At 42.0% G+C, this 127,873-nt stretch overlaps 1 protein-coding gene and 1 long non-coding RNA gene across 2 annotated transcripts; one reads left to right on the forward strand and one right to left on the reverse strand.

Annotated features, from left to right (window-relative positions):
• Positions 1 to 5,278: 5,278 nt before the first annotated feature.
• On the reverse strand, positions 5,279 to 121,131 carry TET2 (tet methylcytosine dioxygenase 2). The gene is made up of 10 exons (XM_068231395.1): positions 120,585 to 121,131; positions 45,230 to 48,182; positions 40,644 to 40,734; positions 39,965 to 40,058; positions 39,140 to 39,348; positions 30,175 to 30,325; positions 25,693 to 25,782; positions 22,439 to 22,576; positions 21,103 to 21,460; positions 5,279 to 18,078 (listed from the first exon to the last, which is right to left on the reverse strand). Exons 2-10 carry the CDS (start codon positions 48,135 to 48,137, stop codon positions 16,703 to 16,705), a joined length of 5,415 nt encoding a protein of 1,804 aa, XP_068087496.1. The 5' UTR covers positions 48,138 to 48,182; positions 120,585 to 121,131; the 3' UTR covers positions 5,279 to 16,702.
• Positions 45,597 to 61,200, forward strand: LOC137503855 (uncharacterized). Its single transcript, XR_011019350.1, has 2 exons — positions 45,597 to 45,835; positions 61,001 to 61,200. It is a non-coding gene; the product is annotated as an uncharacterized lncRNA (long non-coding RNA).
• Positions 121,132 to 127,873: the final 6,742 nt, after the last annotated feature.

The following is a 127,873-nucleotide window of genomic DNA, read 5'->3' on the forward strand; positions in this document are numbered from 1 at the left end:
GATTATCATAGGAGACTAAAGGCTCAGACCCATCTCGCAATTCTTCCAACGACCGCAACATTTTTGAGCAACGAGCGATCATTTTGGCGTTCTCGCGAGCTGTATATGAGTACATGATTAGGTGAACAACACTTAGCGACGCGTGCCGATAATGACTGTTACGACAGATTGGACCTTTAAGGTCCCAGATGACTCCCGCGCAAACAGCCGCGATTGTTTAAACTCTTGTTTGCAGCTGTCATATGCCGCTGTGTGGCGTCAAATGTTCCCACAGACAGGAAGATGGGTTGAGGATGCGTGGGATGGGGCCATCTTATGTGGCTTGGAGGGCAGCATTGGTAAGACACAAAACCTTCACGTTACAGAATAATGGGCCTTTCACATCCGACGCTGCGTTTTGGTGCATTGCAGTTCGACGCACTCAGGAGCCGGCGTTTTCCCGCCGGGTGAATTAATTACTACCGCTGCTAATTGCGTCACACCGATACATTCCAACGACACGCCTCAGGGCATATAATGCATGCAGGAGAATGGCTCCTGCACGCATCCTAGATGTGAAAGAGCCCTTAGGGTTGTTTCTGGGGCTGTACACTGCAGCAGCACCCTCAAAAGCAAAAACTTTTATATTGGTAGGTGATCAGAGGTGCCAGCAGAATAAAATTAATATAAAATTGTTAAAAATTGCCGGGAGGGAAAGTGGTGGACTTCCCCTCAATAATTAGACACCAAGGTCTGTCATCAAATCAAACGAATACATTTATTCAAAAGTATCCCAAAATCTGCAACGCGTTTCGTGGGAACAGATCCACTTCAGGCAATAAAACGGGTATAACAAACACAGCAATCACTGTGCAGTGAGTTTAGCGCCTCTGTGGCGCTAAATTCACTGCACACAGAGGCGCTAAATTCACTGCACATTGATTGCTGTGTTTGTTGTCCCCGTTTTATTGCCTGAAGTGGGTCTGTTCCCACGAAACACTCTGCAGATTTAGGGGTACTATTGAATAAATGTATTCGTTTGATTTGATGACAGACCTTGGTGTCTAATTATTGAGGGGAAGTCCACCACTTTCCCTCCCGGCAATTTTTAACAATTTTATATTAATTTTATTCTGCTGGCGCCTCTGATCACCTACCAGTATAGTTGAGTCCACCCCAGGTGGAGAGGTGACCCTACCCCATTTTTTCTGATCTACAGAGAGCGACTTCTTAATCCTGAGTGAGGACAGGTCTAATCTCCTCACCTGCCTATACAGTGGTTGGAGTATAACCATCTCCCTTATTCATTTCCCTTCGTATCTCTGACATACTACACCATATTGGGCTCTCGATTTCTCTCTTTTCTACAAAACTTTTATAAGACTTGAGTTTTCTAGATGCCTTGGATTTTAGGGAATTCCTTGTCTACTATGGTCATGCACACTTGGTATAAAACTTGTTTTGTTAAATGGGTATAACTGCTTATATCAATATGGAATGGATGATGAGGGTCCCAAAGGTGTGGTTCTTCCATGATAGCTTTTGGGAGTAGTGTCTTCTAAAATCTAATATAAAGGAGTGCAGCCAGTACTGCTCAGTCATTAGGAACACAACCAGTATTTGGAATCTGGATAGATGAAATTTACAAACAGAAGCTGGACATTTTATCTTTCAAGTAGAACATTTTCTTAGAGACAACCCAGAAAAAATAAAGACTTAGACAGTACCAGATATAAAGTCTGCAATCCAAATCCTATGTTAAATTCTAAAAATGTCCTTTGTTAATTTGATTTTTTTTTCCCTTGATCAAAGTTTAGAAAGTAATTTAGGAATGGAAAAGTAATTTCATATGGGTGAGAACTGATGTAAGCAAACCTGAACAAAACTTTCTTACACCTGTGTTCATCTCTCTGGTGGTCTACATTACATTTATTACTGCACAATGTCATTTTATTTCACTGGCCAGAATTGACTGTGTGTTTGCTATGAGATTTGCAATCTTGAAAAATCCTAAAAAATTCTGAAGATTAAATTCCATGCAAAGCTGGTCTTACACTCGACCCTAACACTAGACGTGAAAACATATGCTCAATAAGACCCTTTGGGGTTGGGTCCCAGTGCTTAGGGTGATAGTTCTAGGCAAAAGGCTGTACTGACACATCACTTGGTTAAAGCAGTGATGTAGGTCTCTATGAAGATGGGAGGAGAGACAATGGACTGGCTGCTGGTGGGTGAGGTAGGAGGTGAACAAGGGTACAATGTGTGTGTTTGTTGCTGTTGATTCAGGAGTGGGAGAACTGTCTAATATTTGTAGAAGGCTTGTGGGCTATCTTTGCCTTTGTGTTCTCCTGACAAAGTAAGTTTACGCCAGAAAGTCACATTTAGGTGAAACAGTCACTGTCCACTGTTATCATAGATTCACAATGTAACAAAAAACAATGTCTGCTGAATTATGTTTGTGAGGGGAACTTACCCATAACTTTTATTGGGAAAAAGCTTCTTAGCTCACATGTACTTTTATCCACCACTTTCCTCTTTCAGTAGGTTTATTATTTTACTTTAATTTAGTGATGTGACCTTCTCTGACCAAAGCTTTTAAATGGCTCGACTTACATATACAATCATGCCATCATTTTTTATTTTTATGGAAACATGAGGCTTTCTTTGTACACCAACATTTTATCACCATACACTAAACAACTATACTTATCTCACGCTCCTGAATTGTTAGGAGTGAAATGACCTGTAATGGTGTTTGGTCTCTTCCTGCATGTGATCTCTGTTGGAGACCTCCAATTGACTGCTCTACTGACAGCTACTAAACACACCTACAGAGAAGGGGCTGATTGTGTACAAATAAACTTGGGAGACAATGGGCTGCAGTAATTGAGAGCCTTTTCTATATGGCGCTGTCAAACACAGTGGACAATCTGCACACAGCAGAATGGTGGTTGATGAACATGTGAGCTCCCTCCAGTCCCATCCCCACGGATAGCTCCCACTCCGTCGTCCTCAGCCTTCTCTATTTCCGGTACGGGGTCCCGTAACTTCAGACAGTCATGACCAGTCGACACAAGCGTAGTGGGCTCCCTACGTCTCTCTCCGCAGGCGCAGTACTATTCTCCGCTGTAGAGGCGGAGGGAGCACACAGCACATGTGTAAAACTGGCCGCGACTGGCCAAAGTTATAGGACCCGGTACTGGCGATGGAAAAGGCTGATTTTTAATATTTTTCTACATCACTCATTTAAAGAAGCTTTAAGTCATTGTGTTATTGTAACCAAATATATGTTCAATAGTCTAAAATATTAATTATAATGAACCGGTATTCCATTATATGCAACATCCTGGTATAAACAGCCTCATAAAAAATATAAACAAAACTCAGTAAACCAACATTTTATACACACACACACACACACACACACACACACACACACACACAATATATATATATATATATATATCTCCTACTAATATAATAAATGGGAAAGTTTGGATGTTTGTTACTCGGTCACGCAAAAATGGCTGAACGGATTTGAATGAAATTTGGCACACAAAAAAAGTATTCGGCCCCCTTGAAGGTTTCCACATTTTGTCATATTACTGCCACAAACATGAATCAATTTTATTGGAATTCCACATGAAAGACCAACACAAAGTGGTGTACACACGAGAAGTGGAACGAAAATCATACATGATTCCAAACATTTTTTACAAATAAATAACTGCAAAGTGGTGTGCGCATAATTATTCGGCCCCCTTTGATCTGAGTGCAGTCAGTTGCCTATAGACATTGCCTGATGAGTGCTAATGACTAAATAGAGTGCACCTGTGTGTAATCTAATGTCAGTACAAATACAGCTGCTCTGTGAGGGCCTCAGAGGTTGTCTAAGAGAATATTGGGGGCAACAACACCGTGAAGTCCAAAGAACACACAAGACAGGTCCAAGACAGGTCAGGGATCAAGTTATTGAGAAAATTAAAGCAGGCTTAGGCTACAAAAAGATTTCCAAAGCCTTGAACATCCCAAAGAGCACTGTTCAAGCGATCATTCAGAAATGGAAGGAGTATGGCACAACTGTAAACCTACCAAGACAAGGCCATCCACCTAAACTCACAGGCCGAACAAGGAGAGCTCTGATCAGAAATGCAGTCAAGAGGCCCATGGTGACTCTGGACGAGCTGCAGGGATCTACAGCTCAGGTGGGAGACTCTGTCCATAGGACAACTATTAGTCATGCACTGTACAAAGTTGGCCTTTATGGAAGAGTGGCAAGAAGAAAGCTATTGTTAACAGAAAGCATAAGAAGTCCCGTTTGCAGTTTGCCACAAGCCATGTGGGGGACACAGCAACCATGTGGAAGAAGGTGCTCTGGTCAGATGAGACCAAAATGGAACTTTTTGGCCAAAATGCAAAACGCTATGTGTGGCAGAAAACTAGCACTGCACATCACTCTGAACACACCATCCCCACTGTCAAATATAGTGGTGGCAGCATCATGCTAAGGGGGTGCATCTCTTCAGCAGGGACAGGGAAGCTGGTCAGAGTTGATGGGAAGATAGATGGAGCCAAATACAGGGCAAACTTGGAAGAAAACCTCTTGGAGACTGCAAAAGACTTGAGACTTGGGCGGAGGTTCACCTTCCATCAGGACAATGACCCTAAACATAAAGCCAGGGCAACAATGGAATGGTTTAAAACAAAACATATCTATGTGTTAGAATGGCCCAGTCAAAGTCCATATCTAAATCCAATCGAGAATCTGTGGCAAGATCTGAAAACTGCTGTTCACAAACGCTGTCCATTTAATCTGACTGAGCTGGAGCGGTTTTGCAAACAAGAATGGGCAAGGATTTCAGTCTCTAGATGTGCAAAGCTGGTAGAGACATACCCTAAAAGACTGGCAGCTATAATTGCAGCAAAAGGTGGTTCTACAAAGTATTGACTCAGGGGGCCAAATAATTACGCACACCCCACTTTGCAGTTATTTATTTGTAAAAAATGTTTGGAATGATGTATGATTTTCGATCCACTTCTCACGTGTACACCACTTTGTATTGGTCTTTCACATGGAATTCCAATAAAATTGATGCATGTTTGTGGCAGTACTGTGACAAAATGTGGAAAACTTCTAGGGGGCCGAATACTTTTGCAACCCACTGTGTGTGTGTGTATATGTATATATATATATATATATATATATATATATATATATATATATATATATATATATAATTAGGCTAGATACATTTGACAAAATTAATAGAACAACAAACACCAGTCACTTTAAAACAGATGCATTAAATAAATATAAATTTTATTAAAAACACCCACATCTCAGCATTATCAGGAATGATATAATAAACAGTTTTCAAATAGCCTGCGTTCATTACATAACATTACAATACTTACAGTATTTATAGCCATCTTTAGATTTTATACACATACCAACATTTTATGAAAAAAAGGAACAGAAAGGGGGAGAAAGAAAAGCATCTAAACGTACGCTGAGAAAATGCACACATAATTTCATTACTTTAGTGTCAAACTGCATGATGTCCTATACACAACTATTAGCTTTTAGAAGTGACCACACTACTGTGCACCTATCAAGATGAAAGGGTTCATTCAAGTAAAGTTGACAACACTCAAAGCATTTTCAAGTATGGCTATAATCAGCCTCACGAATCCTATTCTAGCAATTTCATGAATGCCTTCTACCGCGTCCATATCTGTACACCAATTTACAGACTTGTTTACACAATCTGCTGATCTCTTAAGCCAACCTTGCTTTTTTTGCCATTTTTCTTTTGCAAGCAGTTTGGCAAATGATGGTGTGTGGTGTTGCTTTTCTTTTAAATAAAATAACAGTATAACAGTAATAAAAAGTCACATTAATGATAGCAACATAAGCATTATGTCCATCTCTTCACAAGGCAAAACACCTCCTCTCCAAAGCTAAATCTGGTGGGTTGTAAGTCTTGCCTCATTTGGAAATACCGTAATTTTACATGACAACAAAACATATTTGTATTAAACAAAACACAATAATATTACATAAAAAGGAAAAAAAAAGTAAAGTAAAATAACGTGCACAGGCACAATGATCATAAAAAAGTTAATGTACATATATACAGTTTGTGACGTGCAGAAAAAAAAATAAGTTTCCCATTTTGTTGAAATGGGACGTAGACATAATCCAACTGAAGATATATTGCACAGTATGACAAGGTGTTAAAGGGGATTTGGACTTTGAAAAATGGTTGAGGAAGCTCGGTGATGCGTGTACCTATTGTATTCATTCTGAAATATTGTACAATGGAAAGGGAAATCAACACTAAAAGTTGCCGTGCACTGAAGTACATTCTAGCAAGTTTCATTTCCAGTCTTAATTCTTAGTATGTTGTCTAGATGAGGGTTAGACCGCCTATAACAACACTGTACACCATATTAACCAGCCAATAATGAGGGACGAAACTTAACTACTATAAGAGCTCCAGCCACATAGGGCAGCTTAGTAGTATGAGATTAACATCAATTTGCTGAAAACAGTGGTGTGGCTAAGGGGCTTTGGGCACCAGTGCAACTTTTACATGAGGCCCCCCAAGCTTTTGACACATAATTCATATGGTGCAACAACACCTGGCAAGGACATCCACAGTATGAGAGGTGTAGGCAGAGTAGCGGAACAGATTGTTAATGATTACCACTACTCATAGCAAACACAAAAGTGATCATTACCAGCATAGCACCATTGAAGAGCTAATACTGTGGCAGAGGGAGGACCCCTAGTGGGCCCCTCTGGTCCAAGGGCACCGGTGCGGTTACAACCTCTGCATCCCCTGTTGCTACGCCACTGGGAGAAACAAGGGATGCTGTCAATATGAAGTCAATCTCACTTAGAAGTTAAACATCTCTGGTGATTCCTTAGGATTCCTAGTCAACATGACGTTCCTCTTTGCACCTGCTTCCATCTGATTACTTCTATGCTTAGTGGTTCCTGGGCAAATATATAAAATGCTTCCCGTGGTGAGCACATGCCAATTGGCACGTTCAACTGATACATCAAAGAAATACATTTTTAATTTGTATTATGTCACTTAACATACCTTACCAGATGTGAATATTTTGATATTTAAAATTTTATTCAACATGACTGGATATGTGAATATGTAAAGTAGAAACCAAAGAAGTTACGCTTTCTGTCTTCAGTTAATTAGGCCCAATTTGTTGTAGATTTTCTTAAGACATGTCTAACGTGTACCCATCCTCTGTTCTCTAGTAGTGTTGGAATAAAGATATAACGAATGGATAGATTCGGCTCACCTGGGAAGAAGGAGCAGCAGCTGACCAAAAAATAATGTGCAAGCTGCTGATCACTTTGGGACTAGCACCTTTTGATTTCCTAGCCATATGAATTTTCCCAAATTCTCCATTCAGTGCTGGTCACCAGAACAGAAGCCTTTCTCTTCGGTCAGCACTTCTACAGATTGTGCCCAGAAGTAGCATAATGTAACCATAATGATGAATATTTGTGTGAGGGTTCACTGTAACATTGCTAATGTGCTCAGTACCATCTAAATGCTGATGTTCTCCTCCTGGAAGCAATATTTGAAGACGTCCTACAGAGCGACAAATTCATGCTGGCCGACTCAGGGTTTAAGCGTCTTTGCTATGTTGAGCACTGAAAGCATTCTGACATCACATGCAGTGACCAAGGATTCATGCAGCCCTTACAAAAGCATCAGAGACTATTGCTTAGACAGCCTTGAATACTGTAGTGAACGACCATAAGGATACTGGCAATTATCTACCTCTCATCTAGATTATGAAGAGAACCTGAAAGCTCAGCACATCCTCTTATTTACATAAATATGTTATGAAGTGCTACAATGTGACACACATAGCTAATACCACCAATCCAGGAGACAGCAATGGCATTAACCAGTGATGCATCTTGGTGCATGAGCCCAGTAAGACTGTCACTTGCCAAATCCCTGCCTTACAGTTTGTCCCTTTAGTTTAGCTCAGTGCATTCAACTTTCATTTTAATCATTCTAAGCTTTACATATTTTACAATTTGTGTGAGGAAAACAAATAGCCAGCAGATTTGCACAATTAGTTTCAGTTACAAGGTGTCACTACACAAAAAAGAGTACTGAAAACTGGGACTTGTCTTTCGAAAAAAAAACACAAGATGAAAAGGATACAGCCTATGAGAGCCTTACAGAAACCGCATCAGTTGGCTTGAGAAAGAATGAAAGCTGAAACATCCCTGAATTTTTAGAAGAAAAAACTGAAGTTCAAGTTATACTTGTTAAGGTATCAAGTATTATTAAGAAGAGCTGTTGTGTAACTGTTTTGATTAGTTTATGTCATAGCTGTTGGAATACACAGATGGTATGCCATGTAATACTCTTCCTTACCTTGCTCAATGTCCTACTGCCAAACTAGTGCTGAGGTAAATGACAAATAGGACCCTAACTTAGACCTATCATGTATCTTTATCTCACATTATGATCATTGGTAGCAGGTTGAGTAGCACCGTATTAAATAGCCTAAACTGTCACCAAGACTTGTTTTTATGCATGTTTTGTTTAAAATGAAAATATTTATATATGTATATACAGTACTAAAAGAAAACAAACTAAAAAAATATATGTGTTTTATATATTTGCTGCAATATACATTTCTTGATTGTTGGTATTTTTTTTTTATCATTTTCTTCTACAAATTCATGATTCTAGAATAATTATAACACAGCTGCCTTGTTTTGTAACACAGCCATGAGAGTAGCACAGCCTGGATGGCTTGTAAATAATCACTGAATGATAAGAATAAGACTTTTTTTTTTAATCATGGGGCATAATCCATTTTACTACTCAAACTACTGTGAATGGTGATTTAAGTACAGCAAAGTCCCCAGTATCCAGCCCAGGCGGGGATTGTCTAATGCCGGATATGTATGCCTAATAAAAATAGCTCTATCCCAACCAACCAACCCTCCACCCCCCTCCCGGTGCAGCAGGAGCAACTACCGATCCTCTGGGCGACATCTACACTTCCTGTAGCACCCAACGGCTTACTGGTGTCCTCTGTGTAGGTCACATGACATACAAGGACCTTTACATGGATGCAGGGAAGCTGCGGAAGTGTAGAAAATAGTGCCCGGAGGATGAGTAAGTTGCTTCTGTTGCGTCTAAAACTCTGCAAATGACAAAAGCCCCCATTGTCTACCTCAGGCATGCTGCTTAGTTGAGACTTCTGGATGCCTAAGTTCTGGATATTGGAGACTTTGCTGTAACTTACTAAATGGTAGTTAAAAGAAATGTGGAAAAATAAATACAAGTAAAGGAAATGTATTCATTTACAATACGGTATATTATATAATTCAAATGCTGAATACACTTAACTCAGTTACAGACCTGATAGGCATCATGTGATCCTAACAGGCAAATGTGAATGCTGCATTTGTATAATGGATCTCTTAACAGGCCAATAAAAGTATAATTACAAGGCAGCATGCAAATAAACACATTACTGGCTGCAATGAGGGCAACTATTTTATTTTTTTGGTTAAGCAAATGTGATCCTTTTTTTTAATTAGCACCAGGTATACATAGTTTTTAATAGCCTTACTGCTTCCTAATTCATTGATCAGCTATGTAGATGCAAACTGTATCCAATTCCAAGCTGCATACAATACAATTTTGTATTAAATCTGTATATAAGCCTAGATATGGCCTTTCCAATAACAAACTCAAATAGGGGCAGTAATTGAGCAGCCGACAGATACTAGAAGGATGTCAGTTGTACAAGCACCATCTCATTGCCCTTATTGGGCCACTCACCTTGACCAAGCATACTAATTTGAGCCACTGGAGTGGGGAAAAAAGCCTTGCACAGATAGGGCTGGTGTTAATAGAACAAACACAAATTTAACAAGCTTTCCTACCTTACAGTAGTGCTTGAAAGTTTGTGAACCTCTTTGGATTTTCATTGTTTCTGCATAAATATGACCTAAAAATTATTATTTAGAGTAGAAATTACACTAGAAACTAGAAATTAGTATCCAATGAGTCCTAAAACTAGAAATAAGTATCCAATGAAACAAAGGAGACCAAAACATTACAGGCATTTATTTACAAAAATTGATCCAAAGTTGTATGCGGAAAAACTATGTGAACCTTTGCTTTTAGTAGCTGATGCACCTTATTTGGGAAGCACAACTGCAGTTACATTTTTTCTAGTATGTACATCAACTTGGAGGAATTTAAGTCGATTCCCCCATATTGATCCGCTTCAGATCCATTCCACCAGATTTCTATTCCAAGATTAGATTATTATGTTTCATATGTATTTTTGTAAAATGGTAATATTAGAATTTCAAAACAGCAGAGATTCGATTTCTGAAGCTTAATTCCAATTTAAGTTGTCATACTCAAGCTCCATACATGACCAGACCTATGTAGATTTGTATTCCCGACCCCAGGTCCAGTTCTCTTAGCATATTATAGGTCTACCTCTTCGTGTGATTGTTAGTTTTCCATGTTGGTCATCCACAAAGGAAGGGTAAAAATGTTGGATTTGATTCCATTTGTAAACAATTTGCCTGACAGTACATTGGCTAGATTCAGGGCCCGTTTCCACTAGTGCCAAATTCAGCTTAGTAGTTCACATACTTTAGCTTCACACAAATATGTAGAATTTTCTCTCATAAATAAATAAATAAATAAACATAAAATCTGGCATTATTTGTTCATTGGGTCACCATTGCCTAGTTTTAGGACAGATCATATTTTTGGCCATGTCTATAAAAAATGATTAAAACTTCATAAGCATTCATTAACTGTCAAGCACCATTATAAACTTTTCCCCTCCTAAACATATCTTGTCCGTCTGCTGAGAGGACTTGCCAGAGCCGGGACAAGGTCCTCCAGCACCCAAGGCTAAGACACCAAAGTGTGCCCCTCCATCCCTGCCACCATAGCCATCACACACTGATTGCTATTAGACTAAGAGGCGCCACAGGGCCCACAACCTCCCCAACACCTTAATCTCTAGTTATAATGCTTGCAGTCACTGCCATGTATCCCCTTTTCTTATTTCTTTCTGCTTCAAACACAATTAGGAATGACAGCTGAATGAATTCTGCGCCCCCTCCTACACTGCGCCCTGAGGCTGAAGCCTATCCAGCCTATGCCTCGGCCCGGCCCTGGGACTTGCACATGAGACTACAGATGTCTGATTGGCCATTTTTGGTTATCTGAAACCTCTTGCTATTTTAGTATTGAAATGGAAAATACAAAACTTGTGGATGCTTTGATGTAAGGGATATTAGGTCAGATGTCTACTGAGATCTGATCCAATATCCAGAGGGGCAAAGTGATTATGATTGAAATCAGATACATATCACTTGTTTACCACATCCCAGTGGTAAAACAAGTGTATACCTAATTTACAGGATTAATTACAGAAATGTATTTCATTGATTATGTGATTATGAGTTATTTCTGCTTTGTGTTTTTACCTACACAGGAAGCAGACGTGACACATGATAATCGATTGTGACCAGCCAGTCAGCGCCTGGAAAATCAATCGCATGACTGAATCAATCACGTATATCTCTCTAATTTCTGCTTTAGTAAAATTTAAGTGGTAAGAAAAGAATAATCTCTACTTTACAGCCTGTTATCGTCACCAGATTTTACCTAATGCTAGTTTCCTGGCTGTGATGCTGATCATCTGGCTACAATGCTTGTTGAATACAACCGTCAGAGCTCTACCAATACCAGTGGTTTCCCTTTACTGCTATAAATTAGTAAAGTACTATGGATGGCCACATAGCAAAATAAGTTTTAAATTATTTTTCTGCTATGTTGTTGTCACTTACAGTAGGTAATACAAGTCTGACAGAACTGACGGGTTTTGGACTAGTCAGTTTCCTCATGGGGGAGTCTCAGTATTTCCTTCATTCTTTACAAAAGTACTCCCTGGAAAGGATCTATACAAAGATGCAGGTCAGCCATCCTACCCACTTGCACACTATTCTGGCAGTTGGACTGAGCATCTGCTGCTCAGTAAGTGTTTGAAAACAAAGAAATCCCTGAGAATCCCCCTTTGAGGAGATGGACTGGTCCAAAACCTGTCAGAATTTTACTATCTACTGTAAGTTACAGAAACATTGTATACATATGCATACGTACAAATTTAAATTTGTTTTGCGATAGTGGTCCTTTAAGAAGGGGCACTAGTTTGAAACATGCAAGCGATCCATATGCACTTCACTGCTGAATCTTAATAAAGATAATGCACTGCCCTGGCTATCTGTTATAGTGCAGATTTGTAACAGGGTGATGGATAACCCTACACAACCAACTGATCCAAACAATTAACTCTCACATTTGGCCAGTGGATATTTTTGCATGTCTACTACTTGATGAGACATACATCTGAAATATGTATGCTAATTATAAGTATCAAGAAAATCACAATGCCCAATCTGATTATGTATTCCAGATAATCATTCTAAAAAGCACTGTGGACCTGGCATTACAATCTATAGAGAAGAAGTTTTAAGAAGTACCATAGGTCAAGATGGCAGCCACCATGGCTCTATGATTACAAGCGAGTGTCATGTTATACAGCAACACATGCAGGGACTGGTGGGTAAAATTCTGCTTGATTAATTAAATTCCACTTTATGACTGAGCCATTTGGTTAGCTAATTAAAACTGCATTTAGCACTAAATTCTTAACAAAGTTACTTTTTTGTTAAGATCAACTTGCAGCAAGGCCGTATAACCATTTGTCTATTAAACTGCCTCTAGTCTGAGACATGCAGCTGCACAAACTCTCTTTAAAAAGCTTATTTTGTTAGTATGTAAACAGCTTCCAAATTAAACAGTACATATGAGAAGTAACATTGAAAGAAAAGGAGCAGTAACAGGCAACAGGCATTTTAACCACTCTAGGTATACAAAATACTGCATATTCAACAGTATTATACAGAATGTAAGCACACATAATGTTCCTAAAAGGCTAACAATTATTAATAATAATAATAATAATATACTTTTATTTTTATACATGTGCTTACATTTGCATTTCTTTTTAGACACCCATGTTTTGTTCCATCAGAATTAATTATCATGAAGACAGAAAAAGGTTAATGTGCATAAAACAAGGGACTCATGACCAGCAGGGAATGCAGCAATCATGTGGTGCAACCCATATCAAATAGTCACTGATCATCTTTTAGCATTAGATGTAACTAAGTTAATTGCATTTCATCTAAGACTGTCTGCTCCAATGGCTCACTACATGAAATTCAAAACAATTTACTTGCATACATGTTCTTCAGGGCATAATAATGTATAAAACAGGATATCAAGCAACTCAATATTGCTCCAGGTAACAAGGGAGTAGTCATATGTGCTATGGGCAGGGACATCAAAAGCTATTCTTTGAAGTATGGCAGCTGATTAGTCCTACTGGATCATGAAGATTGTTGTAGGTACATACCTATATACCGTACTAGACATAATCAGACCTGCCTTTATATCTGTCTAAAGGTTTAAAGAGACACTGAAGCGAAAAAAAAATTATGATATTATGATTTGTATGTGTAGCACAGCTAAGAGATAAAACATTAAGATCAGATACATCAGTGTAATTGTTTCCAGTACAGGAAGAGTTAAGAAACTACAGTTGTTATCTCTATGCAAAAAAGCCATTAATCTCTACGACTTTCAAAGTCGCGGAGAGGACTGTCTTCTGACTTTTATTATCTCAACTATAAGTGAACAGTTTTCTTTTTATCTGCTAGAGGAGAGGTCATTAGTTCACAGACTGCTCTGAAAGAATCATTTTGAATGCAGAGTGTTGTGTAATCTGCACATATTAGAGAATGATGCAATGTTAGAAAACACACTATATACCTGAAAATAAAAATATGAGAATATTTTCTTTGCTGCTAATCTTCTAGTAATTATTCATAGTACACAACCAATTCATTATATCATATTTTTTTTTCACTTCAGTGTCTCTTTAAAGGGTTATTGAAGCCAAAAAAGCAGTTTAACTTACCTGGGGCGTCTTGCAGCCCAATGAAGTCACCCTGTGCCTGCACCGTCCTTCTGCGTCCCTCCAGCAAGCAGCGGCGACCCCTGCATAGCCGGCCTATTGTCGCCAATTGGAGGCTACTGCGCATGTCCGGCCCCGAGCCACGCATACCCTCATCGCACTCCCGCTGCTGGGAGTGTTCTGTGCTTCCGCAGTAGCGCCTTTTCGGTACTGTGTATGTGCAGAATGTTGCCGGCACTGAAAGCGCAATAAGGGTGTGCGTGGCCGGCCAGCTTTGCGGGGGTCGCCTGCAATGTATAAAATATGTATAACATTTCTGGAGGGATTCGATGGAATGTCACGGGCACAGTATGTCTCCAATGGGATGCAAGAAGCCCCAGGTAAGTTAAAAGTGGATGTAAGCTTAGTATTGGATTTAGCAGGGATTTTACTTTTCAGAATAACTTACACTTTATTTATTGTTATATAAAATACCCATGTAATATCCATATGCCTATATTTCAGATTGCACCTTTTCGCCACTAAACCATCAATATACTAATTATTCTGTAACACAGCATGGCTAATGGGCTGAATTATAAAAACTAGTTGAAAGCAACTTGGACACAAATTATATCCTCCCAGTCTTTAAAATGATCCCGGTTTTATTACACTAAGACAGATGATAAAAGGCAGAATGATGTAGAAATACCAGTGCTGATGAGCAGGGATGAGTAGAGAATTCATCTAACTAACATGGAAATCTCCTTTATATGGGAAGAGGAAGCGGTGGCAAGAAAATAAAAGCTCCTGATCAACTAGCCGGTAGTCGATAATTGGACAAAAACAGGCCAATTAAGGACCACTCTAGTTGATCAACACATAGTGGCTTGAATTTGCTAGCCGTCAGTTCTGCTTTTTAGGATTTCCATGTTTGCTACTCAAGGCTGCTAATAAGTATTCATTTTATAACAATAAATATTAAAAGTGATGCATAAGAATACTATGTATTATTATGATAATAATTATTTGCAGACAACAAGTTATAATTAATAAAGTTACTTTGTTGCCAACCTAGAGCCAAACTATCGTATATAAAAATTGTATTCAAACTACTGTTTTTGCATCAGTACCAAATATAGCCATTTAATTTAGTTGTAATGTTAAACATTAACATACTAATTGAACTACTTGAATTTGAGCAGGGATACTTGCTGCTTGTGGTGGTAAGCAAGTAAATTAATGAAACTCCATTAAGCCTCAAGTTCCATGTGCTGAGGGTCCATTAACACAACAACAGAAATGCCAGTAAGTGCTTTCTACCCATATTCTAACAGTAGGGTTAGTGACCTTTCTGGAGTCACTGTATCTCTCTAATAATGGCACATCTGCAAGGGAAATTGAAATCAGAGGTAAAAAATGTTGTCAAATTGTTGCTAGAATTACTCTGGTCTACATGAGCGGTAAAAAGGAAAGTGATTTTGTTTTACCAACAAACAAAAGCTCTCAAAAACTATACAATATTTTCCAATAGTCCTTCATTTTGCTCAGAATTAAATATATTTACATGGGTTTTAGTGAAGACTGAACGTGCAGATTGGGGGAGAGCCTAAAACAATACATGGCTTCCATTGCCCCAATATTTCACATTTGTGTGGCACGTTAACTGTCACTATTTGGCCCAGGTTAACATCAAAGGACACTTTATTGTGCAACCCTCATCACTTCTTAGTGTGTGTGTGTGTGTGTGTGTGTGTGTGTGTGTGTGTGTGTGTGTGTGTGTGTGTGTGTGTGTGTGTGTGTGTGTGTGTGTGTGTGTGTGTGTGTGTGTGTGTGGTGTGTGTGTGTGTGTGTGTGTGTGTCTCCAATGCAAGAAGAAGGTTCAGTTGTAGGCTCATTATTGATAAAACAGTAACTTAGATAATAAAATGACAAATATAAAAGACAGCTAATTTAAAATGGCATTTAAAAGCATAGTTTTGATGAAAGTTCAGAAGTAAATAATTAATATTTCATGTATATTCACTGAACTTGTTTGTCAAGGCATTATTATTAAAGAGACAAATGATAGCACCATTATTGTTTTCAGAATGTCCCAATATTTTCAGTGTTTAAATTAAATATATATTGTGATCCGTGATTCCATACTACATCAGGATATTGGAGGTCTTAGTTAAGATTATATACCCTAGATAAAAAACTGCAATTCCAGTATCATTTAGCACAATAGGAAGTCAGCACCACAAGGTCTTTGTAAGATTCCTGATGTTATAACACTAAGCAAGTTTATCTCTGGCTCCTAAACTAAACATATTTGTTTTATAAAAATGGTCACAGATATACAATGTGATAAGGAAATCAATACAAAATACTATTATGCTTCATCCAATAAAACCTGTGTTTGATAGCTGAGGAACACCATTGCATAGGATGATAGTATCCTCTTGTTTGACATGTTATGTGACTGACTGGGAGTCAAAAAAGAGAAGAGTGATGATGAGGATACTGTTTCTTTTTTTGCTGGTATTCTTACCCCATAGGTCAAATTACTGACTACTCAAATACTGTAACATCTCTGCCACAACATTCCAAACAACCACATAGACTAGCCTATAGGAAAATGGTGGACCACTCTGATGTATATGAGGTAAACAGACTAGATATATCTGTTGTAAGGACCTGTAACCCGTGTTAAGGCGTATGGAGATGTTGTGACTTGGGAGTCTGTGGTCATTGCTATTGTCCGCTGTGTGAGTGACTTGATGAACCGTAGGTAAGTCGGTTCAGCAGGCTCATGGGCTGGTTCAACAGGTTCCCGCTTTGCTTTTTTACTGTAGGATTTTGGAGCAACATAGTCTGGACCATATTTTTCACAGTCCTCTTCTTTTTCCCTGGCTTTACCTGCCATTTTTGCTTCCCACAATGCAATACCATGCTTAGCCTCATTCATGCTTTTATGTTGATAAAATACTAAAGAAACCCTAGTAGGGTGATTCCTATTGGGATTTTTTAATGGAGTTGTAGCATGAAGTTCACGCTTCGCACATTCAATGAGAATAGACCCATGAGTTGGAGCTACTGCCACTCCTCCTATGTCAGGATCAAGAAAGCTCTGCTCACTGTCTGACCATACTTCCTCTGGTTCTTCTTTGACAGGCGTAGAGACCTGTGGTAGCTTTTCCTGAACATTAGCACCATTTGCTCTACCAAGGCCTCCATGACTAGTTCTATCATGATTAAAACCAGGAAACATTTCAGGTATCCCATTCGCTACATGTGAATGCATGTCACTGTTCTTACCATGGAGCGGCAGAGGTCCAGCCCTGCCTTCCATGGATGGATTGCTTTCATGAACCTGGAAGGAGTGTGGAAGAGGGTAATCACTATTCCTGTTCAGAGGAGGGTAGTCTTGGGAACCGAGGTTAGCCTTTGATTTTGACAGAGACTCCATTAAATGATTATCTGGTCGATGTACAGAGTAAGGATTAAACGATCCCATGGGGTGAGTGTTTGGTTTTGAATTGCAGCCACTAAAATCCTCTGCTTGCATGCTTTGGTTTCCATAATTCATATAGTTGTGACCGTAGGGTTTACCATTAGCAAATCTCTGCTGGTACAATGATTGAACTGGAGGCATGTTAAGATTAGCTGCAGGTTCTTGGTTCTTAAACCTGTAGAACATATGTTGTGGATGCGAGGGGTAATGACTGAGATAGGGAGGATTGTTTTCCAAAGGGACATTTCCATTGCATGGATATGGGGGACATGGGCTACCTTGATGTAAGGGTCCTTGGTAAGTGTTCATTGGGGTGGAGGCACAAGAGACAGCTGAGTTTGGAGGAGCATGAAAATAATCCATATGATTAGAACCAGTGTAGGCGGAAGAAGCATTTTGATAGGGGTCTGTCATGTTGGAAATTCTTGCATAACTTTGATTTGTGTCTGTTGCGGGAAATGAATTCATAGGGTTTGGACGACTTGTGTTAGGCGTAGAGCCTGGCTGTGTGGTTTGTCCTGAAAGACGCATGATTTCTGTAATTAAATGTAAAAAAAATTACAATATCTAATAAAACAAAAACACACAGCATATACTAATAAAACAACGTTAATTCAATTTTCTATAGTAAACATCTGAATGACACCCAGTGCACACATGCAAAAATGTGTTCAGTTGGAAGCAGGTCACCAACCAGAACCAAAACTTCGTTTATGAAACACTTCTTATGTACGAATTAAGAAAACGTCCCATTGTGTTGAGGTACAGAAGTTACTTTGTAAAGACTTACCCTGAATGCACAGCACAACCAGCTACAACAAAATAAACACTGATTATCATTTAGGACATAAAGTTGATTTCACAAACATACTAAGTACATTTCAGGTGTGCTCAAATATTCACAGATATTATAACATTAAGATAGAAATAGTTTTAGCTCATTTTATGATTTCTCACTTATATTTAATTTGTTAAACACAAGAATAGCCTGAATACTTGTGAATGAAACCTGTGTAAAAGAATAGCCTGAAGAGAACAACTGAAGTGAGAAGAATATGGCGGCTGCCATGTTTATTTCCTTTTAAACAACAACACCAGTTGCCTGGCAGCCTTGCTGATCTATTTGGCTGCATTAGTGTCTGAATAACAACAGAAACAAGCATGCAGCTAATCTTGTCAAATCTGACAATAATGTCAGAAACCTGATATGCATATGCTTGGCAACTGCTATTGCTTAAAAGGAAATAAATATTGCAGACTCCATATCCCTCTCGCTTCAGTTGTCCTTTAACAGCACGGAGACTTGACTAAACAAACTAAATCACTGTTTTTCAACAGAGTGTGGCAGACAAGACAACTCACAGAATGATCACCCAGCTACCCATGATCAATATTATCGATTGGCACACAATCCGTGGAAAATCCCTGTAATGAAGGTGATCATTGCTAATTGAAAAAAATGGTAAACTGTCCATGGCATGAAAGGGTAAGATGAACTAAATCGTTCATTTTAGCATTTTGGATCAATTTTACAAATTATGGCCATTTTTTTTTTCATAATATTATTACTGCAGTTTTGACTTTTCACAATGATAGATTCTGTGTAACATGGCTTATTTTGTATATATTTTTCTACTTAAAATGTACAATAAGGCCTCGGTTCATAAAGGGCTGTGTGGTAACAAAATCAGGTCGTTAAAATACCGTATTTGGTATTTTACACTTTTGTCTGCTAATTCATAAAAAATTTCACCGGTGCGATAGAAGTTCAGTAATTAACCAAAGCCTATTAACAAAAACCTGTTCGGTAACAGCAGAGCAGTGTGGAGCTGTCTCTGTGTTGTTACAAGCTGTTCCATACAGTGAGGGCAATACAATAGTAAGAGGCATAGTGACATCCCTTTAGAATGTACATGTGTTGTTATACTGCCTTTGTTGCTGTGAATCTGTCTATTAGTCTTTCTTTGCATTTTATTTAATTGCAACAGCTTAGATGAATTCCAAGAGACTTTAAACATGCCCTGCTTAGGTGATTTCCCCACTAGCTCCTCCACATCTTCAAACAGAAACCTAAAAGGTTAAATGGCCAAAGGGCTGCAGGGGAAACCTCCTTTGTTCCGTTCTTTCTGCTCACTGCCTGGGGGGTAGAAAAGCTTGTTCCTCCATAGAAGCCTTCACAACCTATCAGCATCTGATCAGCGGGACTTGCAGGAGACAGGAGCTGTTTCTATTGGCTCTCTGCTCCTGTCAGTCATAGCTTTCTCTGCTTCTGCTTATGTGAGTAACGGCTCCGCACAGTCTCTGCACTGTTTATGCCACATCAGAGCTGCCAGTAATGTTTCTGGGCTTTACAGCATGTTCCAGTCTTTATGAATTGACATTTACTGACATTTGTTCAGGTATTTACTGCACAAGTCGGTAATTTACCTCACTTCTCAGTAATTTAAACTTTCCATGCAGTAACAGCCTTTATAAATTGACATTTTTCTAAGTTCTTGGTAAAGTCAGCTGTTTTCTGCATTACTGGAATAATGCTTTATGAATCGAGGCCTAAGTGTGCCTTTTGCTGGGAACTAACCTTGCTGATTACATAACTCATCAGGTTGCTCTTTTTCATGTGCAACTCCTCTCCACATTTCATCCAAACAAACGATTTTTAGTAATTTTTTTTTTAAATGCTGCAAACACCCTTTATTCTTTAAGTGGGATTATATTCTCCAAACTACTCTTAGTTAAGAGTAAAAGAGCATTTGTGAGCATTTCCAAGCAATCTTTGTGTGTAAAAATGTTTATTTTCACTGCAGAGAGCAGTAGAAGCAGAAGGCAAACATTTCCGGGACAGGCCTTTTGTTACGCAAATACAGTATATTCAATAAAAACTATATATATATATATATGCCCCTCCCTCTGCTAAACAGACACATAGCCCTGGCAGCAGCTGCGTCACATCACCAAAAAAGGAGGGGGGGGGGGGGGGACGGAGTGAAGACATACTGTGGATGACTCACAAAATTGCGGTAATATCCGCCCGTAAGTACCGTGAGTTGCTATGGTAACAAGCGTTACTAACAGTAATGCTTGTTAGTAGCGTGTGACAGTAGCAATGGTAGCATAACTCGAGTACAGCTGATCGCGATAATAGCGGAACTTGCGGTACTTGCGTGCAGAAATAAGAGTAATACTGCCGTGCACTGTCTATGCACAGCAGTATTACCACGTTTTTGTAAATTAACACGACTCTGAGATAGTGTCTGCTGGTCGGCAATTATTATATTTGCCGATGAACCCAAGATTAGCAAGCTTTTACTGCTCTCTGCAGAGTTTTTACACACAGGGAATGTGAGGAAATGCTTTTAAATGTTCTTTTTTGTAACTAAGAGTGATTGATTAAATTTTAGCTTTGGGAGCATAATTCCACTTTAAAAATATTAGTTGCTTGACCATAATGCTAAACGTTTATAAAGATTGCCAGATGGACACAATGGTTGTGATGTTACACTCATTCAGTGATATGAGGAAGCCTAGCAGAATGGTAACAGTGTTTTTGCAGTGTGATTTACCTGCTAGATGTTTTTCATGATTAGCAGCTTCTGAGTGTGAATTCTTGTGACGTGTGGGCTTCTCCTTTTCACTTTTACTAGAGTTATTTTCCTGGGATGAAGCGAGCTTCTCTGCTGCTGCTTTCTTTGCTTCCATTTTCTTCTGTCTGCATGTCTTTACAGGCTCTGCCAACATCCTCACTTGCCTGCGAAAAGATGCCAGAACCTGGATAGCACCTGTTCTTTTCTTCTCTTCCTGGGCCTCTGCACTGCCAAACTCGTCCACATTAGAAACTTTGTAAAGAGGTAACACATGCAGCTGTTCATCCTCAGGGGTTTTCCCAATTTCACGATTGTCTTCTCTGGTTAAAGTGCAAACCTGGAAGAAAAGGTTCAAAGAAGATCGGATTTTGGTTTTGGACCAAAGAGCATTCTGCTTATTTCCACATACATTTTGGGTACTATCTAAAGGTTTCAGAACCAATAAAAGGCAGTGCTCTGTTGGACAGATTATAATCCAATGAGTATTCCTAAACCTGTTGACATCTGCTGATGGATCTTGTTGTTATGCAAGGGTAATTCAGCCATACTGATGTGAGAATAGGGCCATAGGAGTGTACCTGTAAGGAACAGAGTGACTTCTGAGGAAATGTTTCAGTAAATCCGTAATAGATACAAATATCAAGGCTTAAATCTAGGGAATGCTGCATACGGGAGGGGTACATGGTGTCTACCTCTGGTGCTGGAAAACCTTGTCCCGGCCCTTCCCTGGATTTATGTAAGGGCACAGTGCTTTAACATTTAAGGGCACATTTACAATTAGCTGTAAACAAATTTTGGTTTCATCAGTATGTTCCATTTCACAATTCTTTGTGGCCAGTACATATTATGACAGCGCCGCTCAGTTCGGCGTGGGGAGAGCTGAATGATGGCTTTCCCCACTGCCGCTAAACTCACAGGCGGCGTTAAATACTATTCCCCCTCCGAGTTGTCGCAGCTCGGAGGGAGATGTAATTCGGGGGCTGGCAGCCGCCAGAGCCCCGAATTACCGCTACGCGGGGCGCACATCATAGCATTACTGCTATGACGGCGCCCAGCTTCGGCGCTCGGCTTTCAGAGCCACACGCCAAGATGAACTGATCCGCTTTGTGGTAATCATTGGTGAATGCCACCAAAAGATCTGACTGCATTACATTCCCCACTTTAAGATTCTTGGCATCACATGATGCAATACATCCCAGTGACACAGAATGGGAATCCCAGGTAATCCTTACTCACATCAGCATATGGTTTTAGCAAATCTGTACGTTATCTACTTCCCTAGTAAGACAACTCTATAAGTTACAATTTGACTTACCAGCGTGCTCCCATTTTGCATATTGTGCAGGTCTCGGTGGGAATGAGCGCAGAAATCCAAACACGCAGTGACTCCTGAGAAAGGACGACCTTCTTTTTTGCCCAGTCGGCAATCAGGGGCTCTATGCTCATGTTCAACCTTCAAGTCAAATAAGAAATTTGTTACATATTTGTTACATATGCGGATTCAAAAGATGTATCTGTGTTGTATGAATCTTATCCTGAGAACATTTGAAACTCTAAAAAAAAAAAAGCTATCTTTCAACTCCCAAAATACCAAAGTGAAACACATGTAATACAAAAATACAAATTAAAACGTTCATCAATGATTGTAGTTCACCTATAGTTCAACAAAATCTGAATTCTAAAGCTGTGTACAGAAAGTAGGCTTTCACTGATCAAAATGATTGTTCAGGATTAAAGGAATACTATTGATTAAAGCATTTTTTTTAAATGCTGTATGTTAGGACACACATTACCACAAGTACTAGGAGCAATTTCCTTCCTCTCACAGCTCTGCCTCTCTGCTGTAAAATCCTCTGTCAGTTTTAGACAGGGCTGTGGAGTCGGAGTCAGATTCGAGGAGTCGGAGCAATTTTGTGTACCTGGAGTCTGAGTTGGACTCGGTGGTTTCATAAACTTAGGAGTTGGAGTCGAATGATTTGTGTACCAAATCTACAGCCCTGGTATGTATTAGACTAAGGAGTCGGAGTCGAGGAGTCTGAGCCATTTTGGGTACCTGGAGTTGGAGTCGGAGTCAGTGGTTTCATAAACTGAGGAGTCGGAGTCGGATGATTTCTGTACCAACTTCACAGCCCTGGTTTTAGATACCAAAGTGTCAGGCTCTTAAAGGGCAAGACTATTTCCCTGCACAGGGGGGTTGCTATCAACTCCTCAGTGTATAGTTTAATAATCACCTTGCTGAAAGAATCTTATTCAGATGGTGGTAAGGGGTTATGCTGGGAATACATGATGCATTTCTGCTGCTTGAGTCTCTTATCTTCCGCTCATTTTTCTTATCTTTTTCCATTCACTTCTATCAGAAATTGAGCGGCAAAACGGTTGAACGTGAAATCGGACATGTCAGAAATGATCTATCGAACCCATCTATCTGCTGCAGAAACGTATAGTGTATTCCTAGCATCAAAGATTTCAGGAATGTGTGTTCCTTTTCTTCTGTTTTCTGTCTGATAAAGATCCTGATAATGCCGTTGTAAAAAGCTTCTCTCCCTCTCATAGCAGCCTATGAAGTAGATGCAGCCTGGAGTGTATAATCACAAGCAAGCCAGTCAGTCAGTCAGTCAGGAATAGTGTATACACATCTCCCTGCTGGTTATATTTACAGAAATATTACAGCTCATCTAGTTACTTGTTACCTCCTCAGATCAGCCTCCTTCTCAGACTCACCTGTATGCAGTGACATAGTGAAGTATATTTGTGAGCTGTGTGAGGAATGAAGGATGATTTAAGCAGGGAGAGAGGGAGAGAAAACTGGGTGAATAAAAAAGTGACCCTAGCACCAGTGGTAATGTGTACCCTAATATAGAGTATTTAAAAAAAAAAAAAAGTCGTTTTAATTGATAGTGTTCCTTTAAGTCATTTTGGGCAAGTGTCTGCTGTCTGTACAGGTGAGCTACTCCAGCAGTACATCAAGATGCATCTTTATTGGCCAGTGTTGTTTATGTTTCCAACAGTGGCAGTCAACAGAATGCGTTCTGGTCAACCTTCTTCACTCAACAAGGCAGAACATGCTCCAGCAAGCGCATCTTGGATCACTGGAGAACAATTACCAGGAGGGAACTCTACTGCATATAGACTTAGGGATCATTCACACTTGTCTAGCACTTTATGCATGAGATTTTCATGGGCATTTTTGCAATTTTTATAGGAGTTTGTCTGCAAAATGTCATACTGCGATTTTTCCATGAATATTCATGAACTTAATTTCCAGGAAAATTCATATAAGTAGCCTCAAACTTGCATTCATGTCATGCAAAACACATTTTTATATGATTTTACTGCGTTTATATTTACTTGCATTGAAACATCACACATCACACACAAAAAAAGCAGACCTGACATCTGCAGAAAGATCATGAACACAAACTCGCATATGAATGCAAAAAAAATGCAATGCCATTGCTATACATTACACATGCAGGGATCGTGTTTTCGGGAAATCGCAAGTTGTACGCGATCTTTAACAGGTGTGAACTCTGCCTCAGACTTACTGTAAATGCGAATGCTAACAGCACTCATTCTGTGAGAGAAATTTGCTCATCACTGTCACAGCCAAACTAAGAGAAAGGCCCATCAACGTCATTCTATCCAATATATCATCACTTTTGCCAGGGAAACTATCACATGGAATAATAATTAAGTGCTCATGTGTTTTATAATTAAAAATACTGCACAAGTGCCCATCAGTGCACGGAGATCCTTCACCTTCATTTATGGCATATATTGTGGCATCTGAAAACTGCTTGATGAGCAGCTCAGCGTCCCGTCTGCAGCACACCAGTGCAATTTGGGTGCAATTTAAATACAGCCAAATTGCAGTGGTTGTGACAACATGTGTGTCAAGCATAGTATTACCCAGCAGCAGAGGACCACAACATGTTGTGTCTCAGCACGGCTGCAACCACGCTCAGATCTGACTCCATGGGTGGGTGCCTGCCCAGCACCGGTACCAAACACCAGCAAATGCCAGGCTTGGTGCAGGAGAGCAGCTGACGGGATGGTGAATTCACCGTCTGTCTGAAAGACGCAAGTGTATTCTACAATGCCTCATTAACAAAACAGAAATGGTATGGATAGACTTTGTACCAAAATGTCTGAAGAAAAAGGAATTCCTTTACTGAAATTTAAAGTTTCACAAAAATCATTCTTGCATTGAAATTTGCATTTTCAACTGACTCAAAGTTTTCATGAAATTTTATAGTGACATAAAAAATTTCCACAATATACACATTTTCACGAAATGTTTTTTTCTTAAACCATCTTATTGACTTCAGTGCATTTGGAAAAAATATTTTCACATACATGCCCGTAAATTATAGCCCATATACTGTACTCCTCTAGGCAAAAATGCCTTTTGTCATGCTCACAGTCTTCAATGCATTTGGTAAAAATTAGTTTTTTTTTCATGCCTATATCCCAAAATGGAGGTTGTGTTGGACAATTAGGACTACTGTGGTATGCAATCGGAAACAACGCAATTGCTCCAAAACCCTTGAACCAAACCTGGTTACATACCTGATTATTATAGGCATCTGGTGCAAGCTTCTTGTAAATTGGTGCTATCAGAGTTGACAAGTCCTGAAGATTGTCTTCCAATTTTTCTTCCTTTATGAAATCACAAAGTAATGTGTTATAATGATTTACTTTTTTTTAAAGGCAACCTGAACTGAATGTGTATTAGCAATGGTATATACAACTTTCCTGGAGTATCATAGCAGCCATGCCAGTGTGGCACAAAATCTGGTTCATTCAACTTTCAGCAAACAAAAGGTTTTACTGTATCCATAAAGTCTGTTAACCATTTCAGTGGAAAAAAATGAAATGAAAGTGAACACAGGCAAACTCTCAATAGCCTTAGTACTATATCTATCCATGTTTATCACATTATTCCACGTGATGTTCAGGTAGTATTAAAAATGGGGATTTGCACAGTATGCAGTTTTGCATATACATGGATGTGATTATACTGCATCTGAACAGATCACTGTCTACAGCATCCATATGTTCAGCAACCAAGGTATACTCATAGTATACTCATAAATGATACTGCTTCTGTTCTCTCTTCTATAGCAGTCTATAGTAGGTGCCCTTTCCTCATATGTACAGCGGGAGACATGGCAGCGCTTTCAGACAGTGGTTGTACCCGAATGATCTATCGGCATGGATATGCAGAGCTCCAGAAACTGGACAACATTACACAACTAGCACTCAAAGCAGGTATAACAAAGGAGGGCGTTAGCTTTAGTAAATAATTTGTACACAGATTATTCCCTACTGGACTTCCCCACGGCGATGAGGGATGCTCACGGGGAAGACCTAGCACTAGTCTAACAATAAAAACATAATTTTACCTTGTGCTGCTGATCATAAATGGTATACGCATTTCCTTTCCTCATAGACTATATTAAGTCTTTCCCTGTTCTTCCTCCTGCCCATTAGTAGCCAGCTTAATCTTTTACATAGTGTTTTCTCTGTCACCCTCCTCCATGCACAGAAAGGTACTGACAGCAGCATATTGTCAGTCCATGTGAGAATGTGTTGCTATACAGAATGCAGCATTGTGTAAACAACTTCTAGAGGATAATAAGGCTGCATGCAATAGAGGCTTGCTCTTAGCAATCACTGTGTCTAGTTCTCAGCCTCTCAGTTGTGGTCATGGAGATGTAAATATCAGCTTTGCATTTACCTTTCCCACCTACAGTATCCCATATCCTTTAAATATCCACATATGGACTGAAAATGCAGTACAATGAAAATACACCTTCATGCTTCCAGACATTCTGTATGAATCTTGAAGCAATCATAGTATGGTTATTTAGTCTGTAGGTAATTACTATCACGTACTGCACATCCACACTTGAGGCATGGCTACAACTCTAATGTCAACATAAAACAACTCTACAACAAATGTCAGTACGAGAAACCGAGCATATGATGAAAAGTTAAAAAAACAGAGAGTACCTACTGGAGAACTGCATGTCTACCTTTTAAGCAGCTCCAGAGGTTTGAAGAGATTTACTAAACCAAAGTGAAACTGAGAGCAAAGCTCTTGGGCATCCCTATTGGTTAGTAAACCCATCTATCATTTTAAAAGAGCAGCAGGGAGGCTCGACAGGAAAGACCTCCTCCTGGCCCTCTTAGCAACATTACTAATATGTATATCATTTTCCGTGGCATATTTCTGGAAAAATATAGAAACCTCTGATCATATATTTTATCATTACATGCTCAGTTTCTATTGCTCAGTACAGGTCGCTAATAAAGTTACAGGTTGATCGCTGGGCGTGGTGTCAGGGGCATCGTACTCACGCTAGATTCTCAACAGAGGCGGTCCTTATTGGTCATCTCAGTTGAGTTTCTCGCATGAGGCTTTACACAGCACGTCACATTTGCAAAACTAATCAGCTCAGTAAAAACAAATAATACAAAAATTGTTTATGTGCAGTGCAAAAAATGTCTGTGTTGGAAATGATACATTCCACACAAAATACATTAACAACATGAGCCTCAATTACTACCAATACTGAGTAGTTGCCTGTCTATGAAGCTGACACAACTTGATTGCAGTGAGCAATCATAAAGCCGCATCTACACGCGTAGATGCGGCGGCGATGTTCCTTATCAATCGAGCCGCTAATGCGGCTCAATTGATAAGATCCGACAGGACCGATCTCCCCACCGCCGATTCCCTGCTCGTTCCCCGCGAGGGGACAATGACAGGGAATTGAGCGGAAGAGAAGCTGCGCCGGCGGGGACGAGTGGGGAATCGTATCCGACGCACGCGCGGGCGAGCGGGGACGCGGCGGGTACGCGCGGGGACGCGGCGGGTACGCGCGGGGATGCGGAAGAGGCGATCCGGCGGCTAATCGAGCCGTCGGATTGGAGCCTCATCTACTCGTGTAGATGAGGCTTAAAACCATGGCAACATAACACCATGATTTTATGTATTGTCATACATGGAAGATCATCCACCAGTAATACATTCCCTCATGTGTACTTCTGAGGGTTCACTGGGTACTTCTGTATGTTAAAATGTATTCATCACAGCAGTTTAGAGATGATAGGAAGAACTTGCATAGCAATTAACTCTTATTAAATATATCTAGTTAGTAAAACCCAATTCTGGGCATCAATGGTCTTTTAATCCTGCAAATTTGCCTTCTGCAAAAGTATAAGGAGAATCCCCTTTTCTAAGAACACTGAATATTAAACTTTAACTGATCCCTTACATTTGGCAACATAATAAAAAAAACTCTAAAACGCATTAATTACTTATAATATTTAGTACTCTTAGCTAGTGCAGATGATGGGTTTTGAAGTCTTGGACTGATGTCATTCACATAGACTTAAGTGTTAGAAAACATTACTTAGTGATTCCCATTAATGGGTGAGGCTGTTTTCCAGTCACATGTGTTTCAGCTGTGATTCTCTCACACAGTAGGCTGGTGCTGCACAGCAACAAGTAACCCCTTTGTTTGCTGTGAGACAGCAGTTCAGTGTTATTTCACATTAGCACCCACATTGAGCTCACAGTGTGTCTTTCAATTATTTGAACTCCTTGCAATAAATTATATGCATTCATGAAATTTGCTAACTTTAGTGACCTTGCTAATGAAATATTCCTTCAGCATATAGCTTGACTCATTCCTTTAATGTATGTTAAATCGGACATTTCTGGCTGCGAAGGGGGGGTTTATACTGGCCACACCTATATTGGGGCTGGGTGTTTGTACAGGAATACCATACACATGTTTAGAGAGGTGGAGGTTATGCAACCACCATTTGTTATGGTGATGATGGTGGGGGGCGGCTAAGGGAGCAACGCAGCTAGCTACACCTGTTATGGGGAAAATGAAGGTGGCATCACTTGTTGTTATGATATTGTTAGGTCAATGTTGATATTGGTGTTTGGGGCGGGCGCTCCCAGGGCATAAAGTCAAAGTAGCCATGGGTCTTCACCAGAGCAGCTTGCAAGGGATGATGGGACGTCATCCTTAGCCACCAGGTCATAAACCTCCAGGATTGCCCCACTAGCGATGAAAAGAACAGGAAGGTGAACCTCCCTATACAGTGGGGGTTGCCCCTGACTATGTATCCTGGGGTTCTACTTCTGGAAACCTAAACATGGGCACCTGTGGCTACCTATACTAAGAGGGTGACCTATACTGGGAAGGGGGTCCTTCTGGCTACCTACACTGGAGCTACATCTGGCTACTAATAATGGGGGTTACCTATACTGGGGAAGGTTACTTCTGGCTACCTATACTAAGGGGACTAACTCTGACTACCTATACTAGGGGGAACATATGCTGGGGGTCCCTCTGCCTACCTATACTGAGGGATACTTTTGGCTACCTATACTGGGGGGTGCTATCTAATACTGGGGGGGGGGGGGTACCTCTGGCTACCATTACTAGAGGGCTAGTTAATCGGGGGGGGTCACCTCTGGACACCTAACAGGGGGAGGGGCAGCACAAAGGAACTTTTATATTTTTTTTAGGAGGGGGCCAACCAAAACTTTGCTATGTGGCCCCATGATTTCTAGCTAGGCCTTTGGTGACAACAGTAAAACATGGGTTTGTTGGATACATCCAAAAAATTCTGTGATGTGGAATGGGAGTTGTGGTATGGAGCAGGGTTGGCCTGCCACTCAACCTCCCTCCAGTGTTAAGCTATGGAAGGGGGTATGGCCCAAGAGAAGATGGAAAACATTAGTCCACCCTTGATCTAGACATCATGGATGGTGTAGGAAGGAGCAAAAACCTTGTGTACAGTGTGCATGTAGCATTACTCAAGAGACAGTTTAACTGCTTTTGCATGTCCTAATATTATCCCAACTTGATTACTACAACACAAGTACTACAAAACAAAACATTAATAAAATCATTAAATTTATTTACAAGGCTACCAGGTACAACAGTAAAAACATTTATTTAAAGGCACACGAAGATATAAAATGGCAATTACACATCATAGAAAGTGTGAATTGTTACTGACCTCTCTTGGGTCATCACAAAGAAGTTTGAATTTTCTGGGGATTTTACTTCTTGCAAACTTGCACCCATTGTAGTACATACTCCAGGAGCATCCAAAGGAAAAAGAGGCACCACAGGTGTCGGGGTCCAGCCCCTGACAAGCACATGTACGCCTGTAAGATGACAAAACTGAGGTCACATTACCATGATAAAAATAAATCCAAATTTCCACCCGTATTCGCTACATTATCTATGTAAAATAAAGTGTAATTTATAAACATTTTTTTTATATATAACTGTGATAAAAAAATTTGATTGCTTAAGAATTTTCTGAACTTCTGCATGAACACTTCCTAAAACATGATCTGATTTTATTCACAGTCATCACAATCAATGAATATAGTCATCTCCATCAGCTCCTTCACAACCTCCTTCAGTGAGTCCTCATCCACCCTTAACCACCTCTTGGTAGGAGTCCCCCAATGCTCCCTTACTGCTCTCCCTATACACATCCTCCATTGGCAAGGTTATCTCCTCCATGGGTTTTATCTATCATCTATATGCAGATGACACCCAGATCTACCTTCACAACCCTGACCTATCCTCCACTACCATGGACAAGGTCTCATCTTGCCTATCAGCCATCTCCTCCTGGATGTGTTCCTGAAGCTAAATCTGGACAAAACGGAATTCATGATATTCCCACCCCGGCCATCCCTGAACCTCACAGATGTGCATTAGTAACCACACTACAATTCGCCCTATCTCTCAAGCCCACTGTCTGGGTGTCACTCTGGACTCCGCACTCTCCTTCATTCCCTACATCCAAAACCTCACAAAATTCTGCAACTTCCACCTCCATAACATCTGCAAGACCCGCCCTTTCCAGACCTCTGCCACCACCAAACTCCTAATCCATGCCCTCATAATTTCCCACCTTGACTACTGCAATGCTCTCTTGTCTGGTCTCCCTATGACCTGAATTGCCTCGCTGCAGCCAATCATGAATGTGGCAACCAGAATTATCCACTCCTCTCATCGCTCCACCATGGCGGCTCCCCTCTGTGAATCCCTCCACTGCCTTCCTATCCAGTCCAGAATCAGATTCAAGATACTGTGTCTGACCTACAAATCTGTCCACAAAACCTGCCCACCCTACATGTCTGATCTTACACAGAGGCGCTTAACTTGAATCCTTGTGCAGATCGCTTGATACTCCTCCCTGTATTGCCTGATGAAGCGGGATTGAGCCTGCGAAACGTGTTGCAATTTTTTTGGAGTTTCTAATAAATGTGTTTGACTGTCTGAATCGCAGTCGTTGTCGTGTCTGCTTGAGGGAGGTAAGACTACCACTTCCTCCTTCATTTTTGCCAATTAAGTTGGTTTTTAAGCTCATTTAATCTAATTTTATACTTTTGGCGCCTCTGTTCCTTATATACGATCTTACTCAGCGGTTCACAACTAGCCACTTACTCCTCTCCTCCAATGAACTTCGCCTGAGCACCCCCCGCATTACCCAGTCCCATGCATGCCTCCAGGACTTCTCAAGAGCTGCTCCAACACTATGGTACTTTCTACCTCCACCCATTAGGGCAGCCCCCTCTTTCAACATCTTCAAGAAGGCCCTCAAGGCTCACCTTTTCATTCTGGCCTACCACCCCTCACTGGTGCTCTAAACCTGCAGCCGAACTCCGGTCCTCTACCTTTTGTGTCCCTTCCTCTCCCTCTAGATTGTAAGCCTTCAGCAGGTTCCTCAACCTTTTGTGTCTTACCTGATCACGCACCTCCATTACTGTGCACCCATGCTATGCATTAAAGTGAATTCGACTTGCCTAATCTCCAGTCTCCCATCCAGTGACTGACTAAGCATTACTTAGTACTCATTCTGTGCTGTGTGATCTGGTTTTTCTTGTATTCCTGTATTGTCTTAGTGCTGTATGTCACCCCTAAATATTGTCTGTAACCTAAACTAATGTCCAGCGCTGCGTAATATGATGGCGCTTAATAAATACAATAAATAAATAAATAATAGGGGTATATATATATATATATATATATATATATATATATATATATATATATATATATATATATATATATATATAAATATATATATATATATATATATATATATATATAAATATATATATAAATATATATATATATATATATAAATATATATATATATATAAATATATATATATATAAATATATATATATATATATATATATATATATGTATATATATATATATATATATATATATATATATATAAATATATATATATATATATAAATATATATATATATATATAAATATATATATATATATATATAAATATATATATATATATATATATATATATATATATATATATATATGTATATATATATATATATATATATATATAAATATATATATATATATATATATATATATGTATATATATATATATATATATATATATATAAATATATATATATATATAAATATAAATATATATATATATATATAAATATAAATATATATATATAAATATATATATATATATATATATATATATATATATATATATATATATAAATATATATATATATATATAAATATAAATATAAATATATATATATATATAAATATATATATATATATATATATATATATATATATATATATATATATATATATATATATATATATATATATATATATATATATATATATATATATATATATATATATATATATATATATATATATATATATATATATATAAATATATATAAATATATATATATAAATAAAACATAATGGTGAAACACTGATATGTGCTTAATGCTTATTTAAAGTGGAACCTTGACCCTCCCTACCCGTCTCAGCGCACTTCCTGATACAGGTCAGAATGATCCTTTGATGTCATGTGATGTAATGGACATGTGTACTTCTGCTATGTGACAACGCTTAGGGGAATAAATTACACATATTGAAGCGGTGCATGGACTGCCTTGTGTGATCTTCTAAATATTAAACTGCTACACAACAGAAGGGGGAAGATCGGGCCCCTCACGTCGCTGTAGTTATGACGCTTAGGTTCAGATTGTTCAATAAATGTTAAATCTTAATAAACAATTTGTACCGTGACTAAGTCTACAGTATGTTTTAGATTTTGGCCCCTTACGTGAGTGAGATTGACATCTGCTGTAGATTGTTGTTTTATCGTTCACTGTAGAAAGTTTGAATGATTTAGCAGAGAGCTTTGGTGTACAAGAAAAACTTATACAAAAGCTGTACATTTCAGAAAAATAGTAGTGTGGTGCTTACAGAAAGATGTGGTTATTATATTTGTATGCAAGATGGCAGCTTACACACAGGCTACTATGATGGGGGTGGGGGGGGGGGGCACTGGAGGTGTGACAGGTTGCTTGTGTTATTTGCAGTGGCGTAGCTAAGGAGCTGTGGGCCCCGATGCAAGTTTTACAATGGGGCCCCCCAAACACTCTATATATAATGAATGATACGGTGCACCAAAACCTGCCAAGGACAACCACAGTGTCTGAGGTGCAAAAAGGGGATGGGGAACAATTTGTTAATACTTACCAATATTCAAAGTATCTATAGAAGTGATTATTATGAGCATAGGACCAATAGAGAGTTAATACTGTAGTTGCGGGAGGGCCCTTCGGGGCCCCTCGGGCCCCGATGCGGTCGCAACCTCTGCAACCCCTATTGCTACGCCCCTGGTTATTTGGTTTATGACTTTATACAGTCAGCAAGGAGCTGGAAGACTGTAGTTCCACTTTAATGTTGTTTTCCTTATTTTGATGGCTTTTACTATTTACAACACAGTGATAAGTAGTAGGAGGTACACAGGGCCGTTTCTTCCACCATGCGGGCCGTGCGACTACACTGAGCGCAGACCAGCAGGTGAAGGAAGGGGGCACAGGATCATGGAGGACACTGCTAGAGGAAGCCAGTGACACGCTGTGCAGGCTGATTACACAAGCACGATCACCGTGCTTCACACACTCCTCCTGGGCTGGGGCAGCCGCACAAATTATCTCTGAAGCAGTCTGTACTACTCTCTCCGAGAGAGAGTGTTTACAATAGTTGCCTTGACCACCATAAAGCTGCGGCGCCGCCCCCTGCTCTCTCCAGCCAGGCATGTTGCTAGTGTGCGGTGCCTATGCTTCCTGGTAGTTTTCCCATGGGCTGCTCTTGTATCTTGTTACAGACAGGCAGTGCCGCCCCTCCTCCTGATTCCTCCTGATTCCTCCATGGGCACTGCCTGTCATGATGTGTGTCACTGGCCAGCGAGAAAATTCAAGAGAGATGGAGGAGACAGATTCAAGAGAGAAGGAAGGACAGAATCTGTAAGCGCTGGAGTGTGTCTCAGCTACAGCACAGGGAGCAGTGAGCCTTCACTGACAGGAGGGGGGAGATAAGAGACACAGATAAGAGCCAGCATGTCTGAGGGAGTCACATGGAGGACAGAGCCAGCCCACAGCCCAGCAGTGAGTTCCAGAGAGCAGCAGAGGCCAGGCTAATCACCAAAAAGGCAGAGGTAAAATTGTATGTCATGTTATCTTTTATCTATAGGCATTCTCTCTCCCTTTTACCACCTTCTGTCAGTCTCTCCTTCTCAACTTTTCCATCTCTTTCCACCACTGCCCGCTAGGTCTGAACGATTTTAGAAAAAAATTGAAATGAGTGATTTCTGTCCCAAATCACGATTTCGATTTGATTCACGATTTACTTTAAAGTAAGCTTTGTTCTCCCTCTGTGCCTCTGTCCCGTCTCTTTTTGCACCCTCTGTGTCCCCTTTGTCTCTCTGTGCCTCCTCTAGGTCTCTCTCTGCGCCCCCTTTGTCTCTCTGCCCCCACTGGGCCTCTCTCTTGACCCCTTTGTTCTCTTTGTGCCCCCTTAGTCTCTCTGTGCCCCTTCTGGGTCTCTCTCTTTCCCCCTTTGTGCACCTTTTGTCTCTCTCTGTGCCCGCTCTGTCCCCAAGCTGCAGCAGTGCTGGACATACCTTCCAGCATGAATCCAACGATGCCCATCTGTCCACTTCGCCTACTGCATGCACGGCATACTTCCTGTATGTCATGTGACATACAGGAACCAGGAAGTATGCCGTGCCCTAGAGGCGATAGAGGACGGACAGCATTGGACTCGTGTGGAAGGTATGTCCAACACTGCGGGCCGCAGACCCGCCGGGACTTGGGGGAAGTTTGTAGCTGTGTCTCCAAACTGCCCCCATGCGGAAATGACGTCATCACGATAATTGCCACTTCGACGATTTCGAAATCGTGATCTTGGTGATCGCGATTTCGGTTTAAATTTGATTTATCTTTCAGGCCTACTACCCACCCTGTCACACTCACCCTCTGGACGCCCCAGTATTGGTCACAGTTTTGTCAGTTAGTCTAGACCTCTTGAGAAAGCGGCGACCCTGCGCTACGCGTGGAGGGGACACCTGGGGCACTTACCACTGGTCTAGGCACGGAACAGGTAATTATCCACTATTTTTCAGATCCAATTTCTGTTTCTTTTCTGACACCGCCACAACTACGGGGCTGTTTGGTTTGTGCAGCAGCATATGTTTATACAGATATTTATGCAAGAGGTTTGGGATTTTTCTTGGTAACATAACATCCAGCTTTGTTTTTGTGGAGTATTTATGAGTATATGATACATTTTTGCACACTTGTAGTGTGCGTGCAGGGTGTTAGTTTTATTTGGCCATATTGTACCTGAGTTTTTGATAGGTTATGTAGCATTTTGTGTCCGTGCCTTATTGTATATTCACAAATTTTTTGAGATGTGCTGTTGATATCTCTGTAACATATTATGATTGGACCAGAACCCCCATTCTGTGTTTTCTCATTTTTAAGTAATTTTAGATTTTATTGTGTTAAGGTGTATTCAATAAAGATTTATACATGGAAGCTAAAACTAGTCCATATGCATATTATCATTTTTTCTCAGACAGATGATCTTTTTCTTCAAGTGTTTATTCTGTCATTTAGTCCAGTCGCTTGTCTGTCAGTCATTTCAGTCCACGAGGCGCTACACCTGCTATTGACGAAATTCTGTTTTGTCCCCACTTTTATTGCCTGATTAAGCGGGCGGGGCCCGCGAAACGTGTTGCACTGTTTTGGGGTACCGTATAATAAATGTATTAATTTATATGAAGACAGGATCTCGTGTCTGCTTTTGGGAGGCAAGCCCACCACTTCCTCAAAGCAATTTTAAAAATTGTATTGACTTTTATCCTGCTGGCTCCTCTGTTCTACATACAAATACTCTGTGTCCACTCCTGGTGGAGGGGAGTGCTACCCTCTTTCTTGTTTCTTTACTACACAGAGCGATTTCTTAATCCTGAGTGAGGACAGGTCTAATCTCCTCACCTGCCTATTGAGTGGTGGCCTGAATGGTAACCCATGTTTGTGAGTATAAAGTCTCTCACTAAACCACTTACCAATTGTCTTTAGCATACTACACCATATTGGGCTCTCGTTTTTTTTCTAATTTATTTCTGTCCACGAGCCTGTCCTGTCATTCACTCCAGTCCACCAGCCTGTCCTGTCATTCACTCCAGTCCACGAGCCTGTCCTGTCATTCACTCCAGTCCACGAGCCTGTCCTGTCATTCACTCCAGTCCACGAGCCTGTCCTGTCATTCACTCCAGTCCACGAGCCTGTCCTGTCATTCACTCCAGTCCACGAGCCTGTCCTGTCATTCACTCCAGTCCACGAGCCTGTCCTGTCATTCACTCCAGTCCACGAGCCTGTCCTGTCATTCACTCCAGTCCACGAGCCTGTCCTGTCATTCACTCCAGTCCACGAGCCTGTCCTGTCATTCACTCCAGTCCACGAGCCTGTCCTGTCATTCACTCCAGTCCACGAGCCTGTCCTGTCATTCACTCCAGTCCACGAGCCTGTCCTGTCATTCACTCCAGTCCACGAGCCTGTCCTGTCATTCACTCCAGTCCACGAGCCTGTCCTGTCATTCACTCCAGTCCACGAGCCTGTCCTGCCATTCACTCCAGTCCACGAGCCTGTCCTGTCATTCATTCCAGTCCACGAGCCTGTCCTGTCATTCATTCCAGTCCACCAGCCTGTCCTGTCATTCATTCCAGTCCACCAGCCTGTCCTGTCATTCATTCCAGTCCACCAGCCTGTCCTGTCGTTCATTCCCAGTCCACCAGCCTGTCCTGTCATTCACTCCAGTCCATGAGCCTGTCCTGTCATTCATTCCAGTCCACCAACCTGTTTTGCAGTTCAGTGTTTCCCAACCCTGTCCTCAAGGCCCACCAACAGTGCATGTGTTTTGGAAATCCACAGAGGTTGTTAATCAGCTCTGCTGAGACACTCATTACCTCACCTTTGCATGTTTGTGGTTTTCTGCAAAATGTACTGTTGGTGGGCCTTGAGGACAGGGTTGGGGAGCTCTGCATGTAGTTTATTCCAGTCCGCCAAACTATCTTTCAGGTGTCTGAGTCTTCTGATGATGAGGGGGATGTGGGGGTTGTTTGTTTTTAGCAGTGTGCCCGACTCCCTGATTTGCCTGGGGTGTCAGAGCCCTGGGGTGCTAGGGTGGCTGCCAGTGCCACACAATTAGTTGGGAAGGTGGGGGTGGGGTGGAGGGTACCGGGGTCTCTTTGGCTGAGGGGATTTTGGAAGACCTGCATGGGCCACTTGGGGGAAGGGGGGCTCTCGAGCTAAAGGAGGTTTGTTGGCCAGCTGGGGAGCTAGGGTGGCTGTCACACAATTTCTTGGGGGGCGTATTTTTTGACACTCGCCCTGGGAGAAATTTAACCTAGAAACTGCACTGGAGGTACACAATAGTAATACTCCTCTGTCCTTATTGCTAGATCACATATATAACAGCCAGACGCTATCTGAAAAGCAGCAACAAATCTTTTCATGCTTTGCTGAAAAAGGACTCCACAGACTTTTGGACACCATGGGAAGACTCTAGTAGGATATCGGTAAAGCTACCAGTATTCTACTACTAGCCACTGGCTACTACCAATAGTAGAATATCGGTAATTTTTACAGATCTTTTACTGTCAGTTAACCTAACCCTCTTGTCACACTAACCCTCCCTTTACTTACTCCGAACACGAACCTACCCCCCTTCCTTCCACCAATAATAGTTGAGTGTGCACAATGAAGGGTGACACTCCTAAACAGTGTTCAGCGCTGTTTGCTACACAGCTCTAGTGTATTAGTCAAGCTGTTCTTTAGCTTCTTGACCCTGGCTTGCCCTCATCCTTATCTAGTTAACCCTTTATATCCAGTCACTGTGGCTTTGCTCCAGTTACCCTGTCAGTCAGTTCAGTGAACTCTGTGCTCACTATTAGCACAGACCTCTGCCTTCATCCAGTTACCCTGTCCTGTCATTCAGTCAAGTTACCTTTTTACAGCCTGTCAGTGCAGACTCCAACTTTCTCCAGTTATCCAATATTGCCAGTCAGTCCTGTTAACCTGTTCTGCCAGTCAGTCCACTTTTGTTCTTCACATCACTGACGGGGGTAACCTGGGAGTCACAACCTGGTGGCAACTGGCAGCAGTGTGCTGTCTGCTAGGGGTAATGGCCCATCACTCCTTGCAGGACGCATTGGTATCTGGTGAAGACAGTGGTCACTTAGATTCCACGCTCCACATCTTCCATCAGTGCCAAGTTCAACATAGCCCTTACAGTCTCTAGTGGGATGATTTTTTTTCCTTGCATCCTGTGTGAACTCTCTTCACCAGTAACTAAGACAGAAGTGAAGGAAAAATATAATTACTTTCTCCCCACTTCTGGTGGCACCATGGGCTAACATTAGAATCACATTAAAGCCTTTCATGTTTCCAAGACAGAAACTGAGGAGAAAAGCTGCCAACCATGGGACACAACCTGGAGGAGGTTTAACTCTTCAGAAAGAAATTGCTTTCACTGGACCTTAGAAACGATAAACATGAATACACGTAGCAAAGATACTCACTCTTCATTGAGAGCACAGCGTCTGTTTGTTAAGGTTCCATACTTCCGTAGTGTTTGTGTGAGTTCACTGTACAACTTGTCCGCTAAAGTTAGAGATATGCCTTCCCACACCAGGATCAGAATTACAATGACAGCTGTTTCACAGGAATGGCCAGCCCGTTCTCTAACCAAGCACAGCATCTTCTCCTCCACTCCACTCCGCCGAATCACCTGTTAATAAAGCAGTATGTGTTTACATGGCTCAATAGAACATTAAAAAAAATAAAAAAATAAAAAAAAAAAGATTCAATGCAATGCAGGCTACTAGTCACTCATGTTTTTTTCACATTTTACTATTTTGTGCTACAGCACAGAATGGCTTACATCGCTATGCCACTAGTGCGACTGTGCTGCATCAGTGTTTCTTTGTAGACAACTATGTTCAACTATGTACGTTCCTTGCCATTTGACTTTGATTCAGTTGTTTTCATTACATTTTAATGGTTATCATTAAAGTTACATAATTATTTTATGAGTATTGATAGTGTACTGGCTAAAGACACCACCTTTAATGTCAGAGACCAGAGTTTGAATCCTGACTGTAGCCAGTAGCTAACCAGTATGGAATCTTTGGGCAAAACTTCCTAACTATGTTTGTATAGTATTTATCATACCGACTTTTGGCTTTATTTCATGCACTATAAGCAACGCCAAGAAACATGATGGTGCTAAGTAATACTAGTGATAATAAAAATAATCAATATATACTGTATATTTGTTATATAGCAATGTTCTGGAAAAGAAAAATAAACTTGTAGAAGCATCTAGAAATGCATAATTAACTTACCCATTTTGCTATTGGGCATCCCTGAGAGCTCTTCCCTTCTTTCCCTGTATAAAGTACTCTCTCAATCCTGATGGCTTTTCCCTTCTGACCAAACCTAAGATTCGATAAATGTACAAGTTAGTCAATCATCTGTGTATAGTAGGTTACCAGAAACCTTTCTAGAATGTGTAAAGCTAAAATAACATTACTGCAAAACCAATAGTAGTGTTTTCATATACACGTCACAGATCGATTTTATGTTAATAGCCTTATTGACAGATGTGGTTGTTTAAATGTATAAAACATGTTGGGACTGGATTATCAGGAACAGCAAAAAGACAACTGATGCAGGAATTAAGCACCTGACCAGGCAACCACTTAAGGACCTTATTCTACTGCTAAAATCTGATGCTGCTGCTACACTTATGATTGATAAATCAACCTCCTTTTTTGTTCCAACAGTGGCGGTGAGAACTTCAGTCCTCCATCAAAACACACAGTGGAAGTCAAAGCTCATTTTTTATTTTAATGCCACGCAAGACACAGGCACAGTCATTAATTCAGTCCTACACTCCCAGCTAATACATTTGGTAAGGAAAAAATCTGAATGTTTGTCAAAAAATGCAATATTTTAAAGACTACTGATTAATGTGGAACCAGTAGCTAGAATATACAGCAATAATACATGTCTTTTGATTACCTTTCTTCCAAAATCTCTCTGATAGCTGCCACATTCGGTCCAGCACCAAGATGAGTGTAATAAGGCCCTTCATCTTTCTCAATGATTTGCTCTGTGCAAACAAAGAAAATATGCCAAGAAATGTTGCCACTTTTGTCTTCAGAATATTTGAAACAATATACTTAGCTTCCTTGCCTAGGAGTCAAGTTATAAATAAAACTAGTGTAAACCATGTTTCGTGTTAAGGACGGGTGGGTAATGGTTATTTTTAAAACAGCGTTTTCAGGTAATCAATCGTGCTTTTAGTTTTGTTAAATTATCAATTTAAATATATGTAAAACTATGGTATATTGCAATTAAAGATTTTTTTTCAGCTCACCATGTAGATTTGACTGACATACTGAATTTAGTAGATAGCTTTGTTTGATTGTTGTGAGGTAAATGTAAATTAAGTCCATAGTGAGATTAATTATTAGTCATCAGGACAGGAGGTCTGTACTCTCCAATGTACAGCAACAGTAAAGCATGACACTGTTATACTATAATAATTAGAAGGTTTGGTAAAAATATCACAATGTACGGCGACAATATATTATTTTGAAGTATAGGTGTTATTTTTCTGGTTTTTTTTGTTGTTGTTCTGGCCATAATTACAAGCCCCTATGTAATAAATTAAAATTAATTTTCCCTAATAAAATGTAGATTAAAAAAGCTGAGTCCCTAAGGCAACTATTTATTGATTTATTTTAAGTTTATTTATTTTTTTTACAAGTGTTTTTTTTTTGGAGGGGGGGGGGGGGGAGAAGGGTTGGAAGTGTAATTTTATTAATTTTATTAATAATGTGTATGTACCTGTATATGAATGTGTTTATGTGTGTAATATACTTTTAGGCCACAAGATGGCGCTAGTGAACACTCCGGTTATAGGAAGTGATCACTTTTTTTTTTTTTTTTTACACTTTAACTGTAACAGTTTCCTGTTTTGTGAATGGAGGTGGCGCTGTTCGCAGTCACGTCCATTCACTCCAGGCATTGCGATTGGGTAGAGGACCGCTCGGTCCTCTTCCCCAATCACTAAACACGGGATCCCGACGGAAACGGCAGCGGTAGCGGCGCGCACACGTGCGGAGCGGCGGCGGGATCGTGCAACGTATTAAAACATCATGTTGCCGTTAATAGACTAAAGCATGGCGTTTAATACGTATGCTTGTCGGTAAATGGTTAAGGGAGGGAAGCCTCGGGATCCTTTTGAGCCTTCCCTCCCTGCTCTGAGTGTGGCTCCCTGGAAGATTAGTGACAAGGCATTTTCACTAATCATATAGGGCCGTGCAGCTCCTCTTCCTAAAGCGTGGCCTCGCACTAGCCGTGTGAGCCTGCCTGCGCATGCGGAGTAACCCGGAGCTCATGCAGCTACTGTGCGGCTACGCTTTAGGATGAGGAGTTGCACGACCCCGATGTGGAGGGGCATCGGGACCGACCCTTAGCAACGGAGGACAATGGAGTAGCGAGGGAAGAAACAATAGGATCCTGATGCTTCCCTCTCTTAAGGGAACAATCTGATTTTGATCCCCAGCTTTGGCCTGGGATGACTTTAAAAAAGATATTAAATAGTGTGTGTTTTTTACAGTTCAACGGTACCGAGCTGGAGTAGCATTAGAGCAGAGCTCAGATGCTTGAGTTTTTTTAATCAGGACTACATTGTTTAATGCCTAAAAAAGCAATAACTATTTGCATAATTATATAATCACTGCATTGACTTGGTGCAGCCAAGTGTATTACATATACAGGTGCCTTGCAGCTCTGTATTTTCTCATTCATAATGTAGTCTATGTGGCTGAAATGACAGATTCTTGGACCTTTTGTGAGCCTTTTAGAGTGATATTGATATACTTATTTTTTTCTACAGCATATGTGAAAATTGTAATTACCATATACATGTGAAAACTAATAATAGTAACAATAATAGCAATACTGTCAAAAATATTTTTTTTTGTTAGATCACATTTTTCTAGCAACCTTTTGAAACATGTGAACAGGGTAATATACAGATTTCTTTGTGGAATGCCACAGAGAAAAGTTCATATTTATTATACATTGTGTTAATATTTAAGTATGCTTAAGCTTCATAAATGCTAAGTTATTGCAGGTCACCATTGCCATTTACATTTTTCATGTTTTCAATGCTGTCTTTTATCAGTTATGTAATTAATGATATGAATTATAGTTGAACTGTGGACAGGCATAAAATACATATCTGTATAAACATGTCTACCGAACTAGAAAGAACACAGTGAAAAAAATGAAATGACCACCAGTACCTTAAATCTCAGCTACTGTAGACTTTCAGGTCATGTGATCTTTTATGATAAAAGCATTGTAAAAACATCCAGGGAATTGTAGGAAAGAATGATCTAGATAATACTCGTTAAATCTGGCCCACAGAGCCATCAAATTTGGCCTGCAAGGGTTTTCCCCACTTTGCATTATGTCTGGCTCACTCTAGACCACCAGGGAAGCTGGAGGTGAGGTGGGATTGGAGGTGACACCTTAGATCACAGGGGAAGCTATATGGGGGAGGAAGAGCACTAGACTCCAGGGAACTGCATAGGAGAGGGATGGGATCACTAGACACCAGGGAACTGAGTAGGGGAGGGTGGATTACTAGACACCAGGGAACTATATAGGGGAGGGAGGGGGTCACTTGACATCCGGAAACTTTCCAAGGGAGGGAGGTGGCCACTTAACATTAAGGTTGGCCCACGTCTTGGTCCCAGCGTCCAGTTTCGGCCCACCTTTTTTTTTTAGTTTGACACCCTTGATCTAGATGCATGACCTGTCTGCCAAGCCACTGTACAGCATCATCTTGGCATACAAGTAGTCAAAGTGTGACTAGCCATATGGGTCTCAGAAACACGCAGTCTTAGTGAAAAGTGCTGACATGTGCTTTAGTGATTTAAGTTACATTTGGATTTTAAGAGCATTTCTGCTTTAACTAGTTGTATAATTAACACCCATTGATGTAAAAATCTAAAAGTTAAGCTATCTGTACACAGAAACATTTTATTCTTACTAGTCATTCTGTTTGATAATTAAATATGTACTGCCAGTGCAGTGGTCAACTTAAAGAGACACTGAAGCGAGAATAAATCTCGCTTCAGTGCTTATATTCAGCAGGGGCATGTGTGCCCCTGCTAAAACGCCGCTATCCCACGGCTAAACGGGGGTCCCTTACCCCCCAAATCCCCCCCTGCAAAATCTACGACCAACTTGGTCGTAGATTTTGCTGCTCTTGAGGCAGGGCTAACGGCTGCAGCCCTGCTTCTCAGCGCCGTCTATCAGCGGCGCATTGCCGCCTCTCCCCCGCCCCTCTCAGTGAAGGAAGACAGAGGGGCGGGGGAGAGGCGGAGATACGCGCTGACAGACGCGCGAGGCAGGGCTGCAGCGGCCAGCCCTGCCTCAATGCGGAAGCGCTGCCCGGGACTCCACGAGGGGATTGGGGAGGTAAGGGACCCCCGTTTAGCTGTGGGATAGCAGCGTTTTAGCAGGGGCACACATGCCCCTGCTGAATATAAGCACTGAAGCGAGATTTATTCTCGCTTCAGTGTCTCTTTAACTTATTTTGGTTCCTGGACGTAGAAACTACGTCCAGGAACCATGTGCGCTACCGCGCGCCCCTGCGGCCGATCGCGCGCGTGCACGCGCACTCCCGGACGCGGATTCGGTAGCCAGGGAATCAATGTATCGGGCTATGGTGCCCGATCGCTGATTCCTCTCCCCCGCTGAAAAAGCGACAGCTTCTCTCAGAAGCTGCACCTTTTCTGGCCGTTCCCTCCCCGATGTGCCACTCTAAGCGTGTGTTACGCTTAGAGTGTCGTCATGTAAACAAACTCATGTCCGCCATCTTGTGGCCAAAAAGTAATACTACAACTGAAAATAAAAATAAATTAAAATGAACACACATTTACATTATAAATCTATTGTTTACCCCCCACCCTCCCAAAACTACCCAAATAAAATGTTTACTATAAAAAAAAAAACATTACAATAGAAAATAAAAAAAAATGTTAATATATTAACCTAAGGGTCTAAACTTTTTAAATATCAATGTAAAGATGAAATATTTCTATATTTTTTTATTTTAAACTTGTTAATAGTGATAGATGCAAAATGGAAAAAATGCACCTTTATTTCCAAATAAAATATTGTCGCCATACATTGTGATAGGGACATAATTTTAACGGTGTAATAACCGGGACATATGGGCAAATACAATACGTGAGTTTTAATTATGGAGGCATGTATTATTTTAAAACTATAATGGCTGAAAACTGAGAAATAATGAATTTTTACATTTTTTTCTTATTTTTCCTGTTAAAATGCGTTTACAGTAAAGTGGCTCTTAGCAAAATGTACCCCCCAAAGAAAGCCTAATTGGTGGCGGAAAAAAACAAGATATAGATCAGTTCATTGTGATAAGTAGTGATAAAGTTATAGGCTAATGAAAGGGAGGTGAACATTTCTCACGTGAAAACCACGGAACCTGAATGGGTTAAGGATTAATGATATACTACTAAAAATTGCAAAGTATGCAAAACATAAGTGCTTACCTACACAGCTACATGATGGGAAATCATACTGTGTTTTTACTGGAGTATCAAAGAGGTTCTTGACAGGAGTGCTAAGAAGCTTCGAAGGAGATTCTAAAAAGTGATTCAGAGCAGAACCTGCTGCCCTCTTGGTGGGGGTTTTTTCATGAGGATGGGTAGAGTGATGGTCTCCTGCAGAAGCGTTAGTGTGTGTAGATAAAATTGTCACCGGACCTGAAGACTCCACTTTCACATGCTTGGGTGATTTGATGGTAGACACGTGATGGTGAAACAATGATTTCACTGGATACTGTTTCATTTGCTGTTCCATTGTTTCAAGAATACTTCTTTGTTGTACATTCTCTGGGCCAAAATGCTGATTCTCCTGTTTGATTGTTTTCTTTGCTGCTTTGTTTTCGCTGGGTGTACGTACACAGGCAGACTGCGAGCCGCTCTCCAATTTGGCAGTCCTGTGTGAAGAAGAACCTTCGTGTTTGTTTTGCTCCCGTCGCTGAAGCAAATGATGCCTCAGTGCAGCATGCTTTGGAATACAGTTCAGCTGGTTTGTAAACTGATTATGATATCCTGTTTGATCTTGAGGAAGTGGAGTAGCAGGATTGCTTTGTGGTAAGTATCTCTTTTGGTTATCTGGAATTTGAATGTCTTGGCAATGCCTTCCATACTCTTGTACTTGCTGTTGGCTGGGATTCATAATGGACATACTGCTGTTGCTTTTTTGATCTTGGTAGCCATGCTGACTTTGATGAGACCGGTCTGTTTGATAGTACGGATGAAAGGAGTCCATTTTGTTTTGTGCATGACCTTTGCCACCCTCTGTATTTTCTGATATATATGGGTCTTTTCTATGCAGGCTGGATTGGCTAGTACCAAAAGGCAAGTGTCCATTGCTTGAATTTTGCCACTTTTCAAAATCTTGGTAAGGATAAAAATTCTGGCATTGTTTGGTGCTTTCTTCTAATTTTACTTGATTAAATGGGCTTGTTCTGTTTGGTGGATTACTAAAGAGAGATTGAGAATGACTAAGTGGTGACTGTTCTGTGCACGCTATATTTGGCCCGTGTTGATAATGTTGGTTCTGGTGGAGCTGTGGACTGTCAATTGATTTTGATTGTGGCACTTGATGGCGACGTGTTTGTTGTAACTTATCAGAAAACTGTCCAGATTCAGTTTTCAGTGCATTTAAGTGCTGTTTTATTGTTTGCTCATACAATAACTCATTATCATGTTCAGAAAACAACCGATAGTAAGAGCTGGCATTGCTTTTTAGGTCAAAGGATTGCAGTCGTGCATCTGTACCTCTTCCTTGTGATAAGTGCTCCTGTAAGTTCATCTGCGGCAGCAGAGGTGTCAGACTCCTCTCCATACTCTGATTTATACTACCCTGTTTTCTTGTATATTGCTTTAGCCTCTTTTGGTTTTCTGTCTGAGAATCCATTAATAGTTTAAGTAAGTCTTCCGACTTCTTTGGATTCTGTCCCTTCAAAAAATGATTTTGCCCAAAGTTTGTCCAGTTTGACTTCATATAAGGGTTTTCTTCCTCAACACACTTACCACCCTCAACTATTCCATTACAATGATTTCTTTCTTCTTGTGGCACATTATTTTGTGATTCTGAATGATTTGCAAATGCAGGTTTTCTCTGGCCATCATTTTCTGAAGGTGGTTCTTGTCCTTCTGGAAAAGCATGTGAAAGTGGTGCAGCAGTAGACAATTTTCTGTTATTAGAAGCGACCATAAAAGCTGCCTGGGAAGTCATTCTTGGATCAAGTGGCTGACAATTGTCATCTGACTGTGAATTTAAGAAATTACCATTATTCATGTTTTTATTAGAACAGTAATTGTCAGTTTCCTGGGCATACAGTAACTTATTAATCTGCATTAGAGGGTAAGTGTCCTTACTATAAGTGTTAGAAAGCCTCTCATCGGGTTTGTTATTCTGGAGGTGGTAAGAAGCATTGTTAGGATACATCAAGTGATTAGGCTCACTAGCACCACAGTGACTTCCAGGTAGGTCCTGGGAGTTATAATTTGGCTTCTCTTGTGGAAGTAAATGATGTTCTTGCATGTGATGTGAATAGCTTGCTTGTTTTACAGCTGGCTCACTGCAGTTGTCACTGTTGGGGGCCTCACTAGCCAAGGCATCTGGCCCTTGAGGCAGCACCGAGTTCAAGGATAGTTGGGAAGTGATCTGCCCTGAGGTATGTGAAGAATGACTTGTCTGAGGAGACAAATCGTTACTAGCATCATTTAGAGTAATAATGGCAGTCGAGTGAGGTGTGTCATTCTGCCCTGAAAGAGAAACATCTTCAGGATAATATTGAGAATCTGTTTTCTCCAAGAGTTCAGCATGTAAAAGCTTCATGGAAGAGGCAAAAACAGTAGCACCATTAGACACTGTGCTATCTTTATGAGATATGACAGTGTTGCCATTGTAGGAGTTAAGGTCTTTGTTCTGCTCATTGGGAACATGAACATTTGAAGTCTCCTGTTCTCTTGTTCTCACAGCTTTCTCTTTACTACAGAAATCAGAAATACTTGACTGGATGTGTTGCCCGTTTAATTCACCTTCATTTTCTCCATTCACTTCTCCCACTGTTTTGACCTTTTTCAGTTGGAGGAAATCAGACAGCAAAGGCTCACTAGGAGTGCGCTTTATTGCACCATTATGTATATTTGGATACACGCTGTTTTCATGAGTGATGTCAGAGCAATCTTGATTTCCCTTCACGTGGGTGACACCATAGCTGTGTTTTCTTGGTAAACCGTTCTCTCCATTAACTTGGGCTCTTTCTGTTGGTAGTTCCCCATTCTGTAGCTTTACTGGGTTGTTTTGGCAAACAGGTGATGGCTGTATTAGGTATGGACTCAGTCTACTGCCCGCATTATGGTGGCTTCTTTCCTCTTCCATCGGGCCTGCTCTGGGGCCATCCAAAAGGTTGACCTAATAACGTGCCTGAAGAGAAAAAAAATCTTGTTTAATTTACTGTATAAGACAACGTAAAAAATATGCATACTTTTGTATGAGACAAAAGCATACTTTTGTACTTGATGAACATAAAAAGACTTTACATAACCTTTGTTTACAGTAGTTAATAATCAAACCATTCAAAATATTCCCATTGCATTGCAGCCTCAGGGAGACACACCCAAAAATCAGTTGTGTTTAGCTTATCACATCCAGGAGAATAGCTACAGTTCAGGGAAAAATAAACTGATAACAAAACAAAAAAAAAAAAACAGAATCATTCAATTGGACAAAGAATCATTCCTTCATCCATGAGAAAATATAAACTCAGTCAGATGAAACAAATCACTTTCTCGATTGTATACTACTGTACACAAAGCTAACTGGCTTCCACCCTGCTCAAATGAAATAATTTTCTTTAGCTCAACATACAAACAGCTATTCCTGGAGCATTCCAGTATTTGGTAGTGCAACTGGAAGCAAACATATGGATGGTAAAGAACTGTCTAAAATTCTAAGGGATGAAACTGCAAGCAGGATTAAGTTAGGGTATAGCTAAAAGCAAAAAAACAAAGGCTTTATCAATCCCTACAAGTACAATATAGGCTAGAATTAAGAAGTGAAAAGTGTTTGGGTCTACTAGGACTAGTGGTCCAGGATAGGGATTCAGAAAATGGAAATCAGCAGAATACCACATTGCCAAGAATTTTTAGGCCACCCACAAGACTTGGAAATATCGGACCATTCAGAGAATCAGAATTGTACCATGGAAATTGGAATCCCGCAGAATACCGAGTACCAAGACTTGAAATGTTTAGGCCAATCACAAGACTCTGAAGTATTAGGCTAAACAGAGAATTTAGAAGTATTGTGGTTGCCAGTAGGAAATACGGACCGTGCATAATAGCGTAGATCAGCAAAATATAGCGAATTCCGCAAAAAAAAAAAAAAAAATTATAATTAACTAACTTTACCTTCAAAAACAGCAAAAAAAATTCCTTGGAAATTCCGCTTTACTCGGAATGCGGAATTCCGTCGGGATCGGAAGTTGGCATTTCCGACCGTCCCTAACCCAGGCCATGCCACCTCCCATGTGACCCTGGAAAATACATGAAACAAAAAGCACTTACTGACTTTTGAATATAACCACGTGATTGCTGTGTGGAGCTAATATCAGACATTTTTTTTTCATTCCCGGGATTTGCTTTAAACTTTAAAAACTTTCAGTCATTTATACCACTGAATGCCACGAGAAGTCTGCTTCATTATAGATAGCCGTTTGCTTGTAGTCTAAAGGTGGCCACTAACAGTACAATTTCTAGTGAAAAATCGTTCTAGCAATCAGAATTTCTGATCGGATTGGTTGAAAATAATGTCAGTTGATGGGCACAATCGATTATGAACGATTATAAAAAAAAAAATCGTCCGACTGGATTTTTGTCAAACCAAAATTTGGATTTTCTTGATTGGTTGTGATAGATAGGAAGCAAAGATTGGTTCATTGATGGTGTAGTGAACGATTTTTCTTCCGATCAGAATTTCTGATCGCTCAAACGATTTTTCGCTACAAATTGGACCGTTAGTGGCCACTTTAAGATGTCTGAGGCTTGAATTTTGAGGAAGGAACATTAAAACAATCATCAAGAAATGCTCTGGCACTGGAAGTAGCTTCCAAACTCAAACTTGGAATCACAAAAGCTACCTTGTTTCCCACTCCTTCAGGAAGATTTATAGTGGATACATAGCGACTGAACATTCAAAATCATATGTAATTGTTATTGTAAATTACACACCTTTGGGAGAAAACAAAGATTCAAATGTGAGCCCTAGTTCACAGTGGTCAGTTGCTTTGCAGAATCATTTGACACGTCAACTCATTGCCCATACAATTCTATGGGTCGGTTCACAGTACTGTGTTGTAACTGATCGACTGGCGGACATACGGCCGTGCAAGCGCACGAGGGCCCCTGAAGTTCCGTTGTTTGTGGCCCATTAAGTATTGCTGTTTTGTTTTTTATTAAATTTTACTTTATATTTCCCTTGGGGGGCCCGACTCCTATCCTCCCTCACCTCGGGCCCCCCTCCCGGTATGCGCGGCAGAAGAGCAGCACATAGGGAGTATTCGGCGGGGTCAGATGGCGCTAGAGGTTCAGCCGCCTGGTCCACACTGTCTACTCTCCTCTGTATGCCACTCGCACTAAACCAGGAAGTAGTGAGCGGCATACAGAGGAGAGGAAACAGTGTTGACCAGGCGATGAACCTCTAGCGCTCGCTGGAACCGCCGAAGCCTTCCTGTATCTGCCGCTCTTACCGGGGGGGGGGGGGGGTGCAAAGTGAGGGAGGATAGGAGTTGGGCCCCCAACCCCACCAGGTTACCTACCTATCAGCCCTCCCTCCCACAAGGCTGCCTACCTACCTGCCCACCCTCCCACCAGGCTACCTACCTGCCCCCCCCCCCACCAGGCTACCTGCCTACCTGCCCACCCTCCCTCTCACCAGGCTACCTACCTACCTGCCCACCCTCCCTCCCACCAGGCTACCTACCTACCTGCCCACCCTCCCTCCCACCAGGCTACCTACCAACCTGCCCACCCTCCCCCTCACCAGGCTACCTACCAACCTGCCCACCCTCCCCCTCACCAGGCTACCTACCTACCTGCCCACCCTCCCTCCCACCAGGCTACCTACTTATCTGCCCACCCTACCTCCCACCAGGCTACCTACCTATCTATCAGCCCACTATCCCACCAGGCTACCTACCTATCTATAAGCCCACCCTCCCACCAGGCTACCTACCTATCAGCCCACCCTCCCACCAGGCTATCTACCTACCTATCAGCCCAACCTCCCTCCCGGCTACCTATCTATCTATCAGCCCACCCTCCCTCCCGGCTACCTACCTATCAGCCCACCCTCCCACCAGGCTACCTACCTATTAGCCCGCCCACCCTCCCACCAGGCTACCTACCTATCAGCCCGCCCACCCTCCCACCAGGCTACCTACCTATCTATCCGCCCACCCTCCCACCAGGCTACTTACCTACCTATTAGCCAACCCGCCCTCCCACCAGGCTACCTACCTATTATTTGCAGTATTTGTATAGCGCCTTTCTCCTGTCGGACTCAAAGCGCTTGCGAGGCAGCCACTAGAGCGCACTCAGTAGGCAGTAGCAGTGTTAAGGAGACTTGCCCTAGAAACTCCTTACTGAAATAGGTGTTGGCTTACTGAACAGGCAGAGCCGAGATTTGAACCCAGGTCTCCTGTGTCAGAGGCAGAGCCCTTAACCATTACACTATCCAGCCACTGCACCTACCCATTAGCCCGCCCACCCTCCCACCAGGCTACCTACCTACCTATTAGCCCGCCCACCCACCAGGCTACCTGCCTACCTATTAGCCTGCCCAACCTCCCACCAGTCTACCTACCTACCTATTAGCCCGCCTACCCTCCCACCAGGCTACCTACCTACCTATTAGCCCGCTCACCCTCCCACCAGGCTACCTACCTACCTATTAGCCCGTCCACCCACCAGGCTACCTGCCTACTTATTAGCCCACCCAACTTCCCACCAGGCTACCTACCTACCTATTAGCCCACCTACCCTCCCACCAGACTACCTACCTACCTATTAGCCCACGCACCCTCCCACCAGGCTAACTACCTATTAGCCCGCCCACCCTCCCACCAGGCTACCTACCTATTAAACCAACCTACCCACCAGGCTACCTACCTATTGTACCTAATCTACCCAACAAAGAGGTTTTCAGACTTGTACAGGTTTTGCTAGGGTGTGAGCACTTACTTTTGTTATATGCAATCTGGTTTAGAGTGGGTTGAACTACAGACTGTTGACACCTGAGTAAGATCTGAGTTGCGTAAATTGCAGGTTAGGTGTGAAGACTGTGGATAGGGGCACCCAGTGTCGCATTAGATGAAAAGAATATTGTGGATTCTACTGAAACTAAAATCCACATGTGAACTATACCTTTGTGGTATAATATGTATTTTAAACAGACTACCATTTTCCGTGGATTTCAGTTCACAATTCTGGAATGAATGATCGAACTTTTGGTTTGGAAAAAAAAATATTTTTCATGTGCGGTGCAGCCTGTTACACAGTTTGCAAAGTCTCTTGGATTTTTAAAAGGTCATACTTTAGTACTGACATAACATGAATGTACAGAATTGTGTATCTATACTTGGTTGAAATACTCAAAAGTGATTTCTAGTTAATTAGATCTTAGTGCCCAATAACGGTACGATCTCCTAACGCTAGACCGTTCAATCGATCAGATGTCGTTAGCGATCGTCAATGAATGATTATTTTAGTCTGATCCAATGCTTAACATTTTCCCCTCAGTTGGTGGGCCTGAACGATCGTTTCTAACTGATCGCAACAATCAAATCGGACAGTTGATTGTTTAGGAAACTGGGATTGTTAATGGGCACCTTAAAGAGGAACTCCAGTGAAAATAATGTAGTAAAAAAAGGGCTTCATTTTTTACCATAATTATGTATAAATGATTTAGTCAGTGTTTGCTCATTGTAAAATATTTCCTCTCCCCGATTTACATTCTGACTAGAGATGTCGCGAACTGTTCTCCAGCGAACGGTTCCAGGCAAACTTCGGGGGTTCGCGTTCGCCTACCAAACGCGAACTTTCCCGGAAGTTCGATTCGCCCCATAAAGCTCTATTGAGCAAAACTTTGACTCTCTATATCACAGCCAGCAGACACATTATTGCCATACACACTGCTCTCAATGCTGGAGGCCCACCCCCCCTTCCTCCTCCAAGTAAGGTCCTTATACTGCCTACACTAATTAGTTAAGGGACAGCTGCTACACACTCTGCTAGGGAGATTTTAATTAGCCTGTTTGTGGGTTCCACCCTCCACTCTTCTACCCTTCTACCTATTCCCTCCTCCCTCCTACCCAGAGGCGGGACAAGGTCCTTCAGCACCCAAGGCTGAGACACCAAAGTGCGCCCCCCCCCCCATCCCAGCCATCACACACTGATTGCTATTAGACTAATAGGTGCCCCAAGGCCCCCAACCTCCCCAATACCTTCATCTCTAGTTATCTAGCTTGCAGTCACTGTCATGTATCCCCTTTTATTTCTTTCTGCTTCAAACACAATTGGGAATGACAGATGAATGAATTGTGCGCCCCTCCTACACTGCACCCTGATGCTGGAGCCTCTCCAGCCTCTGCCTCGGCCCGGCCCTGCTCCTACCGGAGGGAGGAGGGTCTCATCTGCCAGGGAATTCCAGTATTTCAAAAACCAGCTTATATACCATGATAGGGATTTGAACCCAGGCCTCAGTGTATGGTAGGCAACTAACATATCCATTGTACCACCAACACTACTAGCTGAAAGTAGCTGAAAGTAGCTGAAAGTAGCTAAAAGTAGCTGAAAGTAGCCTAGCATGTACCATTTATGCTTAATGCAAGAGAAAAATTAGACAAGACAAATAACATTTATATCACACTTTTCTCCTTGCAGACTCAAAGCACCAGAGCTGCAGCCACTAGGGCACACTCTATATAGGCAGTAGCACAGATATGTAGACAGACATGGCCTTGTATTTTGTGTTCAACAGTTGTCCAAAGAGAACCCCAGATAGCCAGGTAGATTCATCTCTCTCTCTCTCTCTCTCACCAACACTACATGCTGAAGCCAGCCTAGCATGTACCATTTATGCTCAATCCATTTATGCTCAAAAATACAATTCCGCGGAAAGCGGTGACCATCCCTACTAGATGGTGAGAGAGAGAGAGAGAGAGAGAGAGAGAGAGAGAGAGAGAGAGAGAGAGAGAGAGAGAGATGAATCTACCTGGCTATCTGGGGTTCTCTTTGGACAACTGTTGAACACAAAATACAAGGCCATGTCTGGCTACATGTCTTGCTACATGTCGGTAAGCAGTGGCTGCATGGTGTAATGGTGAAGGGCTCTGCCTCTGACACAGGAGACCAGAGTTCGAATCTCGTCTCTGTCTGTTCAGTAAGCCAGCACCTATTCAGTAGGAGACCTTAGGCAAGTCTTCCTAACACTGCTATCTTGTCTAATTTTTCTCTTGACAACTGTTGAACACAAAATACAAGGCCATGTCTGGCTACATATCTGTGCTACTGCCTATATAGAGTGTGCCCTAGTGGCTGCAGCTCTGGTGCTTTGAGTCTGCCAGGAGAAAAGTGTGATATAAATGTTATTTGTCTTGTCTAATTTTTCTCTTGCATTAAGCATAAATGGTACATGCTAGGCTACTTTCAGCTAGTAGCGTTGGTGGTACAATGGATATGTTAGTTACCTACCATACACTGAGGCCTGGGTTCAAATCCCTATCATGGTATATAAGCTGGTTTTTGAAATACTGGAATTCCCTGGCAGATGAGACCCTCCTCGGTAGGAGGGAGGAGGGAATGGGTAGAAGAGGGAGGAGGGAATGGGTAGAAGGATGGAGGGTAGAAGGGTGGAGGGTGGAGGACTAAAATAGGGGTCTGTGTGAAACCTAGATGTTAGCCCGGGACATTTGATGTGTATTTCACTCAATCATGTCTGCCTCCAGGTATTAGAGCCTTTGCAACATGTTTTCCATCATTTTGTAGGTGTCAGAATTTTTTCTTTTTTACAAAGTTCGCCTCCCCATTGAAGTGTATTGCGGTTCGCGAACTTTTTCGCGAACCGAACCTTTCGCGGAGGTTCGCGAACAGGGTTCGCGAACAGGGTTCGCGAACCGAAAATCGGAGGTTCGCGACATCTCTAATTCTGAAATTTATTACATGGTGACATTTTTACTGTGGGCAGGTTATGTAGCTGCTCCTAGCTGTTTTGGCTGTTAGAGACAGCTGTAAACAGCTAATTCCTGTCTGTGAACATTGTTACATTGTGGCAGTTTGCCCAGAGTACCGCGGTACTCAGAGCTTCTTGTGGGAGGGGTTTCAGCACAAAATCAGTCATACAGCGCCCCCTGATGGTCTGTTTGTGAAAAGCATTATTTTTCTCATGTAAAAGGGGGTATCAGCTACTGATTGGGATAAAGTTCAATTCTAGGTTGGAGTTTCTCTTTAAGAGCAAGTCATCTTATATTTTAGAGCAGGCCAGAGTCTTTAGTTTCAGAACTCCATCTGTAGGCTCTACAACCTACAAATGAAATATCCATAATCAATATTTAACATTTAACTGATTACAAATGAATCTTTGAAAAACTTAGCATAGAATATATAAAATAATGATTAACAATAACTCTGCTGTATTTTTCTAGCTGCATTTACTTAGTGCAGGCTATAACAGCCTAGTAAAAAAATAATAATATCTACAGTTAAAGTGGACCCAAACTAAAAATACAAGATTTCAGAAATAAAATCTATTTTCTAAATTATAATAATAAATAGCAGCCTTTTTTCAGCTGCATGATGACAAATATAAAATATTTTACATTTATTGGAGAAACCCCTCCCTTTCTTTCATTTTGCCGGCAAATAATCCGGCAAACTGGTGGAGTAGATGGTGTCCAGCAAAGGAGGAATTGCTAATGGCTGCCACCTGTACAACTCTAGTTATGCAAAGAGAAGGGTGAAAAGCATGCACTGAAATGCTCATAGGCTTGAAGGAGTGTTTATTTATCTTTGTATGTGTCAGAGTGGTGCAACTAAATATTTTGAATAAAAAAAATGTTTGGTTTGGGTCCGCTTTAAGAAGAAAAAAAAATTGCAATCCCTAAGTAGGATAAAGGATCATCCTGCATGTCAATAGTTAGTAGAACCAACTGTTTTATTAGTCACAGCACTGAGTCTGTTAGGATACTCTGACTTAAAGGGATACTGTAGGGGGGTCGGGGGAAAATGAGCTGAACTTACCCGGGGCTTCTAATGGTCCCCCGCAGACATCCTGTGCCCGCGCAGCCGCTCACCGATGCTCCGGCCCCGCCTCCGGTTCACTTCTGGAATTTCTGACTTTAAAGTCAGAAAACCACTGCGCCTGCGTTGCCGTGTCCTCGATCCCGCTGATGTCATCAAGAGCGCACAGCGCAGGCCCAGTATGGTCTGTGTTTGCGCAGTACACTCCTGGTGACATCAGCGGGAGCGAGGACACGGCAACGTAGGCGCAGTGTTTTTCTGACTTTAAAGTCAGAAATTCCAGAAGTGAACCGGAGGCGGGGCAGGAGCATTGGGGAGTGGCTGCGCCAACACAGGATGTCTGCGGGGGACCATTAGAAGCCCCGGGTAAGTTCAGCTCATTTTCTTCCGACCCCCCTACAGTATCCCTTTAAGTTACCCATACACTTGTTCAACTTCGATATATAGCAGATCTGATCACTGTGAAATCATGAAAGCAAACGTTGACCGATTTCCATCTGACATTGGTTGATTCAGTCAATTGGTGCAGATGGAAAATTTAATTCGATCATCGGCAGATCGGGTGTGTGCGTCGCTAGCGGCGTTCGATTCAGCGATGACTGACGCAGCATAGCAGCAGCACTACCATCACCTGTCTGCCCCCGCTCGATTCCACGGTCCGTGCTGTCACTTCTACATGTTGACCTTCTTCTCCATGTCCTTTTCACTTTCTGTCCCATCCTGTAACAAGCCGAAGTTCAAACAGTAGAGTGCCCTCTACTGTTTGAATTTCGGCTTGCCACAGGACAGGACAGGAAGTGAAGCGGACATGGAGAACACTGCAAAAAGTGACAGCACTGACCCGGTGACTTACACCAGCGGACAGGTGATATTGCTGCTGGCCGGGGGAGCCCGAATGGGGAGAGGCCTGGGGGCAGAGAGGCAAGCAGCAGCAGTGGTGGTTCCACGGGTTTTGAATCGATTTCATGCTGAAATCGATTCAAACTCTGTGTGCAGTGTATGGGCAGCCAATAGATCTCTCTGTGAGCTGATTTGATCAGAGAGGGGTCTATCTGTTGGTCAACCTGGTGCCTATCGACCAGTGTATGGCTGCCTTTAGCCACACAAGAACATTCACCTTTTTCTTCCTAGGTCACTGTTTGGTTAGTTTGCTGTGTGCTTTGGGTCATTGTCCTTTTGGAAGGTGGACCTTCTTCTCATTCATGGTCACTTGAATTGAGAGGGATACTAAGGCTGACATATTTATTTATTTACTTTTAAACAATGCACATTGCCTGGCTGTCCTGCTGATACTCTGCCTCTAATACTTTTAGCCATAGACCCTGAACAAGCATGCAAATCAGATTTTTGACTGACGTTTGCTGTATGTTTGTTTCAGGTGGGAGGTTCGGACACTACTGATCAGCATCAGCATAAAAGATTACAAGGATGCGAGATAACTGGCATTGTTTTATGCCTAGTACACATGAAAAGATTTTCAGGCAGATTTCCTGCCAGATTGATTATTTTCAACATGTCCGTTCTGAGTTAGATCGATTTTCTGTAGAAATAAATGGAAATTCTATCGGAAAATCAATCAAAATTAGATCGGACATGTTGAATATAATTGATCTGGCAGGAAATGTGCCTGAAAATCTAATTCTGTGTAGTAGGCATAAAAGGGAATACATATGGTAGCTTCCAGATTGCTCTTAAGCCCAAGCTACACGATACGATTCTTTGTACGATTCGATTACGATTCTATTTACGATCTGATTAAATCCGACATGTCCGATCGGGATTCGATTTGATTTGCCATTGCAAAACAATGGCAATTCGAATTGAATCTAATCGAATCCCGATCGGACATGTCGGATTTAATCAGATCGTAAATAGAATCGTAATCGAATCGTACAAAGAATCGTATCGTGTAGATGGGGCTTTAGATCCTTTAATACATTTCTGGCAGAGGTCAGCATAAATTCCTCAAGAATTTGACAGTTATTTGCCCCACTAATTTTTCTATCCTAACAAGTGCTGCTGCAAAGAAACACCCCGACAATAGGAAGCTATCACCTTGATGATTTACTATAGGTATGATCTTCTTTGGATGGTGAGCTGTATTGGCCTTCCAGCTAGATTGGTCTAGATATACGTTATGGTGTTGAGGCCAAATCATTTTTTTTTAGTTTTGACTCATCTGACCATAACTTTTTTTTTTAGTTGGCCTTAGAATAGTCAAAGCACAATCTGGCAAGGTCAATCAATGTGGCTTTTTGAAAATTGCATTTATTCTTGCAACCTTTCCATATCAACCACATTTATCAGACACTTGTGATACTTTTGTCACTTTACAAAAGTAAGGGGAACACATCACTGGAATAGGGTTTTAAAACTTCAACAAAAATGACTGTGGTAAACACTACAATAATAAATATGTTGTCACTAGAAACGCTATAGTTTCCCTCCAAGTCACTTTGACTTTGTGACTTCCAAGGTTTGTCCTGCTCTACGATCTAAACCAGCATATTTCAGAAGTTTATAAAATATAATGAAGTAAAGGACAATGGTAAGATTTTTTTCCTCCTAAACCTAGTGTATTTGGACCGTTCCACCATAAACCACATGACAGTTACATGACTATTTAACTGCATCATATGCATTCATCACAGAAACACGCCAAGCTTTGTACACTTGCTTGACAGTTTGGGTTTTGAGTTTGACTGTGCAATTTTCAGCCAATCTTATCACATCTTCGTTCAATTAGTGCCTTCTTGATTTATAAAGATATGAGATACCTAAATTACATTCAGTCTGTTGGTTTTCATAACACACCGGTGTTGTTAAAGAGACTCCGTAACAAAAATTGCATCCTGTTTTTTATCATCCTACAAGTTCCAAAAGCTATTCCAATGTGTTCTGGCTTACTGCAGCACTTTCTGCTATCACAGTCTCTGTAATAAATCAATGTATCTTTCCCTTGTCAGACTTGTCAGCCTGTGTCTGGAAGGCTGCCAAGTTCTTCAGTGTTGTGGTTCTGCTATGAATTCCCCCTTCCAGGCCCCTCTATGCACACTGCCTGTGTATTATTTAGATTAGAGCAGCTTCTCTCTTATCTTTTACAAGCTGGATAAATCGTCCTCTGAGCTGGCTGGGCTTTCACATACTGAAGAATTACAGACAAGGGCAAAGCTGTTTGCAGGAGAAAAAAGAGCAGCCTGAAACTTCAGTGCATGAGATTCTGCAGGGAGAAAGAAACACACAAATGATCTCTTGAGATTCAAAAGGAAGGCTGTATACAGCCTGCTTGTGTATGGTTGTATTTTCTATGTGTGGACATACAGTACATCAACCTACTTCCTGTTTTGGTGGCCATTTTGTTTGTTTATAAACAAACTTCTTAAAACTGTTTTTAACCACTTTTAATGCGTTGAGGAGCGGCGAAATTGTGACAGAGGGTAATAGGAGATGTCCCCTAACGCACATGGTATGTTTACTTTTGTGCGATTTTAACAGTACAGATTCTCTTTAAGACTGTACATGGATTATACAATCAGATTGCACATATGTATATGGTCAGTTCTAGAAAGGGACAATGGTAAGAATTTCTTCATAATAATATAGCCCTCTACTAATGTGAAGTATAAAGTCATATGACTCCCTGACAGCATATACATATTAAAAGGATTTAAAAAAGCAAGCTTTTGCTTTGTAACACTTGCTTGACAATTTGGGGTTTCCAGCTGAAGGATCTTATAACCTCGGGCACTTTAGTGCTCTTATTGAGACCATTCAGCAGGTTGTCACAGATGATGCAAGTCAAATGTACGGCCATCAAGATTCTTACTCCTCTTTACAAATGTCCAAAGCAACGGTAACAGTAAAAAAGGGCGCAGGAGGCTAGTGGACAAATCGGGCGCCGCCATTCACTCCTATAATAAATATACTTTAATGGGCGCCCGATAGGAAAAAAGGGCGCCGGAGAAAAATAACGTTTTAAAAGCGGCGCCCGGAGACTTAATGTTTTATTACTGCTTCTCATGATTACACATTATTTAATGATTTATACATTTTAAATATTTTTAAACGAAAAACAGTACAATATTTTTTTTAAAACATTATTTTTAAACGAAAAACAGTACAATTTTTTTTTTTTTTACATTATTTTTAAACGAAAAAACCAACAGGGGGGGTCTTAGGTTTAGGCACCAACAGGGGGGTTTTAGGTTTAGGCACCAACAGGGGGGTCTTAGGTTTAGGCACCAACAGGGGGGTCTTAGGTTTAGGCACCAACAGGGGGGTCTTAGGTTTAGGCACCAACAGGGGGTCTTAGGTTTAGGCACCAACAGGGGGGTCTTAGGTTTAGGCACCAACAGGGGGGTCTTAGGTTTAGGCACCAACAGGGGGGTCTTAGGTTTAGGCACCAACAGGGGGGTCTTAGGTTTAGGCACTAACAGGGGGGTCTAGAGGTTAGGGGTAGGTACAGGGAGGGTTACTTAGGCACCAACAGGGGGGGTCTTAGGTTTAGGCATCAACAGGGGGGTCTAGGGGTTAGGGGTAGGTACAGGGAGGGTTACTTAGTAATTTTTTTTTTAAACGTTATTATACGTTTCACTATTTAAACGAAAGATTAACGTTTTTACAATTGCCGATTTAATGCACATTATTTAATGATTTATAACTTTATAAAACATTAATTTTAAACGAAATACAGTACAATACATTTTTAAACGTTATCCATGCTTATCGTTTAAAACCCCGCGCCCTTTTTTCCCAGCGCCCCTTTTTAACGGGGCTGGTTATGCAAACATGTTTTGCTTTTCTATGTGAGATAAAACCTCATATAAAAATAACAGTGTTTAAGATTATTAATCCCTTTTTTTTGTAGGATGCCAGGTGTACTTTCTAGCTTTAAGTCTTATTGACATATTTGTAAAATGACACCAGATAAACAATCTTTTCTCCTAGTTTCAAGAGCCGTTCAAGGTCAAGTTGAAAAATGACACCTGACAGTGGGCCAGGCAAAGCTTTCTGGGTAATGCCGGAGTGACAACCAAGACCAACTCAGAGAAGGCCAAGCACTGCGACACCAATGAGGGCCTTATACTGAATGACAGAAAGCAACGCTTTCAAATATAAAATGCTAATAAAGCAATTTTGTAATAACATTGTCCTTGTGTTTACACGTATGTATAATTTACTGTATATGGTTCCACACCAAAACCTAAAATAACCAAGTTTGGCAAGAAAGTGCATACAAATGAAATGTGTTCTTACTCTTATTAATTCTCCCCTTTAATATCAGTGTTAAGCTAGTTTTATGGGGGTTTTTACCACAAGATACTGGTAGTTGGAATTAGGTGCAAATGGAAGGTAAAGGTTGGTGTTAGGTAGAGGTGAGAGTGGATGCTCTTGTGTCTAGGTAAGAGTCATCATTAGGCTACGTGTGGGGCCTAAGGTCTCGGTAAGACAGGTAGAGGAGGAGATTAAATATATCAGCATAAATGTTGTATCGCCAGGGCCGGATTTAGGGAAAGGCCCCAAAAGCACGTTCCTAGGGCGCCACAATTCAGCTTAGTTAGAGGGGCGGGTGGTGACAGGTTGAATGCACCTGTCACCAGGAATTGCTCCGCAAGTCCGCAGTTGCGATCGCCCCTTCACTGGCCTGAGGCGAGCCTGCAGCAGCAGCAGTAATCCAGAGACCTGGTTGCCTTAGCAGACGGGTAGCAGCCGCCCCCTCCCCTCCAAACGGCTGCAGAGGAACAAAGTCACTCCCCTTACTTCAGACTTCCAGCGCCGAAGTTTCCTCTGTCAGCCGCCGCTGCGCATCTCTATCTCCTGCTAGCGTCCCTCACATGTGACTCACTGGCACATTACTGGTGAGTCACATGTGAGGGACGCTAGCAGGAGATGGAGATGCACAGCTGCGGCTGACAGAGGAAGCTTCGGTGCTGGAAGTCTGGAGAGAGGTGAGTGACTCTGTTGCTCTGCAGCCGCTCGAATGTGGCAGCGGGATGAGGACGAGGACACCCGCATCGGCTTCTACTTGGGAAAGGGGGGGGGGAGGGTTTGATGGCAGGACAGCATCTGGTGGGGGGGGAGGCAGGGTCTAACTATTTATACTAAAATATATAGGGGGGGGGCACAGTATCCTGCTGCCTATACTAAGGGATGGGGGTGGGGGGTGGGGGGAAGAGAACACAGCGTTAAGCTACCTTAGTAAAAGGGGAGGGACAGGTGGGACGGCATCTCTACCTATACTAAAGGGGGTGGCAATGGGGGGACAGCATTTGACTACTTATACTAAAGGGGGGGGGCAATGGGGGGACAGCATCTGACTACTTATACTAAAGGGGGGGGGGGGCAATGGGGGGACAGCATCTGGCTACTTATACTAAAGGGGGGGCAATGGGGGGACAGCATCTGACTACTTATACTAAAGGGGGGGGCAATGGGGGGACAGCATCTGACTACTTATACTAAAGGGGGGGGGGCAATGGGGGGACAGCATCTGACTACTTATACTAAAGGGGGGGCAATGGGGGGACAGCATCTGACTACTTATACTAAAGGGGGGGCAATGGGGGGACAGCATCTGACTACTTATACTAAAGGGGGGGGCAATGGGGGGACAGCATCTGACTACTTATACTAAAGGGGGGGGGCAATGGGGGGACAGCATCTGACTACTTATACTAAAGGGGGGGGCAATGGGGGGACAGCATCTGACTACTTATACTAAAGGAGGGGGGGGGGGCAATGGGGGGACAGCATCTGACTACTTATACTAAAGGGGGGGGGCAATGGGGGGACAGCATCTGACTACTTATACTAAAGGAGGGGGGGGCAATGGGAGGGACAGCATCTGACTACTTATACAAAAGGGGCTGGGTGACCGGGGACCACATTAGGCTACCTATATTAAGGGGATGGGGGTAAACGGGGACAGCATCTGACTACCTATACTAAAGGGGTGGACATAATCTGGCTACCTATACTGTGGGGTCATGAACATATTCAGCCCCCCAATGCTGCCAGGGACTAGTTTTCTCATGGCTGCACTCCCATGTACAAGTGACACTGTAATGGGCATGCACGAGTATGGTCCTCACATTAGTCCAAAGTTACTTGTGCACAGAAAAAACAGTCATGCACAAAAGGCTTCAAGCTATTGGGCATGTGCAGGCCATACTCGCACAGACCCAGTACAGTTGGGCACAGACGGGAGTGCAGCCACAAGGAAGTAGAGGGTCCCCGGCTGCAGTGAGGGGGTCTTAATATGTTCAGAAGGTCACGGTGGAGGAACAGTGGACACCGGGAGAATCTACTAAGTTTTAATTTAATTTTGTATAGAGTTTACTTTAAGACTTTTTCCTTGGAAAAAAAAAAGTGTGTGTAAGTTTGGGGGTGTCAAGATGTTGGTTGGGAGGGGGGGGGGGGGGCAACTGGTCATAGTGGGCCTTGGGCGGTAAAAGGTACAAATCCGGCCCTGTGTATTGCTGATATATCATAACAAAATCATAGCGTACTGAGATAAAGGCTGCTGAGTACCACTCAAGATCTAGATCCAGAACGATCATGGACTTAAATCTATTAACCTTTTTTACTTTTTCAGTCAAACATCTCCAATTTCCATGGGGAACACACTCCCTGCTCATTTAGTTTACCAAAATACGTCTGTGACCATAGAAGCAATTCTGTTTAACTGGGAACTGCAGACACAACATCACATCTTTTTAGTGTGGATGGAGCAGGGATAAGCTAGTGCGTCTATCAGCTTTTATTGCTGCTTGTCTCCTCACAGGACGGGTTTCCTTACTTCCTCCCCTCGCTGACCCTGAAATCAGGATAGAAAATAACGGACTATAATAAAACCTTCTACAGTACTCGAAATGTGTTTTTATTGAGATCCCAGGCTGTCCACATCTGAGAGATTTCAGCATATCCTGCCAATGGGATAAGAATGAAGTATAAGTATAACCAAGGTAGCATTAAAGCCTGGCAGGTGTTCCAAACTCTCTCACTCTATCCGAAACCAACATTTAGCATGGGGTTCAAGCTGCAGAAAACATAAATCACAAGTGGAAATCCCAACCGCACAATGATTGTAACATGCTCAAATGATGCCGTGTAGCTTACAGGTTAAATACATCCATACGCAGAAATCACAATTTTGCACAAAAACATCTATCAATCTTATATATCTTGTTCAATACAAACAAAATTAAAGTGTTACTCTACTTTGGCACAAAACTCATCACTATACAAGTCATTTGTGGTGTGTTGTAATTGGTTTTTCATTGTTAGGAACATAGCTGGAAGCCATAGCAACAGGATATGGTTTGTTGTTCAGATTCATGTCACCCCACCTGGTTTGCTAGGCTTCCTGCAAAGACACATTTATTCTACAGGGAGGAGGAAGTAGTTTAGGTAAATGTATACACATAGCTAGGAGTAACCTGTCCCGACTCACTACCAGCTTTCACAACCACACAAGTAAACTTTTATAACAAAACCAACAGAACTATTAAGCAATGGCCTGAAAAACATTGGTATGTCTGTGTAACACAGTCTGATAAAATAATACCTGAACTATATACAGTGGGAGAGTCGGTAAAATAACACTTTCTTCATTGTTCTTAACATGTCAGTTTGACTTTCATAGATCAGATTGTTTTATTGAATTGAAGGTGGGCTTGAACAATCACACAATAGGTGTGTGTGTGTGTGGCCAGCACAAGGTATTCACAGGTATTAGACAATTAGTTATGAACTGAATGACGATTTGCACAAAGGATACGTTGGCGAATAGACAAAGTCACAAACGTTACACACCTTGTCAGCTGCTACTATCAGGAAGCAGCATTGCATTCATACAACTATCACAGACATTGTTCAGGTGATGTTCAAAAGGTTGTGGACAATCATGACCAATATTCACACCGGGAATCCAACTGACTTTTGAACATCTGCAGGAAAACTTTTATTTAAAGGATACCAGGGGTGACATGTGACATGATGAGATAGAAATTGGTATGTACAGTGCCTAGCGCACAAATAACTATGCTGTGTTCCTTTTTTTTTTTCTCTGCCTGAAAGAGTTAAATATCATGTATGTAAGTGGCTGACTCAGACAGGAAGTGACCCTTACTAATAGGAAACTGTAACAATAAAACACTTTCCTAGCAGGCTTCTGAGAGCAGGAAAGAGATAATAGTTCATAGATTTTAGCTCTGGCATGCTTCAATGAATGTGTCTGAACAAAAACAATAAAACAGTTGAAACTTAAAAAGTAGATTTAAACAGAAAATAAAACTGGGGAATATCTTAAAAAGTTTTTTTTTTTTTTTTAGGAGAAGGAAGATAGATACAATCATTAATTTCATTCGTTTATTTTCGCCTCGGGTGTCCTTTAAAAAATGCCTAATGCCTCCTAGGACTGTTTCAACAGTGATCCTATCATGGGAAAGCACAGAGATTTGGTGAGAAAATGCATTCTATACCTTGGTTTCATTGTCCAACTATCACTGTACAAGTTGTATGAGCAAAAAAGGGGGAAAAGGGAGACTGCATGAAATTGCACCAAACCAGATATAGTTATATGTGTTACAGTCATGACCCGAGGTTGGCCACTTTGGGATCTGTCTGGTCACTAACTGGCCAGACCCTGATTTTGGCGGTCTGCCATATTAGTCTATCTTATTTCTTATTGCAAATATATGTATAGATATAACAACAGTACACTTCCTGAATAATACATAAATTAATATTATATAAATCAATCTTAAATAAATTATTTAATATACGACACAAAAATGTACAATTGTTTCATAGTAAAAAGGAAAGAAAGAGAGACTCATAGGTCCTTATTCAAATCACTTGTTCTCCAAAGTTTTTTCCTAGGTGAACTGTTCACACTTTATCAATAAAATGCTTTTTAAGCCACCAGCAAGCAAGAAAATACTCCAAATAATTTTGACAGTACATTTTCACCTACTTTTTAGTACTTTTTCAATTGCAGAGCATTGAAAGTTATTTTAAAAGATGAAAAAGGATTTCCTAGAAAAAAACTTATAAGTGTCAGTAGGACTAGGAGATGGTATGTCAAAGTGCAGATATGAGAAAAATAGCCTGACCCTTTAAGGCCTCGTTCACATCAGGGACGTTTCTGTGTACTTTTCACAGTGTATTGCCCTGTGCGTTCTGCAAGGTATTGATTTTCCCATGTGATTTAGGGCTGGTTCACATGGGCTTCTGCTGAGCTTCTGCTTAGCGTTTCGTTCAAACGCTGTGTTTTTTTTTTTTCAAGAATGCCAGCATTTAACAGCTTAGCTTTTAAAGCGAACCTTAAGTCAACTAAAAAAAATGAGATGAACTCACCTGGGGCTTCCCTCAGCCCCCAGCAGACGATCGGTGCCCTCGCAGCTCCGCTCCGATGTCCCAAGACCCGCCGGCGACGACTTCCGGTTTCGCCGTCACCGGCCGACAGGCATGGGAACGCGAGTGATTGTTCGCGTTCCCAGCCTGTATATCGCTGCTATTGCGGCCAGGAGGCGTTCTCATGCCTGTCGGCCGGTGACGGCCAAACCGGAAGTGCTCGCCGGCGGGTCCTGGGACATCGGAGCGGAGCTGCGAGGGCACCGATCGGCTGCTGGGGGCTGAGGGAAGCCCCAGGTGAGTAAATCTCATTTTTTTTAGTTGACTTAAGGTTCGCTTTAATGGCTTTTAATGGCTTCCAGGAGAGCGTTGCATTTTCTGGGCTTTTGCAGGAAGTATATGGAAAGGCTGGGCTTTTATGGGCTTTCTGTGGCTTTTATGGGCTTTCATTGGATTTCAGTGGCTTTTGCTGGCTTTCAAACGCCTTCTAGAAGCTGCATGTTGCTTTTGAGATGAGATGTGCCTGGTTCACATCTATGCGCTGCATTCATGTAGTGTTGCATGCATTTCTGTGCGTTGAGCTGTAAAGCACACATCAATGCAAGTGAATGGGGCCACTTTTTTAGTGCATAGAAGCACATACAAGCGCGTAGAAGCGTATGCGTTTTTTACCCCTAATTGGAAAAAAAATACACTTACATATGAAAACAAAGCTTTATTGACAACTGCTATTGCAACAAAAAAAAATGAGCTTAAAAAAAGCGCAGCGCAGTAAAGCGCGCACAAGCGCATGTGGTTTTCAACATGCGCTTTTACACGTTTCTCAGCGCACCTAATGTGAATGAGGCCTATGGCCTCGTTCACATCAGGGCCGTTTCTGTGCGCTTTCACAGCGCACTGCCCTGTGCGTTCAGCAAGGTATTGATTTTCCTATGTAATTAAATGTAGCTGGTTCACATCTATGCGCTGAGCAGCGTTACGAAAAACGTAGGGTTGCATGCATTTCTGTGCGTTGTGCTGTAAAGTGCACATCAATGCAAGTGAATGGGTACGCTTTTTAAGCGCATAGAAGCGCGTACAAGCGCATAGAAGCGCATGCATTTTTTACCCATATTTGGAAAAAAAATACATTTACATAGAAAAACAAAAGCTTTATTGACAAGGCAAAACGTGCCTTAAAGAAGCGAAGCGCAACGCACAGAAATGCGCACTAAAGCGTTTACCACGCGCTTTCACACATTTCTCAGCACAGCAGATGTGAAGGCCTTGTTTCTATCTGTGCGCTTCTGTGTGCTTCTGTATGCTTTTAACCTGCTGAGCGGTCTGGACGAGCTCAGCTCGTCCAACACCGCCAGAGGCTGCCGCTCAGGCCCTGCTGGGCCGATTTTCGTCAAATAAAAAGCAGCACACGCAGCCGGCACTTTGCCAGCCGCGTGTGCTGCCTGATCGCCGCCGCTCTGAAAGAGGGTCCCCCCAGCCGCCTGAGCCCAGCGTAGCCGGAACAAAAAGTTCCGGCCAGCGCTAAGGGCTGGATCGGAGGCGGCTGACGTCAGGACGTCGGCTGACGTCGATGACGTCACTCCGCTCGTCGCTATGGCGACAATGTAAGCAAAACAAGGAAGGCCGCTCATTGCTTATTGTTTATTCTGGGCGCCGGAGGCGATCGGAAGAACGCCTCCGGAGCGCCCTCTAGTGGACTTTCATGCAGCCAACTTTCAGTTGGCTGCATGAAATCGTTTTTTTTTAATTTAAAAAAAACCCTCCCGCAGCCACCCTGGCGATTTAATCAGAACGCCAGGGTGGTTAAGCAACATGATCTGTAACACTGATGTGCTGATAAAAAGCGGACAGAAGCGCACTACCTCGTTTCCAAGTGCGCTTCTGTCCGCTTCTATCTGCTTTTTATTAGCTCATCAATGTTACAGTTTGATACATGTTGCTGAAAAGCGAATAGAAGCAGAAATGAGGCCTTACCAAGAGAAGATGATAGAAGTGTCAGCCCGTACTACCGCTTCGAGAAGCGACTGTACAGTTTGGAATGTGTAAACTTAATATCTGCACGTAAACTTTTATTGTCAGGGATATATTTAAGGAAGAATGTGGGTTGGAAGACAGACTCCTAGGTCAAAGGAAATCTACTAAGGTCTCCGCAGATCCAACGATGATCAATGTGATGCAAATAATTTTAGCAGCTTGAAGAATGCATCAATCTAATGTAGCTGCTGGGACATTTGATTGGTCAATTTCAAGCTGCAAACATTTGCATACAATTAGCATAATGTTTGTATAAGCTTGGAATTATTTGCATCTTTTTAACTATACATAATAAGCAGATATGACAATGTACTCTCCAATGCAACTTACAGTGCATAAAGAGCATGGAGACAGGAATAATAGTTGCCCCTCCACAAATACAGAACCTGCAGGAAGCCAGCATTGGACAGATTGTCTCACAAATACACTATTAGAAATAGCAATACATCCACTGCAGGCTCAGGTAACCAATTTAGACTATGTTTTTACTATGCCCATACGGTTCCAGGCACATCTTTTCATGCACAGTTTTTCAGACACTATGCATGATCTTATGCAATGCAGTGCTTATGTTTTCCATAGTCCCACGATATTTGTTAATGCATTAATGTGCACAGTGTCCAGAAAAAGACATACGGTATGTAGCACTAATAAAATGAATTATCAATTGCTTATTCAACCACAAGGCACTGTGATAAAACAAACATACAAGGACAGCCAGCTGGCCCTATGTGGAACTTTCTATATTTGGGCATGATTTTCACAAAGTTGGCAGTAAATCTCATTGTTGCAGTGTTATGTGATTTACAGTTGGACACATTGATGAGTCCTCTACTACAAAACATGTGATTTTAAATAACATAAAGGACATTTACTAGCATATGTACATTGCTGACCTACAACAATCCTACGTATTCCTACACATCTATGATATTGGGGAAAAAGTTGCTAGCCTTCAATGAAAACGAATGCAATAACAAAGATGATCGTGTTCTACAAATGGTTCATTGTCTGTCGCTGACCATAAGGAAAGCTAGTTCATGGTTTACTGAACATGACTTGGTCACAAGCTTCACATGTGACATGAGCTTTTACCCTACATTGGGAAACTTGCATGCAAAACATCCATTAAATCAAAAATCACCAATGCAAGCTTAGCAAGAATACAGTCAATCATTATACAATAAATGTTTACCTATAAATCTAAATAAATACACCTTATTTTATTTGGAATTATTTAAATATTTTGTTACTGTTCTATAATTTATTGTTTGAGGCCTCATTCACAGTGGGACGTTGCATTGTAATGCAATGTTAAAGTCAACACAAAAAAAAGGTGGTAACGCACATTAACGCTGTGTTAACGTTGCCTACAGTAGGTACAGAAGGCATGCAGGCTATGAAAACCATGGTTTCCTGTACCTGGTAACGTGTGCGTTTAGAGGTAATGCACTGCAAGCAGTGTGTTACCATAACGCTACATGTTACAATGCGACGCTAACATCGCACTGTGAATGTCCTATTGGAATAGCAATGCAGTACGATAAGCTGTGTTATTAGACTTTATAACGCAGCTGTGCAACATTCCACTGTGAATGAGGCCTGAAAGAGGTTTTTTATCTTGTATTAACCAGCGCTGAATTTTTTTTAGTGCCCATCTCCATACATAATTCTAAATATACCACTGGATAGCTTTGAAGAACAGTGGCACAGCTACAGAGGTATGCGCTCCAAGGGAAATGATAAACTAGGGCGCACCCAGCATTGCGTTCCCTTTCTCCCAGAACCTGCTTCTCAAGGACATCAGAGGTTAGAGATGCCTAGGCTGCAGTAGTGATATGTTTTAAGGTGCCCATTAATGGTACAATATTTTCATCAGACTGGATCTTTTGATGCACTATTTACGATGGAATTGTATAGAAAACGGTACTTATCCGTTAGCCGGGCGCATCCTCTAGGTGGAGATTATTACTATTCCCCCTCCAGGCCGCCATGGATAGTAGGGAAAGATGTAACTCTGCTGGAGTTCTATCGCCACCTAGAGGATGCGCCCGGCTAAAGGAAAAGAACCCAGAAAACAGTGCAGTGTTTGGTGAAATCGATGTGAAAATTCTTTGGTCGACTGGAACTGAAAATTTAACCGACCCGAAAGTTGGATACTTACAATCGTATCTGAAGAGAGAAAATGTCCTTCTCAAACTGTTTATGGGAACAATCGATAATTATCTTCTGACTACATTCGAAAGTAAAAAGTGTGTTGAAAGATTGCATCTGATGAAAAAATTGTACCGTTAATGGGCACCTTAATAATGATGTCAGCTATACGAAGCACATCTTGTTACTGACAAGTTCAGCTATATGATGTTGGTAAACGTCATGTGATGCTGGTCAGTGAGAAGGCAGGAAAATATCCCACCTTCTCATTGTAAACAGTGTTCATCATAATTGATGCCCATGGGAGGTTCATGCACTCCATACCAACTGCAACTTCTCTGCTGGCACATTAAAAGCTTGTGTAATTCGTGTAACACAATGTACAGTGGCGCTAATGATATGGCACCTCGAGTCCTCACAGCATATTTTGCAATTTTGCCACAAAAACGGAAAATTGCATTTCATTTATTTTATGTCTCCATCTTAGCAGACCCATAGGAGATCAATAAATATGAAACATGGATGCAGCCAGTAATGTGTCAGTACAGCTTACTCACATGGACATCAATGACTAGCTACATTGTGAAGCAAGGGGAAGTATAGGAATGACAGCCCAAGATTTTGAGAGTTCAAAACACAAATCAGCAAACATAGCTCCAATAATTGCATCTTTAACCAGTACAGCAGTGGAGGAGTAGAGACAAAAGAGGAGGGACCAGAAATAAAATGCACTGTCAGTTTTTCCTCACACTTTGGTGGTCTACTCTTCACTTAAAGGGACACTTAAGTCAAACAAAAAAAAAATGAGTTTTACTCACCTATGGCTTCTAATAGCCCCCTGCAGCTGTACGGTGCCCTCGCCGTCTCCCTCCGATCCTCCTGGCCCCGCCAGCAGCCACTTCCTGTTTCGGTGACAGGAGCTGACAGGCTGGGGATGCTAATGATTCTTCGCGTTCCCAGACACATTAGCACCCTCTATGCTGCTATATGGTATATGATATATGCTATAGCAGCATAGATGGCGCTATTGTGGCCAGGAACGCGAAGAATCACTCGCGTCCCCAGCCTGTCAGCTCCTGTCACCGAAACAGGAAGTGGCTGCCGGCGGGGCCAGGAGTATCGGAGGGAGATGGCGAGGGCACCGGACAGCTGCAGCTGGCTATTGGAAGCCCCAGGTGAGTAAAACTCATTTTTTTTTGTTTGACTTAAGTGTCCCTTTAAAAAGCAATGGGAACAGCACACCCCCTCATGGTTCATATGTTTATCTAAACTACATCCTGTCTTTGCCTTTCCATTTTTTTAAATTGTGCCAACAGTATAGACAGGAAATAGGAGGCTTCTATAAAGATAAACAGGGCATTTAGCTCGAACCTTAAGGATTGCAGAGGGGAAAAAGCAACACTTTGCCCACATGCAAAAGCTACCTACTGACACTGAATGGATGCCTGGATTAGGACAAAATATTATGTCTGTGGCTGTCCTTTACCAGCGCCAGAGATTACATGTTAGACCATGTGGTGATGGGTTTACTGGCTGGTGTAGCGTTTGAGATCAGGATCGCATGGACGGCCCCCTGCTCATTTTCCAATCACCTCTTCCAGGCAACTACAGTAAATGCACAATCAGTAATAGTGAGCACAGTCTATGCATGCTGTGCATTACTTGTAGCAGTAGAGATTCTAGTGACACTGGTGCCAACATGGCCAATGGTAGGTAGCTTTAGGCTAAGCACATAAAAAGCTATCGCTAGGAGCTACTTCTCTTACATATTTAAACTATATTTATGCACTGGAATACAATATTAAAAATATAGCATAAAAGGAATGTGACTTATCTGTATACTAGCTCCAAACTTATGTTTCTGAATGTACACACCTGCTTACTGAGACACAGAACATCTTATAAAATTGTACAATCACTCCACCTTTCAATCTGTTTAAAGATAGTTGCCACAATTTTGAAATTAATTACTACTTCATGAACTCTTATCCAATTGATATATCTGTAATTAGATATTAATCAACCTCACACGTCAAGCTTTTTACATTTGATCCTCTTGGAATTAAGACTGTAATCTGATGAAAGGAAACCCGAGGTGAGAGTGATGTGGAGGCTGCCATATTTATTTCCTTGTAAACAATGCCAGTTGCCTGGCAGCCCTGTTGATCTTCTGGTGTAAGTAGTGTAAGTCAAAACCCTGGAACAAGCATATGGCTAATCCAGTAAAACCTGAGTCAACTGAATCAGAGTACCTGATCTGCTGCATGCTTGTTCAGGGTCTATGGCTAAAAGTATTAGAGACACGGGATCAGGAGGACTGCCAGGCAACTGGAATTGTTTAAATGGAAATTAATATGGCAGCCTCCATATCCCTCTCACCTCGAGTTCCCTTTAAATGCATCGTAATAATAAAACTATTTGATGGGTGTCAGTGGTGTAACTATGGGTAGCAACCCCCACAATGACTGCTGCATGCGTTTGACTGCACAAGGCAGTGCTGTCCCATTCAATGTAATTGCCATGCTTTTCTGTAAACCACATATAGCCACCTGCATTGTGGAGGAACACAAGATTGCACCCGGGCCCCATTCAATGTTCATGTTCTATCATGAGGAATTTCTTTTGCTTCCTGTATAGGTGGACAGTAGTTACAACAGGTAAAGACAGAAGTGAATTAAATGAAACCTGAGACCAACGCGGTCTCAGGTTTTATACTTACATGCCGCTTTCCCCAGACCTCTTTAAGTTACTCGCTGTCTCCCCGTGTTGCTCTTGTCTCTAATTGGACGGCCCAGTACTGTGGGCAAATCGCGCATGCGTGAGAAAGCTATGCGCATGCTCCCCCATCCAGGAGGCGTTAGTGCTGCTCAGGCGCAGAATGCTCCTCACTGCGGGAGCACAACTGGGGAGCGCGCACGACTGGGCCGCTCGTTTGCAAAGAAGCGTGACTCGGCCAGATTACTGGGCCATTCAACTGGAGACAGGAGCCTCCCGGGGAGATGGCAAGGGACGAGAAGCCTTAAGGGTGCTGGAGGAAGCCCCAGGTAAGAAAAAAACTGAGACCACTTTGGTTTTAGGTACACTTTAAAAAGGAAAAAAGAGACAGCAGTTATACCGATTGGGAATTCATCTCAGCAGGAATACAGACTGCACAGACAGCAATAACAAGCTTTCAGGGGTTCTACCCCTTCCCCGCTCTATCCAAAACTAAAAATACAAAAGTTTGGGCTGGAGTTATATACTGTACATATTGTATGTATGGAGTGGGTGTGCTTAGCCTTGGCATGTAAAGAGCAATCATTCTTACACATTAAAAAAAAGGATTAGCATACTTTTTTTTAATTGCTGCAATTAAAGGGATACTGTAGGGGGGGTCGGGGGAATATGAGTTGAACTTACCAGGGGCTTCTAACGGTCCCCCGCAGACATCCTGTGCCTGCGCAGCCACTCACCGATGCTCTGGCCCCGCCTCCGGTTCACTTCTGGAATTTCAGACTTTAAAGTCTGAAAACCACTGCGCCTGCGATGCCGTGTCCTCGATCCCGCTGATGTCACCAAGAACGCACAGCATAGGCCCAGTATGGTCTGTGTCTGCGCAGTACACTCCTGGTGACATCAGCGGGAGTGAGGACATGGCAACGCAGGCGCAGTGGTTTTCAGACTTTAAAGTCTGAAATTCCAGAAGTGAACTGGAGGCGGGGCCAGAGCATCGGTGAGTGACTGCGTGGGCACATGATGTCTGCGGGGGACCGTTAGAAGCCCCTGGTAAGTTCAACTCATTTCCCCCCGACCCCCTACAGTATCCCTTTAAGAACATTAATTGTTTGATAGCCTGGATATATTTACCAAATCAGGAATTAGGATTTTGTTGTTCCAAATGCTTAATGTGTATCCTCTCTGATCATCCGACAGATGGAAATAAAATTTCATGCCAGTTTTGTTACTAAAGCAGAATGCCAAAATACTCATTGCTACTGCATACAAAATAAGCTCTCTAGAGACTCCTAATAAAAGAAATCTATTATGAGCATTCTCTCTCTTATAGACAATATCCTCCATGCTAGATTAAACAGTAATATCGCAAAAATAAATTTCCCTTCTAGTACCTTAAATCTCTCACAGACATTCAGGTCAAGTGAATCTTTTTAGCTATAACACTGCTACACATCCAGGGTTGTGCACTTTTGGAAGAACAATCAGGCTGACGGGAGGGGGCTGTTAGAAAACACATACATACTGCATATTACCACCAATAAGGCCACTTTTTGACACCCACAATTTGGGTGTAAAGTGTGAGGGTTAGCCTATCCGTAGGCGATAGGCTGCATGTGATATGTGCGCCCCCCCCTGGTGTTGGAGCATGCAACAGCATGTATAGCTACTGCTCCTTGCTCCAGCTTGCATCCATGTGTCTCCCTGGCAACTTCGGAACTGGGCACTAGAGCACCAGGCTCACTGCAGTCACATGACAGTGAGCTTGGAGTTCTAGTGGCCAGTTCAAACACTGCCAGTGGTGAATCGCAATGCATGTATGGAAACATCAGAGAGTGAAGTCTATGCACTGTCTGCTGCCCCTGCGATCACGTTTCCATAAGCGCGGCTGAAAGCATGCATGTGGAAACAAGCCCTAAAGGAGGTCAATCGTTCAATTTGTGTCTGAATTGTCAAAACAAGTTATTGTTAAAAAACAAAAACAGAACTCTTGGTAGTCTTCCTGTTTTTCTAACATTCAACATTTATGAACAATATGCCCTTTTCAGGCAGACCAAAAAGTAGGTGGCTGTGTTGGTAAATGTGGGGATGTAGAGCAGACAATCCACCAGAACGAAGACATATGCCCATACCAGGTGTCACCTCACAGTCCGGTCAAGAACAAAAGGAGGTAAGTAATAAGGTGTGTGACCCAACATATGGTATGTACCAGTATTGCAAGAGGAGAAGAAGGGAAGTGAACAGCAGCGGCATCCTGCTGGAGAAAGCAGGGTGTCCAAAGCAACAAGATCTTTGTTGTCTGGGTGTTCTTCAATACCTCAGTTTCTGACTTTATCATGGTCATCCATAATGAGTGTCAGCAGCACTAGAAAAGGGGCATGAACATCACCTAGGCACCACGTGCATGGGTACAGATTCCTATGCACCAAGCAAGGGGATGACTCTCCATAGCTAAAACTGTTTTATTAGCTTACATAGTTTCACAATTCCACTTTTCGTATTCAGCATTTTTTGGCTCTTCAAGCACACTAACCAAACTAAAGAAATGATTTTTGATGGAAGGAATCAATCACAAGAATAACTGCCATGCGAGTCATGTTTCATAACTCATATTAGCTGATGAAAGTGAGTCATATTAGCTGCAAAGGTAAGTTACACTGAACCAATTGCCAATTAGCAGGTAATGCCACCTATACAAGTTATTATGATTGTGAATTTATATAGCACTGGCATCTCCTGCATCATGTTTATGACTTTCTATAGTCATTCACTAAATGTCCCTCAGAGAAGCTTACAATCCTACTCCTACCATGGTCATAGTGGAATGCAAAATTTGGGGGAGCCAATTAACTTCTAAGTATGTCTTTGAGATGTTGGAGGAAACCGAAGTGTCCAGAGGAAACCCACACAAAACACAGAGAGAGCAAACAAAGTTTATGCAGATAGTATCCTGGTATATATTTGATGTGGGGGGCTCTAGCGCTGTAAGCGCGAGTGCAGTGCAGCCCAGGCTTCAAACTGAGTTCCCAAGGGCAAGCAATGAATTGAAGGTGTAACATCTATAAAACTGTTGTTTAATGTGATAGAAATTACCTCAGACCTGAATGAACACCTCTTTAACCCAGTGTCACAAAAACTTCATTCACAACCTTGTATGGCTGCCTTACACAAATTGCTTCTAAGTAATATCAACACTTGGTGCAAATACTAAAGGTTTTTACAGTATTGCACTGACTAGGTTGTCCGCTGAAACCCTGAGTATGCTATACATGTAGGAATATGTCAATATGATTTATTCTGCAATTTCCTTTTAAACAATGCAAGTTGCCTGGCTGTCCTGCTGATCCTCTGCCACTAATACTTTTAGCCATAGACCCCAAACAAGCAGGCAAATCAGATGTTACTGACTGAAGTCTGACTGTATTAGCTTCATGCTTGTGTCAGATGTGTAAGACATAGCTGCTGTCAAAGATCTCAGCAGGACTTCCAGGCAGCTGGTATTGTTTAAAAGGAAACAAATATGGCAGCCACCATATGCTTCTCAGGCCTAGTGCACACCGAGCGGTTTTTGGAGCGATCCGCCGGCCGCATCCGCCTGGAAAAACGCTTGGCTAATGTATTGCAATGGGACGGTGCACACCGGCGGTTTGAGGTTTTTGCCAAGCCGCAAACGCGCCTCCTGCTGCGCGTTTGCGGATTTCGGAAGCGTTTCGTCCTCAATGTAAAGTATAGGAAAAAGGCAAACCGCTCTGAAAAACGCTACTTCAGAGCGGTTTTTCAGGCATTTTTGTTACAGAAGTTTTGTTACAGAAGCTGTTCAGTATTAGCTTTTACTGTAACAATATGTGTAATCTGCTACACAAAAACGCACCCAAAACCGCTGGGTATGTTTAGAAAACCTCTCTAAACATACCTAGAATCGCTCTGCAATCACCTCCCAAAACCGCTAGCGTATTGCGGATCTGTTAGCGGTTTTGGTGTGCACTGGGCCTCACTTCATGTTCCCTTTAACAATATGGTCAACTAGCTAGTAAACATGATTAACTTCTGATGACTGCTCTCCATGGTTGCATAGATGACAAGGAATGTGGGAATATTTTACAATAAGTCCCCTTTTGCCCTTGGTGTGTCGTTGTGCGTTGTGCTGCATTCCCGTCACAGGAGCAGTGATAGTCCTAAAGGGCTATCACAGTAATTAAGGTGTATGCATTACCGGAGACTTTGCATGTATACTCTAAGGCCTCTTTTATAGTGCAACATTAAAGTCGCACGTTCAAAAATGTTTAAACGTGGACTAACGCACAGCAATAATAAGTCTGTGCAACATTCACAGTGCACACGTTGCGTTGTGTGTAACGTGTAGCAATATTTAGCAAAGTGCTGCATGCTGTGTGTTTAGCAATAAATCTGCTGCGTTGTGTGTGTTGCACATGCTTAACATAACAGCTTCCTGATCAGCACACTGTTAAACTGTCATATCACCCACTTGAGCCATAGGGAAACATGGACATTACCTTGCACATTCAGTTGTAACTGACAGCTGCTGATATATAACTGACAGCAACTGGTATATTTCAGTTCTGACAAAATATTGTCAGAATTGGAAGGGATCACTGTAAGAAGAAAATGGTGAGCTTCTGAGAGGAACTGACGGTGAGGTTAGTATGTAATATTCATTTGCAGCTACATCATGTGTTTATTTTAAATAATTTTACCCGCTTCAGGTTCCCTTTAATGTAACGCATGCGCCGTTTTCGTTCCATCACTGTGCTACGAAAACGCAGCACCAAACGCAGGGCTAAAGAATGTACTATAATGTCCAAGTTATAGTCTTTCAATGCATTGCATTAGGGGCACGTTATGCGACCTTAAGGTTGCATCAAACGCAATGTCCCACTGTGAACAAGGCCTTAAGGCCCATACTCACGGGGGACGGCCGTCGCCGCAACCGCGTGGCACGCGCGTGTTGCGGCGACAGTTCCCCCGTGTGTATGATGCGCGCGCCCCGAACCGTCGCCCGTCGGAGCTGTCGCCAGGCGATTGACATGTTCAATCGCCGGCTACAGCCGTCGCCGCAACCTCGCCGGAACTGTCGCTAGCCCCGCATGTGTATGCGGGCTAGCGACAGCTACCCACACACACCACACGGAGCTTCCGGCGGGGGGGAGGAAACTCGGCGACAGCTTGCGCCGCATCGCTAATCCCTCTGCTGCCGTGTGGATGCAGAGGGATTTGGCGACGAGCTGTCGCCGAACTGCCGCCGAACTGTCGCGCACACGCTCCCGTGTGCGGCGACAGCTACAATTGTACCCCCGTGGGTACTTAGCTTTAAAGTGATTTCACCGCACTGCAGCGTTACCGCACAGTGCAACTTGCCAGGACCTTTGCAGTGGAATCGTGTAACAATTGCACCGCAACTTAGTAAAAGGGGCCTAATAGGTGCATCCCACAGTTTAAACCCTGTTACATAATCTACATATATTTCAGGAAAATAATTCACCCAGATCCACTGATAAACAAATTCAATAGTGGGACATGAACACAAAGAACCTGTGCTGCTTCCCCAGTTACCAGATCTGAACAGCACAGAACCTCATTGAAGTCCTCAATGGCAGAGTGTGAATTAGATTTCCACCTGTTGCCTCTCTGAAAGAACAAAGACCCTTTCTTCTTGAAAAATGGCATTGTATGATGGTACACAGAATTTGCTACAGCATTCCAAGAAGGGATAAAGGCAAAAGGTGGACTTATTCTATATAGTACAATATTTTCTTAGAATTGCCTAGATAGTAGATTTTATTGCATATACCTCTTGAAAGGAAGAAGAGCCTAGGTCGGTTTTACCGTCCATGACTAGAGATGAGCGTGAACATTGTTGTAAAGAGTGAAATTATCCTGCAGTGTGCGGGATGTGAGACCTGGGAATGTGGGGGGTCAACTCACCTTAGCCACTGCCTCCCTTCCAATGCATTCTATGCTGCATTCCATCTTCTTTCACTTCCACCTTCTAAGCCGGAACTTCTGCTCAGAAGGCAGAAGTGTAAGAAGGTTTACCACAGCACAGAATGCATCAAAAGGGAGGCAGTGGCTAGGTGTATTGACCCTCACATTTCCAGCTCTCACCTCCTACACAAGGGCAAGACAATCTTGCTTTTTTCGAGTAATTTCTCACTCTTCATCCATCCATCCTTGCAATACAGCACTCAATAGTTGAAGTAAAAGTATAGCCCACAAGGCTGAGGATGGTAATTAAAGACTTCATCCAGAAAGTGCTATTCAGCCTTACAGCAATGACCTTGAGTGTCAAGCTATCTGGATTAATCAACACTTAGGTCTGGGACCCACTAGAAAATGCAAAGCGCTATCACAATCGTTGTGATCGCTATTTGCAAGCAATTTTTGGAGCGATTTCCCTGCTCCGATACAATACATTAGAATGGAAATGCTCCCAAAATACTGAATGTCCTGTGATTGCCAAATCGCCATCACTCTAGTGGAATCTGTCCCATTCATTTACATTGGCACAGCGTTTAGGGAAATCGCTAAACACTCAAAAAAACACTTTATTGAGGGCCCTTTGCTGGTTTGCCAGAAAGTGCTAACAATTTCTAGACTTATCTGTAAAAGTGATGATCAAAAGTAGAGAACAAATAGCAGATTTATTTTTTTTCTCTGATTGCCACTTTTTTTTGTATAGATCGGTCCGCTGATCTTAATTAATAAGAACTAAGATTGTCTTTTACTGCAAAGCTTTACAGGACTAGAAAGTAATGATATGGCCGAGGAAAACAAAATACAAATATACAAGCAAGGCTGTATCTTGAGATCAGGGATGGTCAATAAGATGCAGAATTATGCATATTTTGTATGCAAATTTATGTAGCTTTACAATGGACCAATTGAATTGCACCTTGGCAATATCTATGACATGTCCATTACAATTGTAACCCTGTGTGTGTGTCATTGCAACAGACACACACACCAAGGGTTACAGATGCATTTACTTTTTGTGGAAAGTGCTGCTGTAAAGGGAGCCTGCAGGTGCCGCCAGGGGGAGCCAATGAGCAGGAAAGAGGAGAGAGAAGCTGGGCATGTGCAGGGAGGAAGTAACAGTTGAGTTTGACAGTTGAAGGCTAGTGAGGGGGAGGAGCCAAGTAGCCGTGGAGACTGAGCTGATGAGACAGCAAGATATAAGTTTGATTTGTGAAGAGATATAGGAGAGAGACAAGAAGAGACCAGCTATTGGTGAGACAGTCTGAGCAAGGCAGAGCCACAGACAAGTGAGCACTACTGAAAACTAAAATAAGGAAGAGAGAGAGCTGCAGAGACATTACATGAGAGGAGAGAGATCATTCACAACTACAGGCCGGTAAAGAGCAACAATACTGGAGAGATAAGCCAGAAAAGAAACAGTAAGCAATAAGAATGAAAGACAAGGATATTAAAATGTACCTGTAACAGAGAGAGATAACAGAAAACAGCAGAGACATTACAGTGACACAGAGACAGCAGGACAGCAATGCATACAAGAGTGAGACAGAGAAACAAGTGACAGGATTAAAGAAAAGCAGTGAAGACTGCAGTGCAGTGTCTGAAGAGATGGTGTGATAACAGCTGTCAGACAAAATACAGAGGAGACAGCGGTGCTTCTTATATGTTAAGTGATCATTCACAATCATCAATTTCACATATTCTGTCCTATCCTGGATGTTGCTAGGTAACCGCCAGACATTTCTCTAAGTTTCCTTCTGTCCTGTGCAAGAATTCAGGTCCACTTTAAAAAGACAGTGGTGAAGAAGTGTCAGATGGCGGAGCGCTGTGTGAGGAAAATTCTGGCAAGTTAATGCTAATAAAGTGTATCACATATATGTTTCCTGAACTAGCCCTGATCCTAGCAGGCGGATGTATACAGAGGCCTACCTATACTCATCTGCTAAGAAGAAGTTTATGAATGTGTTTTGTCACTAAACTTTTTTTATCCATATGATTTAATACAAATATTTCTTAAAAAGAACTTAATTGGTGTCTGGAGGTTTTCTTTGCAGTTCAAGCATTATAGAGGTGTTACACAATGAACACCAGATCATGGATGGGCACAGCAAATCCGCTGTGACCATCAGTGTCAGGAACCCCGTGTAGTGTAAACCGAGCCTCATTCCTTAGGCACAGCTATGCACCCCGGCAGGTTTTGTTTTAGTCTAATTTAGCATCACTGGAGAAACCCTTAGTGCATAGAGGCAGGAAGAAAAAAATGTGAACAACAAAGTAGATATGCTATCATTATATTTCTTCACCAATCACAAAAGCAACCAATGTGTGAGCCCAACTCTCATCTGCTCTCTTGCCATCATTACTTCTGTAAGGTAACGTTCCTGAATGAACAGCACATTATGCAGCCAGGTCATGCACAGAATGTAGCTACAGAATACAGTCACTGAAGGGTTAATGATATTTGTATTCTGATTGCTTCCAATAGTGCTGATATAGCACAGTCTGACATAATAATGCAGTTAATGATGTTTATCTAAAAACATGCACATTCCAGTGTAGCAGCCAGCAAGCATTTTGTGTATATTTCCAGATTTTACCAGTCACCACAACACCTACACCAGCTACTGCAGTCAGTTATAACTGGCCCTGATATACTCACCAGAGCTGGAGATCACTGGAGAACAGAAGTAATCCTGCAAACCTGGCCTGTCAGATAAGATTTGCCAGAAGAGGGGCCACAGGCGCCAGCAGTACGTGATCAAGGACCCCATCATTTTGTAATACATAATACAGGACAAAGCTAGTGGTGGCGAGATCAATCTTAGACAAGAGTTATGCTTTAAGTTGCTCATACATTGGCAGATGGGGCAGCAGATTTGATCATAAGATGGATCCCTCTCTCATTGAATCTGATTGCTGCCTGTACTGCACACAGAGCCCCCCAGGTCTCCCCAATGTAATTCAACTTTCTCCACTGCTTCTGGGGCCACCAGCACCTGACCCCGCCCTGAATGTACATGGCATGAGTACATGCGGTGAAATCACTGGGATACAAGCGCCCCCAGCGGCAACAAAGAAAAGACATGGGGCATAAGAGGAGGTGCATCAGCAGACAGGTAAGCCATAACTACACTGCAACACTCACCATTGGGGGTGGGGGGAATACACATTACATATGGAAGGCAAGAAGGTTGAGGGTGAGTATGTGCACCCTATGGGAAGAAACAGCTCATAGACACAGCTTTAAAGGTGCTTTTCTTGTTTTTTTTGTATATTTGTGACATTACTGTTTTTAACAGCAGGCTGTGACCGTGGAGGTAGTCTGGCACACCTGTGACTGTCCCATTACCCATACAGTATGCCTAGTCTGAAAATAGAGATATTTATTTATTTATCAATCAATTCATTAACTATTTATTTGGATATGAATGGTTTGTTTGGGGATTAATACCCTATACTTGAGCTCCCATCAATATGTGCTCATTATACAGATTTCATCATTATGGGAATGTAATGTGTAGATGCATGCATCTCTATATATTTCTATGCATATACGCGTTGAGACATGTGGATGTGCATTATCATTTGCACACATTTTCTGAATTGCATTCAAATCTATGCGTCTTGTCAATTACGATATTTACTAGCTGTTTTGTTTTTTTATGATCATTTATCATAATTATTTGTTTAAATACCTCCTGCAAGCCATTTCATAGAAATTCTACTAACTATATATCAGCTACTTATTGATCGCATAGAATTGTATGCATCCATTGTATCCTCGTGTTTTATTGTCGCATTAATTTTTCTACGTGCAATATTTGTTTTTTATCTATATATTATATATGTATTTATTGACTTCAAACAAACAAACACAGAACACTTATATCGCGCTTTTCTCCTGGTGGACTCAAAACGCCAGAGCTGCAGCCACTAGGACACGCTCTATAGGCAGTAGCAGTGTTAGGGAGACTGGCCCAAGGTCTCCTACTGAATAGGTGCTGGCTTACTGAACAGGCAAAGCCGAGATTCGAACCCTGGTCTCCTGTGTCAGAGGCAGAGCCCTTAACCATTACTCCATTCAGACTTATATGTTTGTTATAATGCTGAACTGTAGCACTAAACGCCTCTCTTGATGGTTGTAGGTACTTTATTTGGCCTGAGCCTGTGCTTTTTTTTTACTAATAAATATCCATTCATATATGGGTGTGTCATCATTGAGGTAAGCCACCTCATTTATTTATATTTTAGTTGCTTTTAATGTATTTTATTCACCTTGGGCGCCTCTTTATCTCTTTTTTACATATGGAAGGGAATCTGGTTGGCTGCTCCATCGGTTGTTGGAAAATTTAGCGCCACTACCATCGCACACTCGACCAAGTGCATCCGAGTAAGATAAATAAGGTTCAACCTGTCCAAAATCTACTAAAACAATTATCAGGCAGCTACATTGCAGCAACAATCTCTCCCAGATTCGTTCAAGCCAACCAAAAGTACCTTAAGGATTTGATTGTGAGCTCTTCTGAGGGATAGTTAGTGACCGGACTATATGGACTCTGTATAGCACTGCTGAAGATGTTAGGGCAGGTCAAATGCAGAATACTTGTAATACTGTAGTAATGCTTGCGCTAATATCTTTCGTTCTACTTAAATCAACAGCAGTTACAGCTGTGACCTATGCAACGCTAGGAAAGCACCTGACGAGACACTCCAGAATCCTTCCTCTACTTCAGCTCACCACTGAGTTCTGAGGGATATCAGAAATCCAGCTTTGGGTGTTCTGTCAGTTCCAGGGAAAGTCTGGGGTAGTAAAACTGGGACACTACACTAATGTACAAATTCTAAGGCTTGGTCCACACTTCTCAGGTTGCAGATCGGAATGCTTTTCAAACAGATCAAAACCATTTTTCAAAATGCTGTGCTTTTGCAGCATACGTTTCCAGTCCATTTAAACATATGGCAAAAACGTGTCCTTCCTTCTTGAGTGTTTCTATTGGATAAGCGGTCCACAAAGATGACGCTGAGGGGAGGAGCAGGCAGTAGGAAACCATATCTTGCACAGTACAAGCACTCTGGGAACTTTGACCCTACGATCAGCAGAGATTCTAAATGCAAAGACCATCACTAGTCTATATTATGGGACAATTGCAAACACAGGGATTCTCATCCTCTAGAAGAAAATATAATATAAAGCCCCATAAATACATCAAGTAATGTGAACGATTTTTGTACCATGCAAAATAAATTGGTATCATATAAACGTTATTACTTCTCTGCAATCCCTAGTCTGTACTTATTGCATAGGTGTATTCACAGATTATATATCTACAAATATTTATACGTAAAATGCAGTGTATATGATACTATTTTTTGTGAATATCGCAGCATCAGTAAATATATGTAAAACTGCCCTTTTCTTTTGCATTCTTGATGATCTCCATAACTGGAGGTGTTGTCAGGGGAGACAGCATCTTCTGTCCTAATGTTTGTGTTAAAAGATGAACCGCGTCTTTATTTTCAGAATCTGTGAGGTATCTATGAATGTAGGACATATAGTGAACTAAACAGGATTCCCTGTTTTATTTACTTTTCATGCTGCTGTACTGTATTTGTTATATTGTTGCAACAAAGACAAATGAGTGTGGACACAACAATGGATATACATCAGTAACTTCACAACACACAGGATAGGTTTCAACCTTGGAGGCTGTTTTGTACTTTTCTGTATATACACTTCACATTCCACTCTACTGGCGGTCCTGGCGTGTTGTTTATACTTAGTGTGACCTAGTAGCCTTAAACAAACACAAAAGCTGACAGTAGATGAGAGCTATGCAGCCCTCCTCCTTGCCTCCTTCTCTTGTATTCACACCCTGGCTCATAATCACATTTGCCATAAATCACTTTCCAGACTGTTCTACTTCATCTAATGATTTAAACTGGGCGGCTACTATTCTGCCAAGGACCACCATCTATCTGTCTGTCTGTCTGTCCTCAGCACACGCTCTCCTATGCATTGCTTCTGTAATCATTAATAAGAGTTTACCATAATCACACTTATGATGTATCAATGTGCAATCAAAGAATAACTAGCACATAAAGAATGAATTATCATTCCCCCCACACATGAGTTATACTGTATGGTTATTCCCAGCAGTCACGTAGCCAGCATTTGTTGGCTGTTTAGCTGCTCAGCGACAGCAGCTCTCTGTCAGACAGAGCAGTCAGGCTCCTGTTCCAGGCCATGTCTTGCATGTCTCCTCCAGCTGCTGATGTCACTCGGATAACACCCATACTCTACTCACTTCTCTCCTCCTCCCCCTCCTCGTCCTCCCTCCCTATCACTGCAGAAACAAGACAAGTGATGTGATCTTTTCTTACAACCTTTTCTCTGCAATGAAGGCCCAGGCAACAGCAACAAACCATATTTTCATACACACTGCAACTGCCTATAGATACACACAGAACAAACACCAAGTGGGAAGAGGACACTACTGTAAACCTGCCTCCAATGCACAAAGAGCACAGGGCAAGGAGCTGCCTCACTGTACTATTTGTAGGGCATATTTTACATGACCCATGTCAGACTCCTAAATGCCACATAGTTTGCAGTAGCTCTGAAATACACACTCTGCACTGCATAACAATTTGAAAGTGTTATGAACCTACTCATAAAAATGGCAACCTAAAGATCTCCAGAAAAGTGCAGTTATTTTTGCTATATTTATGAAAGTGATGATTTGATTAAAAGATTGCTGCTTTTTTTGCAGCAGCAGCAGCACTGTTTAATTGTAGGCAATAAAGTAATGATTCCAATATTTATAAAGCAGCAATCAATGTGAATACAGCTTTATTGATCTCCAGATGGGGGTTGCTACTTTAAAAAAGATCTGTTAGCAGATTACTACTTTTTTGTGTTACAGTATTCCATTTAAGTTTGCTGCCTACAATGTATTTAAAAAGTAGCACTGATCAGTGAGCAAAACTTAGATGATGGTTTTCCCCATTTTAAGAGACTGTCATGTCCATGACAGTGTGTACAGTGCTGATGCTGTGTATTTGCTGCTTTTGAATGTCAATGAGTTGCTGTGAATTTCCAGGGTGAATAAGTGGTGCAGCGCCACAGTCAATGTTGCCCCAAGTGGAGAAGTGTCTGCCCATAAAACACTGTATGCAGTTATTTATGGTATACAATATATGGTATACCATATATGTTATATATGGTAAAGGCACTGTGGTTCACCTCTGCCGACCATTCTCCTGACTGCCCATGTGCAGCAACTGAGTGTGCAGTGGATCACCAATTGCTCAGTAGCTGAGCCATGGCATATCATGTATTTCAAATGCCTTCAACCAAGAGACCAAAGATTACATACTGTAGAACCCAGGGCCCTCACGTGCACCAATTATTGTGATTTTAATCTTTAATTTTGCAGCTCCTAGTGTGCAGGGCAGTGACAGGGATGGAAGCGTGAGAGAGTGGTGCCCCCCACTGGTCACATAATCTACGATGATGTGCAACCAAACTCTCTCCTGTCTAGGGCCGAGTCGTTTCAGCTCCTGTTAGATTTGGTATTACAAACATAGGTGCAAGTATTTGCACCTTTATTGGCTGACAGGCTGTCTGTGGACCAATTTAAATGGCAGAGTGCTGGAGTCAGCATTTGCTTCTCTTCGGCATGTCATTGTGCTGAGTATACTGAAAAGCACAGCGCTGAGAAAACTATGGCCCACGGGCAGGTGCGCTGTAGATCCAATAGGCAGACAAATTTCTCTCACCGACCTCCCTCTACTCCCCCCCCCCCCCCCCCTCTCACGGATTGGCAAGAAGGGTGGGTTAAAACTCATCTGATCACCAATTCCAGCAGTACATCTCCATGGCCACTGGGCACCCTGTGACATGTTGGCAGCCCACGTGTAATACGCTGGCAGGTCCTGACGGCATGTCTCGTGATGCCCTGTGGTCATAGAGACACAATGCTGGAATTGGCAAGCAGGTGAGTTTTTAACTCACTCTTATCACCCGCTTGCAACTCTGCAAGGAGGGAGGGAAAGTATTTAAGGAATGCGGCCCATGTTCCGCAGCATGCGGCCCGAACCGCGTAAAGTTGGCCCAGGCCTGCTCTAGCACAATGTATACAAACATGAGCATGGGCATATCGGAAAATATAAGCCAACCAGACATACATTACAGGACAGGACATTACAAGTACAGGATTTTTTATTTCCACTGACAGTAATAGAAAAGTACTGCCATATCTAACTACTGCAACCTGTTTCATAGTAATTTATGTATCCAGGATTTATCTAGTTTTGTATTATGTGTCTGCATGGTTTAGGTGAATATATAAAACCACAAAGAAAGAAGTAAAATGGAAAAATTAAGTCATGCTTATGTTTGCTTTAGCTGTTTATGCAACAGATAAACAAAATGGTTTTGACACTTAAGACCAGGGATATGGTAGTTTATGTATGATAAAAATGTTACTACATACTTTCTGTACTGTAAAGTCCAAAGAATAGTCAGGTATATTGTTGGAAAAATATACCTTTTTTGCCTTCACAAGCTTAGAGGTAAGAGGTAAACAGATTCAGTTAGTAACAACTTATAAAAGGTACTTGTAGACTATAGTGTGAACACAGAGTGTGTTGTGTTAAACCCACTGATAGTGTGTGAGAAAGCTGGTGCTGCTGTAGTGTAATCATAGCTGGTGGGGAATACAAAACAGTAAAAAACTGAGACTTCAATCCCTGAATCGCTGTGTCACACTATTTGAAAGCCAGATACCATTGCACCTAAATGAGATACTGCCGATCCTACTTTATTAAAAGAATGGACTATGAAGTAACATCTAAACGGTAACCGTGATTTGGGTACCTACATATGGGCAGAAGTGTTTGACAGAGAAGATTATGGAAGCAGCCCTGTGAAATGCAGTCCAGAGACAAGGGTAGGCAAAGCGAAGCAGGTTTAGAGTATAGGGCAAGGGAACATTAGTTTGTCAGGGTTAGGCTTCTTTAACACTACATGAGATTCCGATTTGCGATTTTGACCTGATTTTACATGCGATTCCGATTTCTAATCGGTCCTGCATGCTGCATTTTTTCTGCATTTTTCTTCTTGTGTTGATAGCATCAGAATTGTAAATCACATATCAGAATCGCAAATTAGATTTGTGATTTGCAGGGTGCAAGAGGCCTCAAGAGTATGAGGTTAGCCATCACAAAGGCAGTTTTTGTTAAGTGGATAGCAATAGACTTTGGAAACGCTTGGTTTTGAAAAAAGGGGTTTTGATTAGGAAGAGGAAGTTAAAGGGACTCCAAGCTGACGAAAGCAAAAAGATTTATACATACCTGGGGCTTTCTCTAGCCTCATATGCTCAGATTGCTGCCTTGCCACCGTCCTCCTCTGCCCGCAGGTTCGGGACGGCAGCTTCGGTTCCGGGTTCCCGGACTTCCGTCAGTCGGAGCCAGACTGACGTAAGAGAAGTGCGCTCTTTGCGTATCTCTCCAGCTGGAGTGATACGTAGAGGGCACACGTCTCTTGCTTAGACTGGCTCCAACTGACGGAAGTGCGGGGACCTGGTACCGAAGCTGCAGGCAGAGGAGGACAGCGACATGGCAGCGATCTGAGCGTATGGGGCTGGAGGAAGCCCCAGGTATGTATAAATCTTTTTGCTTTCGTCAGCTCTGGTACACTTTAAGGTTGTGTTGACAAATAGAATTATTTAGGGTTGGATGAATGATGAAAAAGAAAGGAAAAACCCTTGATGAATAAAAGCATCTTTCAGCTGATATACAAAAGAAGCTCCAGCATCCAGAGTACTGCACTGATTTTGTACACAGGTAAACAGAATTCACAGTCCATAAGACCATTTAAAGAACATTGTGGTTATGCTTTCACTGGAAAAAGAATCTCTATGGCTAACAAGAGCATAGAAAAACCCCTCTCAATAAATTCACTGAACTCATTAGCTCTAAACTTCACCTCCTGACCATTACTGACTTTCAGGAGACTATGGTGGTGTTACAGCAAAGGCGTGTTGCGTAACATTCCATTAACATTTATGGTGTCGGCGCAGGGATGTGACACCCTAGACCACTGATGTGGTGACATGTTTCACAACAGTCAAGAAGAACCTAAAACAGCAGAGGCATGGGTCATGTGACTGCAACATTTCATGAAACTTAAAATAAGAAAAAAAAAAAAAAAAAAAAAAAAAAAAAAAAAGAGTACTGCTCAGTAACTGGCAGTAAATGAAGGCTAATGCAATATGTTTGTAGCTGTACTGAGTTTGCAGCTTTGAAATGAGTTTATTGTTAAATGTCGATAGTTCCACATTTCAATGGGGTGTGTGTTCTTTGGAAATATTTGCACATCTCTCAAGGTGATGTGGTTCTCTTCAAAGCATTACTTTATCTGTGAAGATCTATTCTGCCAAGCAAGTTTTTATGCTTGTGAAATAAACCACACAGAACAACATCAAACACTGTTTATACTGGACTAAATACTACTATATGGCTACATAGGAATAATGTCTGTTTCTGAAAGATACAGGAAAAAAATTCTGGGGAGAGGGGTTGAGGTATTTTTGATACAGCAATGCCACATAAGAGTGAAATTTCATTTTGCCAGTTTGTACTTGAAAATGACCATTACATTCAAGAGAGTTTTGATGAATTTGAGTATTTGAGGTAAAAACAGGCACAGTGAAAATTTCTCACTTCCTAGCCTCAGACTCCTAGATATTTACAATAATGTGCAAAAGTACAGAAATGCAATACTTGAACGTTACGTTGTTACACAGACATACATTTAGGAGCAAATGAATGAACCACTACCAACCTCCTAGTTCTCAGGGTTCAGATGCAGGTGATGCGGACGTACATGCCAGAAGCAGAAAAGCTGTAGCCATAAACCAAAGGTCCGCAACACACCATTAAATGCCCCAAATTATAGCTTTTATTGTGCAAATCGCAAAACATTGGTGACAGTAAGTAATGCTTACATGTTTTGGGCCACAGTCCAGCTCCAAGTCATAGCCTTGGGGACCTTTCATTTATGGAGACGTACATTTGGTTGGAGTCATCATTCAGCAAGGAAATTATAGGGGTTGATTTAGAAAAAAAAAATTCTACTCATTGCAACCACTCAGGATTCATCTTTGGAGTAACTGATTGGCTGCTATTGGTTACACCACTTCTGCTCAACTCCTCATACATCCTCATTACGTTTTTAGTCCTGCTCCTAAAACCTGGCCTCTTTAACTCAAGACTTTAAAACATCTGTTTATCATCAACAAAGTTGGAGACCAACAATCAGCGTTTATTTGGGTTTAATTATTTTAGATAGATTTTCTGAAACTGGCCCAAAATAGCTAATAAATGTAAACATGTAAGAGACAAGCTTAACAAATGTTTAGTCACAAGTATCCATGCCATCATTTTTTCCACAGTTTCATTCTTTTTTTCATAGTTTTGTATAGGTACAACAGAATAGTGTAATAATGAGTCAACTGTTCATTCAACATAGAAAATATACCTTCATTTTTGGCAGACATTAAAGGGAACCAGAGAGGAACGGGGGGTTGAAAAAAGAAAATGATTTTATACATACCTGGGGCTTCTTCCAGCTCCATAAGCCTGAATCGCTCCCACGCCGCCGTCCTCAGCTTCCTGGATCCGCCGGTACCGGGCCCGTCACTTCCGGCGGACGCGGCCAATTGTCCGCATCACAGGGGCTCCCTCCATACATGTACGCATGCGGCAGCGCAGTAAGCAGCCACATGCGTATCTGTATGGAGAGAGAGCACCCTGTAATGCGGAGAATTGGCCGCGTCCACCGGCCGACTTGCCGACTCACGGCAATGACGGGACCCGGTGGCGGCGGATCCAGGCAGCGGAGGACGGCGGCGTGGGAGCGATCCGTGCGTATGGGGCTAGAGGAAGCCCCAGGTATGTATATTGAATCCTCTCTGGTTCCCTTTAAGAGAGTGAACTTCTGAGCAGAACTAGTTTGTTGATTTTTTTTAGCCTAATTTCTATTGTGCAAACAATCTTGCACATCTAGGCCCGTATGCAATTCACTTTTTCACCCGTGTTTTCACCTAGGTGATAATTTTAAACGTGTCAATAAAATGCCTTTTAAGCCACCGGAAAGCAAAAAAAATACTCAAAATAATTTTGATAGTACTTTTTCACTTACTTTTTGGTACTTTTTCAGTTAAAAAGTGCTGGAACGTTATTTTAAATTAAAGATGAAAAATGATCTCCTAGGAGAAAACTCAGGTGAAAAAGTGAATTGCATATGGGCCCTAGTCTTCTATTGTAAAATTACTGAACTCTCAGGAACAATACAAATTTACACATATCTGTGGCATCTTTAACGTTCACATTTAATAATTTCTGATGCTGCATGTCTTTGGCATTGGTACACTAAACATTTTAGTCACATGACACCTATTTTATCTAATTTTGTTAAACAATTTTGCAGTCTCCATTTTATCTCACCATTCACTTAAAGTGAACCTGAAGTGAGAGGCATATGGAGGCTGCCATATTGATTTCCTTTTAAACAATACCAGCTGCCTGGCGTCCTGCCAATCTCTTTGGCTGCAGTAGTGTCGGAATCACACATCTGAAACAAGCATGTGGCTAATCCAGGCAGGCTTCACTTAGAGCACCTGATGTGCGTGCTTTTTCATTCAGGGTGTACGGCTGAAAGGATTAGAGGCAGAGGATCAGCAAGACAGCCAAGCAATTTTCATTGTGTAAAAGGAAAATTAATATGTTGTCCTCCTTTTCTTCTCCCTTGTGCTTATTCTCTCAAATGTGCTTTGAACTAGGCACACCAAGTGGATGAAACTCGACTGAGGCAGATAATAAGAACCATCTGTGCCAGGGCTGTGGAGTCAGAGTTGGAGTCAGAGTTGAGGAGTCGGAGCAAATTTTGGGTACCTGGACTCTGAGTCGAAGTCTGTGGTTTCATATACAAAGGAATCGCAGTCGGGAGTCGGATGATTTTTGTACCAAATCCACAGCCCTGGTAAGTATTAGACAAAAGGAGTAGGAGTCGGAGCAATTTTGGGTACCTGGAGGTGGAGTCGGAGGTTTCATAAACGGAGGAGTCGGAGTTGGAGTCGGATGATTTTTGTACCGACTCCACAGCCTGTGCTGACAACCTAGCTTGTGCAAAGGAATCCTAGGCATAGCTGGATCTTTAGCGATATCAACACCAGGCCAACTCCTAAATGCTTTGATCTCCTCCTGACCCCGCCTGCCAGAAGCCACTCTGTGATGTGTCGCACATTGGCCCTGCTCCCCATCATAGCAAAAAGTGTGTCGAAAGTCTCTTATTACATTTGTTAGCTAGATTTGTGGAACTGAGCCCAAAAGTTGTTTTTTTTTAATTTTGGATAGAATAAGATCTTTTTTACAGAACGTCTGATACTTATTACAAGCTTCCTAGCAGTGCAGTTTTTACTTTATGATTATTTGCAGCTAAAAATAAATGACTGGTTGATTATTCCCAGGACTACAAACAAAAGTTGCCTATTAACCATCAGGATGGAGTGGGTATGGCCATGGGGGCCATGAGCTCACAGCTCTTTCGCAATATCAGCCATGGACACAGCTGGATAGCTGAGATGTCATCTGAGCTACTGAGTTGTGTCTGTTTGCTTGCTTTGTGGTCCTTTTGCTGTCTGTTGTTGGGTTACTGCCTACAGAATATGATTGTATTGTTTCAGCAGTGAACCTACCAATAAACTCTGCCTCTGTGATGCAAGCAGTTTCCTTGCATGTGGTCACAATCACTAGTGAGGAATTACTTGAATGCACTTCTTTGATAACTATAACAGTTTTGCTAGCAGTGGGACTTATGTTGCTGTGTTGCCAGCTGAAGTACTGCTGGCTTTCTAGCACCAGTAACACACTGCTCCAACAGCATGCAATCACACTGCTCCACCTGCCTACAGTTCCATCCACAATGATGTTCATAGATTAAGACAGTTCTCTGCTTTCATTGTGTCCCTAGGAAAGAATGACCCTGCATGGAAAAGACTTTGAAGGTACTAGCTTGTCTCATTACTAGCTGGCTATAAGAATATAGATTACCACCCATTTGAACGACCGTAATGACGAATCATACTGCGACCACTCATTAAGATTTGATTGACTTTACCGAAATGTGCGTGATAGTTTAAGCAATCATTTGTATCCTGTTTGTTTTCCAAATTAAAAATTTTGAAAGATGGATCAGGAAATTATCGTTTGTCAGCGCAGATTCCCTGATCCATCTTTCCGTAAGGACATAGCCTTTTCCGGACCTTGATGATTGAAATCTACGCCCTGTTTACATACAGTTATTCCTGCCAGGGCGTAGATTTCAAGTACCACCAAGTGCCTCTATGTACAGCAGTTCTGCCCTTTCACATCCCTCACAGGCCTCTGGAGGAATCTGAATCCAATATCAGTTGTTGGAATTTGCTAGACTTCTGATACATAATAGAACTGCACAGAGGTACTTGGTGTTATGGGCATCACATATCGAGACCAGTTTTATTACATTTTCCATATGGCACATTTCCTTTGACATTCAGTAAAGCGATATGACCTATCATTCACTTCTAGGGTGAACATGCATGTGTCATGCACAGTGCAGCACAGTGCATAACTCGCCATTACATGCAGCATCAGTTTTAGAAGGGAGAAAAAGAAGATAGCTAAGCTCTTTGCATTGATCCATTATATGCTAACAGCCAGGAAAACAGATGTCTGATGAACTAGCATCATTAAGTATGTAACTACTATATATGTAATAGCAAACCTTTCCCATACAATGAATACTGCACAGTGGAAATAAACTTAAAGTGCATAAAAATGGATGACTGAAGCAAACCTGAGCTATAAAAATAAAAACTAAAGATGAGCATATTTATGGAGCTCACAAATAGGTTTACCCACTTTGTCATCACTGGTTCATTCAGAAGTAGACAAGCACTCCCCCACCGAGCGACACAAGTCCCATGTGCGGGCATATAGGAGTCAGGTGATTTATGCTATACCCAAATTGTTGTCTGTATCTCCATAGGGTTTCTAAAGTGGCTTATTGCAGTAGAATAGGCAAGTAAATATCACAGATGCCTTCTTCCTAAGACAATATTTTATGTGCTAAGCTCTGCTCTCTTGCATTTTTTGCATACTTTGTGATCATGTGACCCCCATGGCATCATGGCAATTCAAACTATTCCTAATTGCACAAAAAGGTTTAAAGCCAATCTAAACTTACTTAGGCTAGTAATGACTGGTTCAGCACTGCTGTACACAGTAAGGCCGCTCACACAGTATTTTTAAGCCAAACGGATCTGGTATAGCAAATCTGGTCTCCACTTCACTGGATCCGTATGGCTTGGTCCACACTGGCAAACAGATCCGTTTTCGATTAGATACGTTTTTACTCAGTTTTCCACTCCAGCAGGTGAGGGAGGGTGCAGCAGTCGTTAGAGAGGGTTTCTTCCAGGCTTCTGCCTTCTTCCACGTCATGTGACTACTCGCGTCATGTGACTACTCACGTCATGTGATTAGTCTTGACATAACGCGGAAGAAGACAGAAGACGGAAGCCTGGAAGAAACCCTCTCTACCACCCAGCTGCAATGAAGAAGATGCCTGGGTAAGTTTTAACCCTTCCTTTACTTGCTTGCACGGCTGAAGCACCCTCCCTCTCCCACCCGCCCACTCAGGAACAGCCTGGTTCCTGCCCCAACATCTCCCCAGAGCCCCACCCCCAGTGGATTTTGCCCTCCGAACGGTCTGTTTCTTCACTAGTGTGAAGAAACGTTACCTTCTCCCATTGCCCCCAATGCAGGGTTTAATCTTCCGTTTCCGGTCCGCTGGGCTCAGCGGTCCAGAAAAATAGGTGCTGCAGTGAACTTTTGGTCCACTCAGGGGAACGTACGCAACGGATCTGTTCTGTACGAACGGACGCATGTGAATGGTTCTATAGGTTAACATTGGATCCGTTTGCTTCTGTTCCGTTTGTACAGTATTCGTTCTGTTCCACTTACGGTCCGCTTTTTAATGCTAATGTGAACCGGGCCATAGTCCATACAACATGATGCCATCTCACATTATATAGTAGCCAGAAATATAGGAAGAGACAATGGAAACAGAGGAGGTGGAGTGGTCCTGGCTCCAGAGGTCACTGCTGCTACTCAACTGAAGTTCAGGCCTCACAATCCCGGCCTACGGAAACGGCAAATGCTGGGATCAGAAAGTGTCATTTTTATGTGACTGTACTAGTAACTAGTCAGCATTGACACAGCTGGAGTATTTTAGTTTTAGGGTGCAAATGGATTTTCAGCTGCAGTAGAATCCCTTTGTAGTAAACTCAGAGGGACCTGGCCAAGTAGTTTACTATGTCAGAAGTTTACTTTATCAGGATTCAGCATTGTACCATGTTAGCCATCAGTAAAAGCAAGACTTTATGAATCAAGATGCTACCATTATTGGCTAATTTAACAGGATTCTTCATACATTGTATATTCATACAGGCACATGGTCAGGACCTGGGGACAGAGGTTTAGTATATCAGAGTTTACTATAAACCAGTGATAGGCAAACTTGGCTCTCCAGCTGTTAAAGAACTACAAGTCCCACAATGCATTGCAGGAGTCTGACAGCCACAGTCATGATTCATAAAGGCAAATGCATTCCGGGACTTGTAGTTCCTTAACGGCTGAAGAGCCAAGTTTGCCTATCACTGCTATAAACTGTAATTAGATTGTTCTGTATCGCTTTACCTGTGCCTTTTACCTGCTTCTGGACAGGACAGTAAATTAACCTTTTGAGGACCGCGTGCATTAGATTCTACGCCGCACTTGTGGCTGTTTTCGCCTGATGCGGCGTAGAATCTATGCCGGCCCGCCGTTTCCGCTCCCAACGCGATCGTGCGCACCCGGAGGGGGAGATTAAGCTGTCATATGACAGCTGACATCTCCCCTGAGTGATCAGCAGCCATCGCGTATGGCTGCTGATCACGTGATCACTACGATTGCTGGCGAATCGTAGTGATCACTTTGACAGCTGCGGCGGCAGGGGGGAAAGAAGAGGATCCACTCATCTCCCTTCCTTTCCTGCGACGATCGGCAATCCCCACCGCTCTTGCAGACATCTCTGCTCGTTGTGACGAGTGGGGATGTCAGAGAGAACAGTGGTGTCCACAGCGGCTCATCGCTGGAGCCTGAAAGGTGAGTGATGGCTGCTGCTGAAAGGGGGGACACCTGGCCACACAGGGGGGGCACACACCAGCAAGCCCTAACAGGATCCGGCTGCCTGACCCCCCAAATGCGCGCCTGGTCCTTAAGAGGGGTTAGGCGGCCGTTCCTGAAAGGGTTAAGGACTAAGGATTAAGGATTGTATGACAACAAAACAACAACAACTATACATTTGTAAAGCGGCTTTCTCCTGTAGGTCCCAAAGGGCATCAGGTTTGAGACAGTTAATTCCTCTTAAGTTGCCTATTAACTATAAAATCAATCAATTCCAATCACCGCTGCAATTGATCGGATATGATCAGTCGGCCGCAAGTTCGTTAACCAATCCAGTCAGATTGATGGGATTGATCTGTAAAACAGATTCATTCCATAGGTTAGTGGGTTTTTGGCCCTCAGTGGGCACGCCTTATTGTTTCCGATTGATTACCACAATCATCTATGGGATTGTATCGTTAATGGGCAGCTTAATTACAAAATCCAACTGAAACGCTCTGCATTTTAAACTTCCAACATTTTTATTTACAATTCAGGAGACGTTTTGGTTAAAAGCTGCTTTACAGCTTGTAACACGAACTCTCATATACAGAGACCAAGAAGCAAAATACTAATCAAAAAGTAGCACAGAAACTAAAAAGTAGAAAAACAATGATCGTGCTGACTTTTTTCCACATGACTATTCCAGTTTTAAAGAGCTATATCATAGTGCAGTTGGAAACTAGTTTACACCATCCACATGCCAAATGGGCACAGTATCACAAGTCTGGCAAAATATTCCTGCTGGAAAACTGAATCATTATTACAGCACTTGGGCACCAGGCCAGAGGAGGCAAAGCGTGTCTGAGTCACTCATTAAAGGGAAAAGTGCCAGATACTCAATGTCATAACTAGGATTATCAAGGTCTACGGATAGGCCAATTTAGCTTGCTGAACCCAAAAAAGGCAAAAGACATGCCAAGGGGCGAGCTTGGTGACTTCATATCAGTGCACTCTCCTCTGGAAATAGAATGCTCCCGACTGTGGAATGCTGGCCACTGTATTCAAGGCCTTCTTTTGACCAGACTGACTGATAAAATACTGTAGCTGAAGGAGACATTCTAGTTCCTGCATGAAGATTAATAGCATATAATAAAATTGCTGTTTGTATATTTTTGTTAAAACGATCTCCAGCCATGACAAAATACCCAAGCATCTCAGGTGACCCAAAACCACAAGGAAAGTATAGAGGACTAAAAAAGACCAAAAAGCCCTTCTACTAAAAAGCAATGCTTAGTGGGGTTTGCCTTCTTAAAACAGAAGGTATTTGAGCATTATCACAAATGCATTCTGTTTTAAGAAGGCAAACCACACTCTCCAGTCAGGAATGTCTGTGAACTGAAACACAGAACTTTGATCTAAAATATTGGCTGCCTATAGCAGTGCAATCACGCACAGTAAATAAGAGCTGACTAGAAAACGGGTTAACTTTAGTCGATGTGCAACAGGTATTTTCATGCAGTCAGATAAGCGGAGTTCACACAGGGACAAGCCTGTCAGCAATAGTGTTATGATGAATGAACCATGACTTGTCAGACTGTAGGTGCAATCGATTGTGTTCATATATCTCTATTAAATTCATGCAATTTAAGTAGCAACCATGAAAAAAGCTGCCTCCAGGAATCCATAAGTAATATTGGAAGTTTTGACCTGGATTTATTACAAAGACTTCTCATTGTGGGTAGAATTCAAACTTAGTTGTGATCTGATATGACCCAGACAACAAGGGTTGCAAACTAGCCACCTATCACAAAGCAATTATTATTTTCTTTTTGTTTACAAAATGAGTCTAAAGTCAGATGCTAAAGGGAAAAGAGACAGTGTCATTTGAGTATTGGTTAGTGATATTGGCTATGGCTCAATGATTAGGAGTGTTGGATCAGGCAATATAGTGGGGATACAATAGCTTTAGTTATTAAGGTTAGAAAGTGAAACATCGGTATGAGAAAGGGGTTAGAGTTGGGGGTACAAATTAGCTGTGAGGAAGGAAATAATTTTATGGGGGGGGGGGGGGCCCTTAGTCTGAAAAAATGGCCATTAAGTATTAGGCTGAGGTCACACTTGCTGAAATTACATACGTTTTATGGCATGTGAAAAAAGTACACCGTTGCGATTGCCATTGAAGTCAATGGCCCGCGTCGGAATTTTAATTTTATGTGTTGGTTTGCATTCTGATTCTGCATGTTTTTTTTTCGCATTTTAAATTCAGACATGTGCGTTCTAACTACTAAGTATTTTGGCGTAATATATAAAAGCGTAAACTAATGCAGAAAATCATGGACAGAAAAGCACAATCACAAACAGGAGCGCAGAGCACTGGAAAACTCAAAATCGCATAAGAAAACGCAGGCGCAAGCGTGACCCCTGCCTTAGGCATCAGAAAGAGGCTACATTGTTAAAGGAGTCAGTTAGGGTTAAAACACTGCACTGAAAATCTGGAATAGCAGAATATCAGCAATCACAGTCCTGATACTTTTTCTTTATCGGGTCCATTTCCTAAAGCTTTGAGATCAAACGCATCTTCAGGGCTATGTCACAGCAGCAATTTCTCGGCTGGCCATAATACAGGTCTATGCAGCTACAATCTGCTGCTAGTTGGGCATAGTTGTTATCTGTTAATAGTTTTGCTGGAGATCACTAGCAGCTGCACTTTGCCATTACAAAACTAAGCATCCTTGTATTGAGTACAACAACATTCTACAATACTTATTCACTGATTCTGGCTTGATGTTGTAATTTTTTTGAAAGTAATCCACCTTCAGCATGAATGGGTTAACAAGATTATTACTTATTTCGACATTCACCTAAAAAAACCTGGGAAAGAAAAAATCTCAAAGCAAAGCGTAAGATATTTGTGTTGCAATAGACACCAACTATTTAGATATCTAAATGTAATATGACATATGGTGAACAAAACAAATCCACAGCAAGAGCATCTGCAAAAAAGGGCAAGGCAAGCTGGGTGCGTCTTTAGCTCAACTTGCTGAGCAGGATTCTCGCTGTTCAGGTGACCAGCCCTTCACAATATTAGTATACAAGTAATCGTAGGACAAATACTAGCATGTACTGGCAACATGTATGTCATGTTCAATGCCAAATATCCACTTTATGAAACAGAGGATCTATTCAGACACATTATTATAATTTTGGGCAAAAGTTAGGACAAGCTAAGACATCCGATGTGTTTGATTAATGTCTGCACCTCCATTGGAAAGTCAGGCCCCTTTTACACCAACTGCGTTGCATCGCTTCCACCTCATCGCAATGGCCATTCAATTCTATGGAATATGACACACTTCCTGCATTGCGATGCACTGGAAATGCTCTAGCTGATGCAGAAGCTGCAGTGCCTTATCTTGCACTACGTATGGCACTGGAAGTAATGAAAGTCAATGGTAACCTGCTAATTTTAAATTTCAGGCCGTCTACAATGAAGACACAGAGACCACACAAAATGAGGATATCAGCGCTGCGTAATATGTCGGTGCTTTATAAATACAATAAATAAATAAAATATGTCTACAATGAGGACACAGAGACCATAGAAAATGAGGATATGTCTACAATGAAGATGCAGACACCACACAAACTAAGGGTATGTGTCTCCAATGAGGGTGCAGACCCTACATAAAAAGTATGTATGTGTCCAATGAAGATGCAAATACCACATGAAGTGTTTCTCCAGTGGGAAAACAAAAACTCAACCATGGTAAAGATTCCTCTACAAATGGAGATAAAAGACTACATAAAATGAGGGCACGCTTGCATAGAGGACACACAAACCAAACATTAAGCATTTAACGCCAATGAGAATGCAGGCTCCACACAACATAAGAGTATGTCTCCAATTAGACCACAGACTGTACACAATCATAGGGTATGCTTCCAACATACATCACATATAGTGAAGGCATACAGAGAGGTTGCAGACACCCCAAAAATTGAGGGTATATCTTCAATGAAGACAGAGACACCACATTAAATAAGGTATATTTCTAGTGAGCACAGAGACACCATATAAGTATGGTACGCCTTCAATGGAGTTGAAGCCACCACATCAAGTGAGGGCTGGTTTCACACCATAAACCAGCATTTTTGTTGCGGTGCGATTGTGCAATCGCACCGCCAAAAACAGCCTTTGGAGATTACCGCAGCAATATGCATTGATCTCCCTTCTGTCTGCAAGCCAAGCAAAAACTAAGCCTCACTAGCGCTCACTTCCTGTGGTGGAAATCGGAAGTGCATGGAAGTCTGTTGTCAAAATACGCTTCCACGCATGTGCGACGCAAATGTAAGCCGCGAACAGTTTAAAATATCTGCAGCATCATAGACTAACATGACTTCGCTTCACATTGCCGTGGGTCGTCGCCGTTAACCTGCTGTTGTCGTTGCGGTAAATTTGCTACTTCTGGCGCATCACATCGCTCTGCAGTAGGTCTGCTAGGCCTAATAGGTTTTCATTGCTATAGCATTACCCTGAGGTAAAAAGGGTTATGGAACGCAATGAAAACATGTAAGTGGGAAAGGGACCTGAGGGTACGTCTCCATGCTTATAAATGAGTTTTCTTATTGCTCTCTGTAGAGATATTTCATGGTGACACACAGGAAATAAGTGGTAACATTTACCACAGGTCTGGTGATAGAATGAAGGCAGGTGTGATAGCTTTTCCCTGCTCTACTAAGGGCTAAAAATAAAAGGTTTTTGTCTGAGGTTCCTTTTTTTTTTATTATTGCAAACAGTGATTTGGCTCTTTCACCACAATACACATATAGGTGGTTGGTTGGTTCCAAAATAAGATAAGTAGAGCAGATATCTAATCCCAAGCAGAGGATTTGAAGAAGAAAAAAAAAACAGGAATCTCCCTTGGAAAAGATTAGATCTTTCAAGAGAATACTGCTATTGTGTTCACATAACCTTTACTGAATTACCAACCGTAAATCCTGCAAACTATTAAGAACATCATTTTAACTCAACCCAAACCATTTGATTTTCAGGCAAAAAAGGAGGAGAACTTCAGCTATGTACCAACTGTACAGCCCCATTTTTAAAGCTTTCTTGCACGACAAGCGATTGTTTCTGTGATGCTGCGATGTGGGTATGTGTGCGTGATGAAGCAAATTACATTTTGTGATGCGTGGCAATAATAGTTACAGCGGAGTGCCGCAATCGTTTGGTCTCTCGTTTTCCCCTGTCGTGTGCAGTCGCGTGACCCGTGGGTAGGGAGATAGATTTTGGAACACTCGTTTTGTCGGGTTGCGATGCTGAGCGTTCCCCGATCCATCTACCCCTGGGTTAGGGTCCTGAGAACCTGGCCCATATGCAATTCCCTTTTTCTCTTGTGTTTTCTCCTAGGTGATATTTTCACAACTCGTGAATAAAATGCCTCTTAAGCCACCACAAAGCAAGGGAATACTCCGAATCGTTTTGGTAGTACTCTAACTAGTTTGCAGTACTTTTTCAGTTAAAAAGTGCTGGAAAGTTATTTTAAATAGAAGATGAAAAATGATCTCCTAGGAGAAAACTCAGGAGAAAATGTTAATTGCATATGGCCCCCTGTGTCATGTACTTATGTGTGCTTTAGATGGGTACAGTATATGCATTATACATGTACCATATCCTTGAAAAATGTAGCCTTATTATCACACATTAGCAAGTCACCTTCAGTATATAACAGTATGAACTGTATTCTGTGCTTCTTCTGGCACTAATCTAGATTACAGTTCATGTTGATCCCTGCTTGAAATTCTGCTACAGATGTCTTCCTCACTGCTTGTAAAGTCATCCTTCTCTTCTCCTTGTCAACCCTGTGTGGGTTTTACCACCATTTCAGTGCATGATGCATATGGAGTGTGGAGTAGTAATAAGTCATTTCCTACTAGTGATGAGTCTTATTTTTCTTTCTTACAATTTTTCATTGTAAAGAGTGGGATTCACATGCTGATATTTAATAAGAGCAAAATTGCTAATGTATGCACAGTATATTGCATTACCGATCAGAGCACAATTTTAAAGCTCATCTAAAGCTGACGGCGAGGTAAGTATGTAAAATTGTGTTTAGTTTAAATAATTTTACTCGGTTCAGATTCACTTTAAACCAAGTAAAATTATTTAAATTGAACACATGATGTACTGTACCTGCAAATGAATAATACATACTTACCTTGCCTTACCATTTCTTCTAACACTGTTTTTTTTCCAGTTCTGACAATATCTTGTCAGACTAGTCTCACAGGAAGCTAAATGCCTAAGAGCCCGTTTCCACTAGGAGCGGTGCGATGCGGCTACACAGCCGCATTGCACCGTAGGTGTCCTGAAACACATGCATGGCAATGGAAGAGTTTCCACTACGTGCATGTTGTCATGCTGCAGATTCTCGCACGGCCGCATCCGTCCCATCTCTTCCACTGACTTCGGCATCGGGAGATGCGGAAGGGATGCGGCCGGCGGCGGAAGTAATGCGATGCTGCTAGGTAGCCGCATTCCCATCATTTTGTAGTGGAAACGGGCCCTTAGGCCCTTGTTCACTATATCAGTTGCTGTCAGTTATAACTGAAAGGACAATTGATGTGCAAGGTAAAGTCCATGTTTCCCTATGACTCAAGCAATATTACTAGTTAATGCAATGCTGACCCGGAAGCTATTACAGGGTCATCAACATTTTTTAAAATGGAGGACAATTATTCCGTTGATCACAGAGGAAAAACAGAACACAGGAGAGGAGAAAGAGATTGATGAGTAGACTACACGGGAGGTAAGCGTAATGTATGTGTGTTTATTTTGTCATTTATTTTTCAATTCAGGTTTGCTTTAAAGAGAGCCTGAGGTGGGCTTAAAAATGGGAAAAAAAAGTAGGCTGCCTGATCCGCGGGGCTAAGCGGAACAGGTAGCCGCAAAAACCGCCTCTCCCGTGGGGGCACAATAGCCAACTTTCACTTTCGTGACCTCTGGGTCACGACGCTGCACTGAGCAACTGTGTATCTCTCATAGTGTGCAGCGAGGTGGGGGAGTGGCAGGAGTCGTGGCCAGGGAGAGAGAGCTGCCCAATGGCAGCTCAGGAAACCCTGCAGGAATGCTCCTGGCGGGCGTTTTGAACAGGGAATTCCTCTCCTCTGTGTTTACCTCAGAGTTGGCGACAAATCTTGTCACTAAACTCGGGGAGGCTATAGCGTGGGGTGGGGTGGCAGATAGCGGCGGTTGGGGCACACAGAGCCATGTCATTAAGCAGACAACATGCCTCTCTGTCCCATCTGCCCCACGAAGGTTCTCTTTAAGGTTGACACCTTTACATAATTGCAAGCCACTTCAAATAAGAAGACAGGGTCGGAGAAGGATATGAAAGGCATGAAGAATAGAAGTGTATTCTTGCCTCAAGACAGGCTCTAAATACATTTGAAATTATTGTCAAATGGTATAGAGCCCAGAGCCCTGGTGGCTCATGGGAAACTGCATAAACATGGCCATCCACCATGCAACAGGAGCCTGATTTGACTAATGATCAGTTACTCCATGATTTGGAATAGCGATTGCTTTACCACCTTTAAGGTTCTGTTGCACTTATTACTTTTGTACTAAACAAAGCTATACACAGCTATTGTATGTAGTTTTCAGTCCCCCCACCGGCCCCTTACCCCTGTTGTATCAGTAAAAATGACCACTGTCCCCTATTACATAATGGGGGAGGGGTGTTGCAAGATTATTGTTCACCTAGTGTGGTGGCTAGACATACTCCTGTGCCGTCCGTTCATCCCCTGGTAAAGTGTCGTCCGTTCATCCCCTGGTCACCTTTCCCCTGCACACCTCTGCACTCTCTTCAACTCAGGTTTGACACTACTTTTTTCTTATGTCAAAAATGTTGGTTTGTTGGCTGAAGAACTAAATAAAAGCGTTTAAAGAGACAGGTGCACAGCATTTCTTCTACGTGCTGTGTGTTCTTAGTTGGTGCTCTGCACTGCCCAAGCTTGCTGCACGTCTCTTAGCCTGAACTGTGAGCCAACCTAAAGGTGCATGTACATGGGGTGAAGATTTCCATCGTACAGATTGCAGGGCTCTTGGAGCGAGGCCCACCCCTGAACAACCAGCTGAGTGCAGGGTGTTTTTTTCTACTAAAGTGTACCAGCAAGGTTATTGTTCACCTAGTGTGGTGGCTAGAAATACTCCTGCCTACAAATATGAACAAACTCAAACCATAGCTTGTGAATACCCCTATCAGTAACCTAATTCAGTGCTCTAAAACCTTAAATCTCAAATTTGCGGACAGTGGTACATAGCTTAACAAAGCTAAGGAAGTCAACAGGTTATGTACCCATTCTTATCATAGAAATGGGTGCCATGCATGATTATGGGGATTCCGATGCGTTGTCTGAAATTCTGGAACGGTGCTTCAGTTATTTCCTCTACATGCAAATTCAGAAGCTGCCTATTGATTTTAATAAGCTGTGATTCCGGATCCGGAATTGAGAGCAGGAAATTGCGCATAATTATCCCTAGTGGAAACGGAGGCCTAATCAGTTTTTAACATTAGCTTTAACTTTTTCCTTTTCCCTGATCTAACTTTGGCCTGTGTATGTTCTTCAATTTTACCTCAACTGAGCACATAGTCAAGTTCATGAACTGCATTAATTATTGTGTTTGAAGTACCCAGAAATTCTTTTGAAGGAAACCCTTCCCTTCGTCATTGGGTGCACTAGGGCTCCTGAAGACTTCCAAAGCCCACCCGTAGCGGAAGAGAGCAGTCTCTGACCCATGGGTCGGAGACTGCTAATGGGGGAGCCAGCGCAGGAATGACAGGACCAGGAGAGGAACGAGAAGGCTCTATAGGACCCAGAGCCTTCCCTCTCCTTAGGGTAAGTATTTGTTTTATTTTTTTAAATTTTTGGCTTCAGACTTTCTTTAAAGGTTATTATGCTGTTGCGTATCTGTTAGAGCAGAGAGGAAGCTTTGAGTTCAGGTCCACTTTAAGAAGATGTCGATGCCATGTAAATATTAAATAGTTATTAAACACTACTCCATTTGAAACCCAAGTTTGTGCACAGCTTTATTATATGCATTTAACAGGATATATTTGAATCAGTTTTGTCACACACAAAAAGTTTTTTTTTTTTTTAATTAAATTTGAAAAAATACAGTACCTGTTGCAGCAATGCATGTTGGCCACTCCCCTCTCCCAGTCAGTCTGTAGTAGCCATGCCTCCTGATTGGCCATGATTCAGCAGAGGAGAGATGGCGTTTGCTAGCAGAACAATCACTCTCCTACTTATTGTCCATGTGACTAAACTGAAAGTGGCTGAGACTGTGACTGGTTATGCACAGGGGTCTGTAGGCCTCTGAGGATCTATGAATAGGTCCAGAAGGTATTTTCCGTTTTATTTTGCAGAAACTGTGCATGAACTGGGGCTTTAAATTGAGCAGTCTTGTATATTAACCTTTTCAGGACCAGGTGAATGAGATCCTACGCCGCACTTGTGGCTGTTCTAGCCTGATGCGGCGTAGGATCTACGCCGGCCCGCAATTTCCGCTCCCGACGCGATCGTGCGCACCCGGAGGGGGAGATTAAGCTGTCATATGACGGCCGACATCTCCCCAGAGTGATCAGCAGCCATCGCGTATGGCTGCTGATCACACGATCACTACGATCGCCGGCGGATCGTAGTGATCTGTTTGACAGCTGCGGCGGCAGGGGGGGAAAGAAGAGGATCCACTCACCTCCCTGCCGTTCCAGCGACGATCGGCGCCCCCCTCCGCTCTGGCCGGCAGCTCCGCTCCATCTGACGTCAGCGCCGGGTCCCGGCTTGATGACGTCATCAAGCCGCGACCCGGAACTGCTCGTCAGACAGAACGGAGATGCCGGCCGGAGAAGAGGGTCCCGTGCGGCTCATCGCTGGAGCCTGGAAGGTAAGTGAAGGCTGCGGGCAGAAGGGGGAGGCACAGGCCACCATGGGGGACACCACTCTAGCCAGCCACACACGGGATCCGGCCGCCTGACCCCCCCCAAACGCGCGCACCCCCTTCCCGCGCAAAATGCCTGGTCCTTAAGGGGGGTTAGGTGGCCGGTCCCGAAAAGGTTAAGGAAGAACTTTAACCAAGGATTGAACTTTGTTCCAATCGGAAGCTGATACCCCTTTTCCCACAAGAAATATTTACCTTTCATCATGGGTGTCTGTATGGCTGATATTGTGGTGAAACCCCTCCTACAATGGGAAGTTATGACCATGGTCCTGACAGTTTGTCGTCTGTGAACCTCATTGCATTGTGGGAAATAACGGCTTTTTCTAACTGGTGAGCAAGTAGCATCTCTCTCTGTGCCTCGAACTCTCAGTAACGAACATTCCGTACAGATCACCAATAAAAAATAAAGATGTTACCACCAGTGATAAATTTCAAAATGTAAAGCAGGGAGAGGAAATATTTTACAATGGACAAACACTGACTAAATAATTTATAAGTGAATATTATAAAAAATAAGCAATTTTATTAATTATACTAGTGGTCCTGGTAATCTGGCTCAGTCGCGTCAGTCTCTTCTGTTCATGCGCGGCCCTTGTGGGCATGCGCAGAAGAGCCCGACTTGTGCAGCTGAACCAGATTACCGGGACCACCAACAGAAGAAAGGAGGCACTCGGGAGGATGGCATAAAATCTTGTAATGGGACACGGCGGTGCTTATGGGGCTGGAGGAAGCCCCGGGTAAGTAGCAAATCTTTTAATACAATACAATAACATTTCTATAGCGCTTTTCTCCCATAGGACTCAAAGCGCTTAGGCTCTCTCAGATTCAGTAATTAGTAGGATGAAGTATTCACACAACAAAAGTTATATTTCTGCAAATGCCAAACTGAACAGGTGGGTTTTCAGTCTGGATTTAAACACGTCCAGGGATGGAGCTGTCCTGATCTGTTGAGGTAAGGAGTTCCAAAACGTAGGGGCAGCATGACAGAAGGCTCTGGGACCAAAAGTTTCCAAGTGGACTCTGGGTATGACTAGATTATTAGAACCTGTTGATCTGAGAATGCGGGGATTGCTACGCAGCTGCAACATATCTTTCATGTATCCAGGGCCTAAATTATTCAGGGATTTAAATGTCAGTAGGCCGATCTTGAATAGGACCCTCCATTCTATAGGTAGCCAGTGAAGGGAGTGCAGGACTGGCATTATGTGGCAATGACGGGGTTGGTTGGTTAGCAGTCTGGCAGCAGTATTCTGTATCAGCTGTAGTCGGTACAAGACCTTTTTTGGAAGGCCAGTGTAGAGAGCATTGCAGTAGTCCAGTCGGGATGTGATGAAGGCATGGACTAAGGTTGGCAGATCTTCTGGGGGTATGAGGTGCTTGATTTTTGCAATGTTCTTCAGGTGAAAATAGGATGATTTCACCACAGCAGAGATTTGAGTTCTGAAGTTTAAATCACAATCAATTAGAACTCCCAGGCTACGCACATGATCAGAGCTGCGCAGATCCGTGCCTCCTATTCCCAGTGGTGAAGACTGCAAGTTAAGTTGTTTTGTTATCATGCTCTGCCCTCCTATCAGAAGGACTTCAGTTTTGTCTGCATTTAGTTTCAGCCAGTTGTCATTCATCCATTGCTGTAGTTCACGTAAGCAGGCGTTTATAGTTAGAGTTGGGTCTGTCACACCAGGCTTGAAGGAAAGATATAGTTGAGTGTCGTCTGCATAGCAGTGGTATGTCAGGCCATGTTTTTGGATTAGTTTTCCCAGCGGTAACATGTAAATCGTGAAAAGCAGGGGAGAGAGGATTGAGCCCTGGGGCACCCCATACCTAAGTGATACAGGGGTGGACAGGAAGGGCCCCATAGACACTTAATGATTACATCTCTGGTTTACTTTAAGCTGGCCATGCACTATATAATTTTTGCCCAATTAGACAATCAATTAAACAAATGGAGCAAAAATTGTGTTTTCCATTCGCACTGCAACCGGTACTGCGATTGACATCACAAGAACCGCAATGGTTTTTGGTGATGTCGATCATGGCACCGATGCAAAACACAGTCGTATAGTGTATGGCTGACATTATACAGACGCTGGATTGTCTACCTGTAGAGAGGAGCAGCAGCATATGTTTAGCTTCAGCCCAGTATATTCCTGCTGACAGTGAGTTACTGACTGCACTTATGCAGCTATTTTGTGGAGATTTCAAATCATTTCACATTCCATGTGTATTAAAGGGAATCTGAAGTTAAACTTATGAGATAATGATTTGTGTGTTTAGTGTTTAGTACAGCTAATAGAAAATTAGTAGCACAGATATGAGTCTCGTTTGTTTCCAGTACAGGAAACTTAAGTTGTTATCTATGCAAAAAGGTTTCCCTGAGAACTAATTTAGTCAGAGAGCAATGCTATTTTCTGAAGCACTTATCTCAACCTGTCCCTCACGGTTTCTTGTTTGCTAAGGTTTTTCTGCCAGGAAGTTCAAAGGATCATTAGCTCTGCAGAGTGTAATTTGTAAACTGCAAATATTAAGAGAATGATGCAATGAGTATTTTCTTTGCTACTAATGTTCTATTAATTATCCGTACTACACATAGAATTCATTGGCCCATATGCAATTAACGTTTTCTCCTGAGTGTTCTCTTAGGTGATATTTTTAAACTTGTCAATAAGATGCCTTACAGAAAGCAAGAAAATACTCCAAATAATTTAGATTTTAGTTGAAAGAAGTTATTTTAAATCAAAGATGACAAATTATCTCCTAGGAGAAAACTCAAGTGAAAAAGTGAATTGCATATGGCCCATTATATCATATGTTGTTTTTTTTCAGCGTCACTTTTAAGAGACTCTGTAACAAAATTTTCAGCCTTATTTCTTCTATCCTATAAGTTCCTATACATGTTCTAATGTGCTCTGTCTTACTGCAGCCTTTCCTAGTTGCACAGTGGTTGTGTTATCTCTGTTATATAATCTAATCTTCTTTCCTCTGACGGCTTTGTCGGGCTCAGGAACTCAGACAGGAATGTGCTACTCTGTTTGTGATAGGATAGAAGCTATACACAACCTCTCCAGGCCCCCTGCAGGCTCTGTATGAGCCACAGACTGAGCTCCTCTCAGCCTATCACATGCCATGTCTTGTTTGTACACACTGCCTAAAACTGGCAATTACAAGTCAGGATTGCAGCAGGGAGTGGCAGAAACAGCACAGAGGGGCCCAGGAGAACATAATGAATAGAATGGTATGCTTTTTATTGTAAGAATTTTAGAGTACAGATTCTCTTTAAAGGGACTCCAAGCAGTGCAGAAACTATGGAAAGATGCATACCATTTTGAAGCTCTCTTTCTCCTCTTTCCAATGATATATAAACCGCCACCCTACGCCTTTTAGTTTTCGCTATTTTTGCGATCGAAATTGCGACCGCCGCAATTTCGATCGCGAATATATCGAAAACTAAAAGGCGTAGGGTGGCGGTTTATGTGTCATTGGAAAGAGGAGAAAGATCTTCAAAATGATATGCATCTTTCCATAGTTGCTTGTATTACACAGGACGACTTTTCCACAAAGTCGGCAGCTGAATGGAGCTGCCGACTTTGGGGAAAAGTCGTCCTGTGTAATACAAGTAACTATAGAAAGATGCATACCATTTTGAAGCTCTCATTTTCCTCTTTCCAACAACACATAAACCGCCACCCTACCCCTTCTAGTTTTCGTTATTTTTGCGATTTCAATCGTGAAAATATCGCAAACTAAAAGGCGTAGGGCGGCGGTTTATATATTGTTGGAAAGAGGAGAAAGAGCTTCAAAATAGTATGCATCTTTCCATAGTTTCTGCACTGCTCGGAGTCCCTTTAAACCCTTTCTGCTACTTTCTTTGAACCATAATGGACCTGTGTGAGGCCAGCTTAATGCTGTCCCACTTATAGGATCAGTTTTCTGCAAAGACTGTATAGAGGCCACGTGGCTGCTGCATTTGCATTGGGGCACAAAAGGTGTGGTAGAAAGGCTGAGAAAGGGAGTTGTACATGGAAGAGAGGGACTGAAAGGGTTGCACATGGAAGAAGCCAGTGGATGTGTTTGGGGAGCTTCACATGGAATAGGTATGCTGCACCACATGCGGGCAACATGTGGAGTGTGTGCAGTATATGAGGTTTGCCATATCAGAAAAACATTGCTACTGCATAGGTAGGTTAGCTGCACATGAAAAAGTAGAGGATGGTGTTCATGAAAATGGGAAGCAGCTACTGTATACTTGGAAGGTGAGGAGGGCCCCACAAAGAAGGAGATTTCACATGATAACGAGCTACATTTCTAATCCTGGCCTTGTTCACACAATATCAGGCACTGGTGGGGTTTTCCAATGCGCAATGGCCATGGAAAAGCTGCTTACCAAACAGACAGCAGTCACAGCACTACTGGTGTATGTGTACAAGCTGCTAGGAAAATACAATGCACAGCACTTTTCAGAACTCATTGGGGGCAATATCAGTAATGCATTAAAATGGCATTCTTGATATAGGTGATTTAAGGCTGTCCATACTATGACAATTTTGTGGTCCAATCCACCTTGTAATTATTAGCGAATCGGATGAAAATTGGTGCGACAACAAGCATGTCCGGTCGGTGATTCGACCATCAATGCTGAGAAATCTCAGGCCGATGTGGTCGGTGTGTGGCAGTAATGATGGGCATTATCAGAATGTGAGGGAACCACCAGCCGCTCTCCCCCACATGGTAGTGTGCCTCCCGTGCATTAAAATATTTTACCGGGATTAAATTGTGAGCCCCTCTGAGGGACAGTTAAGTGACAAGTCAATAGACTCTTTCAGCGCTGTGGAAGATGTTGGCGCTAAACAATACTAAAAATGATAAATGATAATAATCTGTCCTGGCACCGAGTGTCCAGCCCTCCACCTTCCTGCAATTGTGGCCCACGTGACTACCGGCGTATAACGATGTCACACATGCAGGGCTGGCAGCAGACAGGTAAGGTATTTTAATACACGGGCATGGAGCAGCACATTCGCATTTGGGGGGACAGCGGCGTCACAAGGTCGATTTCCAAAAGATTTTATGCTAAAATCCATCGAGAATTGGTCTGCAGTGTATGGGCAGCCAACAGATCTGTCTCTGATCAGATTCAATCAGAGAGAGATCTGTCTCTTGTCCAATCTGCCAATACATCTAGCAATTTATGGGCACCTTTAATGTATTTATAAGTTCACTTGCTCTTTAAATAAAAACCTCTAGCTAGCATAAGGATTAATCTGTTACAGATGGCTGCAGTCTGCCCCAGTGAGGTATCAGTGTCTGCAAGGCTTGGAGTCAGCAGTCAGAGAAAGCGATTGTAAATCCTTGCATTAATAAAAAACAGCAAAACATGTACTGGATAAATCTCTTTTGATTAACAATACCCCCCCCCCCCCCCCCCCCCCCACTGTCACATTAATATCTGCCTATAGTGAATAAACAGTAGGACTCATTTATAAAACCTGGTAGAAGTATGTGGTACCTTGTCAGCCATAGATAGTAGCATAGTGAAGAAAAGTTGTAGTAATATAGTAGAAAAGTTAAACTAAGTAAAGGTTGGTAGAGCTTAGCATGTATTTTCCTAGCAGTATATAGTGATCTGCTTTACATTCTTTGTGTGCTTGCCTTGTCCTATGCTGTACACAGGAAATGTTCCGGGAGAAGTAATGACACTGGATGAAATCATGCATAGTTCAGTGTTCCCAGTCACTCTGCAGCAGGTAATATAAGCAGGCTGTTTCTATGCACACAAAAAGGTCATTGTACGATGTTACTTCTTATGCTTTATTTTCCTTGTGTCCTAACGTGACCTCCCCAAGGCATGCGCAATGTTCTATACATTCTGCAAATCCCATAACCAGTCATTCCAGAGAGTCCACTCTTCATTTGTATTTCTTTAGCATGCAAAGCGAAAATGGTTAATAATAGCTGAGAACATCCTGTAAACCTCGATCCAAAGAATACTTTGTCTTATTAGTGACATTCAGATTTCCATACATGATCAGTTAGTAGTGCCAGACAAAATATCCATGCTATATTCTGATGTAAACATTTCTTGAGGCAATGCAGTAATTAAAATAAGACATGCTTTGGTGGTTTTGCTGACAATGCATCCTGCTTAGGGCGTACTTCAGTAACGGTCATCCACAACGTGTGCCAGTTTCTCTGATAGCGTAATAAAGATGCCCACTAGTTTTGTGATTCGGCCTCATCCATGCACTTGACACCTGTGACACTTAATAGGGCTGACACACCCTCCAATTTCCCCTTAGTATTTGTGGAATCATGTTTGTAAACACTGTAGCCATGTGCGCGTCACCACGCGAGCAGGCGTCATACTGACCTGGAATCTCCTATTTGTGGAGTCACCTCTGGCACGGATGTTCATGTAACAGCGCCAGAAAATTTTAACTCACTCTCACTCCCTCTCGTTTTGTAATTCTACGGCAGAGCTTAAAGTGGACCGCAGGTCTGCTAAGGATAAGGAGGAACCTCGACTGCGTTGTCAGCAAAGTCCCGCGGCCTCTGTTATTACAGAGCCGGTGCTGAAAATCCCAGCCACATCAGTCAAACGTTTGTGACTCAGCAACTTGGAGCGATCATCTGAGCAGTGGGAAGATCTCTGTACTACGGCACTCATCCACGGCTATTGCAAGTATCATACATTTGATTTATTCCATTCCATCGTAATTTGATCCTCAGATGTTTTTTTTATTTTAATACAAAAGCAAGTTTTTTAAGTGCATCTGTGCACAAAGAACAGCATGGCATACGAAAACAATGCACGTTTTATTTACAGTGGATTGGCAGTTTGTGCTCATTATTAAGAGCAAAGATCACCGAAGAGGCCATGTAAGGTGAGTCAAACTGTGTCACAATGGAACATAAAGGGAGATCGGCATAGAACACACAGCTGGGAAGATCCATTATTGCTGACACGCTCACATATGAAAAGTTAAAGAGTAACCACTAATGCCAGTAAGGTTTGTGTTTCCACAGCAGTACACATCATAACAGGCTAACAACCTATACAGATGATATGGCTCAATGTTTGCTACCAAAATTGGCCCAAGGGTGACAAGTCACTTTTTATGACAGCAACAAAATGAAAAGCTTTGAATCGGTCAATATCTATCTCTTTATTGCAAAAACTAACACTTCTTTATTGAGAGCTAAAACATTTGGATAATAATACAAGATAACCCCATAATGAGAGAAGATGCAAGACAAGCTCAGGTATATTGATCTGCTGTTGTGTCAGATTGCAGATATGCAAACACAACCGCCAATCAGAACACTTCCACACAAAAAACCCAGAGCTAAATTTAAAGCATTAGAAATGCATTGCTATAATACCATACCGAAACAAAGCAAACAATCTCCTGACAACGACTTTATTGAGTGGCGTAACTGTTTTGTTTACAGGCTTTAAAGGTTTCTATGTCTTTCATTCCCAAATGCTAGCTCGAGAATTATTTATAGGCTAATTGCAGCAAGGCCCTGTATCACCGGTACACAGCACCAGACCTGTGTTTGTGAAGCTGCTTACAGTCTATTTCTGGCTCACCGCAGATGACCTCTCCTTAAGTCATGGTGCTCAATATCGCTCACATGATTGTTTAAAGGAAAATATAATGCTGAAATTAAACTGGGTGGTCAGCCAAGAGATCTTTGCCAAGGACATATGAGAATATCATCCAACCAGCCCTGCACAGAAAACTGTTATTTTCTTAACACGTCAAATTAGCCCTCTAGCTTTCTGCAATTTGACGTAGCAACCGCCTCAGAGGATTCTGGGATGCCTGTTTGTAAACAGTGCAGCCACGTGCGCGTAGCATCCATGTGTTCCCAAGTGACACATCGTATTAACTCTTCATTCAGTGGCTTAACGCTTCTCCCACTTTTTTTTTTTTTTTTTTTTACACAGAACACGGTGTGGTTTTTAGATATTTCAGATGACACAAAAAGCAAACAGAACATTTTCAGAAATGTTATGTAAAGAAAATTCCAAATAATTTGGTTGAGTTAATTTAAAACCATACATGCAAAAATAACAAACTTTAATAATATAGCACAAAGTGCAGCGGTAGGCCGGTACCTACTCCAGCCAATCATAGACCACTTTTCATTAGTCATACGTTACACAGCCGCTACACAGATATCTGGTTGTTGTATATAAACTTCCCCAAAACCAAGAGAGAACAAACCGTAAATGTTTTTAAACAGATAAGAGTACAATACTGTCAGATCACTTGCAGGTTACAGAAATCATGTTACATGGTATTTGTGTACATACAGACTTTGTCTATTCCAGTAATGTTAAATTAATGGTGATGTCAGTGTTAGATAACCTACACTGCTCAACACCTGCCTATTTAACATTCAAAGCTGCAGCCACCAGACGCTCTGAGGATCTTTATGAGCCTGAAAACCCAACAAAAAAAATGTTCCCAATGAGACTGACACAGCATGACCATTGATGATAGGACCTCCTGACGTGCAATTTAACCATAGATTCCTGGCAGCTAAAGTTAATAAGGCACCTCATGAATTACACTGAACATATGTCATTCCCCTTTTAAATCAGCTAAAAATCCATACAGTGTATTGCGAGTTTATGCTGATGTGACTAGGATATATACTGGTTACCAGACTGGTTTGGCAACTAAAGGCTCTAAAGACTAGGACACAAGGTCTTTCTTGCAAGCTGTAGCACAGTGTTTGTTCTGCAGTGCCATACACCACGCTGTGTGGGTACAGTGACTTGGTGTAATAGTGAATGCTAGGATTGAGACACAGTCTGCCATGTGTGATGGAGGAAGACACAATAAGGCCCCGTTCACATTACAAACGCGGACGGCCATGCGTGCGGAACGCAACGCATGCGAACGCACGCCATCTGTCTTTGTATGCGTTGCGTGGCTGATCCCATCACTGAAAAGTGAATGGGACAGCCGCGCGTTTTTGCAAAACATGCATGCAGCATGCGTTCCTGGACCGCAAGGGTCCGGAATACATGCAGTGTGAACATCAGACAGTGCACTCTATGCAATGTCTGATGTCGTGCGTGTCGGCCTCCCGCACGTGTTTCCAAAACGCGTCTGGAAAAGCGTGCAGTGTAAAGTATTTGAGCTGTGATCTAATCTAATGTGATGTGAGTTCTGGATGCTCCAGTTATGGCAAGACATACTGTGCCATAAGTGTGGTCAGTTAGACTTTATTGTGTGCTTGGTTCTACTCCTCATGTCTGGAGGTGTGGTTTTCTACATACATCTGAGCGACTTTAAAGAGACTCTGAAGTCTCCTGAAAATGAAGTTTTTATTTTAAAAACCTCATTACCATTATTGTCCCTCTAGCAGCAGAACCGTGGCTGAACCCCCCCCCCCCCCAATTACCCCAAACTCATGGGGTACATTGCGGGCTCCTTCCGCATAGAGGCAGGGACAGCTCTGCCTCTATGCACGTCAATCAGCCTGGATCGCCGCCTCTCCCCTGCCCCTCTCAGTCTTCCTTCACTGAGAGGGGCGGGGGAGAGGCGGAGATATGCACTGATTGGCGCGCATAGAGGTGGCAGCAAAATCCACTACCAAGAAAGTCGTAGATTTTGCCTGCCTTGTACCCCCGTGAGTTTGGGGTGATTGAGGGGGTTTCAGCCGCGGTTCTGCGGTTCTTCATTGTTTCTGTTATATGCTGACGGTCAATCACAGTAATGAAACACAGCCATCAATAAAAACCTGATAGAGTTTGCATCCCCTCCCTACACTATCCTTAATGCAATTGTCTGCTTTAATAAAAGCACCTGCAGGAAATTATGGAGTCCCAGTGCAACAATCACTACGGTAGTACACAAAAAATTGAAAAAAAGACACTGGGATTTAGACAGTCTGTCTACTAAACTACATTGAAGGTAACATTCATTAACCTAGGGCAAAACAGATTTTATAAACTATGGGGTAATATTTTACTTCTCTGACAAGTAGTATGTACTTGGTTACTTTAAATAATAATGAGATTTGCTGACACAACTTCTTGAGTTATGTGATGTTTAGGTCTATAAATGTCAGACTTGTGTCCCCTGTCAAAAATAACTATGATGTTATAGCTAGAAAGATATATGATTGAAATCAGTCTAAAACTACAGTTGTATATTACACAGCTAACTGCAGTCAGAATATCACACTCTACTTAGAAATTAACATATTATATAAGAATACTTAAAACTCATGATATTGTGTGACTCATATGACTTATATGTTAGGATGCTACTGGTACTATGAGCAGTTCACATACACATCCTATGACTTCCTAGTTGGTAATTCTGACAGGTCAGGCTAGAGGTTTAAATACAATGAGTGCTTGAAAGCGAAACATCAAGAATTGGTCTTTTCTCTCCTCCTGACACCAGTATAAAGGTTTTTTTTTTTCATGCCAGCAGTTGACAGTGATAGGTCCACTTCTTATCATCTGCTCCTGTAGAATTGACTGGGCACCATCAGGCAGCTGCAAGTATGTGTGGGCAACTTCCTGCTAGACATTAGAAGAGACTTTTTTTTACTGTGTAGCAACTGCACCATGTGTCAACCACTGACATACATCTGGTTACAAACGCTGCCATTGGTTGGATCACACAGCATCCGAATGGCACTCCCTTTCCAGTAGGCGGAGGATTGAACCATCTGTATGAATTGGCCCTAACTGTACATAGTTTATTAAGGTGAACTTGCATGTGTTTTATCATACAGAGGCCTCTCATTCTCTTTCTATCTCAGGAATAAAAAAGGCAAACTATAGACTGAGAAATCCCAAGCTGATCACATTCTCCCCTGCTGGAGTGCTGCTTAGCTGATGTCATGGGCAGTCATGGATAACCTAGACATGAGCCAGTGTTTCTGAATTCTCAAATGCTTGACAGTGATCATCCCCCAGCTGGCTTTACCAGTGGCTAAATCACCCAAGATGCTGAGTATGATACAAAGCCGTGCAAAGAAACGTTACGAAGAAAAGAATGAAGAACTCCAGCAAGTGTTCATAACTTCCTCATAGTTCAATAATACATTGCTGCCAGCTCATATCGGCTTCTAAAAAAACTCCCATTGTCTCCACTGAAGCTTGCTAACACTTAGCTCAGATTAAAGATTACTCAGAGTTGTAGGCCGAGGTGTCAGGTTGCTGGTTGGATAGGTAAGCTCTAGCAACAATAGGGTCTTAATTTGGATGGCGGGTCATGGTAACCTTATGTCATCTGTAAAGTTGTACATTATCTGAACTGTCAGGCATCAGCTGGGGTTGGCTAAGGACAATTTAGGATTGGTTCCATCTATGTGCTGCTACCTTGGACATAAAAGTTAGGGAACCGAGGAGTAAGAAGATGGTCATGTTTTGCATAAAAATTGGCATTCTCAATAAGCTTGCACTTCTTCACTCGCCACTCTCATAAGCAGAATAACTGTCATCAGCAGAGCATAGGAAAAGTTAACCTTGCTTTTTCCGCTTTTTGATAAAGTGTCCCACCGATACTGATATTTTGTGTAAAAGCTTTTCTCTTTAGACACATTCTATCATGCAGGTGTGTCCGATATCTTTGCACTCATACTCAGAATAAAATATGACCAGACTTTGCACAGTGCACGTTGGAGCCCTATAGTTACCGTATAAACACTACGTTTGATGTGAATGGATTGTGACACACCGGTACAACCCACCTGTTACGTAGTGCCGAAAACAACCTTCCAGCTCTCTCCGTCACAACAAGCAGGGAACCGCCGCATGTAGCGTGCTCTTTAAACAATGTTGACATACCAGAGTCCAAGTCCATGCACATTTCATCATAACTATTTCAGTGCCTTGGTGAAGTGCCAAGAGCCATGCAAACAGTGCCAACGGTGCGTTTCAGGAGGAAAAAAAGAAATCCACCCAATTCCATAATTAACTTTTGATTATAGTTTAAAATGAAGAAGTGTTTTGTTGCAAGCAAGTACCTGAATTGTAAACTGACTCTTTGTGGTGTTTCTCTGCTGTTCAAGACCTCCATATTTAAAACCATCAAATATTTGCTGTATGTAAAACATGACATTTTATAGTGAAACTGGTTTCTTGTTTAAACTGCTAAAAGTAGAACTGGAAGTCCTGTGACTCATCAAACTCATCAGTGACAATCACTTTTTCCGATCCAAGTTAACATGATAACGTCTTCTTCCATAGTTGCCAGAAGCATGAGCTAAGTTGCCAGAAGCTTGAGTACCCCTCTTCTATGACAGACATTAAACACCTCAAAAGAGACTTAATAAGTTGCTAACTGCCCATCTGCAGAAGCATTAGTGCAGCCTGATGGTAAACACTGATGCATTCAACACACCTTCCCATTTCTATTGTCTTGCCATTAAGGATTTACATTTTATCAGTTCCCACAGGGCTGTTTCGGTCCTTAACAAGGTTAATTCCCTCCTTTTGTCTCCATCAGTCCCAGAAAAAAAATGAAAGTCCTGTGTTGAAACACACATGTAAATATACAAATGAATTGGAATAGTTCCTCCCCACTATGCAGCACTGCAGACAGCCATTAAGATGCAAATGGAACAGCCTCCATTAGCCTGCAACAGGAAACAGATCTTTTAATCCCAGAGAAAGGCGAAAAACGTCCACTGAGATAGGAGATGAGCTGGGAAACCATTTTCTCAATGAAAGTGTGTGCTGTGCCTTAGTTCACTTTGTATGTGTGCAGCCAAAGTGTGACGAAAGCAGATGCATTGAAGAGTCTCCTCAGATGGCATCCAGACCAGCTGACTGCTTAGAAAAGATGGAGAACCACCAATTCCCCTTTCATCCCTTTAGTATGATGCTGACAAATGTCACCTACACATCTATGGCCATTTCTCTGTGAGTGGGCAGGAAAGAGATAGCAAGCAATTCAGTAGCCTAAATGAGGTGTCCTTAAAGACATAACATCATCCCAGATGTGATTTGACACTATTGTGTCAGTATTCACACATGTAAGTGTGGATACATTGTGATAACATGCACCCCACTGTAATTAATGCTGCTAAAAGAATACTAACTACCAAGACAAAACAATCAAGTATCTATCTGGGAGTGTAGGAGATTTGCTTTTTATTTTTTGTTTAATGAAATATGTTCTAAAACAAAGGCTATGAAGGTTTGAAGGTAAAATCTAATTTCCCCCCACCCTATGATAAGCCTGATTTCACAGTTTCATCAAAAATGGCATGTATCACATGTATAACTGATTAGAACAATGTATCCTTTTAAATGTGTCTCTTTGTGTCGACATGTCAGTCACCAGCTAAAGGAAAGCTGATTCACCAGCAGCACAAAGGCAGAATGCAGCCTTTTAAAAAAATGTCCAAGGTACGCTCAAAGACACATGCCAGGCAACAGGAAAAGAGAAGGAAAAATCACACACAGATATCTTTCCCTAAAGTAGCTTTGTGTTTTTAGCAGGATCTGATTCCATAGCCTCCCAAAATACCTGGCAAGAGGCTTATGAAAATAATTACAATGGTCACAAAACAATGCAATCAATAATCAATCTGTCAATCAATCAATAAAAGAACTCAGCAGCCAATATAAAACAGCAAAAAGACATGCTTCAAAAGTTAACAAACAGTCAAATCTATACCAAAGTACATAAGCAGCAAACTAATAAGAAGAATAGACTTTTGTAAGAGTACAGGAAATATTTAGCAAAAACGGTGTGATCAAGCTGAAAGCTCACACATACTGCACTAAAAGGTGCATAAGAGAATTCACAGGAAGTGTTTTAATATAGGCAAAATTTGAATAATAATAAGTCATTTATTATATATGTAAAATGTAAAAAAAAAAACCTATGCTTGTCAGCCATGTTGGGAAACATCAGTATATTTTGTCCTCTTTATTCTTACACACTAAACAAACAGATCTCTTGTCAAGAGTGTAAAAAGTGTGAAAAGGAAACAGGATAGAGAGAGACAGGGAAGGACACATGGGCATAAATATAGCGCTCTGACCTCTTAAACGTCCCTTTGCCTTGCAGAAATCCAGCAAACACAGTCTGGTCTCCTTTCTAACAAATCCTAAAGGGCAGCCATCTTGCTTCCTTCTGCTCCTCTACGAAAGCAGACTCGCCTCCACATCAATATTCATAGGGCAGTTTGACGTCTGCTCTCATCACTTGATGAAGCCCCGGTGTTGCTGCTCGCTGTTCCAAAGGGAACTGGCATGTGAACCAACCCCAAAGTAGTGTCTGCTGACAAGGAGCTCTGCCTGACTGCTAGCTTGGGTAATGTAAATCAGTTCCCTACTCAGGGCTTCCTACATAAAGCCTCACATTTTTTTGGCTGTACAATAGTAAGCAGAAGTCTAGGCTGCATGGAAGCTGTGGAGTGGATCACAATAGTATTCTGGCTGCCTCCTCCTCGCCTGTTCTGCAGCTTCACAGACACTGCCTCCAGCTACAGCACAGTAACTGCCTTCTGTCATGCAGAGAGGGGGGAAGGAATTTTCAGGCAGATTAGATAGATGATTTTTCTGAATATCACATTACAGTACAGTACAGTACTCTTGCTGTAGTTCCTCCTTTTCATCTCCCCCTTTCAGCTCCTCTTAACAGACATATTTCAACAGAAAGCTCTTTCCAAATGTAGTTAAAGGTCCATCACTTAGCATCTGAATGTGGATCTGGAGCTCCCTTACTTGTAAGACAATGCCTCTGGAGCTGCGATTTAAATAAAATTGTAGAGCCTTTAAACATCTGTCAAAGTTGGCAATCTTCGGAGAGCTGTAGACCAACCTCTTGTTTACGCTGGCCATGTGATAAACACTTATGTCCTTCCTAGTCATCTTGGGGACATGGTGGATGACACATGATGTAAGAAACTTTTCTTCTAATGCATAATGACACATTTTATGTTATTATGTAATGGCGAAGCCAAGCTGTACCTCCATGACATCATTTTTATATCCTCTCATGTTGATCAGTTTAGGTAAATTAAAACACTGACTTCATTAATGGTATAAATTCCAAAGTGTTATCAGCACAAGGAAGCCTGATTCTGTCCTGAGATGCAGCACTGTACTGCTCTGTGAAGCTATAGCCTCACAATCATTAACAGATCCCACAGAGCATGTGGCTAGCTTGGTATCTGGACTCCAACTACTACTATTCCTTTCAGACAGGCTGAAATATGATCCATCCCACTTGAAAAACTCTGACATCCTGGACTGCCCAGCCCCCCAAAGACCTTTGACCCAAAGCACAAGAGGACGCTTGCAAAAATTACCACACTCACTCAGAAGGTGTTAATGAACTATTGCCATTGTGGTGCTGGCTACTGTTTTATTCTGCTATACTGGTAGATAATTTAAAAAGCAAAAAATAAAGTGCAGATACACAAATATGAAAAGTAATCATCCTTGAAGAACATTTTAGGTTAATGTTTTAATCAGTTTCCCAGGAGAAGGATAGAAGGATACATCTAAATACATAGGATGACAAACAATCAATACTGCTACAATATAACTTAAAGAGGAACTTAGTTAAACCAAGGATGGAACTTCATCCCAATCAGTGGCTGATACCCCCTTTCCCATAAGAAACCTTTACCTTTTCTCGAATAGATCATTAGGCGGTCTGTATGGCTGATATTGTGTTATGACCATGGTCCTGACAGTTAGCTGTCGGTGAACCTTGTTGCATTTTGTGAAATAACAGCTGTTTCCAACTGTCAAGCAAGCAATATCTCCCTCTGTGCATAGAACTCTCAGTAACGAACATTCTGTACAGATCACCTGACAGGACTAAAGATGTCACCACCTGTGATAAATTTAAGAATGCAAATCAAGGAGAGGACAGATTTTACAATAGGCAATACTGACCAAATAATCTATAAATTAATAGTGTAAAAATAAACAATTTTATTCATTATGTTATTTTTACTATAGTCCCTTTTTAAATTGAATATATAGAATCGTTTGCTCCCAACATGCAATTATAGTATAGAACTTTGGCCTTATTCGTTATACCTCTAAACCTCTGATTTTGAAACCACCTACTGCATGAAGATTGCATGTTGTCTATGTGATTTGTGCATTTTCACCATGTGCTCTGGTTCCTTCCCACATCCCTCAATTATATTGGTAGACTGTTTGGCATGTGAACAAATTGGCCTTATTATTATTACACATTTGTACAAAACAAACAATTTTCTGCAACCCAGCATGGAGAATAGCAAACAAGACAAATCCAAATCACTATGTGGCCTATGTATAAAGTTGTGAAAGATTGGTACCACCAATGGATTTTCAGTCCACCGAACATCTGTAAGTGTTGATAGAGCTCACACTTGGACTTTTAATGTAATCACAACTAAGCCCAGGTAAGGACCAGACTGCATAGACAGATATAGAATGTAAACAGATGGTGCAATGGGATGAAAACTATTCTATGTAACGTCGGTTGGTTTTAGGTAAAACCAACCAAGGAATGAAAACTATTCTTCTATGTAACGTTGGTTGGTTTTATAGTATGAAGAAGAGTTTTTGCTCTCAGATGAGAGACCTAGATCTAACCATTTCCTCTTTTCAGTTTCCAGGCTATTAAAGGGGCACTATGGTGAAAATTGTAAAATATGTGCAAACATGTACAAATACAAAGTATGTTTTTTTCCAGAGTAAAATGAGCCATACATTACTTTTCTTCTATGTTGCTGTCACTTACAGTAGGTAGTAGAAATCTGACAGAACTGACAGATTTTGGACTAGCCCATCTCCTAATGGGGGATTCTCAGGGTTTTGTCTATTTTCAAAAGCACTTAGTGAATGGCAGTTGCTCTGTCCAGCTGCCAAAAAACTGTTGTAGCGAGCAGGGAAGCTGGCCAGCATCATTGTTTAAATCCTTTTTAGGGAATATCTTTATAAAGACTAAAAGCCTTGATGAGTGTCCCCCATAATGAGTTGTACTAGTCTAAAACCTGTCAGTTCTGTCAGATTTCTACTACTTACTGTAGGTGATAGCAACATAGGAGAAAAGTAATTTATGGCTAATTTTACTCTGAAAAGAAACGTACTTCTTATTTGTATATGTTTGCACATATTTAAAATTTTACAACTTTTCACCATAGTGTCCCTTGAAAGATATTCTGTCAGGGATGAAGAAACAACTTCTGATCTGAAAGACTGATAGGTGGAGCCAAGTTCCGCTTGAAAATATAGAATCCAGGACTACGGTGTTTTGAGGCTTCATCTTGTTCAGAAATCAAAAGATCAGTGGAACTGGGGGGAAAAACATCCCAAGTCTGATAAGTCCATGAATGAAGTAGAGCTTCTCTATCTGCCATTGATTTAGATGGATTCCTTGTGAAAGACATCTGGCATAGCATTTGGCATTTGGATTCTGGGGGCTTCCAAAGAGATCTGTCTGTGAAAATCCTTATGCTTTTGTTATCAGCTGAAAGATAACAAGATGAAGAAACCACAGTTGTTTGGCTCCTGAATTGACATATCTGGGAGGGGATAATAGTTCTTCTATGCTCACTCCATCATGTTGACTGCATTACTGAATTTTCTACCATGAGATTTTTGGCAGATAGATGGTTCGATAGATAATTTACGACAGGTCCGATTTGCTTTTCGATCGTTTTTCTAATCGATTTCTCATAGAAGTGAATGGAAATCGAATCAGAAAAACGATTGGAGAATCGATCGGAAAAACGAGCGAATAGTAAATCTACTGAAAAATCTCATTGTGTATTCCCAGCATTAGACACCCAAACCTTTCCCCCTTGAACTGGATATTCAGACTAAAAAGGAATCTGCACGAGTCCCCCTGAAAGGCAAAGTTATAATTACCTGCGTTGTTTTGTCCATCAAAGTCATCTCTGAACATTCTCATATGAAGGAAAATAAAAAGTACACGTGAAAATGTGAGAGATTTGGACATCAAGGGATGAAGCAGGTCATCTTGGCTGAGTTGGGTGCTGCAATAGCAGCAATGCGTAATTTTTTGGTTCTATGAAAACAATGTCATAACGATGTCCCTGCGCAGGGTGTATGTAGAGAAATGTTCCCTTCTAGATTGCGTCTCATTATTTATAATGAATGATGCAGCACAACTAAAGCAGGCTGGATTCCTTTCTGCACAGGTAAGTATAGCCTGTTGAACTGCTGTATAGATCACAATGTGCGGCATTTTCATTTCACAGTTCTATGTGTACCTGTATGTATCTGGAGCTGAAAGACTTCATTTACTGACAATATCAGTAAAGTCCTTATAGATGTTTGCCATTGCAGAATGGCTGTTTTCTTTTGATAACACCAAACAATGTGAAATACAGAGGCAACCATAATAATGATTACTGATTCATATAGCTCCATCATCTGTTGTGGCGCTGTACAGAATAATGCTGGGAATACACGGCTCGATTTTGAGCCATTTGGATGGCTCAATTGATAATTTCCGACATGTCGGATCTCCCGCCCGATCGATTCCGCACTCGAGTTTGCATAGAGAACAATGGGAAAAGATAAGAAAAACGAATGGAAGATAAGAAAATCGCAGAAAATGATCGTGCGCGAAATCGAACGGCAAAATCGAGCCGTGTATTCCCAGTATAAGAAACAAACATAGATAAGTAAAAGTACAGATGGCCAGAACCCGAAGTCTGGACACTTCGGGTTCTGGCCGCTCAAAACTATGAGTGGCGTCTCACTGCGGCCATTGTGCGAAATGAATGAATTCCTGACGGCTAGTCCTCTTTTCCTGTCCCCTGGTTCTGGCTCCTCCCCCTCCTATTGACTTCTGGCAGCCGGGGACATACGCAGTGCAGCCAGAGTCGTTCGTCGCAGCGGAGAAGCAGAGCGGGAATGCTGCAGACATTGCTTCTGCCAGCACCTGCTCTGCAGGAATGAACGGCAGGAATCCCTGCTTTCGCGCCCGTGACAAACAACTCTGGCTGCACTGCATTTGTCCCCGGCTGCCAGACCTCAATAGGAGGGGGGCAGGGGGAGGAGCCAGAGCTGGGGGAGAAGTTCTGAGCGGCCAGGAATTCATTCACACATTGGCCGCAGCGAGACGGCCACTTCTAGATTTGACTGGCCAGAACTCGAATTGGTAAGACTTCGGGTTCTGGCCATAAAAATATAGACATTGTATGTACATAGTACAGATCACTTCCCTTCAGAAGTACTGGAAGACACAAGTACTTCCAAAGGCTTCCAAGGAGTCCTGAAGGAATGGAATTTCAGGTCTTTGGGATCTAGAGACTTCCCTCTACATAGGTGAGTACATCACTATTTTGTTTTTAGGTGGCTTAACATTTGCTTTACAATGGGCCTTTCCAGAGAAACATATAATCTAGCCTGGAATATTACTCCTTCAGGCTCCAAACAAGCTATGCTCCTTTTACTTTTACTCCTTTTCCTTTTAACTTTAACAGATAGGGGACAATGGTTAGCCAAGGGTACGGGGAGAGGACTGGGAAAGCTCTATGGGATCCAGAGCCTTCCCTCTCTGTAGGTGAGTATTTCTTTTTAGGTCACTTCAGTTTTACTTTAAGGGTGCAGTTGAAAGTTACAAGGTGCAGAGAATGACAAATATGTTTTGGAAGGGGATTCCATAGGAGGGGAAAGAAAGACTGAGGACAGATTTACAGGGTAGAATTAAAAGTTTGAAGTGAATCCTCTGGTTAATTGAAAGCCAATGAAGAGCTTGACAGAGAGGAACAGCAGATGAGACACAAGAAGAGAGAGTTGAGTGGCCAAGAAGATGAGTCGAGGGGCCAACGTAGACTGGAGGGATGTAAGTCTGTTAGCTGGTAGGCCACAAAGCAGCGAAAACTGCTTTTCCAGTGCAGGAGACTTGGGCGCAGCCAGCGCCACTATAGGCTGTAATAGGAATTACGGCTAGAGTGACACACAGTAAGTAACTGAAGACAGAGCTGAAGTTACTTTTAAAACACTATAATTCGGCCTCCAGCAGATGTCATCTATCCGGGACCCAGTATTTGGCAGTTCGAGGCTGAATGAAGAGCTGCACAGGGAGGCTGCAGCTACATCACTGCAACAAGTAAAGGTGAGACAGGCTGCTTGCAGCTGCTTTTTTTCAGTAATCTCCTTATGGGAAGAGGGCTTCCTGATTGGGAGGCGCATCCTGCTACTAGGGGAAGGGAGCAGGACAATGTGGGAGAGAATCCTTTTTTTTCAAAGTGGGGGGTGGTGGAATTTAACAATTGGGGGCACATCTGGTTACCTATACTGAGGGGGGGGACCTAATACTGTCTGTCTGCAATTGAGGGGGACGGCTAATCCTGGGGATACATCTGGCTATCTACACTGCGGGGGCTCATACAGAGACACATCTGGCTATCTATACTGGGAGGGGGGGCAGATACAAGAGACACATCTGGCTATCTAAACTGTGGAGGACCTAATTCAGGCTATGTTAGGGGGACCTCATACTGGGGGCACAGCTAGCTACCCATAGGCAGTGGTAATACAAGGGGCATATGTGGCTACCTGTGCTGGGGGTGCATATAATGGTGGCGGCACAGCTGGTTATCAAAAAAAACTGGGGGGTACCTAACACTGCAGGCACATCTCACTACTTATACTGGGGGAACCCGCTTAATACTGAGGGAATGTCCACTTTTTATACTGGGGCAGGCAGAATTGGGGTGGGGGAGGCATTTGAAATCCCTGTTATTAGAGAACATTGGCCAACCCTGCCAGGGGAGCATGCGAGGGTTGCCACTAGGCTTTCAGGGAAAACTTTGGGAGGAACCATGGGATAAATAAGGAAATGTTATAGGGTAAAACGTAATAAAGGGGATGCAGTGAAAACTATTACAATAAAATATATTGTTTAACCACGCCAACTTTTAAGACCACACCCACTTTTAAGACCCCACTCTCTACATAACATTATTAATTAACCTCCTCCACGAACCTTGTCTCCCTTTTTTTTTTACCATTAAAAATACTTGTTTAATTTTCTCATTTCAAAGTGAAAAGTAAACATTGTACCAAAACCCCACCTTTATTTCAGAACCAAATATTATTATAAATTGTGACAGAAACATGATTTAAGTTTTGTGGTAAAAAGGAAAAATAGCCAAATAACATTTGTAGTTTTTATCGAAAGTATTGCTTTTTATTTTTAAATTGTAATTGGTAAAAACTGAGAAACAATGCATTGTTTTTCTTACTATTTTTCCCATTAAAATGTATAGAAAACAAAATTGTTTTGAGGAAAACAATCCGCCAAACGAAAGTCTAGTTTGTCTTGAGAAAAAAATGATATATA

The sequence above is a fragment of the Hyperolius riggenbachi genome, chromosome 1 (assembly GCF_040937935.1).
Source record: "Hyperolius riggenbachi isolate aHypRig1 chromosome 1, aHypRig1.pri, whole genome shotgun sequence".
Taxonomy (NCBI): Eukaryota; Metazoa; Chordata; class Amphibia; order Anura; family Hyperoliidae; genus Hyperolius; species Hyperolius riggenbachi.

Excerpts from the sequence above, each read along its gene's own strand:
- TET2 (XM_068231395.1), bottom strand. The coding sequence starts at position 48,137 with ATGGAAGAGGAAAGAAGCCACCATAATGCGGGCAGTAGACTGAGTCCA. Across the intron at positions 40,735-45,229 it reads CCCATCATGTAGCTGTGTAG|AGCAAATCATTGAGAAAGAT; the intron begins GTAAGCACTTAT and ends TTGTTTGCACAG. Across the intron at positions 30,326-39,139 it reads CGCTGTGCTCTCAATGAAGA|GCGTACATGTGCTTGTCAGG; the intron begins GTGAGTATCTTT and ends GTCATCTTACAG.